The sequence below is a fragment of the Haemaphysalis longicornis genome, unplaced genomic scaffold (genome assembly GCF_048455015.1).
Source record: "Haemaphysalis longicornis isolate Haplotype H1 unplaced genomic scaffold, Haemaphysalis longicornis Haplotype H1 scaffold_2, whole genome shotgun sequence".
NCBI classification, from domain to species: Eukaryota; Metazoa; Arthropoda; class Arachnida; order Ixodida; family Ixodidae; genus Haemaphysalis; species Haemaphysalis longicornis.
In genome coordinates, this window is record NW_027526295.1 from 214,079,685 (window position 1) to 214,222,310 (window position 142,626).

The 142,626-nt window shown below is 51.9% G+C and overlaps 2 protein-coding genes and 1 non-coding gene across 3 annotated transcripts; all 3 read left to right on the forward strand.

The window, feature by feature from the left end:
* Positions 1-11,622: 11,622 nt before the first annotated feature.
* LOC144167623 (uncharacterized) lies at positions 11,623-13,096 on the forward strand. The gene has a single exon (XM_077696819.1). It carries the CDS (start codon positions 11,680-11,682, stop codon positions 12,694-12,696), a length of 1,017 nt encoding a protein of 338 aa, XP_077552945.1. The 5' UTR covers positions 11,623-11,679; the 3' UTR covers positions 12,697-13,096.
* Positions 13,097-46,830: 33,734 nt separating this feature from the next.
* On the forward strand, positions 46,831-117,384 carry LOC144169874 (uncharacterized). Its single transcript, XM_077699282.1, has 11 exons — positions 46,831-47,195; positions 76,977-77,331; positions 78,061-79,704; positions 91,858-91,891; positions 95,743-96,113; positions 96,720-96,827; positions 106,015-106,184; positions 111,571-111,716; positions 112,433-112,516; positions 112,929-113,070; positions 113,691-117,384. Exons 2-11 carry the CDS (start codon positions 77,008-77,010, stop codon positions 113,977-113,979), a joined length of 3,312 nt encoding a protein of 1,103 aa, XP_077555408.1. The 5' UTR covers positions 46,831-47,195; positions 76,977-77,007; the 3' UTR covers positions 113,980-117,384.
* Positions 117,385-141,778: 24,394 nt separating this feature from the next.
* On the forward strand, positions 141,779-141,852 carry Trnai-aau (transfer RNA isoleucine (anticodon AAU)). Its single transcript has one exon. It is a non-coding gene; the product is annotated as a tRNA-Ile (tRNA).
* The last annotated feature ends 774 nt before the right edge of the window (positions 141,853-142,626 follow it).

A 142,626-nucleotide genomic window follows, 5' to 3' on the forward strand; every position in this document is an offset into this window, starting at 1 on the left:
CCACGTTTTTAACTTTGTTTGAACTATGTACCAACTAGCTCAGCAACAAGTTTTGTTATGCCTGAGAAGGACTGCATGCCTTCGACTGAACGATGGATACGGTGGTGGAAAAAAGGCATGACCCTGGCGAAATGGTCGAGGATATCGCCAAAAGTATTGAGGCGGTCATTATAACCAAAAGGTTTCGGGCTATTGTCAGGAGTCATATGAGGCTCTCGGCGAACCATATCTCGAGCAGTCTCATTGGCTCTCATTTCCCGTTAGGCCAGACTGGAGACTGTGCCGGTGACGGGATCATGCGGAAGGTCCGGGTTGCCAAGTTTTTAAAAGTTGATACTCGGCCATTTAAAAAATTTAGAACGGCCGATTTGGAATCGGGTATGATGTTCAGATGTGGAGACCGGCTGTGGGATATATGGGTAGACCGAGTGCCTTTTCCTCTGCCTTTGTGCAGGACGTGCAGCTTACAGATGTTGTAGCGATGAGGCTCCCCCTGGAGACGGCCACCGCTAGTACCGATGAGTCTGTGTCTTGATATGGAGAAAAAGTGAAGACCCTGTGGATCCAACCCGTGTCTTAGCGTAGGAAGCGGAGATCTCCACGCCACTGGGCCATATACAGTGCACGTTGGTGTAAGCAGAGAGTCACTGAGTAGGGTTGTCTCGGCGTTGCTTGCTAATTGCGACGTCAAGGCGTCTGAATGACGTCAAAGCCATGGCGGTTACTGCGCGTCGTTGCCGCTGATATTCATTACAGCCGCAGTTTACAACGTTCAGTGATAGCATACGGTAAGTGCCCCGAAAGAGCGTGACATTACACTTATGGTGGTTGGCGAATGTTTGAGATGAGCCGAGGTGCTGATGTTAGGGCACCCGCACGGTGGGAGGCTTCCTTAGTACGGGATACCTTGGACTATGCCATCCGTGCCCTCTCCACCAATCGTCGCTGGTGTGAGAGGTCGGAGCTAGTCAGCAGCTCCACCCACTGCTCATAGGTAGGGTTGGGGTTAGGGGTGAAGGCAGGAGATTGCTGGCACTTCCATACCATGTGGTACAGGGTGCCTGGTTGGGGGCAGGATTTGCATGTGGCAGGGTATAGGGTGGGATACATGGCATGTAGCAGAGTGTTATGTGGGTAGGAGCTAGTCTGTAGTCTCCGGGAGGTAGTAGCTTCATCACGAGAGAGGTTCGGGTGGGGGAATGGTATTTGCGACACTCGTTCCTGTAGTGGGCGAGTATTTCGGCGTATGTTCGCAGTGGGGTGGGCTTACTAACTGTTGCTTCCGATGGGGGTTCGTGGCCTTCGTGGGAAACGGCCCGGTGTGAATGAGCGCGGGCAGCAGCGTGTGCCACCTCGTTACCCCCGTGGGATTCGTGACCTGCAGTCCAAATTATTTGCAGTTCTGGGAGTGGTTTCGCTTGTTGCAGAATCTTCACGGCGGGTTGCGATATGCGTCCTTTGAGGTAGTTCCTGCAAGCGGCTTGGCAGTCAGTAATAATGGTTATACATTCTTCGCCTGTTGTGGCGGCACGGGCGATGGCAACCTGTTCAGCTGTTTCGATGGAGTTGGTGAAAACAGTCGCTGCAGTGAGCTCAGTTCCTTTGGCATTGACCACACTGGCGGCTTGTGCAGATTTGTGGGGTTATGGCGATGCGTCCGTATATCGGGTGCATGGGAGGTGGTGGTATTGGTTATTAATGTTGCGGGATCTTGCTGCTCGGCGTGCTTTGTTGTACGTGAGGTGCATGCTACGTGGGATCCGAGCAACGCGAATGCTTTGTCGTATAGCCAGGGGGATGCGAATTTTCTGGTCGTGGTTGGACGGTATAGAGTATTGTAGTTTCAAGAGCGTTGCCCTACCCGTTGGAGTTAGTTTAACTTTAAGCCGTTGTATTTGAGAGGTGTGGTGTGCCTCTTCGATTTCTTCCCATGTGTTGTGGACGCTAAGCTGCAGGAGTTTCGTAGTTGCGGTCCTGGGAGGGAGACCCAGGGCTGTCTTGTATGCTTGGCGGATCGCTGGGTTACGTTTAAGGATCTCGGCTGGTTTGAGGGCTAGGTATGGAGCACCATACGCTATCCGGCTGATGAGGATGGCTTGTATGAGGCGAAGCGTGTCGGTTTCTTTGAGGCCGAAGCGACGATGGGAGACGCGATGTATGAGGTGCATGAGCTGTGCGAGGGTCTGCTGTAGGGGGAGGATCGTTTAAGAACCCGAGCCATCCTTTGGAATGGTTAGTCCCAATATGCGGAGGTAGGGGACGTTGGGGACTGGCTGGTTATTGATCTTGAGTTCCGGGTCGGGTATATCTTGCGCGTTTTTCTTGGTTGTTCTTTTGCTGAGTGTTAAAAGGGCGGATTTTTCAGGAGCACATTCAAGAGCGCGTGCTTGGGGGTATTGTTGTGTCCCATGTATTGCAGTTTTGAGGGCCTCTTCTTGGACACCGATGGATCCTGTAGGGGTCTATAGTGTCAGATCATCTGCATATATTCCATGTCGGAGGTTAGGAATCACTTCCAGAAGTGGTGGGAGGTCCTTCATTACGATATTGAAAGTAGTGGTGAAATAACGGAGCCTTGCGGGGTCCCCTGCGGTATTGGGAAGGTGTCCGAGCGGAGGTGCCCAATGCCCACTGTGGCGGTACGGTTGGTGAAGAATGCGGTGACATAGTTTTAAAAACGTTGTCCACAATTGATTGGGCTGAGTCATCACAGGGTGGCCTGATGTGTTACGTTGTCGAAAGCACCCTTGATGTCTAATGCAAGAATGGAATATTTGTACTGATTTTACAACTTGCTAAGTATATCTTCTTTCAGCTGGAGTAAAATATCTTGAGCGGAGAGGTGCAGGCGAAAACCGAACATTGTGTGAGGAAAGTAATTGTTGTCATCGATACGAGGTGATATGCAACTGTGGACCATGTGTTCGAAGAGTTATCCACGCAAGATGTGGGGGAAATGGGTCGGAGGTTCTTCGGGTTAAGTGTCTTTCGGGGTTTGGGGATCAGTGTTATGTCTGCGTGCTTGCATTGTAAAGGCGAGGTGCCTGCGATCCAGTGTTCTATGATGTAGTATAGTAGATTGTTGAGGGTTACGGGATCCGCATTACGGAGGAGTTTATTGAGAATTTTGTCCTTGTCGGGGGTAGTGTTCCTGGTGAAGATGTGCACTGCAGTTTTCATTTCAGTTATGGTGAAGGGTGCATTGAGTTCTGCATTGGAGTGGCCGGTATATGGTGGAAGTATCATGGGAGGCTATGACGGCGGCACTTCACGTGGCCGTTTTAGTTCTTTCAGCAGGTCTTGTTCAGTACCTGGGTGGTTGTGAATGAGCCATCGTAGTTGATGTGCTATACATGCTTTTTATTCTTTCGTACCCATAAGAGAACGAAGTAAATGCCAGGTGCGGCGGGTTCCGAGTGTTCCTTAGGGGTCTGTCGCAAAACTGAGTCCTGTTTTGCCGGCTCAGTTGGTGAGCTAGCGTATGCTTCTGCATCTAGCGTGATCTGGACTATGCGGATTCGGAGTTTTCGATTCGTTTTCCGTTTTTTTTTTTGTTTTTTTTTTTCAGCGTTTGAGCAGTCCCCTACGGGCATCCCACAAGTGGCGAACGTGGTTGTCTACGGCAGGATTTTCCAGTGTGAGTGAAAATTCTTTGGTGTGCTTGCCAAGTAGTGTGGCGGCCCAATTTTCCAGATTACGGATTGGATCCGTGGGGGAGTGTTCTCTGAATTGCTTCCAATCTCGATCAGGCGGGCTATTTCAATGCGTTAATGAGTATTTTTATTGTAACGAATTTGTAGCTCTATTATGTAGGGGTCACTTCCCAGCGTTTCTTCCAAACACGTCCAAATGGCGTTCTTGATGTTGTAGGTCAGTGTTTGGTTGGGCGAGGTGTCACAAGATACGCTATTTCCGATGCGGGTCGGGGTGTGTGGAACGTTGCAGAGATGGAGATGATTTTGTTGGATGGCTTAGTATAGTTTACTGCCTTTGCGATTGTTGCGAAAATATCCCCATGCAGTATGCTATGCGTTAACGTCGCCTAAGATTACTAACTTGTGTCCTCTGATGCACTGTCTTGCTTGCTTGAATAATCGGTCAATTTCAGCGAGTGGGGCGGTGGGGGGCCTGTATATGTTGAGGATATATAGATTAGGTAGTCTTTTTTTCGAGGGAGTATTTCGAGAAAGGTGTAGTCAATGTTTGTATGGAGGGAAGGGAGCTGTTCTTACGTTGGTTATTGGTTCGTACGAGGACGGCTGTTCGTGCTGTGGAGTTTGTGGTGTATGTTGGGTAATCTCGGAGAGTTACTTTGTGTCGGTTTCTTGTAAGGCGATGACATTAGGAAAATGTTGCTGGGTGAGTGTAAGAAGTGATGACTTTTTGGCACAGAAGGAGAGACAATTTCATTGCTAAAGTAGGATGCGGATGTTGTAGGTGCATTAGGTGGAGGGGAAGGGGGAGTCGCCATCATTTAGAAGGGGGCGAGCTTTACCGTCGAGCTTGAAGGTAATGAGCGATGTTTGGGTTTCTTGTGCTCCTTCTTTTTGGTTGCTTCAATTGCACAGAGGCGTTTGTCGAGAACCTGGATTTCGGATCGGAGTTAAAAGACCGTATCAAATATGAACCGCTTGATTTCGTCTATAGTTGAAGCGGGGACGTCGCCAGCGCGAAGTGAAGTAGGCGGTGCGGAGGATGTTGTTTCAGTGAGGGAACTAGATTGTTGCATTTCTGCTGAATGGGCGGAGTTGTTAGGGGGGGGGGTGTACGACGTAGATAAGGCTGTGCTTTCTGAACAGGAGGAGGACTGCCGTTGTATTTGGGTGTGAAGCTGTTCCAATTCTTGTTTGGGGTGGCGAGGTGCTTTGTATTGTCAGCGAGTTGAGCGCGCAATCGCGTGTTTTCTTGTTCAAGCGCGGTGTATCGGGGATCATTTATGGGTGTGGGGGATATTTCAGCGCAAGTGGGTAGAGGTGAGGACTGTTCTAGGGTAGCAGTGGGTGGGGTAGCGGCCACAGCTGACCAGCTCACCTGGGTTTGGGCAGGGCGCTGTCGTGGTGCTTGCCGAGGCGGTGACCGTTGCTGATGGCACCAGGAGTATCGATGCGCTTGCTCGGTGAGGGCCCGCTACCGCATTCGAAGAGGTGGAGGGGGTGGGCGCAATTTCTTTCGGCACTCCCTGTTAGCTCCAAATTGATTAAGCCCGCAAAGTTGGCACACTGGTGTGCAGGCGTGATCTGGTGCGGGGTCTTTGACGTGGCACTGAGCACAGCTAGGTGTGTCCGGGTTTGGGCACACGTCTTGCCGGTGGCCCAGTTCAGCACACAGCGAGCAACACTGAACTGTCTGTCGGTATGGTCTGCAGCGCGTAGGGAGGCCGTAAGCTTTCATGTAAAACGGCACGTGCGGGCCTTCAAAGGTACATCAATGCAGAAGTAGAGGCTCCCAGCATGCGAGCGTCGACGATTCTCGGTCCTGTGGTGGCTATTGTGTTGCTCAGTTGTTCTTACATGGTGCCTTGGTCTGTGCCATGGATAACTCCTCGAACAGTGCCCGGTAGGGGTTTTAGGTATGCCATTACTTCATATGTTGCAGTGCCAAGCTGTAGAGCGTTGATTTGTCGCAGTGCTTCAACGCAAGCTTCGTCAGGCGTGCTAACAACGATGAGGTTCTGCTGCGCTTGCGGTTGCGTTGTAACTCGGGCGTGAAAAATACGTTCGAGGATTCGGCTAGCTTGTAGTATGCTTTGCATAATCTGGCGATCCCGCCAGGCTGCAACACGCAGACCCGAACACGGTCGGAATATGATTTCGTAGTCGGTATCGGGGAGTCGGGGAGAGGGCGGAGTGCGAACGGTAGTTGGCTGCTTACTTACTTTTACGGAGTGGGCAGGTATCATTGCTCGTTGCTCGAAGAAGTGCCGTTCTCGGAGTATCTGCCGCCATGGATCGCTGCGACGGATTACTCGGCCGCTGAGTGGATCTAAGTCCATTGTTTCTTCCATCGCTATGCTCGGAGCTGCATTTGTTGTGCCTGAAAGGATATGAGCGGAGAGTCAGCGCATGCCGGCGGTTCCGGTGCAGTAATGATGGCCATGCTAGGCGGTGTTAGGCCTAACTATGGCCATCTGACAGTAGGGTCTTGCAGAGACGATTTTGGTCAGTTGTTCTTGGGGTCGTCTTGAAGCGTGACGACACGTCGAGGCTGACATTAAAAGTACAAAACAGTTGTTTCTGAGCTGACACTGCTGTTTGTCAGCCAGAAAGAAGCCGAAAGGCGGGAGCCCAGGCGAGATGCATGTAATCAGCTTGGCCCTCTGGCGGAGAGTCTCAATGTCTGGAAAAAAAAAACTGCGCGAGCAAAGTACGATTTCTCTGGGGTGGTCGCCACTGAGTATACAAGGTGCACCGTTTTCACACCAAGCAAAGGTTTCTCACACGTGACCATGCACATTTCGCACATGAACTCATGAACTTATTTCGCTCCTCAGATTAAGAAAAATGGCTTCACCCACAACGCCATTTTTTTCGGAGCTTTTCTGCGCTCCTCTTAATTCCGAACTCAAAAACTCGTAACAATATACTGTCGTGCCATGTCCTTCTTAGCCACTAAAATATTTCAACAATAGATGAGCCACCTTGTGATGGGCTTGTGTAGAGTGAATCATCATGCGCCATCCATGCGCATTGCCCGCAACACGAAGTGAATCAGAAGAGAGGAAGGAATAATAATAATAATAATAATAATAATAATAATAATAATAATAATAATAATCAATCAATCAATCAATCAATCAATCAATCAATGTTTATTAGAGTGCCCAGGAACAGCCGAGGCCTTGGTTCTGGCGCACTGAGGAAGACAAAATGCGGCACTAATATACAGCAGAAGCTCACAATATAAACAGTCAACAAGAAAGACGAGCGAAGAAAAAAAAGCAATAAAAAATAAACCCAAAGGATGATAAAAAGGTATTCCAACCAAAATTAGACGATTAAGAAACTCTAATAGTGGATCAATGGCAAAAGTATGTGGAACAATGGTCACAGCAGTTGGGTGAAGCAAGCAGACAAAAATATATTCGCAGATATACGCGAAAACACGAAGCTTCAATTAAACATGAATAATAATAATAATAATAATAATAATAATAATAATAATAATAGCGGTAATCCTACCAAATGCCCTGCAACATGAGGCATAGAGGGAAGAAGACACCGAAGAAAAACTCTGCTCGTGAATTCTTCTGCCATTCTTCCAGATGACGTTTCACTGATTGAAAAATTTGACGCTGCATTACCTCTTCTCCAAACGATGAAGCGGTCCCAGCGCGACAATGTGCCGTCCAAGAAGAAAAAGCGCCTGGTGCGACCGCGCCTTAAGTCACCGGCGCGCAGTGAAGCCGAAGAAGAAGGTTGGCGATCAGCGAGCGACGATTCCATCTGTACTGCCGATAGCGCCACTGACGCCGAGCTCACGGCTAGCGAGATCGCGGCCATGAGAGGCGAGATCACGCGGATCCTTTCGGAGGCCGACTTGCGCCAGGGAAATGCCCCCTTCGTGTGGCCAGCTGACCAGACACAGCCCAGGATCATGTCGGCACCCAGGAGAGACCGCAATGACATGAAATCTGAGAACACCAGTATTCAAGTCTCGAAAGAGCTCCCGATTTTGTCGTCCAGCAATCTTGGGCAAACAGCCGATCCACTTTCAACGTCCATCAGAGAGCTCATGGATCGCTTCGAGCCCATGAACTCAACGCTACTAAAAGACAACCTCGATGAGCGCTTGGCTTCTTGGAACATCATCACAAGCAACAAGCTCAAACAGTCTCCCAACTCTTCATATCCCGCGTATAGTAAATATAAAAGCGGTGCAGCACGTCGACCCTCAGAAGCTGCCGCTGTGGACGGCCGCTGCCGCCCTTGGGGCTCCGGTTACATCTTGCCCGCGGTCGCCGGCTTTCAAGGAACACCTGTATGCGACGAGTGCAGGTTTACCTGCACCAGCTGTGGACGGCGATCGCCCGACGTCAACTTCACAACGTACTGCGACGACTGCAGCAGGCCGTTTCGCCCACCGAGAGAGACCTGCAGGATTTGCCAAGATGAGTATGCCCACCGCTTTCATGAGCAGGAGGACCCGTATTGCAACTGCCAGAGGAAGGGTCGTTCGGTAAACAAACAGTCTGGAGGAAACTCGGCCTCGAGCACCGACAATGTGCCCTTTAGTTACTCCACCAAGGCCAAATCAGCTACCGGGAAACCACAAACGTCTGAAAAACAGATGGGTCGCCCGATTGCCAGGCAAGCCTGGACTACGCGTAACACCACGGTGGCTGGTTACCCCGACGGTAACACATCCGAGACGACCGATGAATTCCCCGAAAAGAAGCCAAAAGGGCCGCCCGGGCCTCTCGCGGGCAATTCCTCTACTCCACCCTTGCCCGTGTCGATCGATGCACAAGCTACTCTAAACTGGGTCCAATCTACACAACACCCACGCTGCTGTTGTGAGCCGCAGTATTACCCTGCCTATGGACAACCCGGACATACCGTCTACACGACGACGTGTCACTGCAGCCCTCCCGAACCAAACACCTGCTACTGTGCTGGAATACCCGGGGGCGTAGATCGAACGGCTTCTCAAAATGCCGCAGTCTGCAGTGCAGCTGGAGCTTACGGGTCGCAGTGGCCCGCGTTTTACACAGGCCACCTTCCCGCACCGTATTCATCGCCTCCTCCGCCTCCATTTCCAGGCACGAGCTTTCGGCGGGAGGATACGTGGACTGAAGGCAGCACTGTAAGGAAGGTAGTTATGGAAGAAACAAAACAATTTGACACTCTGCAACAAGACGCTAGACCGGCCCCATTGCCAACCCCTATGTATGTTCGCAAACCACTTTCCTCATCCACGCCATCGGACCGTTCAAGTGCTCCGAGGTCTTTTACAAGTGAGAGCAGTTTGTGGGGAAGAACACTTGACTATTGTCCTGTGCCGATATCTCGTCGGTGCTCGTACGTTACCTGCGTCCCACAAAGATCTCTAAAAGACATTGCCTGGTCGACTAGCAGACTGGGAGGTCCTTTTTCCTTCTCAAGTGGCAATCTTCTGGACGTGTCTAGACCGGAATCTGCACCAAGCTTACGGAGATGTAGCCTCGGAGTTTCTGAACGCCGTGCTTCGACATCATCGGTTGGAAGCGCAAGAAAGGCTAGTTTTCAGTTATCAGATCCACCGCTTGATACTGCGGGTTCCGTGCCAAGCTCAAGAAAATCAAGCCTTGGGAGAAGTGAAGCTCGTTCTCCGTTCATTTTTTCAGTCGGTGCGAGGAAACCCAGCGTTCGAAGGAGCAGTAAAACGCAGCCATCAAAATCGCCGTCCAGCTCAAGGAAATCAAGTCTTGGTAGAAGTGAAGACGACCGTTCTCAGTTCATTTTTTCGGTGGGAGCAAGGAAACCTAGCATTCGAAGGAGCAGTAAAACGGAGCCATCAATATCGGCGCGCAGCTCAAGAAAATCTAGCATCAAAGAGATTGAGAAAGTGGATTTACCACCATCATCGGCGCCAAGCTCAAGAAAACCTAGCGTCAAAGATGTTGAGCAAGTAGCCTTAATACCAAAGGCTACGAGCAGCAGGAAATCGTCACAGCAACCTGTTTATGACAGTGCAGTACCAGCTACGGGTTTTGATATAAGCCGCCGTGCCTCGGAAAACCAGAAGCCACAAATAAAACCCAATCAAGCGCTAATTCTCGCGCGTCAACCCGGTAGGAATATGGTGTCGACGGCAACCGGACCCGACCTTCGACGAGCTTCTGTTGGCGTGGAAACTGAACGGTGGTCATACTCCGAAGCGTCCGTCAGAACTCGAAAGGAGTCCCTGCGAAAAACCTCGTTGGCTTCGTTGCACCGTTCCGGAAAAACAGGTGTCACAACGGAATTGCTAGAGAGCAGCATTGCGACTCCGCCGCTTGTAGATGAAATACGCAGGGAATCAACAGCGGATAATATTAAGGGTGTCGCGTCAGCTCGCAAAGCATCTACGTTTTTGACAGAGTCCGTCAGTAAGTCAGGCGAAGTAAGCAAAGTTCTAAACGACGAACAACAACGCCAGACACGCACTCTGCACGACGACACAAGCTCCGTGTCATCTCGCAAAGCTTCTAAACCTTGGACAGAGCCCAATGATGAGTCAGAAGAAATAAGGGATATTCCCGAATTCGTAGCCCCTGTCGCTGAAGAAGCTCACGAGTCCGAAGGAGCCGAGCGTTCAGTGAAAGAGTCCATGCAGGAGGGAGAGCAGCCAGCAGAAGAAGAATCACTTTCAGGGCAGAAAGAAAGCCCGCCTTCTGGGGCTAAGTATGCAGAAGAAGACGCTAAAGCTGCAGAAGCAACTTTTGAAAGCTTATTCAGTACCTCTAGGACATTGTACCCGGAGAGTCATCTCGTAATCGCGTTGGGACTATTATGCATCTTTTGGCTGATAGCAATCATATTGTTCTCAGCTGTTAACCATTTTCCTGTCCCACCGCCGCCTTCCGACACCTCGTCCAGTATTTTTACAGTCATTACAGTAATTCCCCACAGTGAAACCACGACGAAAACGATGTCGACTCTTACAACCAGCTCTGCTTCGGGAACATCGGCAATAAGCACATACACATGTTCAACGCCTTACTGCAAAAGGGAAGGTGATTATCTCAAATCTCTTCTCAGTAACCGAAAGGAGCCCTGCGACAACTTCTATGCGCACGTTTGCGACAACTGGAAGAGACACGCCCTGTCAAACACACAGACGGGAGTTGGCGGTGCCGTATCCAGAGATACCTTGCTGGAAGAGCAGATGGAGCGGGAAGTCATAGGTTACTTCAACAACGTCAACCTGGACGTGCAGCCTGCCCTGCAACTCCACCAGGCTTGCATGCGCAGTACCCAGCTCCAGGGAACGGAAGCTGCGCAAGACCTTAAGGATATATTTAAAGAGTACATTAACACCACGTGGCCGATACCTCGATCGGACTCGGTTATAAAGCACAACCACGTTTGGTCACTAGCGGGAAGGCTCTACCGAGAATTTGGTATCGATGCGTTTCTCGCGGTGGCCGTAGGAAGGCCGCGTAATAAGCTCCCGCTGCCTGTACTAGAGGGGCCTCAAATGCTATTCTTCAAAGAGTATCGCCATTACAGTGACGCTAACGCTCTCTTCCGGAAAGCGATAAGCGAAGCTGTTATCGGTCTGCACGCGGCGACCATAAGCCTCAATGACGTCGTTGATGACGTGTACACTGTGTTCAACGATCTTAGTAAGCGAGTGTCGACCGAGGCCAAATTCGACTTCACGTTGTCCAAAGTGAAACAACTGCCATTCGGGCTGCGCAGATTTATTCTGGTTGTCTTCGAAAGCGTCATTGGCGCTAACACTACTGTCATCGTACGCAGCCCAAAGTATATACTGAATGAATTGAAGAATTACGTTAGGGTCTCCGAAGTTCCGAGCCTGATTAACTACTTGGGATTCCGGCTCATTGTGCGCATGGCCCCATTTTTTCCTTCCAGCGGCTTCGAGAACCTCAAACGACTCTTCAGCCTAGAACACACCGGCCGCGTTCGCCCTGCGCCACTCGACCACGGCGCACTATGCCTGCGGGCAGTGGAAGCAGCACTTCCAATCTGCGTCATGAAAGCGATAGCAAAACTTTGCAACGCGTCCGGAAATGACCTCACCAACCGCATGTGGCTATCCCAGCTCGAGAGCAGCTTCTTCCGAAACACGGCGCTGCTGTCGTGGGTGGACGAGTTCACTTACCTCGTCATCCGCTTCAGGCTGGCCCACACGAACCTCGCCCGTTTCTTCCCAGCGTGGTGCCTGGGCGTGGGCCAGTGCAACGGAAACATTAGCCGGTACGGCGCCACCGCGGTGGCTGTGTACAGAAACCTGTGGAAGCAACGGATGAACGCCACGCTGGGGCAGGTGGTAACCAGCAAGTTTGTTCCCCGAGAGCCGGGCTTTCCTTTCGAAATGAGAAGCCGCTACGTGTGGTCAGAGCAGACCACGTACGTGCCGCTGGGTCTCATCAACGGTTCCGTGCCAAACAACACGACGCTCTTCGCATTCCATCTGTCCAGAGTGGCCGTTCGCCTCTACCACAGCTTAGCCCCGCTGCTACGCGAGGAGCCGACGTCACTCGGTGCGCCGTACGGCGCGCAGTACAGCAATCGCTCTCTCGAGCTATTGCGCAAGCTCCTCGACTGCCTCTCCAACGACCTCCAGAATGTCCTGCGCTCGACTCGCACCGAGTTTGTCGTGGACCCTGACGACGCCCGCTACGCGCTGCTTGCGCAGACCGCCGCGCTGGGCCTCGCCTTCAAGGCGTTCCGGGACCTGCTGCACGTGGAGCGCATCTGGAAGATGAGCTTCCGGCTCAGCTCGCTGCCCGAGCTGTCTTCGGACCAGCTCTTCTTCGTCTACTACGCGCTCGACAACTGCGAAAGCAGCGACGCCACTTACCAGCTTCGCCAGTACGACATGTGGCACAGGCTTCCTCCGGAGCTGGCCGTGAACTTCCCGCTACGCTACATGCCACACTTCGGAGAGGCCTTCAAGTGCTCGCCCGGCAGTCCCATGCGACCGGCCGGATTTGCGGCCGTCTGTGACGTCTTCAACGGCACGTGGAATTACCGTTCGAAGCTATAACGTTTACTGGAACTTACTGGCCACAGTGGTGTGGTAGCACCTACACTAGTTCACTAACCTGTCCCTATGCAACGGACATCTTGGTATTCGTACGGGTCTTGTTTCCCCTAAGCGTTGCCCTAAGATGTACATAGCTAACTGCACCAACCAGATTGCGCCTCTTCGGGACAGTATCTAGTTTATTTCATGATTGCTCATTTTCTGTACTTGATTAAAAACGCTCGATAATAGCTATCAAATATGTGACGATTACTGGCGCTTTTGTCCGGAGTGTTTTAAACATAGAGCGCCTGAGTGACCTCTGCCACTCGCTGTCCTAATTTTCTAAGCACGCGTTATATCAATATTATTACAAGCTTAGTATTGTTTCCTCCTTTGTTCAGAGTAAAAATTGAGTCCCACTTTCTTTGGTTTCTGTTTTGCATTTCGCTCGCACAAGACACAAATAGCGATTCTCATTGGATAATGCGGCCACTCATACCCCGTTTACCTTGAACGCATTAATGTTTTAATCGGCTGCAGAGTGCTTGCGCGTGTTCTGCGTCCTGGCTTTAGCCGTGCAGTGACCACAGCTGTATTTTCCGTGCAATGTTCGCTAAATGCCCCATTCACAGTTTTTTTTTTTTTTTTTTGCATTCAGTGGTGCGCCTGCAAATTTGATTAACGGTGCGGTGAGAGATGCCTGTACTTTAGGAGCATTTTTCGAAAGAACTGACTCTCCAGTTTGTTAATGTAAGCGACAAATCTCCAATGACCTGAACTTTGCGCGAGTTCGTGATTCGCAACGGCTCAGTATTACGAAGGTAATCGTTTCCTTAATAGGCAGTGGGGGGACGGCGGATGTAGTAGAGTCAGGGCCCCTAGCACAACCCGTAAGGCAAAGGAGTGGCAGTTGAAGCCTGACGTCTGTGCCGCTATGGTGCCACTTCTACACAGATATAGACAATGAACGGTAAAGGTGCGAGCGCGCACCCTTGACTCTGCATAGGTGTTTCCTACTACATTGAGTAGCAAACCGGACGAAAATTCGCATAGTTTAGGAAGCAATGAACATTTAAGCATGCACAGGGAGCATTTCGCGATTTTTTAAGGACACAGGGAAAGGCGAAATTTTTAAAAAAAGGTGACTTTTTTTATTCGTAATTATGGAAGTTCACCTCCGTGTGCACACTTTCCACAATCACACTTATTTTAGAAGGTTGTATTTATGGCTACAAAACAGTTTTTTTCGTAAGCGTGTAGTAAGTGACCACGTTCAATTTTAGAATGTGCTCCCTGTTTACTGTTTTTTTTTTTTTTTTTTCATCAAGAAAGTCCCAGTTCTAGATCAAAACGCTAGTCTGGAACCAGCTGTATTGAGAAATTGCTTGACAATCGTTGCATAGCTTATTTTTAAGCAAAGACAATCCAAAGACGCTGTGCACGTTTTTTCCACATTTGTGCTTCGGAGCCGCACGCCAAAAAATGTCTTTGTTGGGCTTCACACTCTCAAGATTGCAACAATAGATGCTGTTCTTTCATTTAATGATGGTAGCATCGCATGATCCAGCATTTCATAATAGCAGTGTCTAGAGTGCCGTCCGACGGCTCTCCTATAGCTGATCCTTGCAGGCATGGCTAGAGTGCCGTCTGACGACATTCGAATATTTAACACTAGGCTAGCACCGACGAAAGAGTCTGACGTTGTAGTGTAGAGGATCCGTCTAAGCTTCCTGATCCCAAAGCCGGTGGTTCGAGACCGGCTCTTGCCTCGGTGGGATTTCTTTTTTCCTTTTTTTTAATTCAAGTAGAATTTTATTTATTTATTTATTTATTCATTTACCCTAAAGGCCCTTACGGGCGTTACATAGGGTCGCAATGAAAAAAAGAACACATTGCAACATTAAAAACAGCAACACCCAAAAAAATGCGAATCAAATACATTCATGACGAAATGCATAGTTTCAAAAAAAGGGTACACAAAAGGCGCACAACAGTTATCCAATCCCTAAAATGCGAGGGTTAAAAAATGACCCAGGTTCAAAATAACACAAACATCGAACATTGAACCAATCTAAGAGGTTCAAAAATGACACAAACACTGGAAAATGATTTATACATTGAGGAATAACTGCAACTCTTTGATAAATGAGTCGTGATTACTGAGTGTGACGATGTTACCTGGGAGCTGATTCCAGTGACGAATAGCAAGTAAGAGTGGCGAAAAGAAAAATAGGTTGGTACGCGCGAATATTGGTCGAACTTTGAATGCATGATCTAAACGGGAAAAAACGCGACCAGCGGGTCTTATGTGCGAGGCAGCGAAAGAAGACTGGCTGTGGTATAGCCTATGGAAAACCGATAAAAGACTATAAAGCCGGCGTTGTTGTAGAGGTGGTAAGTTCAGGGATTGTTAGTTATGTTTTATGTTATGTTAGTTTTGGTGGTTTAAGTGATTTCTTTGTGTGCGTTAGGTTATCTTATGTTATGTTTAGGTTAGGTTGCCTAGCTTCGCGTTATCTAGAGCGATGTACTGCCAGACGCGGCGGCAATTTTGTTATAAAATGCTGGTGGACGTCGATATAGTGGAGTGCTTATAATACCGTCGGACAGCACTTTAGACACGGCCTTCATAATAATACGGATTGAACCCTTGGCGCAAAACCATCATCAAGTTGCTAAAAGAGGTTGACCACATGCAAAGATACTTTGCGAACAGAGCTGCACAACAGCTTACAAAATCGACAAGGCTGGACAGACGACTCACTGAAAAGCGAAAAAATGACTTCGACGGTGATTATGAAGCTGGTGATTACTAAATAAAGGACTCCAGTGGTGTTTTTGGCAACAAAGTATTGCTTTTCATCCCTTTTCTTACTTTAAACCTAATTATCTCAAAACAGTGTATTTTTTTAATTCCATAGGTACCACTATTTCCTATAACGTCCAGGATAACCCGCTGATTTTTTTTTTCTTTTTTGCTGTCAGCTACATAAGTTGTCACATCTATTGTACCAGAATTGGAAATATGCACATCGCAGTTTCTTTGTTACAGAATGTTCAATATGTAAATGAAAACAAAATTTACGTACTAACGGAAAAAAATTATTAAAAATTTTAATTTTAGTCTGTTTACTGACTAGTTTGTTTAGTCAGAGTACTGACACCAATTTCGGACGTTAATATTATCGCGCAGTTCGCGTCCTTTACTCAACAGAATACCCTGGCTGAAATATGAGCGGCCTGCGACGCGAAGATACTTTGATTGGGTCTCATTTATCGCGCCGACGGAGCAGCGCGCGGTGCGGCGCTCAGCAAATGGACATCAGCGTGACATCATCCCGCGATAGCCAAAAGAAGTGACGCGAAACTTGTGACGTCACTTCACGCGAGCGGTGAGCGGGCGCCAGCGCATTCACAAACGGATGCACGTAGCCAGAGCTACAGGCATAACCGTTGCCCATAAAGGCACTGTTGGCAAAAATAGTTCCACACACGGGAAAAGAAGCGATAATATACCCCGGAATCGCAATAGAAGTCGCCATCAGGACTTTTATTGAAAGTAGTCATCGAATTTCCGCCGCAATGGTAGGCCTAGCACCTTCATGCAGCTCAGCCGTTCAGCTCCGGCGGTGGCGCGGTCGAAACAACTCCCCCACCGGCCTCCCGGGTATTTTGACGTCCGCAGAAGCGGTGAGGTTATGCCGGGATTCTGTCATATGCGCTGTTGCGACCGGGTGGGGGCTCCCGATCCGAGCTCCGTGGCCTCCGACATACGAGTGGTAGCGTGTATGATGCGAGCGGCCAGCCGCTGTTGCAGCCGTGAAGAAGTCCAGAAGCCGTAGGCTAACGTAACTCTTTACTTCATAGCGAGAGGTGAGCCGAAGCCAAAGAACAATGCCCCGACGGGCGAGGTTACAATACAGGACTCGAGCAGAGCGACAACATCGATTCGCTGCTCTAACAGGAATGAGTTACAACGCTTGGGCAGCTCTATTTATACCCAAAAGCGATAACGGTCAAACGAAACAAGCGGCAACACGCCACGAACGTCAGACACACACACCACTCTTTCCAGAGTTCGTAAGCCGTTCATAGCCTCGGGCACGCTGAGTCCGAGAGAGGGGAGAGAGGAGGACTCCGTTGCGATCGACGGGGCTTCTGTGTCCTTGAAGAGCGTGGAGACGAGCCTCGCAGGCAGCCGCCGAAGTTTTGAAATGCGCCGAGAGCAAAGCGTCTGACGCGGCTTGTCGCAACTTGTTGCCGACATGGTGGCGCGTGTTTTCAAAGGCGCACGAGTGGCTTCGCTGCACAGCCGAGGAGTGATGCGGGGAAGTACTGCGGCGCTGGCCGATTGGTAACAGCGCCTTTCGGGATGAAAGCGCGGGAATTTGAAACAAACGATTTTCAGGCCGTTCACTGTAATGACTATCGCGCGCTGAAGTATTTAAAGTGCTGTTTCGGGTTCGCCAGACCATTAAGCATCGATAAAAGCAATAAAAGTGGAACATGAAATTTTCGTGTCAGTACTCCTTTAATATTTTATGTACAGTTAAAAGAACCTAAGATTTGAAAGAAAATGATGTATCCATCATGTAGATACCTTTAGTAGATGCCGAGAAAAACGTACCTCAAAATGGCCAAAAATGCATGAGAAGTATAGGGCTTACCCTGTGCCCTTAATCAGTTTTATTGGCCGCAAACTAGAACTGCCTGCAGGTGATAAGCCTTTCCCGCAGTCGGCCACTATCTCGTCGGGCACCTGCTTCGTTGGGCCCCTTCCATAAGCACCAATAAGCTTCCAAAAGCTGTCAACACGTTGTACGTAGCATACAGCGGCTACTGAATGGCGTTCCTTGGCCGCCTGCAACAACGCCGCAAAATCACTGGGCAGACTGAATGCAGCGAAAGCACTCTGGAAGAGCTCTAGGACAGTGGCTTTCGCGGATAATTGTAGCATTAAGTTAAAATAACAAACCCGATCTGCATCTGAATGCATGTTTATTACACCGCCTTTATAGGGCTGTGCCATAGGATATAAATATGTTAGAGCACTATTAACGGTGACTGTCCTCGCAATGTACAATCAATGTGCTTTTCGCAACAGGAGCTACATGCGCTTTCATTTTCGCGGAATATGTCCTTTGAAGAATATTTTGAAAGTCCCGCGCCCAGGTTTGAAATCTATGAACCGACAAAACTGCATGTGAGCGTGCACACAAAGCCAAAGACTCACTCCCATGGCAGGATTGATGTGAAGGTGACCGCGGGAGTATCAGTCGGCGGACCTTTCAAGCTGCACAGCAGCCGTTTTCAGAAATTTGGAGCCAAAGATAGCGCTGCCTTCTTCCACTCGTAGTCTCTTGCATGATAACAACCATGATACAACCAGTAAAATGGCGCTGCGGTTTGTTTCTTCACCACTCCAGTGATCACCTGCAAATTGATCGCCACTGTACATCACGCCGGTATGTAATCACACGTGCTAAACGGAAATTTAAGTGCCGGTTAAACAGGCACCCTGAGGTAGAGGAGACGAAGTGCGCTCTCACAATAGGTCTCATTGAGACAAACACACTAGTTATCTTTCCCAGTTGTTAGTTTCGCAAAAAAAACTGCACATGTTAGGCGCGTTGATGGAGCCCAAATTCCTTTGTTGCTCCTTGCTTTCTGACACAAAATACATCGTAAAATTTTAAAACCGTTTTATCCGAGTATCTGCCTATAATTGTTGCGTGTGCTAATTGTGGATCCCCTTGCCAGAGCGCCATGCGGGGAATGTTTTACGCACTCCCCAAACGCATGCCTTCATTAACTTTTACTATGGCGAACACCATTCACATTGCGCGTGATTTTTTTTTTGTTCGTTTGTGTTCCAAAATGACCACAATTGATAGCAGAGGAGCGCCGCAGACTGGTTGGAACCGCGAAGTGTCCTACTAACTGCTATTTCAGTAAAAGCTACTTGAAGATTCAAAAGTCGTACGCAGGAGCGGTAGGAGAACGGGCGAGCGAAAAACGGTACAACAGGGCGAAAGGAATACTGACTAGCGGCCGCTGCGTCAACCGACTCTGATTCATGAGCAAACGGCGGCGACTTCCCCCAGGGAGCGACATCCGACGCGACTGCCGCCGCTGCGAGCAGGAGCCGCCGCCGGTCGTTGTTCCTGCGCGTCTCCTTTCGCGACGAGCTGTTCGCCAAGCTGGCAAGTAAAGGCGGCGCAGACACAGCAGGTCGCGGAAGACGCGCCCGGAAGCTGCATGCACCGCCGAGCGTCGTCCTAGCGGAGACGTGACTGCTGAAGCCTACATTGGCCGCCCCCTTGTTCCTTTCTTCTACTCATTCTTTCGCTCATCTACGTCCCGTGCGAATAACAGTTGTTTTCCGTTTCACGTTTCCGTTCTGCTTTTGCTCTTTTGTTTCGTCGTTTCGTGTTTTCACTGGTGTACGCCAGCGGGATACCGTCCGTATGCGTGAGGATGACCTTCGTCATTGAATAAAGGGCGTTTTTGAACGGCTCTGTTCCAATTACAACTCGGGCACTAAAAGACCGATTATATTGTAACGTAGTATTTTGGCTACATACTGCCGCTACTATAGCATGAAGATCGGAAGGAAAAAGTCGAGACGTCGAAGAAGTTTTAAGGTTAACTTGTTTACTTTACGGATGACATTGAGGACATTTAGCACTTACAAACTTGAAACAATTACACTTATTACATAGATGAAATAGAGAGTCAAAGATTCAGAGTACTTAACGGGACATAGTTGGCGGGCGAATGGCTCCCGGCGGGAGGGCACGACGACGAGCGGCAGAGTGCGGCTCTCCTGGTGTTGCCCTCCCTCTCGCGCCAGAGGGGCCGCGTTATATTTGCTTTGGGGGGACGCATTGGGGGAAAAAGCGCATCCTAGCGTGTGCGGACGATAGGGAACAAGGCTAAGGCACACCCGCAGCCAATCAGGAAGACGCTTCTCAGCTCCAATCAGACATGTCCCCGCCAAAGTGAAAAGACCAAAAACACAGACACAAGGTTTCGACTCGAAGGCGCGCACTCGGAGAATTACGGGCGTAGAGCAAGTAGTTAGACAAAACACACTCAAGTAAACAGGGGAAAAGGGAAGGTCGTCTGAAGAACACGGAGCCCGAAGGCGAGCAGCGCACACGCCACAGGGGGAATGGAACGCCGCGGCCGCGGTAATACAAGCCGAGGCGAGGGTTCGCTTCCCCCAACAGCCGTCGTCTCCCGGTCGGCCGACGGGCAGACACACTCGGCAACACGTTTCTCAGAAAAGCGGGGCCTCGGTGGCCGAGCCGCGTCCGAAGCGCCTTCACACGAGGAAGAGCCCCGGCGGCCGCACAGAACTAAAAAACAACCACAAAACATCAAGGGATCTCCTCTTCGCGACACCTTCCCCGACGGAAAAAAGAGTGCCCTCACTCTTGCACAAAGTTTAAAACATAAGAAAACATTTTCACCAACTCACAGAGATACTGAAATGACATGGCATGCGGACTCGAGAAGACAACAGGCTCGCACACATGTTGGTCGATGAAGTATGTAGGCTGGATCAGTCACCACACACGCGTGCACCTAACAGAGTTCCGTTTTCAGTTCACACACGCACAGTCTCTTGTCCAGCACAGGCGAAAACATTTCATTTACACATAACAAGAAAATAACAAGAACACCATGAATAACATAGGAATAGCAGGCGCGGTCTAAAACTCATACACTAAAAAGATCGAAAAACCAGCTCCGTTAGCCGGTCCGCATACTCAGTTCTGGGGAGCTCGACGCGAAACAAAATGTGTCCTTGGACAACAGGTCGCATAAACATGACGCAAAGTAACTGACTGGACAACTAAAGGTAATCACCAAATAAAGAAAACAGAAGCGCAGTCTCAGCGGTCGCCACTCAACGAAATACTCAGTGCCTTACGGAGTAGCATTACGAACGTTTCATAAGAAGGCACTATAAAACAGAAAAAAGTATACACAAGGGCTCACTGTATTGAACTCACGCACAAGTGGAAATCTACGTACATAAGCCATTGTTAGGGCGCTTCACTCGACACATTTCCACTTATATTCAACCCTACTTGTTCTGCCGCCATCCTTCTCGTCTATTATGGCAAGAATAACCAAAGTAGACCGCAACGCTTCTTAAAACATCGGCAAACAACTCAAAGGAACGGCTAAGAAAATGAGCTACTTGAAAAACTGCAAAACATCGAAACATAAAAGCTACAAAATGTATAACTTGGCGGTCGCACACATGATACAAGAATGTTGGCGCCTGGAGAGGCTTGTAAGCACAATTCAGACGCTCTTCGTCAGTCAATACTCAGAAATAAACAATAAAACCGAACAAATCTCTACACATACTTATCATGAGCGCGAGCGCTAGAAATGATAAAGGTAAGACATGATAAAATAACAACAAAAGACGTTAAAGCTACATAACAGTTACCGTTCATGCTTACGGAAGAAGAAAAGATTCAGATCTCAGCAGTGGTGAGAAACTTCCGCCAACCCGACGCATTTGCAAAACTGCACGCCCGCGAGCTCTCCCCGTCCGCGGCATCCCGGGCACCCCTGCTGGTGTCTTTGTTTGTACTTCGAGTAGCGTCGTGCAGCGGAAACATCTTAACTCCTCGTTTCCCTCAGACCCCCAACCCCGAAGTGGCTGCCGTATTTGCTTCAAGACATAACCTAACTTCGGTGGGAAGGAGCCGAGGAAACGGATAACAGCAGTCTCTAATATAGCGAGATCTGCGAAAAAATCGGCCTTTTCATAGGCGCGTGGGGGCTTATTCTTCGGGGCTCCCTCGCCGGGAGAGCCGAACGCTTGTGCCGTTAAGATTCTGACTACAAAGCTGTCCAACTCCCGCGCGAAGAGCCCACATACCCCACGAAAAAGCGGCTGCACGCTCATAAAGTTTTGCCTCAGCATCAACAGCGGCTAGTTACATAAGCAGGCTGGTGCTGGCAAAGAAAATGAACCAAAGACAACCAATCAGTGGGCGCCCCGGACACGCGGAGAAGAAAAGCCTACAGGCCCACAGTCATGCGGTGCGCCGAGAGGCAAAAATCTCTCACCTTACTGCGTGCGCGGGAGACTCGCCGCCGCGATGGAGTTCGACGGTCGCGGCGATGTTCGGCCCGCGTCGGGGCCGGGGGCTCTTCCTCGCAGGAGCCGGTGGCGAGCGTGAGGGGCCCGGCTTGCCTCGGGCTGGTGGCGCGGTGACGGCCGTGAAGTTGTAAAGTCTTTTGTGCTGTCGCACATGTTGCTTGCTCTTGCAGGCCACGGTGTCAGGACGAATGGCGCGAATTTAGATGAAGCCTGCTCGGCAGACTGAATGGAGAGGCCGACGACGAGCAGCAGGAAGATGAACGAGGAGAGGGGGGAGCCCATGATGGCAGAGGGGGTGTTCGCTACCCCGCACCTATCACCACTTTTGTAACGTAGTATTTTGGCTACATACTGCCGCTACTATAGCATGAAGATCGGAAGGAAAAAGTCGAGACGTCGAAGAAGTTTTAAGGTTAACTTGTTTACTTTACGGATGACATTGAGGACATTTAGCACTTACAAACTTGAAACAATTACACTTATTACATAGATGAAATAGAGAGTCAAAGATTCCGAGTACTTAACGGGACATAGTTGGCGGGCGAATGGCTCCCGGCGGGAGGGCACGACGACGAGCGGCAGAGTGCGGCTCTCCTGGTGTTGCCCTCCCTCTCGCGCCAGAGGGGCCGCGTTATATTTGCTTTGGGGGGACGCATTGGGGGAAAAAGCGCATCCTAGCGTGTGCGGACGATAGGGAACAAGGCTAAGGCACACCCGCAGCCAATCAGGAAGACGCTTCTCAGCTCCAATCAGACATGTCCCCGCCAAAGTGAAAAGACCAAAAACACAGACACAAGGTTTCGACTCGAAGGCGCGCACTCGGAGAATTACGGGCGTAGAGCAAGTAGTTAGACAAAACACACTCAAGTAAACAGGGGAAAAGGGAAGGTCGTCTGAAGAACACGGAGCCCGAAGGCGAGCAGCGCACACGCCACAGGGGGAATGGAACGCCGCGGCCGCGGTAATACAAGCCGAGGCGAGGGTTCGCTTCCCCCAACAGCCGTCGTCTCCCGGTCGGCCGACGGGCAGACACACTCGGCAACACGTTTCTCAGAAAAGCGGGGCCTCGGTGGCCGAGCCGCGTCCGAAGCGCCTTCACACGAGGAAGAGCCCCGGCGGCCGCACAGAACTAAAAAACAACCAGAAAACATCAAGGGATCTCCTCTTCGCGACAATATTGACGGAGTGTCAGTTATGTTTCCGGTGAGTTTGACATTATACAGTTTTAGCATAGCTGCTAGCGCACGCTACGCTAGCGGTGGATGGTACCTGGACCCGACATGGCACGTGCGCATTCGTTCCGGCAGAGTGGCCCGTCTCGCCGTCACTAGCGTAGCGTACGCTAGCTTCTGTGCTAAACTCTATGTTGCTGCACTGACGGAGGGTAGGGTAAACGCGGGGAAAATGCGTGAAAAACCGCACACCTTGGTGATTTTTACATGTGAATAAGCGCACTACTTGGTACAGGTTCTATGATGATGATAATTGTAACGCTATTGTTTATTGAAGCGGTTTTCAGCTATACAAATCTTCGGACGAGGGCTTTGACCGTACTTCTGGGAGAGGTAAAATGAGCGCGGAAAGGGGGACGGATGTATTCTTTACAGCGTTATGTGGGCAGCAACATGAACGCGTTGCATGCAGTTCCTTGATTAGGATTTAGAGAAATTGGAGCACAAATGACGACAGCGCTGCTTCTTAAGTTACCGAAAAACCGAACGCTCAATACCAACTTATCCACTTCTTAACTGCAGTGCTATCACATATGGCCAGCTGTACAACTGTCAAGGACAGGAGCAGTTCCATACTGCCCCCAACTAATCACGACCTCCTAGTCCTTCTACCCTTATTGTCTATGCCCCCTTCCCCCGAAAAACAGAGCGCACACCTGTAGGTCATTCAAGCTAGGGTTGCACGTCTCATGGATTCACAAACTCGAGAACCCAGCACTGTGATCACCCCTGCCAAAAGCGGCAAAGAACGCCGTTGTGTCAGCGGCTCGCTGCGCCTCGGCGGGGCCGTGAATAAGGCGGTGAGCCACCAGAGGGCAGCAGAGGCGAGCCGGTATTATAAAGAACTCGAGACAAAGAGAACCCGCACCATCAAGTTCAAAGGCAGGCGCCGCTGCCCCGTGAGGCATCCCCTAATGGGCTCGGTGCCAGCGGCCGCGCCGGGCCGCCGCGGACCAGCCACAGCCGCCGGTGTCTTCGTTCACAACCACCCAGACACCCAGCCTGTACACGATGATGCATAATGGACTCGGAACGAGCCCGTGCGCGCTTCAGGCGGTGGCGACGCCTGGAAGCTGCACTTCTCGCGTGCGAGGGGAGGGGAGGAAGAGCAGGCGTGCGGGCCACGCGAGCGGCGACCCGCGCATCGGGCGCGCCGAAACGTCACCGAACGGCGGCAACACATGCACAGCACAGGAAGCCTCCTGGCCCCCACGCTTTCCATCCGGTGATCGAGCCTTTCTCGCGTATTGTCCACCGAAGTTCGCTGCTGTGAAGTGTACAGGAGTGGGACTTTTTCTGTAAACTGTCTGTACGGGGATGCAGCGCAGAAGCTTGAATACCAGAACGGTGTCGAAAGCGGCCGCATACTCCCGCTGTAGGCATTGTTGCTGTTGGTGGTGAAAGGGGGCGAGTACAAGAGACGTTCCGTCCGCGGCCGGTGCAACCGCTACGCTCGAAGCAGGCTTTCGAGGGGTTGCTCCAAATCGTCTCTCTCTCTCTCTCTCTCTCTCTCTCTCTCTCTCTCTCTCTCTCTCTCTCTCTCTCTCGATCACCGCGGCCCTTCCGACGCAGGCGATGCGGACGCCGGAAGTCGCAGATGGTCACGTTGGGCCGTCGGCGGCCGGCGCCGCGGCCGGAACGAAGTGGGCGAAGAAGGACGCTTCCTGGCGTCAATCGCGGCCCCGCGCACGCGCGCGGGATTCTTTTCCGTCCTTGCTTTTCTTTTGGGTGCGAAGCACCTTAGGATCTCGCTCTGTTCGGGGCTTGGCGTCCGTGTACACAGTTTTGCGCATGCGCGAGGAGCATTGGATTGGATAGGATTGAAATGGATTGTATTGAATTTGGATTGGATTGAATTGAAATGGATTGTATTGGATTAAATTGAATTGGGTTTGATTGGATTGCGTTGGAATTGTACATACTGTACACAGCCGTTGTCACTCATTTACATGCGCGAGTGGGCAATGCCACGGGTGATTTACGGTAAGAACGATCCTGCAGTGCTTCGCCCACTCGTCGTGATTCACTTCGTGGAGATGCGTGAATTTTTTCTTCCCCTCTCCCGCTGTAGAGGCTGGACTGGACTGTCACGGCGTCATGGTTTAGATTCGAGGCTGTAATTTAGGTTTTTCAAATGAATGCAATAGAAAGCAATTGATGTGAGGAACTCTCACAGGCAATGTGCAATTCGCGCTCAAATTTTATCACCATTATGCACCGACTTGCCCAAAAACGTGTTTTGCTGATGCCCCGTCGTATCTCTCTTGTCGTTGTCCCAGCCGCACTCTAATTTTGTCTCCTCGTAGCCAAGTCGTACAGTCATGGCAACTGAAATGCGAACACGGAAATACGAGCCGGCACAGGCGGATGAATGGAGGAATTTATCGTCTGGAAAGCTGAAAAGAAGGCCCACTAGCCGGCGTAATTTGTCACACGTAGGAGAGGACACCGGAACGCCTGCTGTTGTGGGGAGGGAGGGGGGAAGGGGATTCCAGACAGATAGATAGGATAGACAAAGGAGAGAACATGCTGTTTGTGGAGGTCAAATAATGGATCGCTATTGGTATATTTGGAAAGCCAGGTTTCCCAAGCTTGTTACTGCTATTAAGCCTTACGTCAATTTTTCTTGCATGGAAAGAAATTGCGCTATTTGTGCGCTCTGGTTCATATTTCTGTGATCACGGCGCGGTCCGCTTAATAGAACATGCTGCAACAAGTAACGGAAAGATAAGAGGAGAACACAGGATGCATGGCGCAAACATGAGTACCTTTCCATCGTAATTCGGTTTCTTCTGTACAGTACAGTACAATATGTACAGTGCTGTAAATAAACGATTTATTTATTTATTTATTTATTTATTTATTTATTTATTTATTTATTTATTTATTTATTTGGAGATTATGGCGGTAGAGAACGACCCCCAAGGGAAGGATACGATGGCGCCCCTTCCGAGATCACGTCATGCTTTTTTCACCGTTTCAAATAAAGCAGGTGCAAGATCAAAAATTACGATCTCTTTCAAATGTGCGATTTAGCATACTATACTACTAAGCATTCACTATAAAACGCTGTAGAGGTGTTAGTTTATATCAGCGCAAGCTGTATTTCGTGCTATGAAATTCGCACAGAACGAATTCTCTTCACAGCCATTTTCTCGTATTATTTGCTGTTTCTGTTCTTTTTTTTTATGTTAACTGTATTTTAGGAATACATATTGTGTACGCGTTTATAGCCCCGCTTGTATATAGCTGCCTTTCTCTACCCCCCTCCCTTCACCACCTCCACCACTTTTATAAATCTTGCTTGTGTTGTTTTGATTGGTTTCTGTTTTCATTTTATTATGTTCATTGTCATGTCACCTGTAAATAGCTAGTCGTATACGATTATCCGCATTTATTTGTGTTGTGTTTTTGTGTTTTTGTTTTTTAACAGCGGAGCTGTTGGAAAAGCCGTAAGGTCGGTGTTGCAGGAAAAAATTCCAAGAAAATGTGGAGCGCTTGTGATCGCGTGCCTCCGGCAACCGCCGAGCGTTCCCGGCCCGCGCAGTGGCTTTAGCAAGAACAAGAGAAAAAAAAAACAGGCAAAAACCACGAGGAGCGATAAAATGCCGAGCGATCATGAGTGCGTGCCTCGCGGCGACCGCCGAATCCCTGCTCGCGCAGCGGCTTTAGCAAAAAAAAAAAAAAAAAAAAAAAAAAAAAAACTCCAGCGCTGTTGTCAAGCGCCACCGCGCGTGTAATGCTCGGCATGGGGAACACGACGGTATCGATGCAGAAGACAATGACTTCTGCTAGCACAGTGCAAAGCAACGACGGAACATGTAAATAAGCAATTTCAAACTTGCACAAATGCGTGTTCGAAATCCTGTTAGAAATGCGTGTTGGAAATTTCCTCACGTATAAGGAAATCCTGCAGCTTCGCTGTGTTCCAAGCCTTGCGCGACTTACGGCAAGCTTCGCCATGGCTGAGCTGGCAGAAGTCCACAATGCTGAGGATGACTTTGCATCCGCCACTCGCCGCGAAGAAGTCGACGACATCTCCGATGCATCTGACGACGATTACACCGCAACTATTCAAATAAACAATGATACTGACACTTAACTATGTGCCCGGCAATGCTCACCTACAACAGCTTCGCCATTCATGTCTTGCGCGTGAGTGCAAGCTTTCCTCCTTTTTTCGTTTGTATTTGACGGTGTATGCTCCTCTGTCGCTCCTCTCTATCAATCTCTCATCCCCATCCGCCACCCCAGCCGGCGCTCCGGTGTCCACCCCCAGAAGATACCAAATACGGCTGCTGGTGGGCTTCCCTTTAAATTCTCCAGAAAACAAATGACTTGACTGCCCGCACACCCGTGCAGACGTGTGCATTGGCTGTGCAATTGACGTCATCGGGTAACTTGTTTCAGAACTATCATTGTTGCTGGTTCATGGTAATGGATGCGATGGAATTCAGTGCGGTTATGGGATCGCGTAATAGTCCCAGGCGTGGTGCAATTTGTTTCAGGATTTGCGTACACAATAGAACGGGAGTTGGAGCCCGTTTTGTTTGGCTGTATTCCTGCCAAAAGACAGCGCGAGGGAATAAGAACGCTGCGCGAGAACTTTATTATTTCACTGTAAGTTAACTCGTAACCTGAAATTCAGCTAAACCATCGACGTTATAGAATTGTCCTGGCGGGAAAATAAAGCGGAATTCTTAAAACATAAGCGCAGCAGAGGGCAAGTTGAAAAGACTTTCTCAAAATCGCTTGAACAAAAAGCTTTCCACAAGCTCGGCTTCGAAACCGGCTCCGCAAATCACGGCTTACAAAAGCCAATTCTCGGAATTTCTGTAATTTCGGTCTTGTTGTGTACAAGTTAACCCCCTTTCTCTTTCTCTCTCTTTTATTAGGGGGCACTTCTTGCTCCATAATATACAGCCCTCCACCCTCCTTTCCTTGCAAGCTGCCCGCGCGTTAATCAGCTAAACTACGTCCGCAGCGTCCTTCTTATCGTGCTGCAGCGATAACGGAGTGGCCGACCGCGCTTGGCATCTCCGCGCGCTGTCGACTCCAGGATCAACGGTCAACAGCAAACTAGCGAGAGCTAGCCGATGACTGAACAATCTACCACCTGCAGATGCACAAGAAATGTAGGCAGCCGTGGTCTACACGCATGCGGCGGTGCAAGCTGAACCTTTACAATTTCGTGCCCGATTTTCTTTTTCTCTACACCATCGCGCGTTTTGTGTTGTCCACTCCCAATTCCTTCGTTTGCGGAAGAATGTATTCGTTATCTCGAGGCCATTTATACTCGGAAATGTACTCACAAAGTCAACAAACCGGGAAACAAATTATCAATTTCAAGTCGGCGTGAGGGCGTAAAGTGCTGACTACATACGCTTAGCACACACATCTGCGTGTCACCGGTATACGTTGCTTGTTTTCTTCTTTTTTCACTTTCTTGGCCCGCCACCTACGTGGCGTCGAGGAAGCGGGAGTAATTGCCGGCGCCGCGTGCGCGGCGAACGCACGCGCTCACGCCACGGGCCCCAATAAACATTTCACGCAAATCAGTGCGGGATTCTCGGCCCCTCACGCGTCTCCCTTCATGCATGCGGCGGAGAAAACGCTGGGCGCGCGAGCAGCCGCCATCCCGCACGCTCGCGCGAGCCTTGCAGGGAGCCTCGCGCCCGAGGCAGGTTGATTTGTGCGACGCCTATTTATTCGCTCGCCGCCGCGCGCGCTCGCCCCTGTGTGTATACGCACCTTGCACTGCCTGCGAGTAGGGGTGACGAGGCCCGCGAGACAGCTTTTTGTCCCCCGCGCCGAGGTTTTACGACTCGCGTCGCGCGCAAGCGAGCGTGCTGCGTTGGGGCCTCCAGACGCGCACCACGCACTAAGAATGGCCGCTCGGCGGTTTTCGCCGGCCAGTGCGACGCCCGCACGTGGGGTGAATTTCACCCTGCAGTGAACGGGAACCACGAAATTTTGCTCTGCTTGTTGCGTCGAGCGCGGAGACGGAATAGTCTAAAAAGTGTGTTACAGTAAGATCCGAGTTAACGAACTCTGATATAGCGAATTATGCTTTATAACGAACACTCAAGAGAACAGAAGGAGAAAGCGACCTCATTTGAATTCTTCTGCCATAATGCATGCAAAATGTACTTTATATAACGAACTAAACTTTGGATATATCGAACTCTGAGTCGGCGCGATCGGTCACCAAACGCCCGCCAACGCGCTTTTGCGCCGGTTGCCCCATAATCTCCGGGCCGCCGCGCTGCCCGCTCTTCCAGGAACGCAGAAGCGGGAGCAACCCGCTGGTAAATGACGAATTGAAGACTAATTTGCTGATCGCCATCGAAATGATCAGCCGTGCCTTGCAAGACGGGAGTCGAGACACAATTCACAACTGCTTCCTCCATGCTGGACTGTGTGTCAAGAGAGCACGGAAGTTGCGAGTGCAGTGGAAGGCGAGAGCGATATCGCCGCGCTTTGCAAGGACGAACTCGCCCATACTCTGGACGCTCTGCCAAAAAAAGTTGCCTTCAAGGAATTTCGACAGTTGAAGCCAACGATGTTACTCTGACAGCGAGCCCGCTGGACCTTGAACCAACTAGCCCAACAGCAAGTTTTATTGCAAGTGCAGGTGGGTGTCACTTCGCACGACCGTCCTAGTGCTTCTGTATTAAGATTTAATCCGCGCGTTCGAACGACCCTCAAAGCAGACCAGCGCGTCGTATTGTCGCTATTCACGGCCGAGAACGCGGAGGGTTCGAGAACAACGACTGTGACGGATCGCGCACGCAGGCGGGGAAGGACAACGACACTGTTTAAATATTTCAATAAACATAAACGTGCTTGCTCCGAAGTGCGAAGCCATTATGTCAGGTGCAGGAGGCGCAGGATATTGACGGGAGTCCGGCATAGCATCCGCACAGAGCGTCAGCGCACACAAGTTCCAAGCACTACGCCCGCGACTGATTTTCTAACATTATAATTACGGCCGGCTGAAGTAACACCATCAGCCAGTCATGCATATTTTCTCGTCATTATATACGCGAAGACGTCGAGCTTGTCATACGCCTATGATCAAAGTTCACGGTGCCCAGGTAGACACCCTCACAGCTCTGTGTAGCTCACATGAAGTGGGACTTCAACTATGTGTGTTGTGGGTGCTTGTCCTTGTCGAAGGCTGAGGCCGCAAGGCTTACCAATGCACCTTGATATAACTTGTGGAGAACAGGACTGGATGACGTCGTCTAATTAAGAAGCGTAAGTTCGAAATTCTGTCTGTCTGTCTGCGTGTTTGTGCGCGTGTGTGTGCATGTGTGCGTGTGCGCATGTGGGTGTGGCTGCGTGTGTGTGTGAATTTGTCGTGTGTGAGTGTGTGTGCGTGTGTGTCAATCGACATCTTGCCCTTTCTTCTTATTTCTGTCATCTGGAGCAAATTGAGCGCAATGGCTTGGCTAACATCGCCTTCTTTCTCTCGGTAAACGATGGCCGCTTCAAATAACCTCAACCGGTGCTATCTTAGGCGAGCCTTGTTCTTGTCGTAGCGCAGGAATTTTCCTTTATCTTATCGGTAATTATATGCTGTCCCATGTATTTTCATCGCGTTTGGCGGTATCGCTTGGATCCCAGTTCAGAATCGTCACGGCGTGTACTGCGCACCCGAAATAGTGTATCTAAAGTACAGAGATATAAGTGAAATATGACTATATATGCGACCCATTGGAGAACCGACTAAAGGGGGTGAGGGGGGGCTATATTGTTGCCTGAACTGTAGAAATTGCACTGGACTTCGCAGGCACACTGTTACCCTATGCGTTACCATATACGAGAGAATTTCTGAAATACGGCGACTCTTCTTTCTCTAACCAAACTTAATTAACATCAGCAGAAAGGCTTAAGATGCTACGGAAGATAAATAAATGCCACACTATCCAGCGAATACCTTAGTGAAGGCAGAACCAACTAAATCGTCTACGCCACCCTAAAGATAAAATTTGTTTTCTCGGGACGCGGGTGCCTCTGAGGCGCGCCGTGTAGATTACACATAGCTGAGACCTGCAGGTTCATTTAGCGTTTTGAATACAAGATTCACAGCTTAGCCACTTAGACGCCGCGGCGGCCATCCATGCCGTCTCGCTCATTAGTAATTCCCACCGCTATGTATGCCCAGCACCGAATGAACAGAGGATAAATACACCCGGAGGTTCCTCGTAGTAGACCGCCTCACAGAAAACAATCTAGACAAGAGACCACCTCCCCTGTGTCGCAACAAAAGCCCCACATGGCCGTCGGGGCTGCTTCGTGACACGTGCTCAAGCACGGGAACACCTTATTGTTGCGCCAGGGAACTTCAAGCCACAATCGGCGGGCCGCCGCCGCCGCCGGCAAAGTCTGTCGTGGCCTTTTCGCGCCTTCACCTTTGTGAAGCCACTCCGCGCTCTTTTTTATTATTATTATTTATCACGGCGCCCATTCTTTTCCCTTGTTCAAGCGAAACTGTCGGTGGGAAACCAAAGAGGACTGAGCGTGCTTTGTTCGCCGTTGGCGGTCGTCTCTTTTACTTTTTCACCCTTCCTCTCCTTGTTTTTTTAAAGCCAAAGTCTCTGTCTGCGGCATTTTTCCTGAAGCCACGAGGAACTTGCAGGCGTCGCCTGTTGGTGCTAGCGTCTGTTTTTGTCTCCGTAAACTCGAGCCAGTGAAGTCTTCGTGACTTCCTAAATAGCACGTCTGCTGTCGCGCGAGCGAATAAGCGGTCGGGAGCACGTCGTCTGGAACAACGACACAATTGTCATAGCCTCATCAGTTTTTTCACCGCCGCTGTCATCGCGAAGACCTGTTTGCTGCATGGATATTTGCGAGAAATAAAAGCCGCCCGCAATCTGCTCTACCCCGAAGGACTCTCTGTGGCCTGCGTGATAGTCAGTTTTCTAACAATAAAAAAAAATCGGGCCGACATTTTCGCGGAAAAAGTGCGATACGGTAAATGTGACAGCGAACTGTCGTGCCTTCACATGCAGATAGCAAGTGTAAGCGGTAGTGTGTCGTCACCGATTAAGGCCTCGTACTTTGCGGACCGAACCCATAGCCTTCGGTGTGAATATATACTGTTAACGCGTCCTCCACTTCTTCCCCATCCTCTCCTGCCCGAAATTGTGCCGCTAACTTCTCATGGCCTCTATGTGCCTCCGAGACTTGTGACTTTCCCGTTTTGCAAGCAGTGAGATGTGGTTTCGGATCGCAATGTCCACTTTTCACAAATTAGGTGTTAGCCTCCACTTCGTCATTTTCGTGTCTTCGTCATGCGAAAAGTTTTACAGTGTTACATATCCAGAGAGCAGCACTTACCCGCAGTCGCGTATTGACCAACGCTCTCACGTTAGGCCTAACGTCGCTCTTTGAGATCCAACGCCGTTGACACGTATCCTCGGGTTGCAGGTATTCACTGAGTTTGAAGTCGCTTCGCGCGACTTTACGGCTCCACATGTGGTTAGCAAAGTTTAGCTAACGAAGGGCTTGCACGTACCTGAAGGGGTCTATTGACCGACCCTTACCAATTTTTTGTTTTGTTGCGATTACCAAAGTTCCGCATGCAATGTGACCAGCATAGCATTAATCGTATACGTACACTTGCTGGCTGATGCTGGAGCCAGAAACGCGTACCACTAATCGTTCTAATATAATAATATATGCTAATATTTCCAGACCACGTCAACCCGTGAAAATGCAAAACTGCCATCGACACCTTCATGCATAAAATCTTGACACGGCTGACACAAGAACGAGGAACACCGGTGGTTATCGAATGCGAAATACGACTAGAATGGCTGGTTCCTGTAGCTTTTGTCTCAGACAACTTTGTACTCGCACGCTACAAGGCTGAAATCAACCAACCACATGGCGCAGGGTCATGTTTGGATTTGGCCTTGGAAGCGGAGCGATTGCCACTATACCATTACTCAAAAGCAAAAAAAAAAAAAAAAGCACTGCATATACTTAAAGCTGCTCCGCTGGTCGGGCAATTTCACATGAACTTTTTTTTATCATGTTCGAAGAAAAAACTCCGGGAAACCTTGTGTTAATGATTTTCTTTTCACAAATCATTACTCTGATCGGTGCGAGCGATTATATTTCGTGAATGAGTTCCTATAAGGCAATTTATGCTTAGTAGCGATATTGTTTAGGAACATGTATCATTGTTTCGAAGGCGCTTTTCGGTCCCTCGCGGTAACGCGAACTGACAACACGAGACCAGCTCCGCGGACGAACGGTGAAGCCGCGTAAGACGTGAGGTTGGAGGTTGAATGTATTGTAGCGGGAGCTACACTGGCCGAGGTTGAGCAGTTTCGCGTGGCTCCAGGAGAGACGTGCTGCGCATGCGCGAGGAGCAGTGACGTCTCACGGCGCACAGCTGGCGCGCCGGAGTCGCCGCCGCCGCGACTGGATTGGATTGGATTGGAAGTCATTTTAGCAGATGTAAGCATGATAATCGGCTAATCCTAGACAACCAGGAAACCTACGAATAACCAGCCCAACCTTAGCTCACACTACGTATATCCTGGCATAGCCGAGCTAAGCCACTGCTAATTTCTATTGGGCGACGTGGGAGAGCAGAAATTGGAAATAAAGAGCAGGCGCCGACAGAAGGCAGCAGCAAGGTAAAATTGCGCATCAGGAGTTTCGAAAAGGTAAACAGGAAACATCTATTTTATTGTTGTATGCACGCAAAATAATGCGCGTGGAATACCAATGCCAGGGTCAGTTGACAACATGTCACAGCGAGTAGTTCAGTTGTGCTCGACAGCGTACAGTCGATGAAACGCTTGCCTTTAACACGACCTTTTGTACTACCGGCCTTCTTGCGCGTTGGCTTGAAGTAATTCAGAGAAAATTAGTGCACCTTTCTGAAGTCTACGCCGACCATTTCAGTCCCCAGCTCTTGTTTTAAGGGTATCCATCAGCAGCTTCCACTAGTGGTGGGCTTTGGCTAAAAATGTTAACCCGATCGATCTGGAGGCTTTAATCGGGTTATTGATCGATTAATCGGCTGCGTTGGTTTTGTTGCGGATCTGGTAGCGTGGCCGCTGATGGCGTTCGTTGATCCGGAGTTGGGGCAAACATTGGGGCCGCGTAGGGCGAAGAAAGAAACTTTAGCCCCGTTTACATTGACCCGACGAGGGCGCATTGAGTTGAAATAAACAGGTTTTTTGGAACGCCGTGGGGCGAGTCCGTTCGACTCGCAGGCAGGGGTGGGTTGACGCGCTCGTCGGGCTGAGTCGGCGGGCCGTGGGGAGCTGAAAACCGTATTTTCACGATTATAGCGCGCCACCGATTGTGCCACGCGGGTAGGTTTGCGCAGGAAAATCCGAAAAAATTATTTGACGCCGGAATTTGACGTCGGCTTTACCGCGCAGATGTAAAATACATGACACGACTTACCTAGAAGAAGGAGATTTTATTAAATGCAGAGCATTTTAGTAACTCACGATGTCACCCGCGTTGGCGTCCGTAGTCCGCACGCTCACTGCGCATGCGCGTCGAGGCGATAGCGAACCCTCTCTCGCGAGGGGCATTGGATTGGATTCGAGCACTCTCTCGCGAGGGGCATTGGATTGGATTGGATTGGCTTGGCTTGGATTGGATTGGATTGGATTGGAGTTGGATTGGATTGGATTAAAGTGGATTGTGTTGGATTGTGTTGCGTCATGGCCGCGGCACGTTGCGTCATAGCCGCGGCAGACGCGCTGGGGCCGGCGCATGTGCAGTGCTCTCTCTTCCGCGGTTTCCTCTCCTTCGGGCGCGCTGCGCATATAACCGGTGTGCCGTTCTCCGGCGAAGCAACATCCGCGCTTGGCTCAAACACCAAGAGTCCACGCCGCTTTACACGTACGCCAACGTCGTCGACTGGGACCGGCTTACGCAGTCCCCTCAACGTATATAAACGGCGGAGAGCGCGTTCGGAATTCAGTCACGGGCGTCTTTGCTTGGCTTTCGCTTGACGTGACGCTTTGCTTGACTCGAGTAGATGCGACGCATTTACTCGAGTTCCCCCCGTAGGAAGATGCAGTTCTCTTTTTTACGCGTGCAACTGCGTCAGCCAAAAATAAATTGTGCTCCGTAAACTTGCTTATCCAGATCCTGCAGGGAATAAAACTATAGTGGGAAACATCGAAGCTGTTCGCGATTTCAAGTGTGTTGACCTTCATAATTCTACGTGTGACGGGGTAACTGCAATAGTAGAAAAATGTGTAACAGCTGACCAAGGTATGTCATTCAGGAATGAGTGCGCCGAAATTCGCTCACGTGATATTGACGGATTTTTTTATTGGATTGCGTTGGAGTTTGGGAGGACCTCGTGCCTATGGCAATGTTCCTGGCCGATTTAGAACCTGTTTCGGTTTTGAGCCCGAGTGTAACGCGCACGCAAATTTAAAGGCTAGCTTTTAGCAAAAGAAGGTGCCCGCTAGAATCGTAAAAATACGGCAGCCCCTGCTCCGACAATCCCCGACCCCCTCGCCTCGACTCTTGGGCCCAAATTTTAAAACCTTCCTTACCTTACCCCATTTCCTCACCTTACTGAAGGAGCCCTTCATGCTCCCTTACAGTGAGGCGACCTTGCAGCTCCGATTCTCATTTTTAAAGCCTCCCTCAACCTTCCTTACCAAAGGGCGCCCTTACTCCCGTCAAGGAAGACATTCGTGCACATGGGTGCGAGGGTAAGCGCAATTTGTTCTTAAAATGTGCCTTCATTAGCCGTGATAGGCATGTAATTTGTCGTGTTTTACATTTATACGGGCATATATATTTAATGTTTGCTTATTGCGCAGTTCTTGAAACAAGTTGTACCGGTCGGTTACTGCAGTTGCTTGTAAGTCAAATCTAGTCTGGCAACAGTCTCACGTTGATTTTTGTCAACATCGCATTTAGCGTTGAAACGTGCGAGCCAACGTTTTGTGCGAGCGTAGCGCCAGTGTAACCATGCCCGGGAAAGTGTATTACACAGAAAAAAAAAAGAACTTCTCCAAGAACTGGTACGAAAATACAAAAACTTTGTAGAGTGCAACAAGAGCAACGCCATGTCGCTGCACGCGAAACCTAAAGTGTGGAAGCGACTTTGCGACGAATACAACAGCATGCCCAACGTGTGCCCGCGTGATGTAAAACAACTCCGCGTCATAAGCGTTTCCTCTTCGTTGCGTTTGGTAGCCGACGTACTTTGGGAACAGGCGCAAGCACACCGCCTGCGTAACTACCCAGAGCCCATTGCTGACTGTGGGCTGCGAAACGTTGACGAGGTTGCCTCTCAAAATCACGCGATTCCCAAATTGGATGCGCAAACCATACCCTTTAAACAACTGCTCACACACACACACGCGCAAAAAAAAAAAAAAACTACCCCGCCGGGAATTGAACCCCCGACTTCAGCGCACGGGCGCGACGCGCGAGAGCACTGCGCCACTGGCCAAATGGTGCTTCGTTGCGAAATAGCCTGGGTAATAGATGGAGGCCCATCCTTCCGTGTCATACGTCGGTGTTTACTAGCTGGTTTACACAATTCCTGGCTGGTAAACTGAAATTTCTTAAATAGCGCTTGCACAGCAACGTTCCCCCAAGCCCCCACAATAGCTTATCGCCATCAACTCCGCTGCTTCGCGAAAGCGCTCGCAATAATGTGTGTGCACGGCTGCCGGCTGCGACTGCGATATCCCACTGCGGGGATAGTGCTTGCTGTACTTTGGTTTTACGTTTCACATGAAAAACCTTGGCCGATGTTGATGCCTTATTACCCAAATTACCCTACGTAACTTTTCTTCTGCACGAAACTGACCTTACATTTTCTACAGGCGAGCCGATCGCACACGCATTTGCAGGTTGCAGCTCCGGGGTAGCGGCGTCGCTGAAGAGCACGGCCGAAGCCTCGAACGCCAAAATACGGATTGCATTAGCGCTAGTGTTGAGTTGTATGGGCTTCGTGGACGTTACTGAGTTTATTACACTCCAGAAACTATCAAAATAGAGCCGCATTCATTGCGGCACGAATGTTGTCGGGGAGCAGTTTTCGCTTCTCGGTCGATTCCCGACGATGACGCGTCGGTCAACTCGGTCAACCCGGCGCGGTCGGTCAACTCGGCAGTTGGCCGATGGTTTGGCGACTCGTCGGCGTCGCCGTCGCGTCGTCGTCGCCGTCGTGTCGGCCTAGTGGGAACGCGCCTTAACGAGGCGTGTGCCAAGTGCTGCGGAGAAGTGTGCGTCCAGTTGAAAGAGCGGGGTAAGGTCGCATCGAGGTAGCCCCCGAGCGACCTTGCAGTAAGGAGACATCAAGGGAGCGTTTCGTAAGGAAGCCTCAGTAGGGAACGTTCCAAAATTGAACTAAGGCCTCCTTGCGAGTTCTAAGGCGACCTTAGTAAGGTAAGGAAGGTTTTAAAATTTGGGCCTTGAACCCGCCAGTCGACTCGACCCTCCCTCGTCGGGTCCATGTATCCGGGGCTTTTATGTACAGATATTTACATGGGGTTTGATTCAGTGAACAGCAGCGTCTCGGACCCACAACAAAGCGACCCCACGATGCTCGGCTCGCAGCTGAAGATTGCCGCCGGAGGAGCAACGCAGCACGCCTTTGTTCATCCCTCCCTGCCCCATTCTCGCTCATTGTGACTTGCCTTGCCGGCGGGCGCTTGGGTTACCGTGAAGCCGCGGAAAGCGGCTTGTGTCCAGTAGCAGAATTAGTCGCCCCCGCGTCCTTGCGCACAAACTCGTCGCTCCCCGTCGAAGAAGGGGGGGAGGGGAAGGAACCGGCGAAAACCAGACGACGGCGCACGTTAAAGGTGTTGTGCCACCAAATTTGTTGCTTGTGCATTCTTTGTACAAACGTTTTATATTTCTTTAGAAAGCATGATACATGCTCTCACATGCACATATTCTGAGTGAAAAAAATTATTATTGCACGATTCATGTTAACAGGATTCGGTTTCGGTTTCTGGGCGCCAATTCAAGCAGTGACGTCACAGTGTTGCGACGACGCTCTGCCACGTGTGTCTGCCATGCGGCGCTGCGGTACGCTGCGACTTTACTGCGGCGTCTGCTCCCGCACACACGTGCTTCACCACGGAAGTAAACACGCCGGCTCGTCATATCAAGCCGCGACAGCTCCGACACAGACTCTTTGTCTGCATCCGAGGATGCAGACAAATGAAAACTATGGATATGCAAACCATGGAAATGCGATTGGAAGTGCAAACCATGGCCCTTAAAAAACCGCTAAAAAAATAAAAAAGCCGCCCCCGTCGCAAATTGAACCCTCAACGTTGACGAAGTGGGCGCGACGCGCGACACCCCTGCGCCACCGAACAAATGGTGCCCCACCGCGAAATAGCCGGTGTACTAGATGGAGGCCCATCCTTCGAGTCGTACGTTGGTGTTTACTAGCTAGTTTACAGAATTCCTGGCTGGTAAACTGAAATTTCTTTATTGCGCTTGCGCAGCAAGGTTCCGCGAAGCCCCCGCAAAGCTTATCGCCATCAACTCTGCTCCTTCGCGAAAGCGCTCGCAAAAATAAGTGTGCCCGGCTGCGACTGCGATTTTGCACTGTAGGGATAGTGCTTGCCGTACTTTTTCGTCATTCACATTATTTCTGGAATGAGGAACAGCCTCGCCCTAATTGCATTGGGCACCGATCAATCGTGGTTTGCATACGTCAGTTAGTCTATCCACCATAAAATGGTGTGAGCGCCCGTTCGCCGATTTTTGTACCGTGCATACGTCTTTGTATGTCTATTAAAATGGCCATTTTCCCGTCCGTGTTGGCTATCAGCTTGTGGTTTTTGTCACTATCATCTCTGAGCATGCTTGCGTCGTTTCCTGTTGTGACGTAAGGCCGGTTACGTGAACACAAGTATGATTCCGGCCTGCTTGGGTGGAATTTCAACATCGCACTCGAGGTTACTTTTGCTCACATGACTTAAACCGATTAACACGTTAAAAAATTAATGGTGACCTAAGTAATTGATTAATCGTAAGCATAATCAATCAATCACCCCTCTCTATTTTCCAGACACAGTCCGCTGAAGTATAAATCACTGTTTAGACGAGCGTTTTACCGTCTGAACATATCCACACCCTGAACACGCGTTTATAAGTAAAAAAAAGGCACTAAGATAAGGATTGGCATAAAATGTGAAAGCGGCTTTGGCTATACTCGTTTCGCGGCATTTTTTCCTCGCGTGGTAATTAGCAAGGTGCGCTGCTTTTGCGACGTAGCACAGTTTTGAAAGCCGTGCGCGAATGCCTATGCGGAAAATGCAGCACATGCTGTAAAATAGGATTATCGACTTCTCTGGTGGGCAAATTTATGAGCTCGACATGTTCACTCACATGTCATATTTTTGAAGCGAACGCAAGTAGAGTATGTGTGTAAACAAGCAAAAGTTTAAAAGAACCCGCAACACTTTCTTCAACTTTTTTTGAGATCTTATATGCTTGCAGAACGTAGTCACCCAACACACCCAGTACTTAGACAGGGGGTCGCAAAGTACCTCAGTCAAAAATTACTGCTCTATGCCATCAGACAACTTGTAAACTCGCTCAAAATATTGTTCTCTCTTTCCCGGTCTTGACGTTCTTAAACGGCTCGAATTACGTCGCTGAGGGAACGTAGCGGCTGTTGGCCGGTTTTCTTTCAGTTGCAGAAATGAGCGCTTTTCGATAGCAACTTTAAAAATAAAGCCACAAAAACAAAGCAGACACGGAAGGCGTATCTGGTGCGACGAGCAAATGACGCAGTGGCGCTTCGTGCTGGCGATAACTATAGCTTTCGCACTGGTTCCAGACGCGAAGGAAAGAGTGAAACCGCTTATCCAAAGTGTTGCAGGGTCCCTTTAAAAAGCCCACGTCCGAAATGTAATGAACATAGGCGTGGTCACAACAAAAAATTCGCGTTTTGCAACGTCAAAGCAGTCTAGAACAAGCCGGGCATTGAAAGGTAACATTGTTCCTACATTGCTGACTAGCACGTGCGAACAAGAAAATGAAATGTAGCGTTAGCAGCAAACAAACGGAGGTGATTGTTAACCGTATCAAAGCACACATAAAGGAGCTTCAGAGGCGCTCTCAGCTGGACCCAAGAAGCCACTCTCTACTTCCTATACCAGCATTTCTATGCTTGTGAGTAATACAATGCGCTCGCCGCTGCGACGTGTTTGTTCAGACACTGCATGTGCTGACGTCACGCATCGTTCTTCTTGCAAATGCACGTCGATATAACTATGGCACACAGTTTGGGGTACGCTTCGTGTGGTGATAAATAACCTGCGTGCCATTCTCAAAAGCAGTTCCATCTTCCTATGGCTGCGTCGGCTGAGGGTTGTGACGTACTCAAAGACACAGGAGTTTCTCAGCGGACACCGAGCCGCTGTTTCCTTGTCCGGCATATAATATCATGTCAGCAGACTCCACTTTTGTGCCATGCGTGCGCTGAAAATACATGAGGAGCACCAGCGTAGAATACGAATCAAATCATGTAGTCACACAAGCGCAGGGAATTTGGTGTGCTTGCAAACGATGTCCCCGTATTCTGCCCGTGACGCCACACGTAGATAGCGCCACGGTATGTACTGAGGCGAATACGCGTCAGGCGGTGCACGGAAAGGGGTACAGGTACGGCTTGTACGGCGACTTACTACAGGCGCACAACACCACCACCAGGAACCAAGGAGGTGCAGAGAGAGAGAGAGAAAGAGGGGCAGAACTGAAACCGCGGGACCTATGTCGATTCTGTTATTCGGTTATTCGTAGCATAGTCTCCGGGCATTTCAGCTGTCCTATTTTGTATCTTGAAGTCTTTTCGGGCGGACTATATAGTTTTCAAGAGGCCGACATTTTGAGCGCAGTTGGCCTTTAAGTTATGAACGACCGTGGTCAGCGTGAACGTATGACATATTGCTTGAAGATGTATGACAGTGGGGACCACTGGGGAGTCTTACGATTATGCATGCGTCCCTCGCCGTTTTTTTTAACGAGTAAGCTTAAGTTTTTAGTATGCGCAATCGACGAGATTAAGAGATTAAGCCGCCGAGCTGAAACAGAGGCGAGCGCCGTTGGAAGAGTGCGCTTGGAGGTGGAGAGGAGGAGAAACGCGGGGGGGAGGAAGTGCTAGACGCGCCGCTTGTGGTCAAAGCGGACGTGAATGATAACAAAACAGAAAAAAAAAAAAGCACAGCTAGGCTTCGCCCCCTACCCTCCTAGCAGGTTCAACGCTACGCTGTAGACACGTCACAGCAAGACGGTCAATCACCACCGGTACACCACTGGTAGTGAGAAAGGCGGCGTGAGGCGCGGGGTAGGCAAACCCAGTAGGCTTGTGCGTAACCCACCTTCATGAAGCTCAATGCCAGTGTAATTTTTTCCTGTGCAACGAGATGTTGACGTAGGATGCACTACAGTTCTATTGTTATTACCTTCTACTGTTTCAGCAAATCCGATTCACCGGCAGGTCGCGAGAAAAGACTATACAACCCTCAGCCCCGACCGGAGCTTTCTTCGGCAGCGACAAGCGGGAAATTTCGAATAAGAAAGAAAAAAGTCTCGGAGTGGATCAACACTTTCTTCCTCTGTTCGGCGTGTTTGACGTCACGGGCGGCCTCGCTCGGGTTTAGAGCGCCGATCCACCGTTACCGGATAGGCGAAAAGAAAGCACTGCACGTGGCAAGCCATTGTGTCTGGCGTGGCCCGGCTGTCAGAGATTTATGGGCCGCTTTATTATTGGTCGGCGTCGACGACTCAGTACTTTGACCATTGTCGCTTTCCGTACGTACGTCAGCGTAGCTGGGGCCACAGCCGCAGTTCTGTAATCGAGCGCCACAGAATTGGGCACTTTGGGTTGCAAGCCAAGTTATATATTCGACACAGGTAGTCGGTGGCTTTTCTCGGCCAGTGAAAAGCCCGCTCAGTCGCAACACCCATTATCAATGCATAAAAATTATATATCTCGCAGCTATCCAAATATAGGTGGGTTATATGTCGTAAGCTCGTACGCTGCGTAGGTTCAGTATGGGTGGTAGGTATAGTGCGAACAATTTCTACTTAGCGCAACTGTGAGAATTGTTTGAAAGTAACCCACACGAGGCTGTCAGTTTATAATTAAACATATTTCGAGAAAGGGCACCTGCATGTCAGAATAGTTGGAGAATGAAAATTTTCTTGCTGTGGCAAAAATGAAGATACAGAGGTTCTCACGCTACCCGAAAAGAATATCGTTCATAAAATTAGCAAAACGTGACGATTTCCTCTGCTAACTTGTCAAGAGGAGTCGGATCTACTTATTTCGGATGACTGGAACTGTGCGGCACGGAACGGAGGACAACAACCATTGCAAGCGCATATTTATTTGTATCGCGCCGCTGCGGTGAAAAAGACGGCGCGTGTCCAAGATAAAGCGCCAGTGCGCGCGAACTTTGAAACGAGGCTCGGCTTGACATGCGGAATCGTCTGCTCTGTTACCGTGTCAGGTTTTAATTGTTGCCCCCGTTTATAGACGTAATAAAAACCACAAAAAGGAATAATTTCCTCTGTAAAAGCGTACTTATTGTAACCTGAATTCACAATGATCGTCAATGACTGCATAATTAAAACGGGTTGGTTAGAATTGAATGAGCTTACGTCGCTTTGCATGCCGTGCACCATACGAATTGCGAGAATCTGCAGTAGAACAGGTAGTAAAGAAAATAATCGAGTTTAAACAACAACAGGTAGACACGGCGATGGTAAGCAGCAGCCTGAAACGTTCGGTGTTTGTTAGCTCAGATGCTCGGCTAACCACCAAGGATCTCGACAAATTCGGGTGAATGTAGTAAGGCCACTCATTTTCCGTACGCGATAACGCAAAACAAAAACAAACAAAAAAAAAAACTTGTCACGAGCGCTATGTCATAATCCGCATGCCGTCACCTTACTTGCAGCTGCACCTTCCCGCAATGTCAACGCACAGGTTTAGATTCGGCGAGTTGGAAGCCCTATGGACCAAGCAACTGCAACAGGTAGATTTTAGGGCCCTCCACTGAGACAATCGGCGGATGTGTTCTTGCGTGGCAGTTTAGAGGAAGCAAACAAATCTGTTAACGCAAGGAAACCAACAACGGCTAAAAAGCGCTCGTCTGTGGAAATCATCTTCGTTTGTTCTCAGTCCTCTTCGAAAGTAACTTTGACAGCAAAACTTGGACGGAACGTACATCTCTACTTTTTATCCGCTTACTATACTTTCTTTTGCACAGCAGCGTCGTTGCTTAAAATGTAAAGTGACTTTAAATAAGACAGTAATGTAGCAAGTTTCTACCCAGTTCAATTTTTATTAAACAATTGGCGCACCATTCAAACATGTTTTTGCTCTGCTTTTCCAGATACAAGTTGTGTTTGATGTTGCTGGGATGATCTCCGGTGTTTGGGGGCTTGCAGCTCTGTCGAGCTGTCGATTTCTAACTTTTCATGCTCGCCCCCAGCGTCGTGTACTTTGAGCAAGATGAAAATAAAGATAAACAAACAAACAAATCAACATGCCGCCGAAATTCTTCTGGCAACCTTGACGGGTAGGGTCATTCATAGAGTTTCTCACTAGGCAGTATTGAGAAACTCTAAGGCATCATTTGCCTGAGTTCACACTTCTTTCATTGGCTGCTAAACGCATTTCCCAAGCCACTGCACTTCCGGTGGTGACCTCATTCAGCACGCGCGGGGGGCGGCACCGGCTCAGCGCGCGCACCGCCAAGCGATAGTGTAGATAGGTGATGCACCAGATACGATATGGCAAGAGAATTCCTCCACCCGTTGCCGAAATGCTAAAACGGATCTGCAAAACAATATGCATACATTTCTCTTATATCCTGGTCACGGATACTTTCCTGGCTATGCAACCCACTCTGATATACCGATAAATGCTGCAACATAGTCATTACGTCAGCGACTCGAAGGACGGTTTCATGCTTATATTAATTAGCTTGTTCAGTAGAGCTGTTGATAGGGCTAATCTGTTTGTTATCGTTTTACTCGTTCGTCCGGTGCTGCGAAGTTTGTTTCGGTTATCTTCATGACTGTTCCACAGCGGCATGGATGAAAGATTGCCACCTCCGCATTTTCTTGAAATCGGTTCAAAAGCAGCGGAAGGGGTTGAATAAGTAAACCGGATACAAAAACTCAAACGCGCTGCAGTCAAGTCAGGTCGGTCATTCGGAATATTGTCGCGAAGAGGAAATCCCTTGATGTTTTCTGGTTGTTTTTAAGTTCTGCCCACAGCCCGGGCTCTTCCTCCCAAGTGTTAGTGTGAAAGCGCTTCGGACGCGGCTGGGCCCTGGCGCCCTTATTTCTGAGAATCGGCTCCGGCGCGTGTGTCTGCCCGTCGGCCGACCGGGAGACGACGGCTGTTGGGGGAAGCGGGCCCTCGCCTCGTCTTGTATTACCGCGCGCACTGGCGTCTCCGACCCCCGTTGCGCGCCTACGCGGGCCGCTGTGTACTTCCGACGACCTTCCCTTTTCCCCTGTCTACTTTAGTGCGTTTTGTCTAACTACTTGCTCTACGCCCGTAATTCTCCAAGCGCGCGCCTTCGAGTCGAAACCTTGTGTCTGTGTTTTTGGTCCTTTTCACTTTGGCGGGGACATGTCTGATTGGAGCTTAGAAGCGTCTTCCTGATTGGCTGCGGCTGTGCCTAAGACTTGCTCCCGATAGTCCGCACACGCTAGGATGCGCTTTTTCCCCCAATGCGTCCCCCCAAAGCAAATATAACGCGGCCCCTCTGGCGATTGAGAGGGAGCAACACCAGGAGAGCCGCACTCTGCCGCTCGTCGTCGTGCCCTCCCGCCGGGAGCCATTCGCCCGCCAACTATGTCCCGCTAAGTACTCTGAATCTTTGACTGTCTTTCTAATCTATGTAACAAGTGTATTCATTCTAATTCATATGTGCTAAAGGTCACCAATGTCATCTGTAAAGTAAACAAGTTAACCTTAAAACTTCTTCGACGTCTCGACTTTTTCCTTCTGATCTTCATGCTACAGTAGCGGCAGTATGTGAACAAAAATACTACGTTACAATATCATAAAATTGGGGAAAAAAGTTTTGGCACTACTAGGCTAGATGTTGCTTCCGCTTGAATGCTACGGGACCAGAAAAGAAAAATGAGGACATCTAGTAAGACCAACGTACCGCAGTCCATCCGCCAAGGCAACGACCTCCAGCTGACAAAAAAAAAATGCCTCACAAGCATAGCAACTATGGAGTCCTGCGTGGCTTTATTCACTATTCAGGCAAGGGGACTAGTACGTGAAGCTCCCCCTTTAATCGATGTCAACGTTGAAAAATTCTTTCTGCCACGAAGGCATTTTTTTTCGTTTCATTTCTCAACGAGACAAACGGCCGACGGGAGTCAATACAAAAGTATGCCGAAGATCGCCAGTCTGAGGAGAAAAATAATTACGAAAAAAATAAAAAACTGAAGCCAAAAGCAATTGCCCGCCGATCACAGTGACGCGTTGCACACGCGAACGAAACGACGGTAGCGAAAACACGGCACGCGCGCGCCTGTGGCGGCACGGCTGCAGCGGCCGCAGCCACCGCTCGTCTGCTATCTGCCCGCGGAGAGAGAAAGAAAACAAAAACCGACCTCTCGTAAAAAGAAAGAGCCGAAACCAACATCGACGCGTTTCATTTCGCGCAAGAAAAAGAGACGCGCCCACTCCCGCGCGATGCGAGCGAGCGAGCGCGTACGCCGCGCGCGCGGAGAACGGGAGAGTGGGGGAGCGGGGCAAACAGCCAGCGCAGGCAACGGCGGCAGCAGCCAGCGTAGCTGTGCGTGCGTGGAGCCATCCGCCCGAAGCCCGCCGCCGCGCTCATTACCATCGCGGCGCCGCCGAAACGGGCGAGCCCCGGCGAGCGAGCGCCGTCGAAAGCACGCGCGGTCCGCCGAGGGGGGAAAGAAGCAATCTAAAAGCGCAAGAGGGGAAAGAAAAAGAGGGAAAAAGCGACGAGTGAGCCGACGAGCCCCGACGCACGCTGCACCCGGCGGCGCGGTTCCCGAGGAGAGCCAGCCCGCCACCGGAGAAAAAAATAAAGGAGCAAAGCGGGCGAAGAGGCGCTGAGCGGAGCGACGGCACGGCAGCGGCCGCCGCTTCGGGTGCCCGCGAAGCCCGACAACCCCGAGGAGCGCGTCCGACGGCGCGCGTGCGAGCCAAGCAGCCTCGCCCGCATCTCCCACCCTCGCCTCCCCGACTGCCCCCACTGTGTCCCGACCGAGTCGCGGCGGAGGCAGCGAGCGCGGCTCCGAGGCGACCGAAGATAAAAACGCTGCCCCCCACTACCTTCCTCCCCTCCACTCGCTGCCTGCTCAATCCTCGAACGGCGAGGCGAAAACAGAAAAAAGCGGAGAAGCGGCGAGCGCAAAAACAAGTACTACGCGGCGGCGCGACGCGCGAGTAGAGAAGCGCGGAGGCCTTGCAAGCGGAGGGTGGAGGGGCGCAAAAGAGCGGCGTGCGCTGCGCACGGGTAGCCCGGCAAAAATAAAGAAAAACGGGAGGGCCCGAACGAGCAAGCGGGCGCGCACGGCGGCGGCTGAAAGAGCGCCGGGGCGCGCGCGGACACTCCTCGCAGCAGCGGCAGCAGGGCTGGTAGCGGCGGCAGTTCTCTCCCCGCGTCCCCTCTTCGGGCGTCGCGCTCTCTCTCCGGGCGCGTATCACTTTTACCGCCGCCCGTTCCCGGCTCGCCCCGCGCTCCCGCCGCCGCGGCGCACACAAACCACCAGCGCTGCTCCTCCGGTCATTCGACAGGGGAGACCCCAGCGCGTGCGGACGTCGCGTCGAGTGCGCCTCTCTCCGCTGCGCCGCCGCCTCTGCCGAGCGCGCGCGCCCGCGTCTCGGCGCTTCTTCCGCGGCTTGTTGCGTTCCGCGCAGTGTTTTTGTTTTCCTGTGCGTCTCCGTTCTTCGGCGACTGGCTGTGGTTTCGTTAGTTGAGGGCTCTGCCCTGTCATCAGTGTGTGCTTGGTTTATTTTTTGTTTGTTTTTCGGAACAACGCCACAACTTGGATTAATGAGAACAAGACCGGACGAAACGCACCCACCGACCTGGACGTCGTCTGCTGCTGTCAAGTCGTCTACGACTGACGCCTAGGACATCTCTGACACTGTAAGTGCCGGGAAACTTTTTTGCAGATATATTTTAGTTTTACTTTGTTTTGTTCACACTTGCTGCTTTAAATTATGAGGACGCGACTCATCAACAGTCACTTAAAATCCAGTTCATGGGAAGTCTCTTTGCAAGTCTTTATGCAGTTGTAAACTTAGGAACTGAGTATCGTTTAAAACGTGACGGTATGATCTTGAAAACTTGGCCTCTCTCCAAATCAGACACGAACTTCTATCAGCGCGTGCCGCGAAATTTCTCTTTGTAGAGTTAAACGTTTTGCCTTAAAGCAAACTTAATTAGGGGAACATAAGTTGAAGAAAATGTGCCGATGGCTAACAATTAACTTAGCTATTTTGTCAATGTTCCTTCGTCAATGTCTCGAGACAGCGGCGGACGTGCAAGGCTGTCTTCGTGACAGATTACGGACTATATAGGTGATGTAGGTACTCATCAGTGCGACGAATGAACTCATCGGGTTAATCTTGTAGGCCCCTACAAGGTTTTCACTCATCTTCGGCCTTTTTCTTCGGTATACAGGCTTTGCAAACCGTGGGAAAATTTCATAGAGCCCTCGTTTTTACGCGCCAACCGCTTGGAAACCGTGGGAAAATCTCTCATATTCTCAGTTTTTACGATCCCAGATGTTTGCAAATAGCAGGTTTAGCACTGCCTTTCTTACAACGCTTATCACTGCAATGTTTTTGTGCGCTGTATGCGTTTCTCATTTGCCTGCGATCCAGAAGTGCCCCAGCGACTCGAAGTTGCGCTTGAGAACCTCTGGCCGCGATTGGTCACGGATTAGGCGGATCTTCAAAATACTTGCTTGGCAATTTCAGCAAAGCCACATTTCCATCCAGCTTTCGACTTTCCGATTGCATACTTCAAAACGGCAGGCGGGTTCTCGTATGATAGCGCGTGGTCCTGTGCTTGACGGTACGCCTCCGTCCATCTCATTGCGACCTTATGTTGGTGACGTGTGGGGTTGTAACTTTCCGTTGGCGGATGCCGACTGAAGAGTTAAATTCGCCGTAAAAGCTGGCTTAGGCCGTTCCTCACCCATCAACTGCTGGAGCCACGCCCTGAAACCGACCTAACCGAAGCTCCCCGCTTGTCTTGGTGTGCTGCGTTCCGGCGATGACCGGTCCCCGTATATGGTCGTCGCTGCGCTCTCATCGGCTGTTGTAGGTCTCCAAAAAAACCTAGAACATTCCGCATGTTCCCATAAAGCTGTGCGAGAAGTTTTGTTTCTTAACTGTCGCGCGTTTTTGAAATATTTTCGTTATTACGAAACAGGCTGAGTGGTTTCTCGCAAGCGCCGCGCGCGTTCCGTCGCAAGAGGCTGCTCCGTTGCTCTCCATCGCGGGTTTCGGGGCTTTTAAGCTTCGATTCCAGGGAAGCGCAGTCTTTGAAGTAGACCTTCACATACCTCAAGAGCGACTCTGCTTCGCGTTCAAGGGAGTTTTAGTTGACTTTGACCGCTGTACAGGGATGGGGACGGAGTTCTCGCGGCCGCTCGATTTGTGTCGGAAGTTCCCGGGAAAGTCGTTGAAGCTCAGCTTTGAAAACTTTTGAAAATTTACTTTGTACGGTGGTCAAACTTTCCGAGAACCCTGTAATGATTCATTAAAGTTTTCGAACAAAAGCTGTTTATGCTTGGTCGTTTAAATGGTTGCGCTCCTACGTCCGGCATTACTTCGTTTGTAGAATCTAACGCCGCTGCTCGCCTGTCTGGCAATTATTACCAGTAATCACGTTTTTGATTACGTCCAAAAATATGAACTAACTTTACGATTGTAGGGAATGGACCGCGTCTGCACCCCACAGGAGTTCTCCGTGTCGCCTCTTGCGCGCGGATTGTGCAGAGTGGTTTGGGTGCGTGATGTCGAGACATTACGCGTTCAACGGTGATCCCAAGGTTCTTAAATTTACTGAAGCGCGTAATATCGTTACTTCGAAAGGTGGTGAATATTTTTGTTTAGGTAATGGCGGTTTCTGCACTGACTTCGGCTTTGCTCACGACGGCGGAAAGATTTCTTGTGCTGTGATGGATGCGTTATCCCGAGATCTCTAAGTAAGGATTTGAAGAGCGAGGTTTTCATTTCCCGAGTAATTTTTCCATTACTTGCGTTGTAACACCGCGCTACGGTAAAGACCTGCGCTTCATGTAACGTAGAGAACATTAGTTTCACCGGATTAACCTATTGGTTGAAGTTGGCGAGATTAGCATTAACCCACATTTAGTGAATGCGGCATCCGTTGAATGGGGAACGTAGCGTTATTAGTGAAGGATAGTGCAGGATTTACTGACTGTCTTTTTGAGGGTTCGAAACTTGGTGGGCTAAATTAGTGTCATTTCTCTATATTTTTTCCTGGTCCCGAAATAACTGAATCGACCAAACCTAAACTATGACGGCCCTCACTCAAGTCGCGTTCGTACAGTGGCGAAAACATTTTCCCCACCTAGTTAGCCCAGAGGAGAAGCTAAGCGCATCGTGTTGTGTTCCCTGCCTATATAGATAACAGCGGCGCAGCTTTAAAGCGACCGTTTGTGCACAACGCGTGGGCCATTTGAATTAATTGCCCTAAGCGTCTCGGTGCTCTCTACCATGTTACGCCTTGTTATTTCGGCGCTTTTCACTTTATATTTTATGCCACCTTTCAATGACAGCGCGAAAGCGGAAGCATTATTCGAATGACTTGCTGGGAGACGGAAACAGCCTGGGTGACATCGTCGCGCTTGAAGTCTGTCTCCTACGAACGCACCCGCCATGCGCCAAACCCCGAAATGTAGATCCGCTGTGGTGAAACAGTTTGTGATCGCAAACATCAGAATCACTAATAGAGCCAGTGTGCGCGAAACACCGTTCTGGCTTCCGTTTCTCTCTTCCTGTTTCACGGGTTTCTGTTATAGTAGGACGTCTAAAGCACTTAAAATTGAAGTCACCGTCGGCGCGAAGATATCGTTCTCCCTACTGGTGTCAGTAAAAACTTGTGATCATTGTAGTTCACCTCTTTTTATATCGAAGCTTTAGTGTTCCCACTGATGGCGTCTGTAGCGGGAAAACGCCAGGTGAAGCAACAGAAAAAAACGCTTCACGTGGCTGGAATCGAACTTCGGTCCCTTGAGTTATGAAGCTGGCGTCTAACCGATTGCTGCATTTCGGCATGGTCGAAACTCAGTCCAAACTCAGACGATAACCAAAGAATCCGTCACGAGAAGGCTTCGCATTCAACCATCGTCGTCGTTAGACGGAAGGGTGCATTCTTTTTAACCAGTTGTGAATAGCCATTGCCACCGTTGCTGCGAGATGGTGGAAATGGCTGATTATTAAAATACGATGGCCAGAATCAATCAAGCTACAACTCAAGAGAAGACAGATATACCGTTACCGCCTTTAATGAGTTAAGCCGCGCTGAAATGTGCGAGACTGTCTTATGATATTGTAACGACGAAATTTGTCCAATAACTGCCACTACGGTAGCATAACGATCAGCGGTGAAGAAGTCGAGATGTCAAAAGAAGTTTTGAGGTTAACTGGTTTACTTTACTTATGACGTTATCTGATCTTCAACACATACAAACTTGAACACATACACTTGTTTCATAAAATGAGAAAGAAAAACAACCAATAGAGCAAGAGTACTTGACTGGTTCGCGGTCTCCGGGCGAAAGGGCTTGATGACGGGCGGCAGCGTCTCTCGAATCAGTCCCTGGTGCAGGCCGTCCGCTCCGTGAACCCGCCCGAGGGGGTTAATATTCGCTTCATGCGGACACGTGGAAAAAAGCGCATCCTGGCTGCGCTTTCTGCAGCCAATCGGGGAGACGCTTGCTAACACCAATCAGCCATGTTCCCGCCGAAGTGAAAAGGACCAATCACACATAGACACAAGGTTTGAACCCGAAACGCGCGCTTGGAGAATTAGTGCAGTAGAGAGAGTAGTTCAGATAAAACACACTAAAGTAAACAGTGGAAAAGACAGAAAGGTCATTTGAACTATTACTATACACCGAGAACCCGGAGCCCGAAAGCGGCCAGTGCGGGCGCAACGGGGGTTGTGGAACGCCGCTGCTTCGCTGCAACCCAGGCTGGGCCGATGGCTCCCCGTAACAGCCGCGTCTTCGGTCGGGCAGCACGCAAAGAAGCACTTCGCGTGCGTTTCCTAGAAAAAAAACAGGGCAGGCGACCGAAGGAGGATGCTACAAAATAGAAAACGCAAACTGAACGGGGGCTTCGTGACAATATACTACAATGGCTCAAAATGTGAGCACTGATCGGATGCGCTAAAGGCAGCGCTGATGTCAGGCGCGCTGTTCTAGAAGGCCCCGAAGCAATTCAAACCAGCTGTGCTTGTTTATTTTACGCGCTGTTAATGTCGTTTCCACGCACGTTGTAGAGATTTCATCACCAAAAGTGCAGCTGCTGCGGGGAAACAAGGAACGCCGCGCGTAACTATAGAGAAGGGACGTAGCCGCAGGGCGAATGGTTAAAAAACGTCGGCGGGACAGATTCAGAAGGCGCTTTTATTAATTACATCTGAAGGTGGACTGTTTGATAGCACAGAGGAGAAAGTGCGATATAGCGCGTGATGAGTTCATTGACTCTGCGTGTCTATACTGTTGTGAAACGCGTCTTCTCCGCTCGGGTAGACCACCAAAACCTGCTGTCTATAAACGACGACCCGGCGTGTCCACAATGGCGAACTATGCTGCTGCTGCTGGGCAGTACCCCTTTCAGCGACCTTGGGGCCCCTCGAGCACCAACCGGTCAGCGGAGGTGCTGACAAAAGCATTGCTGGGCGCCTCGCACGGTAATCTTCGGCGGTGTGCATGGCATCCTTGTCATGCCCTTTGTGGCGTGTCTGACGACGCTGGAGATGTCTTCAATGAGCCACCCGACGAAGGTTACGAGAGGGGAACGCAGACGACTTCGCGGCACTTCGACATCGAAAGGACAAAGGGGGCTTCGACACCAGGAGGGATTGCCTCAGCGGAGGCAATCCTAAAGCTGACCTGTGCAAGAAACGTGTTTCTCGGCGGTGTGTGTGTGTGTGGGAGGGGGGTCACGCGTCACTTTCAGCGCTATGGATTCTGAGATTTGTGCGTCCCTGACAACAGCAGAGAGAAAGGGAAAAGGGGACGGACCCTATAGCAGTTTATGTAATCTCGCTTGCGCGGGAGCATACTGCCTGTTCTCCGATATGGAGATATAGTTTTTCTTTCTCCTTCAACTTCGTCCTCATGACTGCCCTGGCACGACACCGAGGCCCGCTACGACCACGCTACCCCGGTTCGCAACACTACGGGCGAATACGAGCTGCGTTGTACCGTGGGTGGTTTATACCGCTCGGTGACATCGCAGTCAGCCAAAGCAATATTATATTGGAGGGCGTCGGTAGACCTTTTCCCTTTGTCAACTGGGTGGCTGCAGCGTGGTGTACGTAAAAACCACCGCAACAGGTTATTTTCCAAGGTTACACAACCCAGCGGCCCGCCAAGGTAAAGCCTCGCGCATCAGTCCTTGGCTTCAAATTGGGCCTAAACGCGCGTAAGATTCACCCGAACTGTGAGGCAGTAGTCGGGGCACCGGATTCCCACGATGATGAAATGTGAAAGAAACCGAACTCAGACGCGGAGAGATTAGCCTTTTCAAAGTTCTTGTTCCCCGAACTCGCAAACGACACACATGCATCCGGCTCACAACTATGCGGTTGTGTCCTGCCGGTCTGGAAACAGACTGAGCACCTTCGCGAAACGAAAAAAAAAAAAAAAAAAAAAAAACGGGCTGGCGGAGCAAACCAGCGTAGCGTAGTTGACGCGGCCCAAAACTCAACCGGGCTGCGCTTCCGCGAAACTGTCAAGATTGCCGTTTATAATGCATGCGTGCGGCGTTTGTCCGCCGCAGCGTACTTGTTATCGTTGCGCCGGCGGAAGCTGACGTCGAGTCCAGCGCTCAAAAGGAGGGAGGAGGCAGGGGCGAAGCCACGGAGTGCAGAGCGTTGGCGGCACCGCTACCGTCATCTCTGTACGGCGATACGCACCGCCGACAGTCGGCGGTCCGCTCCTCCGGCGATAAGAACCAGTGAGCGGCAGCCGTTTTGTTTTGTTTCTTTTAGGGCACAGTCGCCGCTTCGGTTTTTTTGGCGCATCTCCTGCTCTTCGGCCGCCGACGACGCGGGGACGGCGGTTTGTTCCTTATCGCGGCGTCCGAGGAGAAGGACCTCCGCTTCGGCAGTTCCCGTCTTTTTCGCTGCTTAATCCACAAATTCCTTTCCACTATTGTCGGATCCCGTTTTTCTTTTTTGTTTTTGTTCCAGCCAGTAAAAAATACGGCTAATACCAAATGCGCGGTTCGAATGAGCGCCAGTTCTTCGTGTCTTAAAAATAAACGAATTATTTGGCGTTTCGTTCAGTGAAGGTCAGACAAACAATGGCGCCTCCCAGGTGGTAATAATGGTCACACTTCCTACAAATACAACCGAATCACCGAGCGCGCTGAGCTATAAACCGTAAAAATTGGTGCATTTGAGATTCATCGCAGCTCATCTTCGTCACGTTTAACCGCGCGGAAAAAAATGCTCGGGTGTACCGCGAAGGCCGTCTCGCAAGGCCTCAGAATTTGAGGAGGAATGTTCGATTGCTTCCGTTTCTGTTTGAAGCGAGGATACGTTGCAAACATCGGGCTTTACGTCGTAACACGTATGCATGCAGGCGAAACGCGCTGCTTAAAGACGGAAGCAAGTGCCTGGCTTCCGTACTGCAACGACCGGGTTCGTTTTGGAAGCACATATTGACTGCGGCTTGATAACGGGAAACCTTTGCGGATAAGCTAGATGGCTTCGTTTTTCCAAGGGTTGCTTCCGCTTCGGTTCCCATAGATTCGTTACGGTCTATACCGGATCGGAAGCCGAATACAGTACATGTCGACATTGAACGCCGCGAAAAAGACTCGCCTGCAAGAGCTTGTAGCGCGGATAAGATTGGGAAAAAAAGCTTGCTTTAAGGAATCATGGCGAAGGCAAGTTGAAAGAACAAAAACAGCAGGTTTTTATTGCGTGCTGGTATTGTAGAAAGTCGTGGCAGCACACAAGTGATCCGGGTCGCAACATGTGGTTCCTCCTTCGACTGTGTAAAGGAGGCTTCATTACAATCGCTGAGTAATCACGCGAAAGTGCCCCGAGCGGGGCCCCAATAAGCGTTCGTTTTCATCCTCATCCTCAAGTAAGTCATCCTCATCGCACCTCAAGACAAACGTCTGTTTCGTTTTAGTGTGCGAATTATGAACGAGTACAACCGAGTTGTTCGTCTTCCGAGCACCTACTCGCTATACTCCAGCAGTTTAGCTGCGTTCCTTCTTAACTACTGCAACGTCGTGACCTAACGTGGCGCCTATTCTTACTTTTGCGTCTGTTTCGCGAGCGAGCCTTCGCGCGCATTTACGATCGGATGAACAGCCCGCCGTGAGGAGAAGGAAAAAAAAAAAAAAAAACAGAAACCGTTATTTCTTCTCCGAGTCTTCTGCAAGGCCGTCGATGGAGCGGGCGCCTTGCGCAATGCCGGCGCGCGTATCGGCGAGTCGTATACACACCCTCGCAGTTTTGCGCTTCTGTTTCGCCACGCCCTTGCGGCGCGTGCGAGGCGTTGCGAGCCTGCTTCATTCTCTTTGCTTCCTTTGCTTCCACCTGTTCCGCCGCGGCCTTCTTACCCCAGAAGTCGTAAAAATGCTTTCCGCTTCTGTTGAAAAGAAATCCGTTTCGCGCTGTTGGCGGGGGTCAACGGTTTTCGAGAGCTTAGAGCGCGAAAAGATATTTTGGTGTTACGCGCAGAAGCTGGAGTTGTGAAGGCGTGATATTCATTCAGACCACGCGAGAACCTTTAACTTACGCCGAAATGTCGACACACGGGCGTTTTCGTTCATCGCCCCCACCAACACAAAAAAAGAAAAACAACGCGCCGCGGCCGGTATCTCCAGTCCGCGTCCTCGGGCTCAGCAGCACGACGGCTCAGGCCCCTATATTAAGCAGTTCGTGTGTCTACTTCTAATTGAATCACCAGAATGACGGCATACGTAAAGCTTGACCGAAACATCAGAAAGTGTTGATGCGCCCCTTAATTATGCGCGCCTTTTAAAACGGCAGTGCCTAAAACAATTGCCGCAAATACGGCGGCTCCTTCGACATGGACAGTTTGCATCGGGTGAGGCGCTGCTCGGGCATTCAGACTGTATAACGTGCAAGAGACGCCGCGATTTCTCGCACCTGCGCTGACCGAGCGGATATGATTTAGTTAGAGCGTTTACATTCCACGGGACGGCTGTGTGCGGATGTGCACAAGCAGTGAACCTCTTCTCCGCTCCACCTGCTTTCAGGGCACCCGCGCTTTCTGCTTTAAGGCGTGGAGGGGGGGGGGGGGGGGGGGGGGAGCTGGACGCGCAAAATTCTGTGTCTACAGAAAGAGAATGCAGCGCTATATTTCGCACGAGAAGGAAGCCATTCGCATTGTGCGTGCGTCTCTTTCCAGTGCTGCATGTTGTCAGGCTGGTTCTGTGGAAGGTGATGATACCGCTACTCTTTACTTTGCGTCACTCCAGGAGGCAGTGGGATAGAGGGAAAAAAATAAGAAAAAAGAAATAAGAAAAAGGCGGGCTATCTTTTCTAACCAAGCGGCCAGATCCGCAGACAACACTGTTCTTTCGTGGCAACCTTGCCCACGTCGTCTGCTCCCACGGAGAAGCGTATTGTGACTATTTTCGTCAGCGCATTTCGTCAATCGCCTCCTCACAGCTCTCGGCTTCTACAGTACTTAGCGAAACAGGACGCGCGCACAGCCCAGTTGGTTTTATCCTGCCGAGGGAAGAGGTTGATGGGGGTTGTAAAGAGATCAAGGCAGAATGAGGCTCAAACGGCCGCTTTTCTGATGGGGGCGAAAAGCAAAAACGCCCGTGTGTGCGAGATTTCGGCCCAGGTGGTCAAAATTTATGCGGAGCCCTCCACTACGGCGCGCCTCATCGCCTGCGTTGCGTCGGCGCGTTAAACCCTACAATCAATCAATCAGAATGAGGATCAGAGAGGTGAAGGTACGCGGGCAGTCGTAACCTTTCTAGCAGGCGTGCAGGCGGGAAATCTGTATCAACGCAAATAAGGCCCGGAAAAGCACCGCAACGCTATTCGCTCACTCACATGGCGCATGCTTTGTGATCTCGATTGCCTCTTTTTTTCCATATCTCCAGTCGTTCCGGCCGAACGGAACTAGAATTATTAGCCGCACTCGTTCTAGTAATTCTGTATCTACGCAAATAAAGAATCGGAATAGCTCCGCAACGCTATTCACATTTCAGTGGGAATCTGGTGATCTTGATCGCCATATCTCGTCCACGCGGCACAGAATTATCAACCCTGCTTGTTCTAGTTGCGCGTCTGTTTAAAAGCTAGCCGGCTAAGAGCTATCTGAACGTGATCTTTTTGGGAGTGAAAATAGATTGTTTTCAAAGGGTTGCCCGTCACGACTTAAGACGCGGAAACATTCCCGGAACGTTACCAGCTGCTTGGTTGGCGTGGAGAGCTTTGTGGTGAGTATTAAGAGAGAGGCGGAGTTCGCGTCGCACCTTACGCCCTTCTTTAATGCAAACAAGTGCGGCCACACGTCGTTGATTGAGCAATCCTGTTGATACAAACGAGGCTACAGTACCGTTTGGCACGAGTGGTGGGTCATAGCTCGTCCGATATACCTGCAGACGTAATAATAACAAAGAACCCCCCAAAAAATGAAACGAACGTAGGAACCACCTGCGTGTAACAAGATCTGAACCCACATCTAGAGAATCTCGCGGCGTCCAAATTAATCTCCATCGCCCCGCTACCGCACGCCCCGTAGTGGCCCTGCAGCTGTTGCGCCCAGCCCCCAAATTTAATTAATTGCCGTCGTGTAGCGGGCGTCCTTCTTCGCTTCGCGGTTGCCCCTTTTCCCCATTCCCGCCGCTTTCCCAACCCCGATGACCGCACGAGGCCTGTCTCTTCGTTCCCGGCTGCGGTCCGGAGGGGATAGGGCCGGGGCGCGTTTCGATAAGAGCCCGTGTCGCGACCCCTCTCCCTGGCGCCGCGGAGATAAGGGGCGGCGATAGCGGCGCGAGCTCGCGGTTCCGGCCGTCCCGTTTCATCTCGCTCTTATCGGGGAGGGCGCTGTGCTGCTGCGGGCGTCTGTTTACCGAGCTTCCGCCCTCGACGCCGGGTGGCTCGACGCGTGTATGGAGGCCAGACCGCTGTTGTCTCTAGCCGCCCCGAGCGGCCGACCAAAGGTCGCTGCTGGCGCCGGGCGACGCGGAAATTGCACTACCCCCCTCCCTTCCTTCCCCCAGCGGCCGGCAGTTTTTCCTCTGAGCAGCGTTTTAGGCCTTCCGTTCTTGCCGTTGCTTTCATTTTTATCTTTCCGCCGACGCTCGACAGCGGGGAGGAGGCAGCGGTTAGATTGTCCCCTGACGCGGCGGCGTCATTCATGACGGCGTTCTGCGCGAGTCGGAGCAGGAGGGCGCGGGGGTAGTAATTACGTCCCCGCCGTTTTTGTCGCCTCCCCGCTGATTGTGCTGGCGGTCGCGTGATCTACATGCACGCCGCGAGGGGGGCTTCCCGCGAACACCATTTAGATCGCGTTGTATCAAAAGAGAACATCTCCCTGGCGCCGATGTCTTTCCCGAAGGCACGCGGATATCCTACGAGTGCCTCCTGGAACGGTACCGAGTCAGCCGCGTTCTTTGGCGTGCAGCGACGAAAGTTTTGCGTGATTGCTAAAGAAGGTTTGGTGGCCAAAATGTTTTAGGGTGCGCGCACCCGAGAGAGGGTTACGGCTGTGGTCAGCAACCGCTCGCTTCCGAAGCCTGCGAGTGAACTGCGAAGGTTGCGTGCGTAAACGTTTGCCGCAGAAGAGTATGTCCGCAAAGCGGCGCATAGGGTCGCGTTCAAATTACCCTAAAGGTGTTTCTAGTTTTGGCGGCGTAGTGAAATCTCGCATTTTAACCCAGCTGCGACGGCTAAACGTGGTGTAATATAAAGCGTGTGGGGGTAGAGTTACGGTTCCTTTCCGCTATAATAGCGGGGCGCATTTCGGTAAGCGGTGGGAAACTGAAGACTAAAGTCTCTTTAAAAAGGTTACACGAGTCTTCAAAAATACTCGCGCTTTGTGCATTAGTGCACTGCGCCTTCCTGGCTACATGACATATATGTTCACCGCTTACTGCCGCTGTACGATTACAAGGAATCGCAGCGTCCCATGGCCATTAGTAGGAAAATACGCAGGATATTCAATTCAATTTCAATTTATTTTGCGTAATAATAATTACACACGGTAATCAGGAGAAAAGCCGTTAATAGCTTGACGGGCCCTGACTACCACCTTCGGGCAGTTTCCGCAGGCAAGGATGTGAAGATGTGGACAGTAAACACGAGAAACAAGAAAATAAAAACATATCAAAGATACACCAAAAATGTTTGCATTTACATTTCAACAAAACTTTCTTAGGAGTTTTTGAGAGAAGTAGTGGTTACGTCGAGATTAGAATCGTACAAGTCACTTAGAATAGTGAGTGGGGCGGCAGTATTCAAGCATCTGTTTTCCATAGTTTGTCCGACGTCTGGAGACCTTCCGTGCTTCAGGGTGACGTGTATTGTAAAAGGGGGACGTTTCTCTCCGCCCACTTCGTCTGCCACGTTTATGCCATTCGCGTAAGTCGGCTTGCGCGTGGGCGAGCCGTCAAGCAGTGTTGCAACGCGTGCAGGGCGTCTTTCAACAAAACAAAAATTCAGAGAGAACAAAAACGAAAATAGACTGGGAAAGCGTCGACCCTTACGCAGCGCACTGAAACTGTCAGGATGCTCGCACACCCCGTCGCAGGGGGGTGAGGAGTTCGAGTGGCAGGTTCGTTTGCGGTGGGTTTCGAAATCCACGGGCGGGCGGGCGGGCGTGTAGGGGCAGTCAGTCTTACGTAAGTGCCGCCGCCCTCACCACGTCGGCTGGTGACCGGTCTTCTTCGTGACCCGAGGACCCAGACTGGCCTTGACATTAGCCCAAGTTGTTAAGAGTTGGCAGGGGTGACGACGTGCTTCGCTGTAGTTCCTCAGTTGTGGGCGGTCATCCTTTCAAAACTCCGGCGTCGCCAGAATGAATAAATGGCTAAAATCTTTAATCAACCAATTTGTGCGCAAAGGGTGGTTGCTGTGTGATCTGCACAGTCCGTCAAACAGGCAGTAAGGCATGGATTCGGTTCTAAGGTTTTTTTTTTCGGGTTAGAATTTGAACTTGAGAAAAAAAAATTCGTAGTTCTGTGTGCGAAGGGTGGTGCTGTAATCTGCGCAGGCAGTCAGAAAATACGAAAACGCATCGCGCTTGGATTGTAGTCTCATTTTCTCGCGTTAGAATATAAACTTTGAAAAACTGTAAAGTTTAAATTACGAGAAACTTGTTAAGACTTAGAAAATATTCGGTATCAGCGGTTGCACAGGCTCCGGGAAGTTTAGCTTTGGATCGGTGTCCCTTTCGCCACAACGTGCTTCATACTGTGCGGTGATAGCCTCAACGTGTTGAATAACCACTTTCATTACAAATAACAAATGAGAGGCGAAACCAGTACTACTTGTCAAGCTGTAGAGTGGTCACTGCGCATAGCACTTACGGAGGTAGATCGTGCTGATGTGTCGGTCACAATTAAGCGCCCGCAGATGTCTCGAAGCGCGAAAAAAATTCGCACGGGATCTACGTTTAAAACAACGCTCCGTTCCACGTAAGCCTTATCGGTAGAGACCGTTAGGTCCTTGTTGTAGGCACCTGATCATTAATGAACGATGTAATGCGTAACCGGTGGCTTGCTGGCATTTTTTTTTTCGGAAGTTGGAGCTATCAGTTCACCGCTAATTTTAGTGACGTCTTGCGCCATGCACTCCCGAATGCGTAATAAAAAAGAAAAAAAGGCGGATTCAACCAAATTCCTTGTGGTCGGTGTGCCGAATGCTGGTAATAGTAATTGTGAAGGGTAATTCACGGCAAAATTGGTCTGCCATGTTGTCCCAGGAACGTGCTTCGATTGAAAGCAGCAGTTATGTCGCGGCGTTGTCGGACCCAACTCGGCCATCCCGACACTTCGCCCGAGTAGCGGTCTTATATGGAACTAAACCACTGCGGTACACGCTTGTGACATACAGTGGATCGGCGGTATATGTGTCAACACAAATCCGGAGTATTTCAGACTGTGGATTGGCGGTATATGTGTGAACACGAATCCGGAGTATGTCGGAAAGTTCGGTGCTGAGTACATGATACAGAGAACGGAGTAAGACGACACGAAAAATCGTTGAAAGACGAACCCAGGGTATTAATTACGCTTTCCAGCATTTAAAACGCTAGTGTAAGGAGTGATTTCTCGAATGAAGCAAGTGCTATGCGCTCTTTCAAGTGTGGACGTGTCATTGACGGCTTGCCCAAACCTCGGCTTTGATGACCCGCCTAAAGTCGGTGGCAGCAAAAACTAGTCCACCAACTCCCGTTCCGGACGAGCCAGAATGCGCGAGGGAAATAAGACCTCGGCGCTGCGCTCTGCCGCCGAAGCTTATCGGCGGCGCCCGCGATGAACTCTAGTTGCCCCCCGGGCGTCTGCGGCGGCTGCAGTACAAGTACGGCTGCTGCTACCCAAGGCCGCCAGCGCGCGGCTGTCGGGAGAAAGCGGCGCGTCACGGAGCGGCAGCAGCAGCGAGCGCGCGCGAAGTCCCGCACGGGAAACCCTCCCGGGGGGGCCCCGCGGGCGTTTCTCTCCGCCGCCGTTCGTTCGCGGAGCGTGCGCTACTACCTTCCTTTGCCTTTTTCTTTTTTGCGTCGGCGGGGTGCGCGCCCGCTCACCGCGGGCGCGTCGCGGCACAACCCGCATGTGGGAATCGCTGGAGCGGTGCCAGTGACCTTTTCCGCGTCGCCGCGGCGTACCCTGGGCTCGCTCGCGGCCGTGCATACGAAGTCGGCGGGAGCAGCTCGCGCGCACATTCTTGTTTTTTAAAAAGGCCGCACGGTCCCTCGTCCCGTGTTGTCAAGCTACGCGGGGGCCTCGTAGAACGGAGCTGCTTCTGCTGCGTCTTGCGCCTCTTGTCGGCGGCCCGCCGCAGCCCCGGCTGCGCGGTGAATAGGCTTTGTTTTCGGCCGGACGAGTTCGCCGGTACCTGCCCTCGTCGCTCGCGGCGGCGTCGCCGGGGCCCATTGTTTTATTGTTCGGCTCGAACGAGACGACCGCGACCCCGGGGACGCTCCGCTGCTGCGCTGTGCACCGACGCACGACGCTGTTCTGGCATCGCCACGCTAGAAGCCCAGCCGCCGGCTTCCCTCCCCGACGCAGCCTTCTTCCTTCCCTGTGCGCGACTCGCCGCCGCTGTTGCGATCTCGCATTTGGCGGCGTCACGATCGCAACACCACCTCCCGTCTCTCTCTCTTTCCCCCCCTCCCTCCGGGCACGGCCTCGGCCGCCGTCTTCGGCCCTCGCACTGTATTAACGGCAGCGGGGGCGTCTGGGTGACCCGCCCGCCAGCTCGCCAGTCGCGTCTTCTGGAGAGAAAAGCGACGACGCGAAGAGCGATTAGCCCTCGCGCGAGATCCTATTCCTTCGCCTTTTGTCTCGCTTCTTCTTCTCGAAAGGTCGTGAGCGCTGCGGAGATCGTATCGCGCCGCTCTGTCTTCCACTTTTCGAGCGGTCTTTGGAGCCGGATATGGCGTTCGTTCTACGTCGCGAGGCGGGAACGGGAAGCGATCTGGTGCTTTGCCGGTTTGCACACGGGTGCTCTGCAGTGAAGACAATAGGGAGCCTGGTCTCTCGGGCATTGAAAGGTTGCAAAAAATCCGGGTACTTTTGAACTTTGATGTACGTAGTGATATGCCCTTTTCTGTTCTTTTTTTATGTGTGTGTGTCGCGTACCCAGCAACGTTCCGCTGCTGCCGCACGAAGCTTGTGTTGAACCGACGTTCCTCTGAGAACGTGTCGCAGCAGAGGCTGCGACATCGTTTCCGTTCGGTCCTCTTTTCGCTTGCGTGCCGACGCGCGGTAAGAAAACACGGCGCGTTGTAAGGGGGACACTGCAGCATCTTTTTTTGTTGTTGTTAAAGCCCTCCGCTTAACGTCAAACACGACGCGCAGCCCCGTTTCGTCGTACCGTTGCTCGGGACACCGGGCCGGTGCGGGCATCCATGGCAGTCCGACCGGTTGTCGGGCCCGCGCCTGCCCTAAGCGCTTGCTTGCTTCCGGCCATTTTTCTTCGTTGCGGCGGTGGCGACGGCGGCGGGGGGAAAGACATTTTTCTTCGCGGTGTCGTCTCTCCTCCCCCTTTACTGCGTCTCGCCGGCCGCGCTATACCGTCGGCGTAGACGTTGCACCAGAGGCCTTCTCTGGCCGGCGCGCTCGAGGAAAAGTTGGCTTCGCTTCGGCGAAGAAAGCCGCCGCCGGCGATGGCATCGGCGACGCTGGCGGAGCGTTGCGCGGCGGCGCAGCGATTACTACTTCCGCCTGAGCGGCGGACGCCGTCGCCAGCGTCGCAACCGCCGCCTCGGCGGGTCCGCGCGCCCTGTCACAAAGATGGGAAGCAGAAAACGCCACGTTCGTTTTCTTTTATTCCCTTATTTCGCCTTTTGTTGTCACGAGGGAGCGAGTGAGGAAACAGCGCGCGTAGAGTACTAGCCCCGTGGCGCCGCGCGTACGCAACGGAGCCTCCAGACAAGGCGCTCGCAGTTAGCGCCGCGGACGCCCGTAGACGAGCGCGGCCTTGAATTGCGGTGAAGCAAAAATGAGAGAGAAACAGATGCGCACGAGAAGTCCAGCCGGCTTCTTCGTCTCTGGCGGTGTGTACGTGAAGCGAAAGATGAACAGTCATTGAGTTTCCGCCGCCCGTGCCTCCGAAGGAGGGAGGGCTCTGTGTGTGCTGTACTTTCAAAGTACAGCCGGAACCCGTGCCTCCTGGAACGCTTTTTTTACAAAGACAGCGCGCTCAGCTTACTAGAGTCAAGTTACCCAACCACGGCAGATTGTTTCTTGCAGCACTTTTTTTGAAGCCGACTAAAGGTCAAGTTAGGGACCCATTCAAACGGTGAAGAGAAAAAGCCGTGGGAGGTATTCGGAAATTTGCGCCTGCTGGTGGACTTTCCTTTTCTTTGACAATTAATTCATTCATTCGGAAATCTGCGTTACGAAGCTCGACTTTCAAGCTCCGCGCGACCTGGAGGCAAGATTTGTGTTTTCGGCGTTTCGTCAGAAGGCCTGTCGTGCCCGGTCGAAATCGCACCGTGAAGCTAGTTTTCCGTCTTCTGCGGGCGATGCAGTTACCCAGCTCATGTCTTTTTTCCCAGACAGGTCATTCACGCAGCGTGTGTCAAAGGCAGGCGGCGCAATCAGCGATTCGCTTTGCGGCAACGATACTCCCAGCTGGAGATAAGCGTCTCCTGTGCACTTGTTCCCATCAGAGGTTGAAGTTTTACAGCTTATATCAAATCACACCCGCTATCGCAACTCCGCCCTTTACACCGACGCTCACCCGTCTCTTAAACCACTTAAGCCTGAACGAGTATAAGATTTGCACTACTCGTACTTATTTTGATAATGGTTGGCGCTCTTTGCCTTCCGTTGGCATTACGCCAGTAAACAATAATAATCGTGATCATGGTCTTTGCTACGGGTAGTTGCATCGCGCAGCAGCGCATAGGATTTTCAGAAAAAGCTGCCTTCCTAAGCGTGCTGTCTTTGGAGCATTTCGTTTAATCGCATTCTTCCGGTTTACTACGGTCACGGCGAAGCTTTTAACGTGGGTGTCACCTGGTCCCCCGCCGCCACAACGCACGCGCACGTTTTACGTGATACCTTTTCGCTCTATAGTTCATTCCATAAGCTAGGTGCAGCACTGTGGAGGCTGCATTGTTGTCCCCGTCAGGGCGCCTAACTCACCGCGAAGGAAGCGACAAAAGGCGTCGGGGCCTTGCGGTTCCACTTGCCGAGAGGGGAGAAGGGAATGTCCTTTCGGGACCCCTTTCACGGCGAGTTAGGCGCCCTCAGTGGGCGCACTGTTGACAACAATGCAGCCTCCACAGTGCTGCACCTAGCTTGTGGTATGAACTATAGTCCTCCAACCATTCATTTTCGGTGGTGGTGGTTAAATCGTCACCTGTTAACCCTTAGCCAAGCCACCTGTGCGGCCCCGCAGCCATGCAATGTGCACATCAACTGCGAGAAAAAGGACGAGGAGACCACAGATGGGCGTTGCGAGAAAAAGGACGAGGAGACCACAGATGGGCGTAATATCTCAAATCCGTTTCGCTCGTTAGCCAGTCAAGCCACATACAGTAAATGCTCGTTTAGCGAAAATGCTTTATACGCACCGTTTTACTGTACCCCGTGCAGTGTGTAGATAGCACGTCGTAGCCGCTTTTAATGAAGTGTCGCTTATAACGAAACCAGTTTCGCCTAGGGCCAGCGAAGCCACATAACGAAATCGCTTTATTACGAAATCGCTTTATACAAAATTGCTTATTACGTTTGTTACGAAATTGCTCATACTAAATTGCTTATTACGAGCAAATCATACCCGTGTTTAACAAAATATCGCTTATAACGAAGTGCAGAGGTCTTCGTTTAGTGAGGTGGTGTACCATCACGCCGTATACCCAGGCCGATGGTACTTCGCATCCCTCTTGGAGTACCCAAGTTTGCAGGGGAAAGAACGTTGCTCCGTCTGTAACCCCGTTCTCTTTTCTGCGCCCATTCGCTTTTCCCATGCCACCGCCGTTCCGTTTCGCCAGCGTCCGTACCGGGCGTCCGCCGAGCGCGAAGCTGGCCGTCGAACCTGTATAGACTACAGTGAGCGTTTCGCAACCTCCGGGCCCTGATACACATCACTGCGTTCAAGCGATGCTCGGGTAACGCGCACGCCGTCAGCATTTCTGCCTCCGCTGTAATGAGTTCGTCGAGGCGGCGCTTCTGTTTGAAGAAATGAGGTGTCACCCGCGATCGAAGCCTCTTCTTCGACCACCGACGCGCCTAAGCGCTGCGTCGTTAACGCGCGTGTCGTGGGTGCGTTTCATAACGTCACATACGCGAAAAGCAAAGAGTTAAGTTTACTTTCGGGGAAAAATATTTGGCGATCTGGCTCCGATTAATGTTGATATTTATTTCAATGTGAGCAGATTATTTGCTGTATTCTGTGCTGTGTGAACAACACCATCCCAGGGTTTTTTCGTCAAACCTGTTAACCATCGCAAGAAGGTGCACGCTTTTTTTACATTCTGGGTGTAACCGATGGATATTTTCATTGGCAGATTCCCCCCCCCCCCTTTTTTTTTTTTTCCTATCTGCGAATGATGTCGACTGAATCACAAAGCTGGCTTGCAGTGTGCGCTGCAGGTCAAACTTTCGGAGAAATGACCCGTCGTCGCATTCGAGCAGCGTCATACGTAGTGACCGCACGCGGTCGCATATAGAACAAAGACAAGTGACAAATGTCGGGCTCTGGTTTGCAACTAAAATTTATCCGGCCGCCGCCCTTTCGCGCGACTCCAGAGGCTTCGCTCTGCAAAGGCGTCCGAAAGGCGGGGAACAAAATAGATTAGCCTCGAACTACAGTTCTCGACTTGTCGCGCGATATGTTCAACGAACCTGACGCGCCAGCGTGTCGCGTCGGCAACCTTGACTTTGCGTAGGAGAGAGTTTGGGATGAAAAAAATAGGGACTTGAACACAAGGTCTTGTTCGTACTGAAGAAGCGCTGGGTTAGTGAGTTGTGTCGTGCTCTCACTGGGTCTGTAAGCGTGGTGGAGCTCAGCCTAGAGAGAGAAGGCGGGTAAGGATAAAGATGAGAAGCATTACACCCGCCACATTGGCGCTTCTGGCGCCGGACGGATGGGGTGAGAGAATACAAAGGAAAGCGAAGAGGAGGCGCGTCATGGAAGAGCGCTGCTCTGTGCCCGCTCGTCAAGCGGAAAGCCGGCGAGCCGTGCCTCGATGTTTTCGCCGCACGCGCACTTAGCGCTCCGCCGCTTTTGTCCACCGATGTGCTCGCTTCTTTCTTTTCTTGCGTATATATAATGGCTTTTGCGGAAGTTCATCCCCGTCGCCCAAGTTGGCTGCCTTGGCTTTGAGAGAGCACGGTGCGGTAGGATGTCAAGGGATGTCACCGACTGATTTCGAGCGGAGGGTCCTTCGTTTTGCGGCCGTATGCAGTCGCTCCCGCTGTCATCGTCCTGTAGTGCTTGAAGTTGCGACTTTATGCGCCGAAGCTACGCTAGTCGGTCGCCGCCGTAAAAACGCTCAATAAAATATTTCGTGGCTAAATATTATAGCCAAGCGTTCATTGATATGATTATGGGATTCAACGCGTTGAAGCTACCCCTGGCCTTTGCGGGGCGCCGTAGTGGAGGGCTCCGCATTAATTTCGACCACGTGGAGATCTTCAACGTGCACCGAAATCTCGACACACGGGCGTTTCGCTTTTCCCCTAAATCCCTCAATCAGAAAAGCAGCGTGCAGGCATCGAACCCGCGTTCTTGGGCTCAGCAGCACAACGGCGTGGCCACTAAGCCACCGCGGCGGATAGTCTAAACGTTCAGTCGTGAGGTTAAGCTAAACCGGATAGACATCGTCTGCCTTTTAAGGTAGATTGCTCTGACACCTGGCGCAGTAATACGAAAACTTGGGTCAGTCTCGCTCGGAAGGTGGAAAGTAGCTACAGCCAGAAAGAGGGCCTAAGGAGCCATCTTAAACGTGTCGACCTCGAGGTGGTAAAGGCTAATGGTGCTTCGAGCGATGACACTATAAGTCATATAGGTAGGTCCGTGCAGACGATATCAACGCCCTTAACGAAATGCAGAGCCGCAACGTAGAAAGACGAGAAAGGTTGCGCAGAATGCGAAAAAGGATGCCTCACAGAGTTAGTAGAGCCTTTGGCTACTTTGTGTGAGGGTTTCTGTCATCGCGCGGAGACGATGCCTCAACACAAAACCACCCCGGAGTGTTCCGGACATGCCCGCTCTAGCTAGATCCACGAGTAACGCATTTTATAGAATCGCAGCGGCCTCGTCCGATGACGCACCTCGTGTTCGTTTCTCTTGCGCGGTTTACATGAAATCCCGTCCGAGCGATACTTTACCGTTTGGAAGATGTCACGTCGAACCTCCAAGTCAGCATTCTCAACTCTGTTTTAACCGGATAAGTCGTACTACCCTTTCGCAAGCAATATCTGTTCCTGCATGCCAGCTAGGGCTTATCGGAGAGTCAGATCGTTGCCGTAGATCTTTCGTCTATCTCGGCTCGCGAGTGAGGTGAAACTGCGTTGGGGGAGTTTGGTCTGCTCCGACGTCTGTAACAAGCCGCTGGGTAGCGAGCGAATAAAGCTGCGACAGCTTTGACTTGGTTTTCGATGTGACTAAACTGCGGCGCACAGCGAGAGCGGCTAGCCTCGCTATGAAGCGCAGGCGTCTTTTTGCGCACATACTTCTGCAGTGCTAGCGGAATCGCAGTTTCTGCTTTGCCCGGATGTTCAATTGCGTAACCGCTTGATTGTAAGGATAAGGAGGAAAATATAAGCCAACGGGATCGCCTGGAACCTGATTCAGTCCTTCCTTCCTTCTAGCGCTCTCACTGAAAGCGTTGCGGCTAACTGCAATCGTCGGCGCAAGCCCTCCCCTTGTCCGCTCCCGAAACGTCGTCGTGTCTTTCGGCGCCACCCCGTCGGCCGGAAAACGTCGCCGCCACGCCACCCATTTCGTTGCGCAAAACTGCCCCAAAGAAACTGCCTCAGCCTCGGCGAAAAAAAAAATAAATAAACGAGAAGGAAGCAGAGGAGGAAAAATAAGCGGCTGTGTCCGACGCCCGCGCGCGCGCTCGTCGCAGCCTCGGGCCGAACGGTTCCATCTCTCCAAAGCGCGCGCGCCGGCGCGCGCGAGCGAGCTAGCGAGCGCCAACGAGCCGCTACCGCCGCCGTCACCGCGTTTCTCTCCTCCTCCCGCGACCTTTCCTCTCCACTCCCCTTTCTCTCCGTCCTCCGTTCACTCTAGGCGCCCGGGGCGTGCCTCGGCATCTGGTCTGCCCTGTTTCCGGCGTCGGTGCCTCTGAATCGCCACCCCGCTGCGATCCCGCAGCTATCCGCGCACATCGTTAGTTCCCCGGGCGGGCTTCTCTAGCGTGACCCCTCTCATTCTACTGGCTCCCACTGCGTCCGCTTAGCGCCGCTGTTTCTTTGTGTCTTCGTTTTTTTTTTTATCTTTTTCGTTTCTGGCATTCTTTCTCCCAACGCGCGGTAGCGCGCGTTGCCGCGAAGGTGAACGCGGTGGCACGTAGTTCGAGCATGCCCGCACTACCCTACTTCGAGGAGATTGCGGTGCTCGGACACTCGTCTGGTGTCCTGTGTGGTATGGCTGACCGTTGAGTCATGGCTGACACCGCGCGCGCGCGCGGTGCAAACGCCCCCTGCCTTCATCGCTGCAGTTTACCTATCGGGTGCAACGACTGCTTCGAAAATATTTGTCCGTTGTCTTGAGCCATGTTAAGCGCTGATGCACGCAGCTCGGGCTTCTATGTATACAACTTCGGTGTTTAATGTAAGAAGGGCTACATTTGGGAAACATTACCTGCTGTCCCCGTAGCACCCACGTGGTAAAAGAGTTGGAATGTAAGTGTGATTGTGGAGTGGAGAGACTGAGAGGTTGGTCAGGATACCGAAAAAAGGCAAAGATTCGTACAACTTGAACCGTTTTGGGCAAAATGTTGCCAAGGTTTTAACATGAACCAGTAGGTTTCTATGCCCGAATACTTCCTGAAAAAAAAAAAAAAAAGTGCTTGTACATACTAGTTTCGTGAAGACTTTCGGACAGTGCACGGAAAGTAGAAACTACGGAAAGCGCGTGGAAGTGACGCGAGACTGTCACTATTATGATGACGTAACAGGGACGATCCCTGCGCGCGCGCGCGCGCGTGTGTGTGTGTGTGTGTGTGTGTGTGTGCGTGCGTGCGTGTGTGTGTGTGTGTGTGTGCGTGCGTGCGTGCGTGCGTGCGTGCGTGCGTGTGTGTGTGTGTGTGTGTATGTGCGTGTGTGTGTGTGTGTGTGCGCGCGTGTGTGTGTGTGTGTGTGTGTGTGTGTGTGTGTGTGTGTGTGTGTGTGTGTGTGTGTGTGTGTGTGTGTGTGTGTGTGTGTGTGTGTGTGTGTGTATGCAGAAATATGCAAACCGCACACCACCGCGCGGAGCTGCTTCGCATACGGAAGAGCGGCGCCGATGTCCACACGCATCCAGCGCTGTGCGTACAATCGTAGCAGAGCTTTTTTCCCCGATCCGATGCCAGTCGTGAGCGGAACGTAACGTCAGCGGGAATAAGTGCACACGCGCGCGCCCAACGTCGTTTGCATAACAGGCCGCTCCAGCGCTCTTGAGCTCAATGAAGAGGTGTACAGCGCTCGAATGCGGCTGTTGGCTCCTCGCCGAAACACGCCAGAAGCGCCGCTAACAGTCGCTCCTCGGAGGCGAGCAGCATCTGTTTTGGTAAACAGCAGCGTGGAGGAAGAAAACAACGGGGCCTCGTGACGTGTTAGCGGCGTTGTCGCCGTATACACGCGCGCGTGCGTATGCGCGGCTCGTCCGTGCGAGCACGCCCCGCGTGCGCCTATTGATCCGAAGATTACTATGTCGGTGGCGGCGTCGCGCGCCCCGCATGACGATTGTGTGTCGCCGGGAGAGAGCCTGCGCGCCGGCTCCCCCACGCCGCCACCGTTGGAAGGGAAGCCCGGAGAGAGAGGCGCCTAGCGCAAGGCGCGCGCTAACACTTCGTTAGCGCACTTTAGCGCGTTGTCACAAATTTCCAAATTTTGGTGGGTTAACGCGCCCAGCTACATCCGGGCTTTGAGACGCGCCGTAGTGGAGGGCTCCGGATTACTTTTGGCCGCCTGGGGATCTCTAAGGTGACACACGGGGTTTTTCGCTTTTCGCCTTCATCTGTTAGCGCGTTGTCACGTGAGCGTTTTAATTTTTTTGAGCGTTTTAATTTTTTTGGCGACTGATTTGAGGCCACAGGCATGGGAGTTTGGGATCCGGTGAGAGACCACCCGCGGTGGCTCAACGGCTGAGGTGTCGCTGCCCAAGGCGAAGTAGCCTGTTCGACCGGCAGTTCGTCTGGTGGAGGCGAGCCCGAAGTACGAATACTTCGGCGCAGGCCTGTTGAAAACACCGTGCTGCATAAATAAATCCCTAGCTATTTTTATTTACGGCGCGTTAGAGCACAGGTGTGAAGCACGGTTTAATTTTCGTCAACTTTTGGGAACTGTTACTCTCAAGAGGGAAGGAAGCCTTCAAGAGAGGGCGCAATAACTGACCAATAATTGAGCCGCTTGCACTCAATCTAACAACATTTTCCATTATTCCGTTAACTATGCTTGGGTTCCAAAACGGGTGCCGCGCCGACAGAAGGAACGCCCAAGAAAGTACAATTGTACTCCATTTTCCGGTTTTATGTACACATACCTTCTGTACACACACTTATATAAATCTACGCGATGAGTTTGTCACATTTAACCGTTGTACTGCAGTAGGGCTTTTTTTTTTTTTTTTTTTTTGCTGTTTTCATTTCCCCGTGGGAATTTTTTCCTGGTCTCGAAGTAAATGAAGGTGTCTAGCAGGCTAGTAGCATCGCGAGCGCTTCTACACCAAGTCTGCTCGATCTAGCGCGTTGACTCCAAACCACAATGAACTGCCGCGATTTTAACCGGTTCTTCGGAACGGAAGCGAGTTGCGCGCGCGCGGAGGAGTCCGCTGCGTCGGCGACCGCCAAAACAGCCTTCACCCACTCCGCCTCTCTGTCCGCGGAGGAGGGGAGGCTACGGCCGACTTTATTAACTGTCAGCGGCCCCTGATAGCCCTCGCGCGCGCTTACGCTCCAGCCTGCGCGTTAATTGCGTCCGCGCCCGCCGAAGCTGCTGCTGTTGTCGGATGTCTTCTTTGTGGCTTTCTTCTCCGGACAGCCAGAGCGTCCGGGGATGAGAAGTGCGCTCGGCGGGCGAGCCTGTCGGGGCGGCTCTAAAACCAATCAGCGCTGATGCGGCGCGCGCTTTTTTGCGCGCGCAGCTCGGCGCGTGGTTGCGGTGGCCCCGTTTGCGCCGCCAGCCGCCGCAATTACCGACTCTAAACGGCGACGCCAACCTCCGCTCGATGGCGGCGTGCCTCTGGCGCGCGAGTTGTTGCGCGCAAGATTGCGCGCGGAAGCGCCGGCGAACGTGGCCGGTCTAATTTGCATGGGGGACGACGCGGCCGACCGCACGGTCGACTGGATGCGTTGTCCGGCGTGGCTTTCCCTACCGCTTTATTATCGCTCTCTCGCCTCGTCAAGCGCGCGAGGCACTGTAGCTGTAACAGTTGCGGCTTGAGCAAGTTGTGGGGCACTGCAGTTTGCATTGCTTTATTGTTGCAAGCTGCGTAGCTTTCGTTGCCGGGTGTTCGTCAAGCGCCGACGCAGTTACTGCTATACCGAAAATAACTGGTCAATTGCACGTAATTTGCTGGAACTGAACCTAGAAATTAGGAAACACAGCGACTAGCTAGCTTGCTTGCTCTACGGGGCGTCTCAAAGAGCACTGTGTGATACCGTTTGTCTTTGTCGTCGTCGGCGTCGGCATGTTAACGCACAGAAACCTCAATTTCCGCGCTTATGACTTCGCGATGCTGCGCGAGCTACATTCGAGACTCAGACGGCTGAGGTGGACCCTCGTTTACGCGTAGTTCCGTTGTTCCTTGGGCCTCACGCATATTGAGCGATGTGGATGTCAGCATGGGGTGATTTCATCGGTCACGGTGGATGTGCTCGCATTCACGTCGCGTTGGAAACAAGTGAAATACGTTCGCACACCTGATCCGCAACGGTGGCTTGTGGGTAAAGGTGGTGCGCCGCTGAGGCCTAGGACGCGGGTTTGATCCCGGCCGCTGCGGCCGTTTTTCCGATCGAGGGGCGAGAGGCAAAATGCCCATGCGTTCAGATTTCGGTGCGCGTTGAAGATCCCAGTTTGGTTTAAACGAATCCGTAGACCTCCGCTACAGCGTATAAACTTCGAAACCTATAAACTTCGAAAACCTCATAGCCCTTCCACTGTGAAGAAATATGACGAGCGAAGCTGTGGTGGATAACGTACTGATCGCCAGGGGCCTGGAGGCCTTAACAGCATATGGAACCCGTAAAGAGGCCCCCACTCCATCTTGCGCCTAACGTCGCCAGCATTTTTGATATTCAAGTCTATTTTCTCTCTCTCTCTCTCTCTCTCTCTCTCTCTCTCTCTCTCTCTCTCTCTCTCTCTCTCCGTTTTTCTGTAACAGTACTTCCTTCGCCGCGTCTTTTTTTTGTTGTTGTTTTTTTGAAACACGTGGCGTCTTTTTTTTTGTCTTTGTTTCGAATCTCGCGTGGCAATTAACGGCTGCGCGCAGTTCGCATTGTGGCACTGTGTGGGCAATCGATCATCTATCTTTCTTCGAGACGTTAGACTATTTTGCGCCTGACGCCACTTCCAAGCGCACCCTCACTCACGCAATTGAAGGTGCATTGAACTTGCTCGAGAAGAGACCGCCTATAGCTTTCGCTGTTTAACTGTAAAAAACGCAGCATACGGGAGGCAGCGAGAATTTTGATCGTGGCCCCCATCCCCAGGCGTCGCGATAACGCTTTTCAGAAGACGGCCAAGTTTTACTGTTTCCTGGGTTAGTGTGTTAACTGGAGCATTGTGCATGAAAAGTAGATAAAACATCCAAAGTAACGTTTGGAGAAGTGGAAACTGACTATGCGGAAACACAACCGGAACTAAGCAAGGATGAGGAGAAATACCGAGAACGTTTAAAGGTAAACTTGTTCCTTGAGATGTTCAGAACTGATTAGAAGCTCCTTTGCTTTCGTGTGCGCTATGAAATGCGAAAAGAAATAACATCTCACGGCAAGTGCCGAACGCTACGTTCGTCCTTGTCAGGCGCTTAGTTACCGTTTCGACAGTCCGCCCGTTACAGTTTCGACAGTCCGGGAGGACTAATTTGTAGACATCGCTGTACGCGTTGTCGAAGTAAAGAAATAAATGTCGTGCAGACATTTTCAGCGCATTGTTGCTTTCATTATGGTGTTGCTTATTACTGGCCTTCACAATTTTTTCTACAACTGAGTAATTCGGCAAAGCAATTTTGCGCACTAATGCAAACGCGAAATATAGGTGAGACGTCGCTGCTGCCGGCGCATGCGCAGCACGGCTCTCCAAAAGCCACGCGAAACTGCTCAACATCGGCCGGTGTAGCTCACGCTACAAAATGAAAGCCCCTTTCTTTAGAGAAAGATGGTTCAAACGCGAAGCTTCACTTCCTCCCATGCAACCTTAGTCGAAAATCCAAAGTCTTTCGGCCGTGTCGGAAGGGACGCAGGTTCGATTGCGACCACGGGAAACTCTACTTCTTAAGGCGCTCCGCGTTTCATCATCAACACCATCATCGTCATCGTGTGCCGTTTAGCTTTCTTGCAGTGTATTTCGGTGTTACGATCTACGGCGCAACTGAGACGTAGAAAGCTTCGCTTTAATAATGTGGTGTTTCGTTCCGACGCCGCATTGAAATATTGCATCTACGGCATTAAACTATAAAGGTTTCGAAACTTTCCGAAACCTTATTCGAACGCGGAGATACCGAAACGCTATTTGCTCTCGGAGATACCACGGACGCACTCCTACGCGACAGCTCACAGTCTAATTCGTATGACGAGATCGGCTGACAATGCCGCGAAGCTACAAAGCATATTAAGCATATACGATATGCAAACGCGCCTTTCTGTAAAGGTGATGCTTGAGGCTTTCGGTCTCTTTCTTTATCGTGTCGGGAGCACTTCGTACATGGCGCGGCTGTCAACCGCGATTATCGAACGACGTCGGCCTGCCGCGCTCTTTGCTCTTTCCTGGTTCCTTTGTCGTCGCGCATTCGTCTCTTTCGCTACTGATGTCTGCGTGTGTGCTTGATGTCAAACCAGCGGTCACGCTGCAGGCGGTCTGGCCACGAGCGTTCCCATAAAGTGCGCGACGGCACTATTCTCGCAGACACCGCGATTGTTCGTCGCCTCCTCTCGTCTCGGCTTGTATAGGTTGTGACGGTTCCACTCTCGCGGCATGTCTTCTCTCTTCGTGGCACTGCACAACTGATCTCGGAAGACGAAGATTCGGTGAAGTTTTGTCCATATCTCTTGGCGGCTTTCTGTCCCCTCTGTCCTGATGGGGGGAGCAGGGTACGACTATATGCACTTGCGTGAAGCATTTGCCCGCATCGACTGCGCTGCCCCTTAAAATCAGCAGGTGTACCGCTGTGCTTTCTCGTAGGCTTTTTTTTAAGTCGCTAGGCGAAGTAATTCTTCGTAATTATAAAGATTATTCCCGATTCCTCGAAAAGAAGTTCCACCTTCGCTGCTTTCCACTGCGCCGTTTCTGCGAAAAAAAAAAAAAAGAACAAGAAAGGAACTTTATTCTAGGTTCTAGTTGAAAGAAAGCCCGCCAGCGTTTTATGCTCAAATCTGGTGCCCTTGATATCTTTACGCTGGGCATTCTCGTTAGCGCTGTTATCTCCGATGGTGGAGCGAGATAGGCTGAAAAAGCCTCGCCACGTTCGGAAACTTGTGCTAACAGCAATACGATACCGACATCAACGTTGATAAGCTGCACTTGACATCCAGAATGCGCGGAAGGAAGAGCAAAGGTCACGCCTATAATGAGACATTACATTCCAATGCAGTAACCGTTCTCAGCGTCGTACATTCGAGCACAAAATGGTAGACACATAAGTCTGATAACGTACAGTCGGGGACTTAATTTTGCAGACCACGCGAGCGCGTGGCAAAAGCCACCGATGCGCGCTCTGGAGGCCCAGCGCCTGTTGTCGAGACCGGCGCGGCGCGCATGCGCGTCCTGTTTTACTCGCAGGCACGCCGATTTTCTCGCTTCCTGCAGCGGTGCTGCAATGGTCACTCAAGCACCGCATAGCGACGCCTTTGTAGCATTCATTTCTTCGCGATGGCACATTTGGGGCCTAACGTGACGATTGCGACGCTTTCGCGCAAGTGCTCCTCGCGTCCTGATAAACACTTGCGCGGAATGTTTTATTTTGTTTGTTTTGTGCTTTATCGAGTATAGACGATGAGACTAGCGGCTTGCGAACGGCGTCCCCGAATGAAGCGCGTACGAAGCACATTCTCACGGTACCGCTCTACCGACGACTAAGTGCCAGCTGTATGAATAGCGAACCCTTATTCCCGTTGTTTATTTTGTAATTTGTCCACTGAACATATATTTCTGCTCGCTCTCCGCTGCCCATAAAGTACCGATTTGTAAGTTTAATAAAAGAAATTATTTCGGTGTTTTTGCTGCCTATTTCATTACTTAAAAATGATAGAAATGCGCACCAATATAAATTGTCTGTTCGCTCTACCCGTCGCACTCGTAAAAATGGCACCTCGGGTTCCCATTGAATGGCGTGAAATTATTCGCTACTTTTGAGAATCCGTTTTTCAAAGGGACATTTGCCGGCTTACTAATAGGCCAACACGGGCTGTTAGGGGAGCGATTCTTCAAGGTTGGCATGCATTGATTGATTATGAGGTTAAATTTGCTGATCTGGGGACGTATAACATGCACCGAAACCCCGAATACTCTTGAACCTTTTCGCTTTTTGCCGCCATCAGAAAAGGGCCACCTTGCAGATGCACAGCGGAGCGGAAGGACAAGGTCAACAACGAAAAAGGAGCTGATAGTTTTTCAGTGGTTGAACACCCGTTCATTAGTGACAAAAGCATTCGAAAGGCCCTAAGTGGTGATTAATATCACGGCGAAAAGTAGTGAATAATGTTATGGCGTTTCTCGATGGGAACCCGAGGTGTCGTTTTGAATAATGCCGACGCGCAGAGCGAAATGACAATTTATATGGGTACGCATTTCTATCATCTTTAAGTAATGAAGTAGGCAGCAAAAACACTGAAATAATTTGTTTTATCAAACTTGAATCACCTACTTCATGGGCAGCAGAGAGCGAGCTGAAATGTAGGTTCAGTGGACAAATTACAAAATAAACAAGGTGAATAAAGGTTGGCTATTCATATAGCTGGCATTTAGCGCGGTACCGTGAAACTGTGCTTCGTACGCGCTTCATTCGGGGACACCGTTCGCAAGCCGCTAGTCTCATCGTCTATACACGATATAGCGCAAATCAAACAAAGAAAACATTCCGCGGAAGTGTTTATCAGGACGCGAAGAGCCCTTGCGCGAAAGCGTCGCAATCGTCACGTTAGGCCCCAAATGTGCCATCGCGAAGAAATGAATGCTACAAAGGCGTCGCTATGCGGTGCTTGAGTGACCATTGCTGCACCGCTGCAGGAAGCGAGAAAATCGGCGTGCCTGCGAGTAAAACAGGACGCGCATGCGCGCCGCGCCGGTCTCGACAACAGGCGCTGGGCCTCCAGAGCGCGCATCGGTGGCTTTTGCCACGCGCTCGCGTGGTCTGCAAAATTAAGTCCCCAACTGTACGTCGTTGAAACGAAGAGCGCAACCACCGTGCTCTCCGCGCTTCTAATTATCCATCGTTGTGTTTAGTTTTTGTACCTGCTGGTTATACTGAAGCTTATGAGGGGAGTGCTGGACGGATGAGGTGAAGACATCACCCTGCTCCTATTTAGGAGAAAGGGCTCCTCATTGAAACAAGCGTCGCGTACTTGGGATGTTACACGTGCCTGACGAGGCCACTTCCTTTGCTCTGCAGAACGACGGCGAGCAACGTGGCGGCGTCCGCGATGTACTACGCGAGCTTCTTTCCCCCGGCGGTGCGGCCGTTCGACGGCCGCGGCCCGCTGGACGGCGTCACGGCCGCGGCGGCCGCGGCGGCGCTGGCCGGATCCGGCGGCGGCGTCCGCGGCGAGCGTGGTGAGATTCCGCTGGACCTGTCGCTCAAGCACGTGCGGCCGGACGGGCCCGAAGCCGCGGCAGCCGAGGAGCTTCTGCTGCTCGAGCACCGCAAGCTGGCTGCTGCCTACGGCCGTCACCTGCTCGACCCGGCAGCCTTCCTGCGGCTACAGCACTACCAGCAGCGAGTCGCCGCCGACGCCTTCCTGCAGCAGGTACTGTCTCCTTCATTTCCGCTTGCACTTCATTTACACACCAACGCGCCGGAACAGATTTGAATGGCTTCTTCGAGCCGGGACTTGTAGCGAGGTTTGGCACGCTGTTAGGGAGGTTCGCTATGAGCTGGACAAGTAAGAAAAGCAAAATAGGTGGGACAGGGTGCTCTGCGAATTCCAGAAGGCTCAATTCTGAAAGAAGGTTCTTTTCTGAGGACTAAACTAAAACTAAACAGTAGTGTCTGAGTCATTGCTGTGTCGTCGTCCCTCTCTATTGTGTCCCGTCTCCTTCGCGCGTTGTTTTTCGGTATGGTCTGTATAAAGCAACTGGCCCAACTTGCCGCCCTTCTGCAGTGGTGCCTGCGGAACGTACATTAAAACTGCACACTGCAGCTTGTATGCTGTGTTCAGATCGCAACTGCCCTATGTACAGCCGGTAAAAGGCTTGTCTATAACACAGCTTTCGTACTCTCAGCGCTATCCTACCCCGCCGAAGCGGGATTTGAATAAAACTACTGCGGAATACTGAGGTCTTAGCCCTTCGCTTTTGCCTCCGACATGTTTGGAACGAGTATGTTTCGGCAGTTTTAGGATGTAGCTGGTTGAAGTTGAAATCGCTGTTATAGACAAGCGCTTTACCGACTGTACACTATCGCGACGAAAAGGCATGCATGCCCGAAACGATTATCCGGAACAGCGTGGTCATAACGCTCACCTTCCGGCACGCAGGCGTTCGGGAGCGCCGCAGCGGCGCAGCACCACGCCATGGCCGCCGCCCGGCTGGGCTGCCTGGACCAACAGGTGGCCTTCCACTCAGCCGCAGCCGCCACGGCGCGGGCCGCGCCCTCGGCCGCAGCCTTCCTCGAGCCGGCCACGGCTCTGGCGCTAAGCATGCGCGGAGCCGGCGCGGCCGCGCTCGCCCCGGGCGACCTGGCCCGCTCCCTGTACCCGCCCACGGCGGCCACCGCGCTGCCCGCGGGCTACTCCTCCATGTTCGCCGACATGCTGCCCAAGCCCGACCCCTGCCGCCTGGCCGACGACGCCAAGGCTGGCTCGTACCCGCGCGCCAACGGCGTCTCCTCCGCGGACAAGGCGCCCTCCTCCTACATCGCCGACCCGGTGCGCTACGCGGCCGAGCACATGCAGAGGCTCCAGGAGAGCCAGACGACGGCCAAGTTCGCCTCCTCTTCGGCCTCCGCGCAGACCACCAACACCTCCACCTCGTCCTCTTCCTCCAGGGACCACAAAAAGTCCTCCTCGTCTTCGTCCAGCCGGCACTCTGACACGTCGTCGTCGAGCGCCGCGGCGGCCCTGAACCTTCTCGGCCCGAGGCCCTCGCTCGGCGGTGGCCTGAGCTCGGCGTTCGGTGAGACGGTCAAGCGAGACGAGTACCTGAGCTCAGCGCACCTGCCCTTCTACCCGGGCTGGGGCCTGCCCCCCATCATCCCTCCGCCCACCTCCGCGCCCCTCCTCACGCCGAGCTCCCAGAAGAAGAAGGACTCGTCGCGATCCTCCGATCGCTCCTCCGAGTCGTCGCGGAACAACAGCCGAAGCGGCAGCCACCACAGCAAGTCTTCTTCCTCGAGCAAGCGCTCCTCGTCCTCCTCCTCGAACAACGTCGACCACCACCACCACACGAGCGAGATCGTTGTCATCGACGAAGAGCAGCGTTCGCGACTCACGTCGTCCCTCAAGCTGGGCTCGTCGAGCGGCGGCCGACCCCCGCCGCCACCGGAGCCGCAGCGCGCCAAGATGCCCCGCCTGGAAGCTATGCAGCCTCCGGACGAGGCCAAGACCTCGCACGGTGCGAACGACTCCAAGCGGCCCGCGGCCAAGAGTCCCCTGAGCCCACCGCCGCTCATCGCATCCGTACCCCCGGCGACTAGTCCCAAGACGGCCGAGCCGTCAGCCGCGCCGGGCGCCTTGCTTTTGGGCAAGCCACTGCCGGCGTCCACGACCAGCGGGCATGGCAAGTCTGCGCACCACCACCACAGCAAGTTGACCACGCCTCACGACGAGAAGCCGACGCTGAACTTCTTCTTCAGGGACCACAAGCCGCTCACGACGACGGCGCCGTCTACCAGCGCGTCGGTGCCGCGCACGACCACCACCGACGTCATTGCGCACGCGCACCAGGCGCACCTGCAGTACCTGCAGCAGCTTCACAGCAACATCGGCGGTCACGTGCTTCCTCCGTCGTCGGCGCTTCCCGTGGCGGAAGCGTGCTCCTTCGGCATCTCCTCGCCCGTCAAGGAAGAAAGCCCGAGGCATTCGACCCACCTCCCGGCGTCGACGCCGAGCAAGGACATCCTGGCGCCCGCGAAGTCCTCGGCGCAGCCACAGGAGCGGGTCAAGGAGCCCAGAACAGTCGAGGTCAGTTGGCCACAGCCTTATTCTCCGCGCCGCCTGCGCGCGGTACTTTTCTGTTCGGAGTTGTTTTGGTTCGTTTTGCTTTCCCGCAACGAGCGTACGCGCCTTTATGGAGGCCGCCAGCGGACTCGATTGGACCGCAATTAATCGGATCCGGCGCCGTTTCGAAAGCGAACGTGCGCCTCGAACGTGGGTTCGCGTGCTTTCGACCATGGTAGTCGTTGCGAGGTCGAGTGCTAAACGGCTACATTAGCAGAGGGGCGCTGTTAGAAGCGCGGAGCCATTCTCCGAGGTCCTGTCTTTTCTGAGCCGGAGGCTGAGAACAAGTATCGCAGCTCCTGTGCTTCAATTGAATTATGCTCGCGACTAGTACACGCTAACTGAAAGGGCGCCCAGTAGAGATATTAACAGATATTAACGCAGATTTGCTCGTACGAGTGATTATAACTGTTAAAGCGCGCCTCTCATGCTTTCAATAATCGGCGTGTCCGTAGTCGGACAGCCCTCTCGAGTGCTTAATGTACTTTTTTTTTCAAACTGACCATCCTTGAAACGTACTTCCGCACGGGTTAAGGAGCGCGAGTGTTCGATGTATTTGAACGAGCATATAAATAAGACGCCCAGCTTTCACGCGCGACGTGGGGGGGGGGGGGGGGGGGGGGTCTCTAACGCTTGTACTGCGCGCTCTTTCTCTGAGCGTTCTCATTTTGATTCTTTCTTTTGACGTGATTTGTTATAGCCGCAATGAGCTTTTAGAAAACGGAATTTCGACAGGCATGCATGCCAACGGGCACAATAGTTCGCAGCGTTTTGAAGAAGAGGTCCTCCGCCCGTGCCGTGGCAGCGATAGGCGGGCTCGTTGGTCCACTGCCCAACGATCCTTCCATGCTCAGGGCGAGAAATAAGTGCGGGTTCGTACGTAGCCGGATAGGCCTGCGGGACCATCGACCCTTCCCAGGTGCCGCGGCGGCGGAACACCAGAGCATCTCCTCAGGCGAAGCGCAGATCCTTCTCCTCCGTCCTTCTTCTATGGGGATGGGGCGGCTCGTGTCGGCGCGGTTCTGGGAATCTGGCGCTCTAAACGGTGCACCCCCCTCCGTGGCTGCCACATCTGCGTGCATGCTGTCGAGGGCTCACTGCTGGGGGCACCCCGTTGCGTGGAGTCGACTAATGACCATGGCCCGAGCGGATCCTGGTTGCGCCAGCCGCCAGAGAGCGGCAGACCGCGACGAAGTGGGCTTCGTGGCGCGTATGGCGTGTTGATAACACAGCTTTAATTACTCCGTTACGTGCGTCCTGTACTGCTCAGGAGGAGTGCCGTTACCTATTGGGACCAGTTGGAGCGAAGCTGGTAGGTTTTGCTCGTTGGCCGCGTGACGATTTGACGCTAGAATGGTTCTCTTAACTGCGAAATGCTGTGGAGAGAAACTTGAGGCCCGTGGATAATTGCGTTTTGCGGCGGAGGTGCATATGGCTGGGATCTGCATGGTTTTTGGGGAAAAAAAAAAAAAACCATCACTGCAGCACGAGCGCTAAATTCAAGCACGACAGTACGGCAGAGGACAAAGCGCCCAGCTGGGGTCGCGTAGATTTCAGCACTCGTCGTGCGGTTCGAATCACACAGACGGAATATATACAAGAGGGTGCGTTTCAGTAAAGAATAAACACAAAACACGTCTCCTGCGCACATGATGGATTGTAGAGCACTCGTTAACAATGAGAAGAACGCAGCGGTCGCATACGTTGCTGCGGCGATGTCCGCTTGCAACATGGGACTGACGTCAATGCCGACATATATATAAAATATATCATCATCAGCAGTTGATTCAGGGACCGTATAAAGGGCATGTGGATGCACGAAGTATGCGACTTTTTGAGAACGCGGGTCTCTAAAAACTTAAATGCACGCCGAAGAGGGTGGCCACTGTGAACTTGTAAACATTCCGTCTAACAGTAATACGAGGGGAAGTGCAATACTTGCGTGTTTGCGCCCGTTATAGCGGGCCACAGCAGCGGACATAAAAACATATACGTAGATTACACGTCTTTAACACATCTACAAATTGCATTTTGTAATATCGCAATATCCGACACAGGGCGTGACTACACTTTCATTTATAGCATGTGAAAGTGGATCCGTCCGTAGCCTTTTTATCGATATATGCGATATGATATCGCATAGTGTGGACTCCCGGAGGGCAACGTCAGTGAAAGAAATGGCTTTAGGCTTTTGTAAACTGAATTTACTCTTAATATAGTTCATCGAGCAATCGTTGCAGGTAACACTTCTGCTTTACTGTCCAACCACCGTCACAGCGTGGATTCGTGCTTTTTTACTTTGTTTGAGCATTTCCCTTAGAGCAAGCGCTATTCAACGCCCGTGAAAGCTATTCGCGACGGCCCGAAAACATCCGCGTAGGCGCCAGACGTGCACGCCGTCAGTCGCTGCCACTTTGGCGAGCGAGAGTTAGTGCGCGCGCGCGCCTACGAAATAAACGCAAGCCCGCGGCGTATTTTTCCACGAACGGCGCGAATGAGACGCCCGTCGTCGTGCCTAGCCCTCCTCGGCTGCCTCATTTACTACTACTTTTATTTTTCCCGTCGCTCTTCTCCGCTTTCACGTCTCCTTTTCGCGACGTCGCGCCGAGAACGCGCGCGCTCAACGAGCGCTGCTACGCCTGTCGCTTCTCCTTCTAGCGAGGAGCGCGCCGTTCCGTTCTCGCAAAAAAAGAGTGAAGTCGTCGACGAGGCGCGCTCCGATTTACGGCTCGAGGCCCTGCTCGCTCGGGCCGCTTTTGTTTCGCCATCGTCGTCGCTCCGTACGTGTCTCCTTTGCTCCCCCTCCTCTCTGTACTCCACACGAGTTCTCCATCTCTCCGCTCTCTCTCTTCTTTTTTATTTCGCCTCTCTCCGCTCGGTGACAGCGCGGGAGAGCGCGGGAAAGGGAGGGAGTGGGTCGTGCGCTGTTGTCGGCGGCGGCGGCTGTGACGCGTCGCCGCGCGCGCTTTGCGCTGCCCCGTACAAGTGGTTGCCTGTGCGGCAACCGCCGCCGTTCTCTTTTTCTCTTTCTTTCCGTCGCTTTGGGAGAGTGGTCGGGACGCGCGCGCTGGGACGGAACGGGTCGCCGCGACGTGGAGCGCGGCTTCTGATTAGGTTCGGCTCGCTGGCTGGCTCGCTCGCCGCCGCCGCCGCCGCCGCCCGCGGGGCTGTTATAAAGGACAGGACGTAGTAGTGCGGGCACCCGGAAGCATATCCGCGCCGTGTTGGCGTCGCTTCGCGAGCCTGACCGCTCGCGGGGCGACCGGGATACTACGCGGGCCCCGCTTTGCGTGCTGGTGACGTGCGCGGGCTGGCCGCGCTGGCGTTTAGCTTCTTTCACGTGCGAGGCTTCCGCGTTCCCGGAATTCAGGTGCACTGACGCTGAGGGCGTCGGGCTGTCCCCTCCGGCTGCGCTTGAACAAAGCGCGTGAGCATTCGGAGTCCCGTGCACAGAGCGCGGCGGCACCCGCAGAATTCATAAACCCATTCCTGCTCACTTGAAAGAAGTAATGAAACTTCATTATCGCAGTTGTCAAGAATCTGGCAATTTGTCCGTGCAGTCTTTTTTTTTTTAATTTCAGGAATCGCGGAACAAATCGAACAAACACATTTTCACTAGGAAGTTAGCCCTGGCGCGCTTATTTATGTGAAGGCGACCAGAGCGGTATGTCATGCAGCTTTGGCGTGTGAAGACGTAGCTGCTATAATGGGTAAGGACGCGCTGGTGAGAAAGAGTAAACTTTATTCCGCAAAAAAAGAAACAGGAAACGGTCGTATTCTTTGTTTAAATCTAGAATCTCGTCGTAGCTTGCTCCTTGTCTGCACGTTTAGCCAGACAAAGCTCAGATGTTGTGGCCTTAGTTTCTCGGTGCTATTAAGCCTGTTTATGGTTCAAGCCATCCTTGCTTCTTTAGCCTAGTTCAGATTTTCTAGCGTGCATTCGCCATCGCTTCAAGCGTGCGAAGATGCCGACAGTTCGCGTATTTCGCTAGAGCTGTCAAAAGTGGTCTTGCTAAGCTTGTGACCAGTCGTCAGAGACGCCGCCGTTGTGATCGCTCGGCCGACCGTGTCCGATGTGCGTGCTTGCTGCCACGCGTGCGCAGCGCCCACGACTTCTCCCTTGCGCTGCTCTTTGATTTCCTTTTTACCGTTGTTTTCTTATTCTTTTTTTTTTTTTTGCCGGCGCCGTGCAGCAGGTGGTCGCGGCAGGCAGACCTTTGTGGAGAAGAGGGGAGAACGAGGAACTGCCAAGCCACGCGAGTGTTCTGTCGTAACAACTCCGCAAGGTGGAGCAAAGGCCGTCCGTGGGTGGGCGCGCTTTAAAGGAGGAAAAAGTAAAAGTCGGGGATATTGCCGAAACTGCTGGTGGGGGAGCTTCTCTTCTTTTTCTGCTCTCCGCTGCCACTCCTGAGCCGCTATCAAGGGCGAACGTATTTTCTTTCTTTTTAAGCAATCTTTGTTCCGTATCGCCGACCGCCTACTCTCACCTTTGTCGGCATGGTTCGGGGAACAGAGAAGCCGCGGCATCGCTGATTACGCTGTAAGATGAGCAAGTCTGCGGCCCCCATTGCACGGGCTACGGGTCCGGGGATAGATTAGATAGAGATGTTCCATCAGCTGTTCCGCGAGCAGTCATTTTTCCCGTTTCTGCCTGAGCATGCGTTCGCAACGGAAGAAGCTTGGAGCAGTGCAACGAGATCCGCACACCCACGCGATTAAGCAAGAAACAAAAATGTCCCATATCCACTTGTTGCTGTTTTTTTTTTCTACCCACGCCGGACACCCTTGTTTCAATCTGCCCCGGCAGAGACGACGGCGAGATAAATCTTAGTTGTCACCGATATCCGAGCTGACACACCAGGCCCCAGCATCGGCGCTTTTTTTGCGTCTCGCAATTGCGAATCACAGCTGGGCTGCCCGGCGCCGACTAACTGCCGCGTGAAGGAACCTCGCGGCGCACCGTACAACACGGTCGTGTGCCAACAAATAGCCCAACCCCATCACTCAAAGCTCGCGTCGGGATAGGAAAGAGTCGCGCGTTTGTTTCTTTCCAGATGTCCTCGTTCCCCAAGCGACGGGGAGGTCGACGGCTAGCGAACTCGCGGCGAAGCCACCTCGCTCGAGACACACGACGAACGCCTTCGTTCTTTGTTTCCCCACGGGAGCGCCGGGCGCAACGACTCGAGCCGACGTGGATCGGGGGCATAAATAAGCCGCGGCGGCAGGCAGCAGAGAGGAAAGGGAGAAGGAAGGGAGCGGCGCGATCCCGGATCGCGACGGCCGCTGTCGGGACCTTCGGGATTTCGCCCCCGGCTGCTCCTCGCCTCTCGTTCGGGAACGAAGGACGCGCGAGCGCATTGATCCCTCACAATCGATCACGCGGGCCGCGCTTCCGACGCCGTGCCGCTATCGAGTCGGCACCGCCGCGCGTTTCCTCTTGACCGCCGCCGGCAAAAAATATTGCGCCGCGCGGAGCTCAGCCCGGCGTTCCTACTGCGGCGGCTCCGAGAGGTCCCTTTCCGCGGCACCCGGGGTGCGCGCACTATTCCGGAGCGCCGACAGGATGTGTATCCTTGCGTGTCGGGCCACGCCCTGCGTTTCACTCGTGAATATTTTGGCGGCGAGTTGCGCTTTTGATTCATTCGCGCGCTGCCATGTGCAGCAGGTATGACTGTGTCGGTAGCCCAGGTAGATTTAGGCTACCGCAAGAGTCAGCCACCGAACCCTTACATCCGAAGAAAATCTCAGTATGTCATTGTTATCATATTAATTTTTATTTGAATAAACAGGTAACTCTGCAGTTTTACTAAGCCGTAGCTTACAAAAGCAGGTACAAATAATCCTTACTACCTAAAAGGGCGTGCGCGTTTCAGTCTTCCAGGCTTTGCATTTTCTCAGAAAAATAGGGTATGATCGCGCTACTTTTTGGTGTTATAATCTTGCGCGAACGCGTCGTCGCGCGCCTGCACTCATACTTCAGTAGCCTTGGTCTTCGCCGCCAGCCTCGTACCTCTGCGGCACCGGGCCGCGCGAGCTCGTCACGTCTGCGGTCACAGGGCCGGCGACTCACCCCAGCTGCGGGGCCGCGCTGCCTTTCACCCTCGGCGTGAAGCGGCCCTAAAGCGGAGCAGTGAAAAAAAAAAAAAAAGCGCTTGAAAAGGGGGGAGGGGGATGGGAACGCACCGGATCACAAGCGGCCGCAACGGCGGCGGCGGAAGTTGAGTAGGAGGAGGCGGGGAGCGCCTGTCGTGCTGGGCTAAAAAACAGCACCGAAAGGGCCAGCGGGAAGAGAGAAACAGTGCGGCGAAAGAGAGAGGAGCGACCGCAATTGAAACCTAGAGAAAAAGCAGTAAAGAAGGCGCGCTCCGGCCCTGTGCGCGGGCGCGGTTGGACCGAATCGGCGAGTAGCGGAGGAGGGAAAGGGGGAAGGCAGTATTCCGGCGGACGGGCATCGGCGTCGAAAACGGAGGGCGCGGTTGCGTGTCGGCTGCCGCTTTTTGATGCGGCTCGCGCCTTTGATGAGCGCCTGCCTGCTGCTCGGTCACTCCGGTAGCTGAGCGCGTTCTTGTGTTTTGTTGATCCCTTCGCTTCGTTCTCCCGATGAAAGCGCCAGAGGAGCAGTGGTACGACCACCCTTCTGCTCAAGATAGGGTAGAAAAAAAGGTTAAATTGGTTGCTGCTGGGCACGGAGATCTGTTAATAGAGAGTTTTAGCAGTACGTTCGTTACGTTCGTTACGTTCGTTCCGTTGCTACCGGGTTTACCGGGACCCGACTGCGCATGCGCGCGTACGTACCGGGTTCTTTCCGTAGAGTGAGACGGAAAACGTGTTTTAGCACTCCGTAGCGTCGTACCGTTCGTTCCGTGTGACGGCTGATTAGCCGAGTAGTTGCAAAAATCCGCACGCTAAAAATACGTAAATAAACAACGCAGTTTCCCCTAAAGCATTGCAAATCTAAAATAAATCGCGCTCGGCCGGACGCATTGTGAGGCAGGGGCTGCGGTGGCGGCGACGGCACCAGAGCGAGCGCAGGTGACGACATGGTCGCGCGCCGTTCACGTGGAGGAATGGCCTTGGCCTTGCCCGATTGAAGCGCTAGACACATGTACAATTGGTACACGCAATTCGTATGCGACTGATCGTTACGACTGTCACCACGACTAGTCGTACGCGTGAATTTGAGACACATGGCCCGATGCGGGTGTGCGATGCCTCGTCGGCGCCGCTCCGCCCACTGTTTTTGCACCATGGTCAACTACGACGATCGCTGAGCTGAATTTGTAGATTCCGCGGGTTTGTACGCAAGAAATGGATAAAGCAGGCAATCGTGAAGCGTTTTCTGCATCGGAAACAGTCCGCGCACACGCCGGTCGCGCCTGCCAGCTCGGCACACTCAGCGGCTCGAACCGGCGCAGACCACGGTAGCAACCGCTTGTCGCTGTTCTTCCAAATCAATCTGATCACTAAAACGAAGTTCCACCTGCGAGAAAGTAGGTGTTAGTGTGGTGAAAAATTGTGCTAGGGATTGTTCTCGGGGCTTATTTTAAAAGCGGCGATCAGATATATCTGCCGCGATGCAAGCATATGCTGACCGGCCATGGATGCCGCGGCGCGCGGTGCGGCGAGTGGCCGAGAGATGGCGATACCTGCCTTGGAAGCATCGAAACAGGCTACGCAGATGTCTCGGTCACCGGTCGCTCACGGCAGTTGTAGCTCAAATAAAGTTTCACATGCGAGAAAGGGGATGATAGTGAGGTGAAACGTTGTGTTACGGAGTGTCATTCGCAGTTTCACAGATAGCGGCGATCAAATATTCGCCAGGACGCTAAGCCTAAAGTTTCTAACACCCGAGCAAGCCGGTTGCGGGCTCCGGATACGGTAACACGGAAGCAGAGCGCCGGGAGAGACGCCGGTCGCGTACGGAACAAATGGCGCATGCGCAGTCGGGTCCCGGTAAACCCGGTAGCAACGTAACGAACGTAACGAACGGAGCATACGTACTGCTAAAACTCTCTAATAGGTATGTGCGCTCTGCACGCGTAAGACGGAATTGCACGCACCGTATGTGCGCACCTTATAGCAAAACGTTGTAACAACCGGAAAAACACGTTTTATGAACCTCAGTCAAAAAGCGTATTCAGTGTGATGACACTTGCTAATAAGAATAAGAGCCGGTCACTATTTATGGCAATAATTGATGCAGGTGGCCCGTAAGAGCCGGGAAGTATTACGACACTCGTATAACATGTTTATAACTCATCTCAGCGAGTGAGTCGGATCGGTTGACGGAGCGCGATTTGACTCGATGAAGTGACTGAAGACGTTTATTCCTATACTCCTGAAGCCGCTCTAGGAAGTTAAGGGAGGGAAACGTGATGCTTTATTATTTCCTTTGTTTCGAATTCGCGCGATGCATACGAGACACATCTCGCCACATATTGTAAAGACGGAACGCGTCTCCTCCCTTCATTCAGTGTCAATCGGCCGTAGAAAGGAAGGGATTGGAACCCCGGACACCTATAGAGGATAAAACAAAAAGTTCTTTGGATGGGGATGAACATCCCGATGAACATTCAACGCATCGTAACGTAACTGCGCGTGCCCTCGTTAACCAACAAGGGCAGCAAAGCGGCTCACAGGTCGTTGCACACGTCCAACTACGTTGGAAAGTGGCGACAGTTTGTCGAGCATGACTTTCTGGTATCGGCCACCTGCAGTGTCGAACCACTGAAAGTAGTGAGGAGGGCGTGATTTGTCGTCCTTAACCACGATTCGGTGACGTCGGCAAAATGCGGAGGGTGGCAGCCAAACGTACGCCACCGCTACCGGACCAGATTAGAAAAAAAAAGCGCCTCTGTTTCAGTCGCGCAGACGAGGAGACACCCCGTCGCTCTGCCCTGTCCGACGGCTCCTCATTAATTCTGCGAGCATATAGAGAGACAACGACGGAGGCCTTTGCAGCAGATCTCGACGTGCGTGCCGCGTTTCGTGGCGGACAGGGGCGATTTACTGGCAGTCACAGCGCAGAAAACACCGACGACGCCGGGCCTCCTTCGTCGCAGCCTCTTGCGATGGTATCGATAGCGCTCAGTCTTCTGCGCCGTTTAATGCGCCGCCGGCGCGGTGGCATGCCTCTTTTTTGCTGCCAGGTTTTTGCTAGCCACCGGCGTGGCTGAGCGGCCACGAAACGGGTCCCTCGCTGGCAGGCGTCCGCCGCGTCCAGCGGGCATTGGCGGCCGCTCGTTTCGCGGTCGTTCCGTTCTGGGGAAAACGCAGTGGCAATCCTGATTTATCGGCCTCCCGTGGCGGTGCAGGCGCGCCCTCACGTCGTGCAGGGTCGCGCGCGCCGCGATCCCGCCGAGGCCGTCCACAGCACGTCCACAGGCTTGTCTACTGCTGCGCGCTGCCGCCGCTTTCAGGGCGGCTGCTGCGCGGCAGCTCTTTGAGTGTGGTCAGCGATATGCGCGCAAAGTGGGGGTCGTGCAGTTTGACAGCTCGAGTATTGGCTTCGTCTCGTTTTGTGTGCATCGATTCGTCGTGGCACATCGGTCCACGCGCTGGGTGCTTCCTTGCTGTCCTCTTAACCGCGTGTTCGCAGGACTCTGACGCCGCCTGGTGTTTCCACCTTACTATAAGGCTTGGCTATTCATTTCTATAGTTGACCAAAGGGGCCCCTCGAAATCACAACTGTTCTTGCGGCACAATGTTTCAGCCATGCTAATTTGGCTCAGGGTGGAACTCACCTCTCGCAGAGTTACTTACTTGCTAATGTAATCTGCATATCGCTGTAATCAAGCCGAAATGGCGGTTAGGAGGCTTACTTGGGAAGTTAGGAACAGCGGCAGCTGAAGGCTGGGCTGTCTAGTAAGACTTTCGAAGGATCCCGCGTGATTTTCTTCGCTCCTGTGGTGTCTTCCACGTTCGTCGTGCTCTGGTAAATAACATTTCGCACGTTGAGTGATGTTCAGTCGTTTCAAAGAAGATGTTGACGAAGTTGAAAAGTGTAATGTTCGATCGGCCCTGTCAGAAACCCTCATTGGACTTTCTACATCACCGTTTCGTTGCTATAGTCCTCATGCAGAGTTGCGTGTTTGGCAGAGTGCGAAGGCCACAGCATGGTCCGTCGGAGCGCGGTGCCAAAGCGTACGGGTGATGACCGTGACCACCACTGGCGCACCCGACGTATTCTGACCACCGAACGAAAGGCGCGTGCGCCGTCCCGCTGATTTTCTGCAGCGGCGGAGGGCGAGCAGTTAGGAGGGCGACGGGACAAGATACGCGCGCCTGATGGATGGTCCGTTTCACGCCCGGCCGCCGGCGCCGCTGGCGAGGGGCCCGCGCAGCGCAACACGCAATTTGGCCGACCGCCTGCAGTTTTCGGACCGAAACCGCCGCCTCGACCGGCCGTATCCGCTCCCTTACTCGTTACCCCACCGCGCTCGGCTTCTTCAGACTGTTTCAGGGTGGTTTTCCGCGCGCCGCGTTACCCCTGCAGAGCTGCGTACTTTTAAATGCAGAGCATTTCAGTAACTCACGATGTCACCCGCGTTGGCGTCCGTAGTCCGCATCGTTCCCCGTCGGTGTGGCCATGGATTGGATTCGATTGGATTGGATTGGATTGGATTGGTTTGGATTTGGATTGGATTGAATTGGATTAAAGTGGATTGTGTTGGATTGTGTTGCGTCATAGCCGCGCCACGTTGCGTCATAGCCGCTCCACGTTGCGTCATAGCCGCGGCAGGGGGTTCACGGCACGCTTCACCATCGACTTCATCGACAATGTCTACGCGGGAAGAGAAGGCGGCGCGGCGGCGTGCTGCGGATGCTGAGCGCAAGCGAGCCGCCGACGCCGAACTTCGCCAGCGAGAAGCCGAAGCCATTCATGAACGTCGGGCGGCGATGCGGGAGGGAAAACAAGCACAAAAAGAACAGAACTCCTGCTGGCGCAGTTTCAGGCAGGGGGCGCGCGAGCACTGCGAAGGCGGGAAATTTGAAATGCGTTGGGTGGTAGCAGTGAGCGGATAACGGCGCTACAGCCCATTATGGCGAATCAGTGCTCTGCATTTCCAACAGTTTTCACGTAGAGTGGAACGGCTGTAACTTTTCGTATCCGCGCGGTTTTCGTAATCCCTCGCCTTCGCTTCATCATCCGAATAGAGATAAAACGAAAGTTTCGTGGTTTCCTTCCGTTGTTCCTCTGGCATTCCACTTGATCTGGCGAGCGGGAACTTTGTGCGATCGGATTGACTGATGCGCTGCGTGGAGTACCCCATGCTACCCTACGCAGCATGGCGTACGCTACTCAACGCCATGGCGAAGAGCAGTTCAACTCGCCTCGTCATGGTCAAAGCGCAGCATAACGTGGCGAGTTCAACTGCTTTTCGCGGCGCGGTGGAGTTGGAGGGGCGACATTCTTTGAGGATATCTAAAAAAAGAACTCATGACTTCAGCAATGTGCGCTGAACACAGTTGATTCTTCATTATTCCCTTTTGCAGTGAAAAGGCGCTTTTTTTTTTTTGTCCTGCTTGCTGAATGTAAAGTGAAACGCGAAATGCGTCTGCTTCCCCGAAAAGACGCTTTCTTTTCTCGTTCTCTTTTTAAGTGGAGTATAGCGAAGAACTCCTACGCGTTGGTTCGTTGAGAGCGGCGCAGTTTCGACGCCTGAATGGAGCTCGGGGTTTAATTAAGCGCGGCTTCCGTCGAGTTTACGAGCTCCGGGTGCTGTAGTGCGCGCAGCTGGGTGCGGTTGTGTGCTGTTGCAGCCTCCGCGTTGCGGGCATCCTTCCAGTTTTACGCAACCTCCTTTTCTCGAGGCTTTTGCTGTAGTGCCCAGTGTAAGAAGCTGTCGACGTTACTGTGGAATTGTGCTCCGCACTGACAATAAACCGAGAAGGGAGGGGCGTGCTGTGTACTGTTCGCTTGCTTTTGTTGTTCGTTCACGCTATTCCATCTTTCTGGATCACTTTTAAAGGTTGGGGGCAGTTTATTCTGTGAGGGAGCAAATTTACTGCCTTTATTCGTGGCACGAAGATGTGTCGATTGACTGTGTAGGTTTTCTAAGCCGTTTTTTTTTGTGCAAGCCTTAACCTATTGTGTTTTTGTTTTCTTCGCCACAGGCGACAACAGTGCGCATCCAGAAGGAGAACGGTGGTAAGTGTCACTCATGTCTTCTCTCTTTCCACGTCCCGGCAGGACGCTTCCCCAATCAGCTTAGCTGATGCTTTATTTTAAGTACCCTTCTGTTCTGTACGTGGTCGCGCAATGGTTGGACAAATTCGAGTGGAACTGAACAGATTAGCCTTCATTTTTATAATGGGTTTCCGCGGGGAACCGGTGCACTTATTGCGCGTTAGTCGTCCTCTGGCACTTTTTTTTGCTGCGCATATGTGCACCTCCTCTGCTGGCCCGCGTGAAGCGCGCCCTAGTGGTGGTCGCAAACCTTAGGGATCTAGTTTCTTTCACTTATGAGTGTGTCATATAAGTGCAATGATGTGGCGGTTGTTGTGCCCCGTTATGCAGTTAGGTGTGGGTCAAAAATCATGTTGATATGTTTGTGTAAAGTAATCAAATGTGCTATGCCTGCGTTGAGTTAAGCTTTGAGTTGAGATCGCTACCGAACGGGAAGGAGGGGTTCTTTTGCAAGGTTCTGCCTTACGACGCCGTCTTTCGGAGCTTCTGCCCGAGACTTTTCTGTCGTAACCGATTCAATAAGAACTAAAACGCGCACCATTCCTTCGTGTAAAAATTGTTTGCTGAACAATAGAACTTCAAGCCGTCGAGGGTCCGATCTGGCCCGCAGTCGCCCCGAAAACGCGCTGCTGGCTGTATTCTCTTTTTCGATGCCTGCGCTATCCGTCGCCTGTGGCAACGTTCGCCGCCTACTCACGACCCCTGCTTGATCCCGCGCTAGCGGCACGGAACAAGGGCGTGCTATCATTACTTTGTATCGAGGTGCAGGATAAAACAAAACAGGGTAGACGTACCGGGAAGGCGCAAGCCTAAAGAACGGCGCACTCTTCCTCGTAGCTGCTCCCGGCTAGCCGCCGCGCACATCCTGTCCTTCGGGCGCGGCGGCGGCAACGGAGCCGGACGGACGAACGGGGGGTCGGCACCTCCAATTAAGGCTGCCCGAGGCGTCGTCGCTGGCATTCCCATGCCCCGCCGAGGCACGCACGCCGCGCGCGCGCGCGCGCCTCTCATCTGCCGTTTCTGCGCGGGGCTCTCTCGCGGCCCGAGTCGCAGCGGCAGCAGCAGCAGCAGTGTGCGCGCTCTCTTCCGCCGCGGGTGATGAACGGCCCCGCGACGAAATATAATTAGGGGACGCGGCGGCCGAGATCGTCGGGACCCCCGCCTGCTCCTCCAGGAGGAGGAGGAGCGGGCCGTGGACGGGGCCTCATTAAATGCGGCGGCGGCAGCGCGGAGGGAAAAAAATGGGGGAGCAGAGGGGGCACGTAAGCGGCGGTCCCGCGGGCCTCGGCTCGGGGCGAGCGAGCATTCGGGGCATCTCGCGCGCAGTGCAGACCGGGGCGGCGGCGCGTTTTTACGGCCGCCGGGGCGCCTTTCTCGCTCAGGGTGGGCATTAGGGGAATTGAAGGAGCCGCCCGCTGTGTGCGCCCGGTGCAGCTGCAGCAGCAGCGTGATGTTACCGCATGCTGGCTGCTGCCTCTCCTGTGGGAAGGATCACGCGAGGAGGGGGTGGAAATCTTTTCGTGAACTCGGCAGCTGAACCACGAGACGGGCGCGCCGCGTAGAACGAAGACCCTCACGTAGGGGGATGGGAGTCCGTCGAGGCGAGGAGGCCGTTTCTTTGTCCGAGGGTGGCCTCACGACGCCGCTGCTTTACGACGCTCCAGAATCCTTCGCTGCTGGCAGTCGTCAACCGGTCCGGGCTGGGGTACGAGAGCGCATCAAGTTGTTTTCGTTGCTGCCGGAAACCTAGTGCGCCCCTTTTCATTTCAGCCACCGGCAGCCAGCTCTTCCCTGCTGTCCGGCGGCATTGGTGTGTTGCTGTCACCTGCATTCTGGGTGTTGAGTCATGGCGGCTAATTAACTTTCTGGGAGTCGTGTTATATCTCGGTAATAGCTGAACTTGGTCATCTTCTCTCTGTTGTGTGCTGCCGATATATTAGAGAAAAAAAAAATAGAAAGAAGTGGTGGTGGGACATTTTCCCCGACGGATCCTGCTGTCTCGTGGCTTTCGAGAAGCTATAGAGTAAACTTTTTTTTTTTTTTTCGTGTGTTGTGCCTTCCTGTAGCGAGGAAAAGAAGTTGCGAGACAGCTGAAGCTCGCGGGGCTCACCGCCACATGCTGCCGGCGTTCACCCGAAAGAACTCACAGCCGCTTCGTGCGAGGCTTTGTCAGGCGACCAACCAACCCCTGATGAGACGACGCCCCAAGCTGCCGTCTTTCGTACGAAGCGACAATCTCTTCGTTTTCCTTCCTAATGCATGCTCTGTCGTACGCCGCGCGTTCTGTAGGTTGAACGCTGCGCTCCGTTTCTCCGTCTTCCATGTCATCATCGTCTGCGACACGGTGGGGAACGGAAGGAGCAAATTTCCTCCTCTTTTTCAACCCTTCCCGTGGTCGCTTGCTTTGCTCGGCACCGACGGCACGGAGCCAAGAAACGATAGCGCGCGGCGCGGCTTCAGAAGAGGTGACGCTTCGTTGGGTGCGGCTTAGCTCGCAAGGCGAGGAAGTAAGCATCGCAGCGGCAAGCATGCAGACATCCACAAGCAGGACACTGCACAGGGCAAGGAAGGATATGGCGATGACGCCGGGGGGAGGGTGAGGGGGGGGGGTAGCTTTTTGTTAGGAGTGTATTTCGTGCGTTTCCGCGGCGCTCGTCCTCTTGGCTTCTCACGCACCGCCCGTCTTTTCGCAGCGCTGTGCGCTAGCAGGACCCTTGTTCCGAGTAAGCGCGCTGAGTGGAGCGCGGAAAAAAAAAGACAAAGAAAAGGACAATAGCGAGATAACGCGCGCACGCGATGATCGCGCGGAAGGAACGGCCACCACGTCGACGGAATAAACAAATAAAAGTTGGTGCCGTCGTTGTTATCTCGAGGACAACTAACGGCGGGTGTTTTTTGCTGCTGCTGCTAAGCGAGTTGGGAGCGGGGAACGTTCTGTTGGAGTCGCGCCCCATCGTCGTGGTACGCGGTCGTCGCTCTGCCGTCGTGATTGCGAAGGCAAGGGCGGTGGTGCCATCAGATTCCCGGCCCAAGCGGTAATGCAGCCGTTTCCGACATCCTCGGGCAACCACGCTAGATGCGAAAAACGTTTCACCACCACCATTACCTTTACTCCGGTGATGCGGGTATAGTTCCGAAGAGATATATCCAGTCAAGCAATGTGGAATGTGAGCTGCGGGGGAAATACAAAAATTAGCAGAGAATTTTGCACCGAACCATGTGTGTCGGTTTTGCTGCCACGTTTTGGTTGGTTTCAGAGTTTATATCAGAGCGCCCCGAATTGCGACAATTGTTTACCTAAATCAAGCAAAAACTTGGGGGTTCACGCTGGTATTCTGTGCTGAGCAAGCAGTGTTATGTTTTGGGGGTGGGAGGGGTGGCTGTCGCTATATTTTAGGCGTGGTTGTTTGGCGAGAGCAGAAAACACTCAGGATTGGCCGGGTGGCGCCGTCGTTATAGCTTCTGACCAGCCGCCGCAGATGATGAAGACGATGATGATGATGGTGGGGGTGACGACGACGACGACGGTTTAGGCGGTCTATCCCATCAATCCCCTCTACGGACGGGGAAATCAAAGCTGGAAGTTAAATCAGCGGCCCGAGAGTGGAGTTATTTTTAGGAGATCGGCATCTCATTTCGTTTGCCTCTTCTCTCTTCTCGAAAGTAAAATACATTTTCCCATCGGGTTCAGCTCTAACCGGAGCACACTCGCGAGTTCTAGCCGTGGTCAATCGCCTTTGTGTGTGCGTGCGAACGCATCGAATGCGTCGTCATAATCATCCCGCCCTTCCTTCTTTCCCATGTGTTCCCAGGTGTCCGCTACTCGATCCACCCGAAGAAGCGCAAGCTCGACTCCGAGGAGAACGGCTCGCCACCAGCGGGAGCGACGACGACAGCGACGACTCCGTCGCCCGCCGCCGCCTGTCCAGAGGAAGACGGCGAAGAGGCCCACCAGCGTCGCCCCTCGCGGAGCCCCGAGCGCAACAGCAAGCAAGGAAGCCGTCCCCAGAGCCGATCGGCCGACGGGCTCTCTTCGTTGCGGCCCGAGCTTCGCCAGCGCAGGATGCAGTACCACGCCGTGCGAAGGCGGAAGCTCCGCTCCGGCCTCGACATGATTAGGCGACGGAAGCGAACCTCGTCCACAGCCGCCGCCAAGCTGGCCGCCGGAAGGAGCGACCAGAAGGTGGGCCTCGTTCTCTTTCGAGCCACGTTGCCTTGGATCACAGGGTGGGGATAAATAGCTGTACGCGGTGCTTTATCGTGGATAAACTAGCTGATAAGGGTGATAAGCGTTGCCAAACGAAAGCTAGTCAATGCCTCGTGGGCCTCAGTTCGGAACTATTACGTGTGTGAAGCTCATCTTGCGTACACAATCACGGGGTTTCTGTGCTGTTTGTTATAAATGGTAATCTCCCGAATGTGTTTGTAAATTTGCGCCTGTCTCAGTAAACTAAGCGTATGTTGAGTGTTTGCGCTTCTACTCACTTGTCTCTCACATCGGCTTCGGCGCTATACGAAGTCATGGAGATTAGTTAGCGCACTTATTATTTTAATAACCCTTGTAATCGCTAAAGCTGTCAATCTAGCTTTTCGTAGTGAAAGAGGCGCATTCACGGCAAAAGGGATCGCAAACTGATCTCACAGGTTCCATTATCGTAGTTCTCTTCTCAGTGCGGAACGTGCGCTATAACTCTGCATGTCGGTTAAATTAGCGGGTTCTCGCTTCCGCCCCTGGTTACGTGGAGGGCGGCTGTTTTCATCGTGCACTTGTTTTGTTCTATCCGTGCAGCCATTCGGTGAACTGAACTACGGCGCCTCTACCGATCTCAGCAAGATTCCGTTGAATAAGGCCACGGGCGAGACGGTCCTTCACCGTGCCGCCAGGCTGGGACACGTGGTAAGTACCGCTAAAATCACCTTGCCGTATTTGTTTTCTCTTTGCGCGCTTCTACAGTTCGCAGCGAGCTGCGTTGTGCAGCGCCGCAACGTTGATGTGCTGTGCGGAAGAGCACTCTTTAAAGGCGAAGGCTCTCGCTCTGCAGCTGTACCGTCTCGTGGGGAAAACAACTAAAAGTTCAAAGTTCAAATAAAGCGCACCCAGAAATGACATTTGTTTGCTTCGATCACACATTCTTGTCCATGCAGTGGAAACCTTGTAGGCCGTTCTGGTCGTAAGAATGGCATTCGCGGCCAATCATAAGTTAACGAGCATTGCGGTGTGCGGTAGAAGAAGCTAAGAACGCAAAGTAATCGAAATAAGGTGCAATGCGATGGTCAAGATTCGCCCTTACTTTTCGGGCTTGCCGTGGCTGAGCGAAGCGCAGTATCCTTGCGCCATACATTGCAATGAGTGCACCGAGAGACGAAGCGCACAGCAGTGTGCGCTGTCGCTCCGACTCGTGCACTGGTAAAGGGAAAGAAGCGACTCCGCGCTTTCAGTGACGCGCATGGATTGGACTGCCGCCGCTTGCAGCGTCTTCGACGCCGCGAGCGCGGCAGCTCCAGGTCCCGCTTTGACGCACAGCCGCCGCCCCCGTCTGCCTCACGGGCTCAAAATAACCGCGCGCCCTGTGCGGCCAAAGATCGAAGCGTGCCGGCAGCACCGACTTCGGCCTCGTTTCCCGCCTCCTGCCAGGTCGGTCGTCCGCGAGGCGCGAACGCCCGCCGCGAGACTTCCGTGTCGTCTCGCCGCCGGCCTGACGTGAGCCTCGCCCGCTCCCGCCGCCGCGGCCGGGGCTTTTACTGCTGTTGCGCCTCAGGTCGCGTACCCGCACCGGGCGTGGCCTTGCGAGGAGGCGCGTGTGTGCGCGACCCCAGCAGACGGCGTCTTCTTTATCCTACTCGTTTCCCGCACGTGCCTTCTCCAAACGGGGGCGCATCGCCCCGAAAAAAAGAGACGCGACGTGCGTTGCTGACTCGCTAGGAAACGCCGAAATTCTCGTCGGTGGGCTTTATCTCGCACGTTCCACCGAATGTATTCCTGGACAGGGAGGGGAAATTGTCAGTAGAAACCGATTTTGGTATGCTGGAATGTGCTTGAATATATATGCAGAGTACGCAAGCCAAACTTGTCAAATCGCATTTGTAGACGACATTTCTCTCCGTGGTTCGCACATTGGCAAGCTCCGTAATGCGACTGCATCAGCGCTTTGTTCTTGTTCAATGATATCGCCGTGCTATTTTCTGCCTTGCCAAGTAAATACCACCCAAAGAACGCGGCGAGATGGTTTTGGTCTAGCTGAAATTCATATTACAAGGACCAAACACCGGACCCGCTGCCTCTGTAATGTACCGCGCTATCCAGCCGCACGTACTGCGGCTCCGAGTTGTGGATCTGAGTAGGGATCTTAGTTGTGAGCAGTTTGTCAGCCAGAAACCGGAGTTCCTGTTTATTAACACTTACGTAGTGAAAAGAGTGCATTTACCGCCGCGAACTCTATGTCTATAGCGCTTCGCAGAAAAGGCCGCGTTCACAACGGAGAGACGGCGACAAAAGTGCCGAAATACCTAACGTGTACAGCGCTCGAATGGGATTTTACGCGCTCCACGTGCGCATACGTGCGTGTGCGCAATGTATAAAAAAACTTCACGACCGATGGCCTCAACAGGAACCGCATTGCTTCACTGGATTTTGACAGCCGCGGCATTTTGGCTGTTTGCCTTTACTAGACGCAATTGTTGAAGAAGCGAGTGCGAGAACGCATTATGATCCATTTGTGTATGCAGCCCCTACTGCACAGTGATTGGCTCCTCGTCTTCATTAAGCGGAAAGGTCTTTGTCCGGTTTATTTGCCACGCCAGCAGCTTGAGCGTTGCAGTGGGTTTCCTTTGTGTTTATTGCGTTTTTCGCCCCAAATCTTGCTGCCCGGTTCTCCACAAATGCAGTTCAGAAAATAAACCGCCGTCCGCGAAGTAGAGGGGGCCACTGGAGGTGAAAGCGCAGCTGTCAACTCCTTTCCGCTCTCAAGAGCTGCTTGCTCCCTGGTGCGATAATGGTCGTCGCCTGGCGACCGCTCTTCAGCCCAACCAATTTGCATTCTTCACGGCTTCAAAAGGCTCGGCTTTGCAAAGAAAGGCACACACACAACGGATGCGCGCACAGCACGTCCGTCCGCGTCGGGAGTGCGACAGAATGGAGCCGAGTCTTTGGCGCAGAGATGGGTGGGGGAGTTAAGGGTCCCTGGGACGGGAGGCGCCTGGCCACACGTCGGGGCTGTTCTCCAAGGTAGCAGCGCGGAGTCGGTTAGCGGGGATAAAGCGATAAGAAGAAAGAAAGAGAGAGAGAGGCGCGGGGAGAGCTGCGCGCACGGAGATGTGCCTTCTTGGTGCGGGTACTTTGTCTGCGCGGCCCCCGCCTGTCTCCACGGAGGAGTAAACTGAAACCGGTCTGGGGGCCTCTTCCATCGCTAATTGGGCGAAATTGCCGACCCTGCTCTCTGCGGGCGCTCGTGTGCGCCCCTGCGGCCAGCTGTAGCGCGGGGAATGCCGCCTTTAGCTCTGGCCAGAGGGGGGGAGCCCTGGCTATTCCTAATCGCCGCGCCGCCGCTGATGTCCTGCTCCCCCCCCCCTGTCCACTGCTGATCCCCGAAGGGGCTTCGCACGTAGGCTCGGTCGGCACCGCTGTGACGTAATAGGAGCCTGGTTACACACCGGTTAGAGCAAATAGAAGGATTAGTCGCTTGCGGGGTGACATTTGGCCAGTTTGCGACGTAGGCCGTGGCATAGTTGCTGCTGTCATCCTCATCATCGGCAGTTTGTGCAAAGTGGGACAAGGGCTTCTGATAATAGACTTAAATTTCGTGGGGCGTGCTTCTTTCTCCGTTGTGGTGCTGTGTTTAAGACAAGTGCCGGCTACCGTTAGCCTTCGTATTGGCCCCCCGTATTGTATTTCGTGTTGGTCCCGCGATTGCCTGCGGTGAATTCCTTGCATTTATTTAGCTGTTACGGCGGGTCGTTTTGTCATCGCCTATAACATTCACTTACCCCTTCGAAACTGCGCAAAGAAAGCTCGTGTCCGTGAATACAGGGTTGCCGCAAAGCGTAGCGGCGCGATTGTACTGCGCGCTATCGGTCGTCACTCGCATGGTTTTCCCCTTCGTATTCATTATCATTAAGCGGTGCCGCCGACTCTGATAAAGACGACGCGGCCGCGATAATTCATGTAAAGCACTCTCTCTGGGACGCGGGGAAACGGTGCGTCAGAGCTATCGGGGGCGAGGCTGACTCAGTCCCCCTACGCGGTCACTAAACGGGGAGTCCGATTTCGCCCGCTCGGGACGAGCGACGACACAACGGGGGCCGGGATGACGAACCTTGCCCCGACCGGCGGCGACGTGCGGCTAACCGCTGCGTTGCGGAAGGATATCCAGTTGCGCCGGGTGACGCGGCACCGACGCACCAAACACCCTGGGCGCGGGGGTAATATCGCAGCGGGTATAAAAGCACCGCGCCAGAACCCCCAGTTAAAGGATGAAGAGGAGCCTGATCCGAGAGAAGGGCAGAATAAATTCATTTATTTAAAACGGCGGCCATCTGTCGATCTGGCGGCAGGTCAGTCTCCCAACAACCAGGCTCTCGTTAGACTCGAAACTGACACCGAAAAACGAAAGCGAGAAAGGCGATTCGCTGGTCCACGTTTTGTGGCCCTTTCGCGGTCGCTTCGCTTGCGTGCCCTGCCTTTTGTCTTGCCGTTTGTTTTGGAGTCCAAATTAAGCTTCTGCTATATAGACCGAAGTCGAGGCGCTTTAGTTGGAGCGGAAACAAGGCACGACTGCGCGTAACATCGAGCTTCAGGGAACCTGAGGGTGCTTCGTACCTGCATACTTGATCTTCGAAGGTGTGCCCTTCGGATGGGAACTCCGCGGTATAGAAGACGGACGCAACGAGAAATAGCCCCTGATTGAGGACGACATGTTGGAAGTAAAATCATCGTGCTGAGAGCGTGTCGCCGTTTCTTATTGACCTCTTCGCCCGCCGCGCTTTAAGCTTACGGCAGAACCCTCCCTAGCGCTCATGCCGCCTTCACCCGGGCCGCTCTTGTATTCCGCCTCTCCGCATAAAATCCGGCGTCCATCTCTTCGCTGCACCGCTGTCTGACATCGAGGTCGTCTTCTAGGTCCCCGACGAAGGCGTTCGCGGGGCTGTCGGAAGTGCCTTCAAGCCGCGCCGCCGTGACGAACGATCGCCGTGCAAGCCGCGAGAAGACCGCGTCGCTGGGAGCGCACCAGCTCGGTGAAGACGCGCGCGCTGGCGAGCTATGCAGACGGTAGAAAAGAAAAAAAAAAAAAAAAAAGACGTGTTGCGTGTAAAAAATGTACAAACGGAAAAACGGAGTTATCCGCCCTCGCGACTGCAGCGGCGCGCGAGGCACTCGCGTATATATTCAGGCGGCGGGCGCGCGTTCAATCGACAGGTGCGCGCGGCGTGATTTCTCGTGCATTTTCATTTCCTGTTTTCTTTTTCCTCCTCGCTCGTTGCACCTTCCGTTCGCTCGTCGTGGACGGCCGCTGTATTATTCAGCTGTCCGCCTTCGGCCCTGGCGGCAGCGCCGCTTGTTCGTTCGGCAGTCGCGCGCGTGGCGAAACAGCGCCGGCTCGCCGCGTGCCTATTTTCTGCACCCGCCGAGCCCTCGCATGCCGACTCCGCTGCTCGCTGATCTAGCCTTCGGAGTCGGCCGCTCCAGTAGCTGGAGGGAAGCACCGCTGCGTTCTGTTCGCGTGCGCACCCGTGCTCTTTGTATTGAACTGCCGCCGCCGCACGCGCGGCTGGAGACAGCCGTGATTGCTACAGGCCGATCGAACCGCGGCGTTCCTTTTGTTCGTCGTGTTTTTTTTTTTTTTGTTTTTTTTTTCGCGCGAGAGGACTTGATTTTTATTCCGCCCTAAATTCACCGCTGCTCAGAAACTGAAACGTTTCCTGGGGGCTGGGGCCTGCCGGCATTTCTCTGCGTGTATTTTCGGCACGTCGGAAGTTACGTGGAACATCATAAAGACGGGCTACGTACTCCCTAGAGCAGAAGTTTACGGACCACGAAAGCAGAAATTTTGAGTTATTCCTCTGCCGCACGGCAGCACGAAGTACAATGTCCGGTAGTTTTCATTAGTCCTGTGCTTATACAGTACAATGTGCGGTAGTTTTCATTAGTCCTGTGCTTATACAACATCTCGAGTGCATTCGACATTTTGTCGGGCTGCTATAGGAAGAGAAATAGCCTAAACTTGCCATTTTCATAGGTGAGCTACGAATAGGAAGCCCCTCCGTTTTGGTTAACTACCTGATGGCGCTTTTCCAGCCGCATCTTTGGCGTTTGGCAGTGAGTGCTAGCTCAGCCCAGGTTGAGTGTGCTCAACCCGATGCCCGCTCCCCGCTCCCCGCAATCCCGCGGCGTAGGCACGAGTGACCCTACGCAGCGAGGCTTGCGCAACGGGCGGGCACGCCAACGCAATCAAACGGCTCGGACGTGCGGGGGCGGCTTATAGCGGTACGACGGCCTCCTGCGAGGCCGGAGCTTGGCGCGGCTCGCGCGCACGGAGGCTTCGGGCGTAGACGACAGCTGGCGGCGGCGGCGGCCGTGGTTGCGCGGCACGCTTCTTCTGGGAAGCTCGTTCGCCGAGGCCAAGTGTGGGGCCGGCGCCGTCTCTCAGCGGTGGCCCCTACGCGCTGGCGGAAGACGCGCCCGAAATAAAGCCGACGCCAAGCGCTCGCGCAACGCCTTGCGAAAGCCGAGGAGGCCCCGGGAGGACGACGAAAGAGCGGCAGCTGCTGCTTCTGCGTCGTCCCAGCAAACGCGACGGACCGAGAAAAACAAAAGGAATGCGCGCTTTCGCTTCGCTTGCACGCACGCGTCGCTTAGCGCGCAAGCGCTGATCTCCTCCGGCCTCGTGGAGTCACCCACCGCGCAGGAGGCGCTCATCGGACACCGCGGGCCGAGTAGGCGGCGCGCGACAGCGCCGGACGACGCGGCAAGGCTATGTTATAGCTGCCGCCTCTGTTTACTGCGTCCGTCACGGAGGCCGCGAGCCTGCCGAGACTCGCAGGGAGAGCCTTGACACGGAAACGCGCGCTAAGTTGCCACCGGCTTGTGCGTCTTTTGGAGGCCTTTCCGCGAAAGGAAAAGCCCAACTGTCGGCTACTTCATGGGCGGCTCTGTTCTACCGCCTCAGTCAGGGATGCCGTTTTCTACGGTAGCCGATGCCCGTGCGTGCCTGGCAGCACGGTAGTCGTAGCCGCGATCGTTTTGCGGGGCATTTTTTTACGCATTCTTTTCCTACCCTGTGAGGCTTGTTGGGCGGCGACGAAGAATGGCATGAAGCACGCTCGTGCGCTCCTCGCCGTTCGGAGGAAGAGGGAGGGTGGCATTGGTACGACCTATCCCCCGGTTTCGCACGGCTTATGTCGCGAAACTTTGTTGCTCGCACGTGGCGCTAAAAGCTTCGAGCATTGATTTGTGCGTGTCTGTAGGGACGGACCCTCTGTGGTTCAAATCAAGGTCATTTTCTGTCTGTCGTTCAGTTTCGCGATGAAGAACGGGCGCAGAGGCGCTGTTGGAGGGGTGGGGGGAGGGGGGCAAACATCATCATTCCCATTCGTCCCTCTAGCGGACGTATTACGTACTACAGAAAAAACATCGCCTGAACAAACTGTTCAACGAACACGGAGTTCACCTAATCGATTAGTCTTTGTTGCGGTAACTTTCTGTCTTCACAAACCAGGTGAAAAGCGCTCCATTATCCGTATTCCTATATGAATCGCAGTGCCATCAAAGTGATCACTACCCGATAAATGGTGCAGCCAGTGCAGTAAATATGATCAAATTGTTGGGAGCAAAACCGATGCTAAAAATCTCAGCGGTCTAGCTTCTTGTGTTGGGCGCATGCGCCCAAGAACATATCGTAGCGTGTGCGAAGTACTTCTGTAATGCCTGTAATGCTCCCAGCGTTCGCTTCAAGTGCTTGAGGTTCATTTTATTTCTCCACCTGAAGTCCGCCCTAGAGTCACTAAATGTCCGCCCCACTGATTTCTCCCTGTAGCTTTGCTCAACACATGGAAAAGCGTCGTCCATCCGCCTCAAGATCTAGAGCGTCAACTGCGTGCGTTCCTTTCGTGCTCTTGTTGCGGGGACCCGAGCGATGAGAGGCTTGCAGCGGCACAAGCAGCTCCCCGCGGAGACGACAGCGGCGGCGCGGAAGGCACGCAGTAGCCGGGAACAGCAGCACTAAAGTAGCGGCGGCAGCACCATTGGCGGCAGGCCGCTGTTGCGGGGGAAATGAGGTCGTTTGGAGGAGCTCGCCCGCTCGGTCAGCTTCCGACGGGAGGGTGTGTCGCTTTTCGGGTCTTCCCCCGCTGCGTCGTCGCGGATAGCGGCGTCTCGCTTTTGGATGCCTCTCGCCTGCGCCGCTGATTGCGGGCCCGGCTGATTGCCTCCGGCTACGCTGGCGCCGAAATCGCGCGAGTGCCGCCCTTGCCGGTCGCTCGTTCGTCGGGCGGGGCCGAGGTTGCTGTTTCCCGCGCGACTACCTAACCGGCGCCGTCGTGGTCGCCGAGCGCTCTGTTGTTTGCCCCGCTACTGCGCTCGCTATTTTGCGCTTGTGGGAGAGGCAGGGCGCGTTGCGCGATCGCGATTTTCAAAGGCTGAGGGTCTCTGTGTTTTATTTTTTTCTTTTCCGGCGGGTTTTGACCTGCTTGCATTGCACAGCCTGCGCAGGGAGTTCCGAGTTGGGCATTGTGTTTTAGCGCGTGGCTTATTCCGCGTTCTGGTACAAGCGGAGTTTAACCATTCGGTTTGTTTCGAGGACCCACGCTTAAAAAGAAAAATAGCGTTCACAAAACATGCCTCGAAATTTCACCCGATTTACGTGGTTAATTTTGTACGATGTGCGCACCCGCCCTGGTTGCTCATTGGCTGAGACATGGTGCAGGTTAGATTTCTGGCGGCGGCGGCTTTCTGTAATCCACATTTCAGCGCGCGTCAAATCTCCAGTAGTATGAATTATTCCGCAGACCTGCACTATGGCGCTTCTCACACCATAGCTGTTGCTTCGAGGCATTAGACTCCATTTCGATTTTTGCATTGGAGGATTAACTTTTCCTGTCATGCGAGAAAGTCAGGTTTCTGTGGGATACACTTCATAGCTCGGCTAAAATACCATCAAAATGTCCCTGCCGGCGACATACCTTTCACCGCTGCGGGACCAAATGTCACTAGTCTGCCCCATCGACGTGAACACAGTCTTTTATCGCATTTCTCTCGAAGTGCATACTGCTCGAACTGTCTTGAAATACCGTTGCAGACGGATCAAAGTGAAGTTTTCTTTCAAGGTATGTTCGTCTGCGTGGTTACCGTCTCGTGCGTCTTTTAAGAATTCAAAGCAGCGTTGTCACAATAGAAGGTTAAATGGCTGTGGAATTCGCAGAAGAGTACGTTTACCGTCTCGCTATTAGGTAAAAAATAGTTTCAGGACGATTAACACTTGAAGTCAGAAATAACGATGCAGAAAGCAATTACGCTGATTTGCTGCGATTTTTTCGCTCTGTCCAGCTAGCCTTTCTTATCACGGAGCAACTTCTCTTTCTCGCTCGGCTAAATTAATATCAGACACCCGTTGTCAGCATGACGAAATATCTGCCACGCCGCGTGTCTGATCTCGCATGCCAGAAGCAAAATCTCTTTGAAGTACCCGACAATCCGACAACGTTGTTCATTCGGCTGTGATGATGTGCGCACTCGGTTGTCATTGTTTCCGGGTTTTCTGGGGGGCAGTAGACATGACATGGAAGGGAGGAAAGAAGAAAAAAAAAAAATCGGCTCTCCGAATCTCGGCTGCGAGTCTAATCGACCCCCAAGTTGCACAGCTCCGGAAGTAATTCTTACTTTTCTTCGCGAGCCCCATTCGTGTAGCACACAATCGTCGCAGCCCTAATGCCCGCGCAAAGCGGCGCGCTGGCTGATGGCCGTTTCTCACGAAAGTGCGCTTTCCCGTCACGCTTGATTGGTCGCAGTGATTTTCTCCGCACGCGCGCCGCGCCGACGGAGGCCTGACCGACATTTCTTTCTCCTTCTTTTCCCCGTTTTGCGATTGACGCAGGACTTGGCCTGGTGTTGCCTCGAGTCCCACGAGGGCGGCTCTGTCGAGTCGTGTGACCTTAGCGGCCAGACGCCGCTGCACGAAGCCGCCTTGCGCGGACACCTACGCGTCGGACGCGCTCTGCTCCAATGCGGCGCCGACCCGAACGCCTGCGCCCACAACGGAAGACGGTCAGTACCCAGCGATGTCACCACCTTTTTCTAGAGGACAGGGAGGGGACAGGGGAAGCGGCAGAGAGGGCAAGCGCAAGCAATTGTTCCTCAGGTGTTTGGTTAATTATAAGAACTAAAGTGCCTACAAGTGCGGCGTCGTCACCGTGGTGCATTTGCCGCTTAGTTTTTGTATCAGCCAATCCCCGTTCGCTCCGTAAAATTACTCCGAACTTCCGGCTATTTGAGCGCTTATACCGTTTCGTGGCTCGCAATATCCGATGTAAGTCGCACCCCGCGGTTTGTTCGCGCCTACGCCAATTAAAATTACTCCCCTAACACAGCGGCCTTTTCTCCGTACCGGACGCTTCAAATTCCGGTACCACCGTCGGCGGCTGCTACGTTCTTCCGGTGTCTCCGTCGTCATCGCCTCCGCTTCGAGTAGAAAATACGAACAGAGCAGCTCGCTCCGCCTCCGCATCGGCGGATGGTGAGGTGTTTTTCCTCCTTTTTTTTTTTTTTTTTTTTCGCTGCAGGGCGCCCTATCAAAAGCGTTTAAATCGGGAAGGTAGTGGACAGCATCATCACATGGGTGGCAGACGTTTACGCCTTTCTAACCGCAGAAATCTTTAAACCTTCTTGCGGTTTTTCAGATCCTTGGGCGCCTTGTGGGAGAGCAAAACTAGGGCCGTGCGGGGCTCCCTTTTATGTCAAGGGTGTTGCACTTTACTGCACCGCTTTTCTTTCTTTTTTTCTCTCCGCTCTATCTCGGTTCCCCTCGGAACCCGAGCCTCTTCAGCACGTGCGGGGGCAACGCTTGGGGCGGCGGACAGCCGCCGGTTGCGTGTCGGGGAAAGCGAGGCTACGACAGGAAGTTTGCCGCAGCCGGCGCGTAAACACCGGCCTTCGCTCGAGGCTGTCTCAGCTCTTGCAACGCTGCTGCTGCTGCTTCGCGCCGCCGCTCGACGTAATCCCACACCTGCGCGGAAAAGGCGCGGTGCAGCCCGCTGGCGGAGCGACGCGACGGGGCTTCGTCGGCGCAGGAGTAAAAAGAAAGCAAAGAAAAAGACGGCTTTGCAAGGCGGCGCGGAAAAATAAACGTACCGAACGAAACGCGCGTTGTGGTCCCGCTTTTTCGAAGCTTTCGGTTAGGAAAGTTTTTACAACTAGCAGCTGGTTGGTGATAGTGCGGGCGTGCGGGCTTTTTTGACGTGTGTGCTGTCTGTTTGAAGGTAGTGTTAAATTTGGTATTATTGTTATTGAGAGTCATCAGACTTCTCTAATATACCTGTCATTCTGTGGCCGCAACATAACAGTTACTGAATTGTGAATTTTTCCCGCTGTTTACTCGTTCCCGCCAGGGCGGCCGAGCTACAGAACAAAAAAACAAGGCCATCGTAAAGTTTTGCAGAAACGGCTCAATCCTCTGCTCGCGGGCTTAGGTCCCTCTCAACGAAACCGCCAGATTAACTCACCTAAAATTCAGGTAGGAATATTGGTAACTTACACTGTGAAAAGGAGAATTAAGTAGTTTTTAGAGTTATACACGGCCGAAGTTACATTTTTTACAACCTCAGTGGTAGGCGACACGCGACTTCGTGACGTCTGAGTCCGGGCCCGCAGAGCAGGTTGTGGCGGCAGCGGAATGACCCCGTCGGGCTTTAGCCGTCCGAGAGGCAGATGTCGCGTAGATAGGCGCTTAGTGCGACCCGGCCGGACGTGACTTCTATCGCGGCTCGCAGATAGCGCTCGGCGCCGCGCTGGCCCGACCTACGCGCAGGCAAAGCCTCTGAAATACGAGTTTGTCGAGACAGCTCGCCCTCTGCATAGCTGTGTGCGCTGGGTTAGCTGAGCTGTAAAAGGCCCGCCTGCAACGACGCCGTGCGCGTGTTTGCGAGCGGCACGGGTCATCCCGGCCTCAAAGAGCTTCAGCAAACGTTGGCTTCAGCCCTCCCTTCCTCATCCGAATTCGCTTTCTCTGTTATCCGCTACGACCCTGAAAAAAAAAAAAAAAAAAAAAAAAATTCTAGCATACGGGGCGCTGTGTTGCATGATTGGCTCAAAGCAACAGCAACGGTGCCACGTCTCCACCCTGCGCCACTCCCGAAGAGCGCGGCTGCGTAACAGCAGAGCTGCGCCACGTGCCCGTCCGGCGCTTAGCGGAGCTGGCTGACCCGCGAGAGAGCGAACGCAAGTGCACGGCTTTTCCGAATGAAATGGTAGAGGAGGGAGGTGGGGGAGCAGCTCTGGCAGCGGCGGCGGGCGCACGTCTCGCCGATAATTACGGCGCCCTTCGCACGGAGCAAACAACGCGGAAAGCTGCGCTGCCTCTGGGGCCCCAGCTTCGCTCCCGTGGAGCCGGAGAGCGCCGGGCGGGCAGGGCTGCCGGAGTAGCGCTATGGTTACGACGGGTCGCGCCATCTGTTATTGATTTTGCCAACCAATTCTCCTACCGCGCTTCCAAACGTGAAAGCCCCTGCTCGTTATTTTTCGTATTTTGCCCCTTCTTTCGTTTCTTATTGTGCTCTGTTTGGCGCAAGGCAGCTTTCGCTTGGGTTGGCCCCCCTCTTCCTTCTCGAAGGCATGCTCGGAGGCGCCCGTACCTCGGGGCATGCCTGTTCTCGGGTCTCGGGATTGCCAGCGAGGGAGTACGTGAGGGAGGAGGCGGCGCCCGCTTTATCGGCGCGACTCGCCCCAACGACTGCGCAGCGTCGGCCTCCGTTCGCTGGCGCAATGGATCTTTTTTCCCCCGTTTTATCTTGTTCTTTTTTTTTTAATATTCTCTCACTCTTTCTCCTCGCTCTGCCGACCTGTCTCCTCCCTCAAGCATGGAGCGCTTTTTTCTTCGTGGGAATTCCCCGCTTCGTTCGTTCCGCGGGGTGCCCGCAGCCGCCTCCGTTCCATCTTCGCCGGCCGCGCCGGGGCAGCGTTTAGTTTACACCTTTTTTTCCGCCTTCTCTTTTCTTTTTTTAGTTGGAGCCTCCTCCGGTCGTAAAAAATCGCGCTCGCCGGCTCGCCTGGCGCGGCGGGAGTTGCGGAATCGCTCGCTCTCTGCTATCCGCGCGCGAGATAGGCTTTGCGAATCGCCGCCGCTGCCGATGACGGCGGCGCGCGCTGGGGCGTTCTGCCGCCAGCCGCCGGGTGCCCATGATTCATCGGTGCGGACCTCGTTTGTCGCTCCCGCGTTCCTCGGTCGAGTCGCGGGCCTCGTCGGGGCAGTAGTCTGGTTTGCGGCGCGGTTCGAAGATTACGCACTGAAAAATATTCGGTTGGATGTTTAATTTTTAATGGGGATTTGCTAATTCGGTGCGGATGTGGGCGGCGCTTCTACACACTGGTTGCGGGCGGCTTTGCTTTCCCGCTGTCTTATAAACTCACCGATACGAAAGAACTACGGCAACTTACCGGCAATTTGGCCACGAATGTTCCCCCGCGGTACAGTGTAATTCACAAATGCAAGGAGGTGGGTTAATTTCTCTAATGTCGGGGGCGTTTTGAAAGCGGGGATGGACGAGGTACACAAAATGGGAGTGCTGTGCATAGTGAGATTTTCAAACAAAAGTGTTCGTTCGCCTTTCTTGTGTGATTAATATGTTGTTGTAGACGTGCATCTGGTTTTCTACGCTCGACGTTGCCGTGAGAACAATGCTGCCGCCGCTTCTGAACGTATTTCTTTTGGTGCAGACAAAAAAGAAAACACAGTGAGGCCCTAATGAACTTGTGATCGCCGGCTCTTGTCGGTCGCTGTTCGGTTAGCATAGAACAACGACTTATTCCTTCACTGCTTGTAATTCTTTTTGCGCGGGTTCTGGACATTCCTTGTCATTCCTTGTCATTCGGAGAAGGCCTGCGGTGTAAGCGTTCTTTCTGTAAAATTCACAGCTGATCTCTCGTGCACTAACGTGCTCCCATACCAGATGCGCTGCTAATGGCTAAACGGAAAAAAAAAAATTATCCCCAACTTTGTCCCGTTCGAGAACTGTCTGATCTATGCTTTCGAGCTCATTTATGCTTCGTTAATATTGTTCTTCCCAAAGAGCACTTGAGTGATTTTTACAAACACAAACGCACTTGGGGTGAAGTCACATCGAGCAATCGTACGCATCTCGCTTTAAAAAAAAAAAAAAAAAACTTCTGCGCCTCAATCGAGATTAGTTGGCACGCTAAGCTAAAACCCTCTACGACTACGGCGGCGGCAATCCTCTCGCGTTTAACTGTCGGTCCGCGCTGGCGTAGACGTATTTTCGTTCGCCCTAGCGTCACTAAATAAGCAAAGCCTTTATTTAGTGACGCTAGTTCGCCCTATGAATCTCTCCTTTACCCCGCCCTGCCCGGCGACCTGGGGGGCTCAACGGAGCCATCGACAGGCAGAGAACAAAGCGCCGTTTCTTATAGCGTCGCAACGTTTATGAATGTCCCACCTGCCGCCATTCTCCCGAGATCTTCCATTTCCTCTTGTCTTTTCAACCACTTGTTGTCTCTGTTGCTCCGACTCTCCATTTTCTGTCCGTTCTCTCTCCGTCCCCCGAGTCTTCCTTCGACGATACCAGCGTTACGGCTTGGTGTTAAGCGGAGCCCACACCCTCTCCCACTCGCTTACACGTCGCCGCTTGGCCCCGACACAAAAGCGAAATAGCGAAAGGCCGCGCGTCGACCGCCTATGCACAAAGACGTCCCGCGCAGCAACGCCAAAAAGTGCGCCGCGCGTTGCGCTGTTATCGAGAAAGATGTGCGTGGCTCGCCTTTTGTTTGTTGTGCCAGGGTGGCGTGACCGACTGACGCGCACGGCCAGCGTGTGCTATGCGCGTTGGCGTCGGCGCCGCCGCTCGATGATGAGTCTGGGGCACGGTCAGGAGGCTCGGTTTTTGTTTTTTCTCCTTCTCTTTCCGCTCTTGTTATTATGGGACTTGGGGTCGTTTCTTTTGCTCATCACTTTTTGTGAACCCGCCATCGCGCTGGCGATTTTTTTTTTACGTGAAAGTAACAGACGTTCATGAAAACGTCCGTCTGTTCGCTGCCGTATTAACTGCCCGCATGACAAAAAATGGTCTGCATAATCGAAATTGTCGTGCAACATAGGAAGCTAAATAATCGTTCGCTTTCAAAAAAAAAAATTACTGCACAATTTTCGTCTAGTAAAGGACGAAAGCGTGAGCCGCGCGTTAAAATGAAGCCCGTGTGCGCCTGCGTTATTATGTTGCACCCGGGGCTGACTTTCTTTTGCCTCACACGTTTGTGACAGAGATCCTTTCTGGTGCTCTGGTTCTTAGATCAAGCTTTGACCTTGTGATCTCTTCCCGTTCTCGAATGTGATAGCACAGTGCCCTGCGCTTGTGTTCTGTTTATTTGCATCTGCGTAAAACAACGTGCCCTAACGATCGCGCCCTTCCCTATGCTTCTTCTGCAGACCCCTGCACGACGCCGTGGAGAAGGGTCACGTGGAGATGGTGCGGCTGCTTCTGTCGTACGGCGCAGACGCCACGCTCACCACGGGCTCTGGGCTCGCCCCGCTCGAACTCGCCCGGTCGCCCATCATGGTGGAACTGCTGCGAGGTGGGCACCGTTTTAATGCTGCCCTTTACTTTTAGTGCGCAAACTCTAAGTGAGTGGAGCGCAAGAAATGTGTACGCCTACTCTGAGGCGTCCGCAAAAGCAAACGGATGCCTGAGAACTAATAATGATAGCGCGGTGGAAGTGAAAGGGGACGTGCGATTACAACGTGCGCCGCGAATGCGCAGTTTGGGTCTCCCCCGCGGGCTGGTTTGTGTGTATGTGTGCGGCCTCCGCGATCAGCAACGGCGCAAGAGAACGAGGCGTTGCAGCGATAGGAGAAAAATAGGCGAAAACAGTTTCATGCACACGCCTTAGAGGGAACAAGCAAGATTCACTTGAGCGTGCCTAGGGACACAACTCATTAAATGAGGCCTGCTTGCATTCCGAAGACAAATTTGCATTCGATCGTTCCTTAATTTTTGCTTGTTTGTTTCTTGTTCATGAACTAGTCGCCCTTCTCGGCGTCATTAACTAGTGCTCTTTGGCCAACAAATATGGCGCGCGAAATAGTACATTTAGTGCCTGTTTTCTTAAAAGGTTCTTCAGTATTGTGCTAAAATGAACACAGAAGGATGGCTGAATAGTTGGATAGGTACATAGGCTTTTTTTTTCGCTAGCTTCCAGGACATACTTTATTCTCATAAATTTACGAAACAGTATTTTTTGTATTTTCATTTTGGTGGCATTACACTCAACAATCCATATTATATTCATAGGTTTCCTCTCTGACATGGCCGGTGAAAGCATCGATGGGAGCCCAGTACTGCCCTGGCATTTTCCCGGCACAGCTTCATTCATGGGTAAGCCCTCTACACACAATCAGCTTGTTTTTCACAAAGCCTTACATGTGCTGGTATAGATCTTGCTAGCTGGATACGATGCTAAACGGTAGCTTTTGGCATTGCTTACATTTAGTTACAGCTATGGCTAATCGCAAGGTTTAGGGTTTTGCAGCTTAGATAAGCATATTGCTTCAGTGTAGCTTGGTCACCGGGTTAACGTTCTTGCTGATTGCCAGTAGCTTGCTGGGAATGTGTATTGCATATACAAGGTATATTGAATGCATAATGTGAATTGCGCACTCCCGGTAACTTCTTAAATTTAGATCGTGAAAAACTATGCGATGGAATATTTCCCTAAAAAAAATTTCAATAAGATGCGAATGCCGACCGGGAATCTCATGGTTGTGTGCTTTCTCGGTGTGGCTTGCAGATCCCAACGAAAACGGATTCGACATCCTCGCTGGTGCACCGGCTGAGGACTCCGGTGATGACATGCTTTTCCAAGTCAGTGAGTCGGCACAGATTGCTACGTACCGGCTCAGCCCTCACCTCATTGGGACTGCGGACCCAAGGTTAGTATTCGTGACTCTTGTGCTCCCTATTTAGCTTTTACATTTACTTTCGTTCAGATAAGTTTAAAGAGCTCACTTCAAACACGCCGAATAGAGCTGCTAATGCTGGCACCGCTGTTTCATACGTGTTAACTGGCCTACGTTTACAGCGCTCGTGTTTTCCTCTTGTCCTTCAAGTGCAGCACTATCCTGTATTTCTGCGTGTACATACCTGCTGCCTTTCAATGGCCATGACCTGTCTCTATACTTGAAGTCAACAAAGAGGAAGGTTGTACAGCTCCGCTACTGTGATAATTGCTGCTCGCCGCACTCTAACTTTATGGCTACTTGCCACACTGCTTCTAACGGTAACAGAGACCAGAGAACAGCAGAAAGCCATAGAGAGAGGGAAGTGCAACCCTCATGAGGGGAGCAGGCGACCTTTATAGCACAATAATGATAGTCTTCACGTTCGTCACCAGAACGGTGCTTGGAGCGTGTGCAGCACGGCGGTAGCTTACTTGATGTACTCGACGTGAGGACGTGTTTGTGCCTCTTCTCGTGCCTAGCACCACATATATGTACTTGTCCGCCTTGTTTCTCTTGTTCCAACTCTAACCAAATGTCTTTTTTTCTTCCAGCTGCTGCGAATGCGTGCGGCTCGATGACGTGCTCCAGCGCCTGCGCATCTCGGCTGATGAATTCCGACAGAGGTTCCCAGCTGTTGAGGTGCTCCTGCTGCCCGCGCACGAACTACGCACCAAGACCACCACTCCGTGGCTGGATGATGGGGCCTCATCTGTCACAGCCGCTGTGGAGCCCACGTCCATCTCGACCGAGGGGTCCTCACCTCAACCTGCTGTGCAGGCACTACGCTTCGATGCCACCGTGCGCAGCATCCTAGGCCTCCACAACACCGTCCTTCGGTGAACATTTACGCCGTTTCGCTGCTTTCTGCGTCCACTCCATCCCCCTGCCCACCCGTCCGATGTCAGCAAAATGCCAGACCAGACCTCATGTGTGCGTTATCTCGGGTAGAGGAAAACTTCGCACTGGCCATCATCCCTACAACCAACTGGCGCTGGCGCCAGGGACACTGTAGTTCCAACACCAATGACATGCAGCCACTGTGCGTGTGCTTCAATGGACCGTGTAAGCTTGACATTGCCTGCACTGCAAGTGTGGTTTCAACACCGTGGCGTAGTGCTGCTGACGCTGGACACAACATGCCTCGAGCCTACAACTGCACACGGTGTAACACCAAAGGTACTTCATTGTGCAGGACCATTCCAGGGGAGCTGGCGCACTGGATACCACAGGCTGCGCCGAGGGTTGGCCCACCGTGGCTCCACCGTGTGACGGTCATCTTGGTATCCGTCAGACGGGACAATTTGACTGCTCCCCTCATTGCGTCCGGTGTTGTTCCAGCCAACGGCCGACTGAAAAAACGTGTCATTAGGCCTGGCAACCGGCCAATAGCTCCTCAGCCGGCGGTGTCATGGTGTTGTCTTATCACATTGTCATCTCCCTTTTTCCTTTCATGTATTTCCACACCACCTCATCGGTTTTCAACTGTTTTCTCCTGTAAACGTCGCTCCGGCACTCCTTTGTTTTTGAGAACCAACCTGCGTTTTCGTTTCCCCATAACCGCAGAAAAGGGGCATTTTGGTGGGTTGCCCTCGCCTTTCCCTCAAGCGGGCAGTTACATTTGTTGGCGTGCCTCAGGCTCCTTGTTGTGCGCAGGCAGCACTGAACTCTCCTCAAATTTCCATCCGTGTGTCTGTCTGTACTTGCGCTGTCGATGTTCGTGCACATTGATTGTAAGTAACCTTGTGCCGCCGTAAACGTTGCATCATAAAGCCAGGCCATCCTAAACCGCCGCCATGTTGTACACCTACAAGTGCCACTCACCTTCCTTGCTTTAATGCCAGGACTGTGACTGTGTTGTCCGTCTGCTTCAATATAAATTTCTTTCCTCTTGTTTGTTTGCATGTTGCCTCAATCATTCGCACGTTTGAAGCCAGAACGCGAGTTGAGCTTGCGTTGTTTCATTTTGCGCAGACAAGACCCTTCCGTTCATTGCAATAGGTCAGCAACGTGTATGTTTCGTTTCGGTGAAATCATTTCCTTGCGTGCTTTGCTTATTTTTTTAAATGGCTTTTCAAGCATGTGTGAGTGAAATAGAGCCACACATGTTATTTGAAGCTGCCTGTGGGAAAAGAAAAAGCAATTTGTGTTTTAGTGAGGAGCTGATTAAGCAAAATATTTATCGCCATGGTGCGGTCCTTTAGTCGTCATATGGTCTCACCAGGCTGGCACGCTTTCTGAAAACTCTTTCTTGCACTTTGGAGCAAGTGAAATGTGTGCCATGGACAATGGAAAAAGAGGGCTAGAGATGTGGGGAGTATTTGCTAGAGCTTGTTACCGAGAAAAAGCAAGTCTCCCGGAATAAGTGTTTTTCTTTTTCTCCTTTTCTTTTTGCATGTGTGAACCCTATACATTAGGAATTCACCCCTGTTTCCTTTGGCTTCTGCACAGCTGCCTTCATTAACTTGTATTTGTCTGATATAGTATCAGCGCATTGTCTGCTAGAATGGAGCATTGATTCCTGTTCGGGTGTCCATAATGCAGTGGTATGCCCCCAATCGCCACCTGTTGCAACCAGCTGTATAATTCTGAGAATATTTGGAGCCTTGGGCTTTTTTTTATATATATATATGCCAAATGAAACTGCTTGGGAACTTCCGATGCTCATTTCTACTGTTTTAGACATTTTTCAAATGAGCAGTGCGTATCTAAATATTGTAAACTATTAGGGGTAGGTCAAAGCCTTCCTCTCAAAGGGAGATGGTTATCGATTTAGTTTGTCGCATAGATATTGATGCCTGTAACACACGAGAGGTATGTGGCAGGCGTAATGCCCACAGCTTGGTCATTTACAATACTCTGTTTCAATTACTTATTGGCGCTTGTCACTTGAAACTCTGGGAGCTGAAATACAAAAATGCAAGCAAGGCCCATTGGTCAGTCACAATGCCTCTTGCCGAGCAGTTTTGTGTAATTGTCCGGATAATAGAAATGGCTAGAAATCACTTTGTTCATTTTTTGCCCCCGTTCCTAATGCTGGTACCCAGTGCAGTTTACTTGTCTGTCGGTGCCGTGTATTCATGCCTGTCGTTAGTCTCGTAGTGGCATTGACAAAACAAAAAAGAGCTCGCACGTGAGCAAGATTAGTAACCCCCAGCGTGGCACTGCACAGCAGCAGCACACTGGCTGGTGAAAGTAATTTCATTGTAGCTCCGTGAAGCACCAACACTGTGTGCAAACGTCTGTTCATTGTCTAGGTGTGCTCCTACATCTCCTCGCTTGCCTGTTTTCATAAAGGGGCATGATTACCGCTGTAAACTTTCGCAGAGTGTCTTACAAAAAAAGTGTACTACTCCATCTAAACGCGATTGTCGTCGTTTCGGACCCTTAATCCATGTGCCTAGAAAGAAAGTTTCACTCTCAACATTTTGAAATCTTGTTCTATAAACGATGTTTCTCTGTGTGTGTGCTTCGGCGTGTTCTCCCTGAATAGCAGCAGCAGCAGTGTCGAGAATGACGTGGAACAGTTGCTGCGTATGAAACCACTTCTGTAGAAAACTTACCTGCCGTTGTTGACCAGAGTGACCTCTCGGTGTATAGTGTTCGCAGAGCCACGTGTGTGCTTGATTTCCCACAGTTCCATCTTTTGTATACTGCCCACGTCAGTGCGTGCTAAAAACGAAAAGGAAAAAAAAAATGTTTTACGACATGGCAAATGCACAATGCATGTTCAGACAGGAATGTAGTGGTGCACGCATAACTTTTCTGTATCCCTGGTTTCAAATGTGTGCTTTGTAACATTGCAAAAAGAAGCATCGCAATTGCATTGTACGTGTTGCTGAGGCATACGCAATTGGTAATTGTGCGCATGAACAACTTTAAAATGAACTAGTGACAGCCAATCATTTTTATTTACTGCCCTGCTAGCAGTCCTTATTTTGTGTGACAAAAAACAGAGCTTTTCTTGTGACACTTTTGAAATGCATTGGTTAAAGGGACATTATTTTTTTGACAGAACAGTATTCGTATGTCCTGGTGTTTTTTGGCAACACTACATGCTGAATAGCAAGGTGCACCATATAACGTGTCGCTTTGCTGTATTCTATGGCCCCGGGCCACGGTTTGAATTATCTCTGCAGTGCTAAACATTCAGAGCCACGTGCTGAACTATGAGCTGTTATATAGTCTGTGCCAAAATTGTATCCCCGCTTGCATTTGTTCTCTTTTTTTTTTTTTTTTTTTTTTTTTTTTGCAAACCAAAATATACCGAGGTTCTTGGGCACCCTTCTCAGAGGTTTGTGAATAGTCAGGCACGAACCGATACATTTCTTTTGTATTCTAGAAGAGATGCATAGAAAAATACCGACGAACCTAATTCTGCAATTTATTTCTTTTCCCCTCCTCCTGCTTTTTGCGCCAATTTCATGAGGGTTTTAGCGGTGCAGAGGTAGTTGCATTATGTAAGCAAGCGTGCTGAAATTGGATTGGATTGGCTAGTTGTTTTTTGCGATTGGTTTCTCCTGCAACTCTCCCCTTGTGTGCACAACGTGTGTGGTATTTACTGTATGTGTTCCTGCTGGCGTGCACCCTGGAGTCCTCTGTCGTGTGCGTTCTCCCCTTTTTTCGTTCTCTCTTCGATGTTGTTTTCAAGTTCGACTGACCCACTTTCTTTAGCAAATGTCTCGCGCCACTTTTCTTCTTTTCTTTGCTTGTTTCTCGATATGCTTCGTTCCCTGCTCGCTGTATTTTTGAATGTACCATACATAAATGTATTTTGTAAATACCGCCATGTAAATAAGAACATCAAAAGGATTATAATATACTGTATTCACCTGCAAAATCGAAGAAATGAAAAAAAAAAGTGTCCAATGAACCGTCTTGTGTCTGAGTGTCAATTTCCTCTGTCTTCCCCTGACCGGTCGAGTGGCGCCACGTAGCGGTCACTCCCGAGCTCGGAGGTGGGGATGGAGGCAAACGGGGCTGTTATCAGGGCAGCCCTTGTGCCACATAGTGGTCTGCTCGCCGCAAGCATTATCGTTGCTGTGAGTAGAGTACACGAAGAAACGAACCTACGCGGGCTCGTCCTGGAGGCCGATTCGACATGGCTGGTTGATAGGCCATTGCAGTGGCTGTAGCTACACGCTGGGCAACAACGTTTCACGAAGCCGGCTGCGTAATGGAGTACATAACGCTATCGGTGAGATCATAACGTGGCGCCCCTTGCGGTTCCCACGCACAACTCGATAGAGGGAAAACAAAGCAAACGACGCAGGCTTACTCACCATGGGCGAAAAGGTGCTCTGGATTCATGTGTGTCAATATTCAAGCATCAATTTTTAGGGTGCACTTTATGTTGATTTTAAATCGTTACTACTGACTCTCCACGTGTCTACAAAAATGACGGCAAAAAGGATTTAAACGATTCTTTAAACGAAACGGCGATACTTATTTCATGCGCGCTGTTATGTAATCTAGAACTGCGGTCATAGTCGTAGTCGCGGCAAAACCACCTTGCCGCGTTGCGTACGTAGCGTGAACCTTTCTACAAAAATGTCAAAGGGGCCAAGCAGGCAAAATACAACTTTGTTCAATTTGAAAGACGGAAACTTTGGCAGCTCGCCCAGCTCTTTCCGGCCATGAAAGCCGCTTTATAACAGAAAAAAAAAATATGAATTTCGCGCCATAGTGACGTAATATGGGCCGGAGTGACGTTTTATGGACTGGCACTAGAAACATTTAATGTGTTAACTGCGCGTTAGAATTCAAGTGAGACGACCGAACGGAGCTGGAGGTCCTACTACAAACTCCCAGTCAGGTTTTTCAATGTGGCTTGAGTCGGCGGCCACTAATCACACAAACAATCTGGGACGTCATACCAGAACGGCCGGAAAGTGGCTAGGGAGTCGCCACTGTTGAAAAAATCCCGGGCCATCTCCGCTGACGTGAAACCTGCAGGTTTCACGTCAGCGGAGTGTATAAGTGTATTCTTGGCGCCTTGGCGTTTTTGCCACCGGAGATTAAACCGTTGGGGGGTAGGGGTACACAGCTTTGCTGTAAAAGTCTGTTGTCTTTGAAGGTGAGCGCGACCACGGGCGGCGCTGCAAAGCGCGCCTCCTTGACGTCAACTTAGGGATTCTCGCATTTGTCGTCTGCTTCACTCGGGCTCGCCCTCCCTGCTGTTTCTTTGCGCTCAGTTGACGTCTGATGCTTGTCCGCACCAGATTTTGCATCTGCGTAACTTTTTATCATAATAATAGACATAACATCGCATAGCTCAAGGCGTGAGTTTTCGATACAGTTTTCGATACCGATACGGAAGAAACATTACCGACGTCGCCCCATTCCTTGCGAAGCCGGTCATGTGCGGAGCCAGAAGAGTCGGAGCTAGGGTTCAGCGTCTGTATTAAGCAATCTTTCGAACAAAGAGAACAGCCAGCTGCTAATAACCGACAACAGTGAAAGTGCAAGACCAAAACAAATACCAGGCCTTCGGGGCTGTCAGCTTTGGCAGAATGCATTACGATTCCCGGTATTCGTATGTAAGTTAAAACAGTCATTGCTACCTTGCCGAACGCTCGAAAGTATTGTCATATCGCTTTACGTTGTCATGGCATAACAGTATGGGGAGCGAAAAATGTAGGTTCCGTTCCAAATAACCTACTGTGTGTATAGGCGCGTGCTGGTTATATATACAAGGCTTCTAACCAGTATGGAGGTTTATTGAGCAAAACGAGTCACATCTACGTTAAAGATACAGTAACAGTATGTTTGTTCAGACCTGGAGGGATATTTCGGTACATTTCCCACAGCCATGTCCTCCCAATATTCAGATATGCGCTATAGCACAAGTGCATTCAAGAGGAGGAGGAGAAAACTTTATTTAACAGTAAAATAGAGCTGATTAGTGTCCTCAGTCCAGGACAAGAGAGTAAAACTAATTTCCTTCAATTCATAGAACACCATCCCGAGTAGACCAAGATTTGTTCTTTGCGCCTGGAAGGTTTGGAAAACAACAAAGAGCTGCTTGGAAATATACATCGGTTTCGATTCTTGTAATATATGCACGTATACTATTTATTGTGTTCGTTAGCGAGTATATCAAGCCTTCAACAACGTAATAATGTCATAATTGTCCGGGTTGAGAGTCAGTTCGTTATGATAACAATGGTTGCGATAGAAATTCGGAGCATAAAAGCCGCCTTCGAGTACTCTGGACAACGCATGGGGCGCGATCGCGGTGGCGTAGCACAAACCTTCTTATCGTATTTGCGTGTGAATAAACAACGCACGCTGTGGATATGCACTTTCTTGCAAGTAGCCATAACGGGAGCCAATTTGTGAAGAAGGGAAAGCATGCCATACATCCTGAAGAAAATACCCACACGAACATTGTGAGCCTCCCAAACATCCCCAAACCTACTAATAAGGCGTTTGTGACGGTGCACAAAGATAATGCATTGGGCAGAGGAAAAAAACATTCATCTGATACATGTCAACGACAACGAAAGAAATAGAAGACAGCCGCTTTATTTCCTGTTGTGCGATGCGTGCGCACTAGACTGTTGAGGAGAGCACCTCAAAAATACTGTGGGGAAGCCAACGCCTTTTGAATACTTATCAAGGAGCTTTGAGCGCTGAAGTTCACGAATCAGCTAGAAAGGACGGGTTGAACAAGATCTTCTGACTGACGCTCTGAAGAAAGTTGTTCTTTCCCTCCTCGTGTGTTGCAAACTTGTGGGGGATACAGCTTGAAATTATTCAGATGTGTCAGAAGCTGGCAAAAATAACTGAATTACTAAAAATACGCTTTTTAATGCACTACAGCATCAAAGCGGATGATTTCTAGCTCAGGCACTGCCGCCTTTCACAAGCGGAGTGTAGCAGACGACAGCAGCGCGAATCCCTAAGCGGACGTCAGAGCCAGGGGGCGCCACTCAAATATCTCACCGCCAATAGCGCGAGGCGTAAACGAGTGTCCCGGTGCTTTTTAATACGCGTTACGAAGCGCTTCAGCGCGAGGCGTAGACTAGCGCCCGGGTGTTTTAAATGCAGAGCATTTCAGTAACTCACGATGTCACCCGCGTTGGCGTCCGTAGTCCGCACGCTCACTGCGCATGCGCGTCGCGTCGAGGCGATAGCGAACACTCTCTCGCGAGGGGCATTGGATTGGATTCGAACACTCTCTCGCGAGGGGCATTGGATTGGATTGGATTGGATTGGATTGGATTGGCTGGGCTTGGATTGGATTGGATTTGGATTGGATTGGAATAAAGTGGATTGTGTTGCGTCATAGCCGCGGCAGACGCGCTGGGGCCGGCGCATGTGCAGTACTCTCTCATGGACTCTCTCATGTGCAGTACTCTCTCCTTCGGGCGCGCTGCGCACATAACCGGTGTGCCGTTCTCCGGCGAAGCAACACCCGCGCTTGGCTCAAACACCTAGAGTCCACGCCGCTTTACAAGTACGCCAACGTCGTCGACTGGGACCGGCTTACGCAGTCCCCTCAACGTATATAAGCGGCGGAGCGCGCGTTTGGAATTCAGTCAAGGGCGTCTTTGCTTGGCTTTCGCTTGACGTGACGCTTTGCTTGACTCGAGTAGATGCGACGCATTTACTCGAGTTACCCGCGTGGGAAGATGCGGGCGACTTTTTTTAATACGCGTTACGTTCTAGCGCGAGGCGTAAACAAGTTTCCCGGTGTTTTAGTAGCGTGACCACATGAGACGACGATTACGACGACGACAGGAGACACCAACAGCCCCAGCCCGTAAGGGCCCTCTAATATGTTTTCTTTAATATCTCGATTGTTTGTTTGACGTTGGCGATAAAATTGATATGTTCTCGGGACAAAACGGCCTTGTTATTTACCGGGCTTGTGTTTTGTCTTCATGGCCCCTTTAAACGAGTGCTTGGGCGTGACGGTGCGTGAGTAGAACAGACGCACCCAGCCACGCTGAACTCTGGATCTGATTCTGGGAAATGTGTTCCGTGCGTCACCAGCATGCCTGTAGAAGTATTTCGCGCTAAAAGACGAATAATAGGTTGCGAAGGAAGAGACGCAAACATGGTGTAGCAGTAAAGAAGCCTGTCGAAGTGATTCGCGCCTAAACTAATACGATGCAACCAAAACGAGGAAAGTGACGAAATTAGGATGTAGAAGCAAACAAGTTGACAAGCATCTACAGGCTTTCGCCTTCGAAGCACGTAACCAGACTTAAGTGCCCCGGTAAATCTTCTGTTTCTCTTCACAGCTCCGAAAACCAGGCAGACTGACAGCTTCCCCTCGCGCTCTAAGGAGCCACGAGTCGTGCGTGTGCGTGGAGCCACATGACGCTCGCGCTAGTTCTGTGTTGTTAAAGCCGACAGTCTTTCTCTTCAGCTACTTGATTAAATTCGAAAATTTGGGTCTGTACGTCTGTCTGCCTGTTACTCGATTCAGCCGCCCGAGCTAAAGTTAACAGAATGCTTGAGCGAGACGTTTATATGTACAAACTTTCCAAGCTAATAAATCTGGCAGCATACCTCGAACTTGTCAACATTGTTGAGCAAAAAGAAACCATTAGATACATTTGAACCAAACATCAATACATAACTGGTACTAACAATCTTGTTTTAATTAAAAATGTGTCCTCGATTATTGCGGTATCAAAATTAAAAAAATTACTCCCACCTCCCCTCGCGGGAACCCCTGTGTAGATGCGACGCATAGGGGGTTCCGTTGTTGTTTCCGTTGGGTTGATTCTCCCATCGCGTGAAACGTGCCGTGAACCCCCTGCCGCGGCTATGACGCAAAACAATCCAACACAATCCACTTTAATCCAATCCAAATCCAATCTAATCCAAATCCAATACAATCCAAGCCAAGCCAAGCCAAGCCAAGCCAAGCCAATCGAATCCAATGCCCCTTGCGAGAGAGTGTTCGCTATCGGAGAGGAGAGGGGGTGAGCGGCGGAGAGCGCAGCTCGCGCGGCGAGGAGATGGGGGAGGGGTGTGGACGGACAACGACAACGCCGTATGGAGGGACAAGGCGAGTGAATGAGATGCCGTCGCATCTAAAACAAAAATGATTGATTGATTGATTGATTGATTGATTGTGGGGTTTAACGCGCCGACGCAACGCAGGCGATGAGGCGCGCCGTAGTGGAGGGCTCCGGATTAATTTTGACCACCTGGGGATCTTTATCGTGCCCCGAAATATCGTACACACGGCCGTTTTTGCTTTTCGCCTCCATCAGAAAAGCGGCCGCCGCGGCCGGGAATCGAACCCGCGACCTCGTGCTCAGCAGCGCAACGCCTTAGTCTAAAACAAAAATACGCTTTGAAAGACGTTTATGAGGTGCGGGAATCAAACCCGCCTTGACTTATATGTAACGGTTCAGACACATGTGCGGAGTGCGACGCGTTTCCGCAAGCGTTTTTTCCCTCTCTAAAACCGGTCCTGTAGCCGTCGTGCGTGCTCCTGACCGCCGCCGGACCGGTTTCCAGAGTGCGAATACGCGTGCGGATACGCTTCGTTCTCCGCGCATGTGTGGGGCCCTTTACGGCGCCGCTGCGCCGAGATCCACCGTGTTTATCGTGAAAGGAGCGAGACGGGAGGGGAAGAGCGTTTGAGGTGGGCGTGGTATTGGATAGAGGCATTTACGCGTCAGCGGCGGCAGAAGACCACCGTCTTTCGACTCCTTCGACGACATTTGCGGCAAAGTGGGCAGATACGCGGTCAATTTTTGTGTTTTATTGTTCCGTTTGGCGCCCTTTCATTCGCAAGCCATGTTTCACACGCGCACCAGGAATCTCGGGGCCATCCGCTGCTCACAACGCCGGGTTTTTCGAATGATTGATTGTGGGCTTTAACGCGCCGAAGCTACAGAGGCCCGCCGTAGTGGAGGGCTCCTGATTAATTACAAGTGCGCGTCATATTAGAGGCCCGGCTTGTGGTCGTAGCTCGTCGGGGGTCACGTGACCGCAGTCGCACGGCGTCACGCAGCCACACAGAGGCTTCGAAAAAGCTACCTGCTTGTCCCTCGATTCAGCCTTCCCGCCAAAAGTTGAGAGGATACTTGAACAAGAGGTTTATATAAGCAGAACCGGTCGAAACTCCGGTAACCGCTGGCCCTTGTCGTACATGTCCCCACTAGTTAGCGCAAAGAAAACTGCAGGTACATTTGAGACAAAATATATATATACTCAACCGGCAGCCCCCGCGGTCATTTAATGAAGAATGCTCGTTTAGTTGGTTTCTACGATGGTAGGCAAAAAAAGTGGCCGCGGAAGAAAAAAAAAAAAAAAAAAAAAACGACGCGTTCAGGATGGCGCAGTTAGGCTTCAGCACGTGGAGATGACAACAAGCACAAAAAGAACGGAACATCCCTTTAGCGCTATTCCAGGCAGAGGGCGCGCGAGCACGGCGAAGGCAGGAAAACTGCATTGCATTGAACAAATCATCAAAAGAGGAGTGAGACAGGGAGGGTAATAGCGTGAGGGGTGGTATCATGAGAGTGGGGAACGGCGCCACAGCCTTTCTGGCGAATCACTGCTCTGCGCTTCCGACAGCTTTCACGTTGAGTGGAACGGTTTTAATTTTTTTTTTTTACCACTTGGCAATATTTAACATGCACCGAAATCTCGACACCAGGGGGTTTTCGCGTTTCGCCTCCATCAGAAAAGCAGCCACCGCGGCCGGGATCGAACCTGCCTCCTTGGGCGTTTTTTTCGAATAGTGAGGAACATGTGGGTTGAATCTCAAAACTTGTATATAAGTAGACCTCTATGTTCAGTAAGTCATTACTCAGTTTGCTTCGCAAAGAAAAAGATTTCCATGGCAATAACTATGTACTATACTACCCAGTCGTGCGGGCAGACAAATTAACCGCGAAATTTTAATAGAATTAAAATATCTTTTAAGCTGAGAACATTTTGTTTGGGACACCTTTGTCCGGGACAATATTGCCCGATACCATACTGTCCAGGGTGCATTTGAGAACAATATGGTCCCGGACAGCATGGTTCCGGGCAGTGCATTCTCAGACAATGTAGCATTGGACAATATTATCGCTAGGCGAAACTCGGGCAAAGCGGTCCTGAGGTAATTTTTTTGTCAACCCTAGAGCACTGCAACCCTAACCAATTTTCTTCACACCTCCATTAGGATTTGCAGTTTCCGCGCTTTCCCTTTTCTTGCCAGGGGAAGTTTCTACGATAGTTTACAGACTTTGCGGAGATGCGCCTTGTCGTTGCGTCAGCCACAAGCAGGCGTCCGCCGTTGTTGCCGCGTGGCCACTACACAGCTCCTCAGGCGCCTCCGAACAACGCTGGCGCTGTCCTTCGCGCAGCGACGACGCCTCTTCCGCTGTCTTTCGACACGGGGAGGGAGGGGGACTCGCAATGGCCGGAGGGGAGGGAGGCAGGCCACGGGGCCGCATTAGCGCAGGCATGCGCGCCGTTTGGTCGTCGTCGCGACAGGTGGCCGTTCCGCACCGACCGGTAATGATGATGGCATCGCGTGCTCCGCGGTCGCTCACGCTATGCGCTGCTACCGGCACGCTCCCGCCGGCGGCGCCACGGCGCTCGGAGGGCCCGAGTTGCGACGGAGGCAGCGGTGGCGTTTGCGCCGTGGACTCCGCAATCAGCAGCCGAAAACAACTTTCGTGACGCACAAAACGTACGGGGTGAGCTTTCCGCTCGTTGCCGGCCCACATGTGTTTGGCCTGACATGCACGACGATGTGGTGGCGGATCCCGGAAGAGAATACGAGAAAGTGTATCGAGGCCGATGACTCGGAGTTGTAAGCAGCGCATCTCACTGGGGGCAAATAGAGCCACTATTTTCGGGGGGGGGGGGGGGGGGGTAAGAACGGCAATAGCTCATGCACTGCTTCACTCGGCCGAAGCGACTTACAGGGATGTCAACGCGCGCCCGTTCTGAAATGAGATTACGGTGGCATCGCCCGCCCTTTCTCATGTAATTTTTTTTTTTTTTGCCGTCGCTCGTGTTATTTAGAAGTAGAGTAAGTCAGACGAATAACGGAAACGATTCGCGTCCCGTTCACAATACTCGTAGTAACGCACTCTTTGTGCCGCGCGGAGGAACAGCCGGCTGCGGTGATGAGGCGCACGGGCAACTTCCGTTGTCGCTACATGAGCATAGATAAGCTACGCCTTATCTAGTGACTCTAAGGACAACGCTCACAAGCTCGCATCGTTACGGAATCACGAACGGGAGCCGATGATGTTGAAGAATCGTAACATGTGCTGTACAGGCGGGGACACAATATTTCGGACAACGCAAGCGCTTGGCAGAAACCACCGTTGCGTATGAGGCACGCAGTACCTGCTGTCGAGAGCGACGCGGACGTGTACTCGAACACATGCAAATTTTCTCGCTACGTGTAGACCTGCTCTGATTGTCAGTAAAGCGCCGCAGGGCAACGCTTTCGTCATTCCTTTTTCTCCCGTAAAACATATGCGACATGACGTGTACGGCCGACTGCAGCGGCCTTTGTGTATATGTGCGCCTGGCAGCCTGATCAGTCGTCACTCAGAAAGGCTCTTCTGAGGTTTTGACGCTGTGGGTACCGCTATGATCCTCTTCGAGCAATTTAAGGTGATTCAAGTTCCGAGACTGTGCTTGGGTTTGAGCTGTTTTTTTACAGAGAAGCTTAGCATGTCTAATCCTCCAGGTTCCCGCGGCAGTATGGACGCCTTACCCGGCGCCTCAGTATCTCCGATAAGGCTCCCATAGTAACGCATACAGATGCGGAGGTCCTAGGGCCTTCATATTTTAGTATAAGACGACCTATAATGTCGCTTAAGGGGGAAGGCTCGTCTTGAGGACCGAAAATTTGCCGAAAAATCAATTTTCTGTATTAATTTTATTTGCAGTCTACAGGTCCCAAAGAATGTACCTGCAAAATATTACCGCTGTATCATAAGTATTCACAAAGCTGTCGCCGTTTGAAGTTGCCTAAATGACAATTTTTGCACATGTTTCCAAACTCCGTGTCCTGTTTTCTCAGAACCAGGTTTTTCCCCACGAGGTCAACTGTCGGGTACAATATCTTGGGATGCACTGTTTGGATTTGTATAATTTTTGCTGCATTTGAAAGCTTGTGAACTGAACAGCGCAATAAAGCCACAAAATATAGAATTTCCTTTTTCTAGCAGAATCTTTTATGCAGTTTATTTTGCAAAAAACAAAAATTGGTAATTGACGACATGACATTTAATAAGTTTACAGAGTTTTCAGAAACAATGTTAAAATTACTGCTGTGGTATAGTTGCACTCCCTGGTCCTTCTATAGCAGAAAGCGATAAAAAGTATATGTGTGTTTCATAGGTAGACAATGAAAAAAAATGCCCGAAACGGAATCGCATAACATGTTTCACAACTCTGAACTTACACCAAATAGACGAAAACATACTGCAGATTTGTGCTCAGGATGTTAAAATGCACTTAATGTGTAAATCTCAAGCACCTAGGTTAAAGAAAAAAAATTACGCCCACCTCCCCTCGCGGGACCCCTGGTGTGATGCGACGCTGAGGGGGGTTCAAGCGCAAGCGGAGAGCAACCGTCGACCGAAAGGCCACCGGAGAGCGGCACACCGGTTATATGCGCAGCGCGCCCGAAGGAGAGGATACCGCGGAGAGAGTGCCACGGCTATGACGCAATACAATCCAACACAATCCACTTTAATCCAATCCAATCCAAGTCAAGCCAAGCCAAGCCAAGCCAAGCCGATCCAATCCAATCGAATCCAATCCAATGCCCCTCGCGAGAGAGTGTTCGCTATCGGAGAGGAGAGGGGGAGAGTGGCTGCGGACAACAACGGACGCACGCAGGAAGGACAGGGCCGCCGACAAGAGATGCTCTGAGCGTCGCATCTAATAACAAAAATCTCCTCAAGACCAGTGCCCCCCCCATCAAACAAAATGCATTTCCAGCAATGCATTTATGTTTAGAGCAGAAGCTGACTTGATGGAATTGGTGTAAGCTTCAGCTTTGTAAGCTGGCTTTCCCACATTTCGTGTTGCTCAGTCAAGCATGGCCATCTACTCAGGGAGTATCGTTACAGCCCACCTTTATACTCCTCTGCCGCCTTTTTACCGAATCGTGTATAGCCTTCGTCACGCGCGGCATCTCTCCGCCTTCGCAATGCTGCGCGCAGCTCGGCAGCAACCTGTGCGGCGCACTAGAGCCTGCGTTGTGATTGGCGTAGTCGCGCTGTAATAAAGCATCGCTGTTTCGACCCACCAATCGTGTGTGTCCTCAGTCTCCGACGTAGAGATCGCGCCGCTGTCCTTGTAATTCAACCTAGAAAATCATAAATACAGTGTTACGCATCGGCGCGGAGTGCTTCGGTGCTGCTCTGTGCGCGCGAGATACTCATAGTCCTGTGCATTGCGGGGAAGTTCTGTGTGTGGCGGCGAAGCCAGCTCGATCCCAGCTTTCGTGTTTCGACAAGCCGGTGCCTGGCTGCCGTGCGGCCACTCGAGGCGTGTGATTCATGTTAGCGGCAGAACCGGCACAAACCGGCTGCAGTAAAGCGTGTTCAAACAAGCCTTCTCCAAACGGCAGCCATCAAACTTTGCCGTTCCTCCTCCTCCTCGCCGGAACAGCGTCCACAAGCCTCTGAAACCGTCACAGGACACGTGGAAGGCAATTGTGTATTTGATCTTTTTGGTGTCGTGCGCAAACCCGTTGAACGACTGATGACGGTTGGGAATTCACTATATATGTTCTCCTTCCACGAGCCCAGTGAGTGAGTGCGTCCTGGGCCACCGCGGAGAACGTTTCTGTGCCCGTTCGAGTTGTTGTAAGAACGCCATTGCGCTGCTACCTGTATCATCGTTGTTCTCTACTCACCATGTACTAAACAAGCTAAGTTTGGCTTCGGCTCTTCATCGTCGGAACGAAAGCAGCTCGCAAACCCCGTTACCTCGTCCTGATGGAGGTCGGTACTTGGACGCCTTCGCCCATGCAACAATGGCTAAAACCCAACTTAGCAAAGATAACCATAGCGCCAGCTTCACTGGGTTTGCCTCTTCACAAAGTGGAAACGCTCTGATTTTGCTTACGTTCCGGCACCCAGCGGATTTCGAATATTGTGCTACTGCATCTTACGATCGTGAGATCAGCTGTGGAGCGGCAAGAACATGTTACGCGAAGCGAGCTTATCTATTGTTTCCGCCGCGCTAACTCGTGCTTTGCGGTGCCAGAATCCGCTGCCACATCGCACTCAGAGGCAGTAAAGATTTTTTTCGTATCCACAGGACACGCTGTTCGTGTCCAATAATGTCTGCTTGACAGCAGTGTCAGGTATCATCCGCCGAATATGAGCGCGATGCAGAGATTGGGAGGTGGTCCATTGCCCTATCCCTGAAATCAGTGGGCTGTTGAGCGGAGCTAATGCGGGCGAACGGCCTGCGAGTGTGCTGTGTCAAAGACGACGTAGTGCATGTACTGTTATAATAAACTTTCCCAGTTTACCTGTAATGGGAGAGGCAAAGCAAGGAAAAAAGGAGCAGCTTGTTAAGCTTGCGGCACCTACATACGGAAAACAAAATGACACAAAGCGCGAACCCGTACAGTGCAGTGAGTGCGCAGGATAATAAGCCACACGCGTGCGGATTGAAAGCAGTGCCAACCTCTGACAATATGAAGACACTGACTCAGCAAATCAAAGGAAAATCAGAGGATCGCGGGGAGTTGGACGAAACCGCTTTGTAAGAGCTGGACACGCAACCATTAGAGTTCCTGTATATAGCGACCACAGGGGAGCAGAGTTGCGCAACCATCCGCCATCTTGAGCTCCAAAGTCGTGCGGGAAAGCGACCCATCCCGCATGCAGGAGCCGCCGGGCCAGTTGCAGCGGCAGGAGAAAATCGGCGCGTGCTTGCGCTGCCGGCTGCACCGGCCGCTGCTGGGGCAGCCACAGCTGCTGACCTGCGCGCAACTGGAAAATGAGTTCAGTGCGCAGCACTCCTAGCGGCTTTCTTGTGTCTGTGGGTCCGGCGGCACGGCGGCTCGTGGAAATCAGACTCGCAACTCTACAGGAACTCTAGCAACCATATTTCTGCAGCGCCCTCGTCCGAGAGCTTTTAGCAGGTTTCGAGCATGTGGCCTTATATATCTATTGCTCTTCGGACTGAAGAACTTTGAGAAATCGGCTGAAGCGGGACCACAACCAGACGGTCAGCTTGAATGTGCAAACCTTCCCTCACCACACCAAATTCCCGCCCTATTTTCTCTTCCGAAGTGGAAAAAAAAAAAAAAAGATTGGTCGCCACCCCGCCCTGAGAAAGTGGATGTCCAATAAAGCTGCTGTAAACCACCACACGTGCTGCTTGAGAGGGGGGGGGACATCAAATGTGTCTTGTCGTCTCGGTGGGCTTGCCGCTTGCGATCGGCTAGCGTCACTAGATCCTGCCTAGCCTTCAAGCATAATCTGGAAACAATCTTTACCAAGAACGCATGGTGGGACGGTGCCATTGTTCACAGGCACCTTATCATCCATGATGCGGCTTCAATGCTTGTGTCATGATTTTCTTAAACGAATTCTGAGCTCTATGCTGTACGCCTGGTTAGCCTGATGCACATGGGCCCGACGTCTTAGACCTTGGCGTTTTTGCCCATGGAGATGAAACCATCACAGGGTAAAGGTATGCACCTTTGATGTAAAAGTCTCGTGTCTTTGAAGCACGATGCGTTCTAGCTCGAGGCGTTGGAAAACGAGTGTTCCAGTGTGTTCTTTTAGTAAGCGTTTTTGCCCAAGGAGATGGTTTTTGCCCATGGAGATGAAACCGTTGACGGGTAGAGGTATACAGCTTTGCTGTAAAAAGGTTTATTTGGATGGCAGTTTTTCTAGTATTTTGGTATAGGATGACGAGGCAGGGGATAGCGGAAACCGTACTCTAAAAAAATTCTGGGTACACATCAGATTTGACATTCTCTGCCCTAGTGGAGAATCTGCAATCCATCACACTCGCCGAGTCGTGAGTTGAAATGTGTCAGAACCAATCGGCCACCACCGAACAACAGGAAATAAAGAAAGCGTCTGAACCTCTCGCTTCTGTCGGTAACGCCAGACGATTGTAGCACTCGTGGAGAAGCCGACGTTTCATTTTTTATCTTGTACGTCTTGGCCACCGAAACCATAGCTGACCCGGCCCTAGTGACGTCGCGTCTTCTCCCTCGGGGCTTCTCCATCTCGCAGCCGGGGGCATTGCGCAACACAAGCGGCGCTATCCGCGGCGAGCGAACGCGAGCAAAACCTCCTAGGTTAGAAGGGGAAAACTACGTTTTCAGAGTCACCGCTCGGGCACCATTCCGCTGTTGTAAGCAGCCATGCTCAAAAAAGAAGTCGCCGGGTAACGTCCTCAAGCAGAGGTCCGAACGGGGGCGTGTTCAGCCCATCGCTAGGCTGAGATAAAGCAGTGGACGTAAGAGGGTTATCTCGGCGGCGTTGACGCCAGGCTCTCCGAGCGCGTGTGGAGTGGACCAGCCTTTTTACCCGATGCGTGTCAACGCGCTTACAGTACACGCGAGCGCGCGCGCAGCTGCGCTCATCAAGCGACCGAATGCCGGCGCAACACCTGCGACCTCGGGAACAACAAAAAGTGAGGGTGAAAGCAGGCGCTAGAGCCGCCGTAGGCCGCCGCGAACACGAAATGCAGGAAGTGCTGAACGTGGCGGCGGCGGCGGCCGCGCTCGCGTGGCACGAAAAGTGCTGCGTCGTCCCCACGCTCTCCTCTTCCCTCTTGCGGCGGCGGCAGTTTAGCGTGCAGGGGGGTGGAAAAAGTGGTGCAAAGTGGTCCGCGCGCTCGGCGTCGTGCTTGCACGACGCACAGACTCGACGCGTGTGAGGTGGTCAGACGCCGCCGGTATAGTTTGTCGACAAGCCGGTCGACGCTGGATGCTTCCGGAATCGCCACGCGAGCAGCGGCAGGTCGCAGTCATTACGCTGTCTACTCCCGCCTGCCGAGCTGCAATTTTCGCGAAATACGCACCGAACGCCTTCGGCCGCTCAGAACCCGCTCAATGATTCGGCAGCTGTCGGCGTCACGTCAGGTTATAGAAGACCGCGCAGAGAGAGAGAGAGAGAGAGAGAGAGAGAGAGAGAGAGAGAGAGAGAGAGAGAGAGAGAGAGAGAGAGAGAGAGAGAGAGAGAGAAAATGGCGTACATGGTTTCGCTGCATGTCGCTTATGAATTCCGCTCCCCTTTCTCCGCGTTATCCGTTCATCCCTTCTTACTCAGACTCTCCACCTCCGCGCCTAATGGGGTCACATTAGGCGCAAAGTGGCGAGGAAAGGTGTGGAGGCTGCGAAAACGAGAAATACAGTTACGAGACACAGAAATGTACAAACGAGAGGCCATTGCGGCTAATAGAGTTGTCATCGTTCCCACCTAACGGTCGGAAAACGATGCGTGGCTCCGGCGATTTAGAGCGTTTTTCGTCTCGCTTTGCTCTTTTTCTTTTTTTCTTTGCTAATGTATGCCGCCTAAACTACTCCGCCTTCCCCTTATTTATTTATTTATTTATTTATTTCCTTTTGCGGTATCCACTATTCTAAAAGGTTTCATTTCAACGCCCTGCGGATAGCGGCGTCTGGTGTGATCAACGGTTTTGTTCAGCAGCGTGTGCGGTTGGGTAACGCGGTTACAACACCTCCACATTACCGGCTTCGGCTCACAAGCTTTTAGCTATAGTTTACTGTTTACAGAATTCTCCGCTCCTCAGAAGACAAACACTTCGAAATCACACTCCCAGACCTACAGCTCACAGCCTCTGTACCACGTTCTGAATTTCCCAGTCAATTTGGACGCATTCTTTTTTTGCGTTTTTGTTGCCAAAAGTGGATTCGAAATCGCCGATCCGCCGTCAGCGTCGTCCTCGGCACGATTTGTGACGACAGTGGTGGTGACGCAGTTGCAAGTTCGTGATGTAGCATTTAACAAGACGGAAACACGTATGCATATCGTATGTTAACTGTGCCAGGCAAAACAAAAACAACAACAAAAGAAAAAGAAGTCGTAATTGAATGCGGAATAGGTTCACAGTAAAACTACTAAGACTGGGTTAGCAATATTCGAGACACATCCCAGTTTCATCATTGGCGTAGTTCCCAGGCTTTCGGGAGGGGCGTCTGGCGTTCCTCTTCATTCGAGCCTTAGAAAAATGCTACTTCTGGAAGACTTTAACTGCGCAGCTGAATAAAAGGTTACGATTGTTGCACTGTACTTATAATGACGCCGCAAGCAAGAGTTAGATTAGTCCTCACCGTGTCCCTTTAGGACGGCCCTGTGCCGAATTCTCGTAAAATGTAAAATGTTTGTAAACGCGACGTTTGCCGTTGTCGCACGAGACAACACAGTGACAGCCCGCCTTAGTTCGTCGTAGTATGCTCTGCCGCATTATGCAGCTACTGCAAACGGGAAATCCCGGAAACGTGAAATAAAACGGAAATACCAGTACGAAAAGGCCGCAGCGTCACACTCGAGAAAATCACGCAAGAATCGCGTGAGAACAAAGGCAGTGTTTTCTCAACCTGCGCGTCCTGACCTTTTTCACGAACCGGGATCAGTTTCCTCCTCCAATTTAACAATACAGCGCAACAGAAACAAAGACTTAAGCTGAGTCACACAGGACGAGAGCTTAAGTCTTTGTTTCCGTTGCGCTATAATGTTAAGATGAATCACCAACTAGCCCAATACTACACTCTGCTTTCCTCCTCCAAGCAGCGCCGCTTTTGGCTGCTTTGGTAACCGCATTAACAATGGCTCATCTCATACTGCGCTCAAGCCTGCGTTACGGCCTTGTTGGGCGTTAAACCTGTTGTGACTCTGTGGGGTTGTTTTAAGTGCAGAGCACTTTATGAGCTCGCCTTGTCGTCGTAGCTCGTGAACAGACGATGTCAAGCGACTGCCGGAATCAGGCAGGCGGTGCAGCGAGATAACGGACCGAAGCAGAGCCTGTTGTACCGTCGTTAGGGGGTCACGCTGAGGCGTCAAAAACCCCGCGGTTTAAATAGACATAACCGTTCGCACCTCGTGAATCGCTGGCGCTTGTCACAGATTTCCCCGTTGTGTAGAGCAAAGAAAACTGCAGGTACGCTGTGAAACCTTTACGCTGTGAAACCTGTGAAACGTTTACGCTGTGAAACCTTTACGCTGTGAAACCGGTAACCTACCCGGCCACCTAACCTGCAATTTAACCCAAACGCCCTTGGGGTACGTCGGGGGTTAGCAGCAGTGGGGATCAATAACGTGTGCAGTCAATTGGAAAATAAAAAAAACCCTTCCCGTAATCGTAATCGAACCTGGGGCCCTCGCGTTATTAAAGGGGGGCTCTCCAATTGAACTTTTTGCCATTTCCTTATTTTTATTTTTTTTACTTTTGTATTTTTTATTATGTTCTCATACTTTATTTTTTTATCATCGCATTTCGGGCTCACAGCATTTCGTTTGGGTTCGTGGCGCGGGCGTCGGCATTGGACTTGGCCGCGGGTGGTAGCGCGTGCTCACGCTGTCCACTTTGGGAGAGATGTGAAAGCCCCCTCGGACGAAACGATCGGGGCCTGTTAGTCGTGGAGAAATTTCAGCGGCAAGTTCGGAAATAAATGTGAGTGGGGTCTCCAACGAAGGGAGAGCTCGGAGCGGCCAGCTCTGCTGTTTCTCCAGCTTTGCGCCACAGGGCAAGCTGCGAAGTTTTTTTTTGTTTGCTTCGCGATCCTCGTATGCCATTGCATTACAACGGTAATCAAAGAAGGAATCATTACAGGATTAACAAATTGCACAGACATATCCATGGGCCAGGACCAAGCATGCCAGTCACATTGCGTTGCATCTTGAAGTAAGGAGGGAGACCCGTTTTAAACTATATATGACAGCCATTTCTGCCAAATTTGTGGTTAATCGCTCATTGTGATGCTGGATCTTCGCTATCGTCTAAAATCTGGAGGGGGGATCCTCCTTCGATATTTCCTTGACAAAAGCACATTTCCAATGACGCTGATTGTGTCTTCACAATACGAGCTCTTTAAGCCGGCCTCTTCAAGAGCTGTGCGACCAAGAAGAACAATCAACGCACGCAACTTTAACCTGGGTCGTCACGATTTGGATCCCTTCTTCGATTACGAACTTTGCTTCTTAGTTTTGAACCAAATAAAGTGCAATTCCTACTCGTAATTTACAGGTACACCGCTTTCTGTTCCAGATTAATACACGTTGAAGTCCAACCTTGAAGGTGGTTGGCGTGAAGAAAAAAACTGTGGTTGATTCCTCTGTCATAGAAATCAGTAAAACACGAAAGTGAAATGTGAAGCGAAATATGTAGCTGAACGTGATTTGCGGGTCTTGTGGGTGTGCTTGGCAAACGGCGTCATGCTGGTGGGTCGCTTCGGCAAAGGTGCACTGGCGTCATTACCGGGACGGATATGGCGTCAGTGAAATATTGGTGTATCCCGACATAAAACACTTTCGTGTTAAAATATAAAACCGGAAAACAAACAACCCCAAGTATAACGTACTCTTTAGCACTAAAGGCTGCTTCCCTGCAAGAAGACCCAGTGTGCAAGGGTGCACCCTTTACAGGCGTCACTTCCGTGACGGATATGACGTGAGTGAAATCTTTGTGTATCCCGGAATAAAACACTTTCGTGTTAAAATATGACCAATACCTTGAAAAGTACTGCCAAATTACTAGCAGATGGTGTTTCAGCGATCCTTGGGTGTGACAAACGCCGTGGAAAGGCCAGCCGGTCTTAAGCCACCATGCGCTTTATCGAAGCTCTCCGCTTACGATCTTAGAAGTCCCGATGGATTGACGTTGTCCGGCGGGCGTTCCATTATACCGCTTCCTGCGTCGACCCTTTCGTCTTTCTTTGGTCTTCCCTTCCCTTTTTGGGGGTCTTCACTCATCCGTGGCGGCAGGGGCTCCAGACCTCGCTCCCTCCCCTGGGGGCAATCTCGGAGCTGAGCCAGATTTAATAATGCCACATTTCCATAATGGTAGCGTACCCGCGGAAAAGTTCGCCTTGCTCAACAAACTATAGGCCCGAGACTCAAAATGCGCGATTAAGCGAGAATCAAATAGTACGTAACGTGTATGTGTGTGTGCGTACACGTGTGTGCGCATGTTCGCGGTTGCGCGCGACTGTCAGTGCGTAATGCTAGGCAGAAATACCGCGGGGTCGATGCAGCTTTCGGCATGACGAAACTGTAGTGTGTAGAATTTCGCCATCAGGAGTGGTGCACGGGTGAAGGCGGGGTTGCGCCGATCCACTGAGTACAGTGGTGAGCTCGCTTAGGGTGAACCCGGGAGCGCGTGGCCGCCGTTACTATCAGATCAGCCTACCATGGGCTGTGCGAAGCATCACGCATGCGCTGTGCGTGTAGAGCCAGAATTTGCTTTCAGCGCGCGCATCGCGTCATCGGAGCGTCTGCTCGTTTTATGTTGCGCGTCGTCTGCTAATGGTGCCTCGCTGTAAAACTAGTATCCTCGATCTTTGTATGAACATGCTGTTGCGACCGGGAAGGCCGACCCGCCGAGCTCCGTCGCCTTCGGCATACGTGTGGTAGCGTGGTGTCAAGCGAGCGGCCAGCCTCTGTTGCAGCCGTGAAGAAGTCCAGAAGCCGTAGGCTAACGTAACTGTTTACTTCATAGCGAGAGATGAGCCCAAGCCAAAGAACAACGCCCTGACGGGCGAGGTAACAGTACAGGACTCGAGCAGAGTGACAGCATTGATTCACTGCTCAAACAGGAATGAGTTATAGCGCTTGAGGGGCTTGTATTTATGCCCAAAAGCGCCAACGGTCAAAACAGCGTTCCCTCTAGATTGTGCACACGCCACGAACGTCACAGACGCACACCGCACTCTTTCCAGAGTTCGTGAGCAATCGGTAGTAGCGGCGCACGCTGAGTCCGAGAGAAGGGAGAGAGGAGGACTCTGCTGTGGACGCGGGGCCTCTATGTCCTTGGGACGCGTTGAAGCGTGCCTCGCCGGCAACCGCCGCAGTTTGAACCGCGCCGAAAGATAGGCGCCAGAGACCCAGGCTGGTCGAGACGTGAAAGCATGAGTCACCGACACGGGGGGGCATGCTTGAAAGGCGCACGTAGTGGAGGCTTCGCCGCACGGCCGAGGAGGGTCGAAACAAAGCCCAACGGCGGGCCCAATCGTAACAATGCCTAATAAAAACCACAAAGGTGCTTTTCCACCATAAATTTATTCGAGGTTGTAGTGTCAGAGCTCACTTACAGCTCTCAAGTTATTTCTGATAAACATTGTTCGCATGTTTTCCTTAGGTTTCAGTGACAATCACTTGCAAAAAATAAAGTGCTGCTGAAAGGAGTGTCGTCTTTTTATGGTGTCTACGTGAAGCAAGCTGGCGAATTGCCAAATGACGACCCGATTGCATTGGATTCAAGCTAAGGAACGAATAACCGCTCATTGAGAATTATTTTTCTTGCGGATTGCAGTTTCCAGATATTTAAACAGCGGCCGATTGCTCCACAGCTACAAGTAAGATGAAGTTTGCAGACGACGCTAGGATGCTCCGATGACGCGATGCGCGCGCTGAAAGCATAGCCTCGCTCGACACGCACAGCGCATGCGTGTTGCTTCGCGCATCCCACGTTAGGCTGCTCTAAAAGTACTGGCGGCCACTCGCTACCGTGTTCACCCTAAGCGAGCTCGCCACTGTACTGTGCCGTTTTGCGTGAGCATTTTTCGCGCCTAATTATGTGTTTCGACTACAGGGCGATTTCGCACGCGGAGTCATGCGTCAGTGAAACGCCAAATAAAATTCTGTGCCGTTCCTCTGTGTCAAGGTGGATGAACAGCGGAGCTGTTTGTGGGTTAGTCCCGCAGTAACGGGACTGAGGTCTCCTGGAAACCACACGCGATCACACACCACACCCCGAATCTGTTGTCCACAAATTCCCGCTCAAACCGCGCCTTCGCGCCGGGGAAGTTTTCTGCGGCATTGTAGCCACGCCGACATCTTGCGTTTTCCACTTCGCGGTATTTGGAGTTTTGACGGGCTTCGCGCTTGCGCTGGGCGTTCGCTATTTTAAAACGAAACTTTTTACCTCTACCCCCCAAGGGTTCTGTAGCGACCGTTGGTGTCGACAGAAAACTCCCGCGAACAAATAAACGTTACCGCCACCACCACGAATCGAACCTGGAACGAATAGAGAAACGGGGCGAGAGCCGGTTGTCTTACCGAGTGAGCTACGAGCCCACGCGGAGATGGGGGAGACGGTGTACTCACCCAGCACATCTGCGGGTTTACCCCCAGCGTTCGCGCTGAATGTCACGGGATAGAGCCACGTGACCTCTCGCGCCGCTGTGCGCTCCGTTAACGGCATGTGTAGCGGCCGTCTGCGCACCTTGCGCATGAGCCAGGAGTTATAAAAATTAAAAGAAGCTCCCACCAACGCACAAGCAATCAACTTCTACGTTTCTGTCACCGATCTCGCCACCTCCGTCGGCGGCGGCCGAGACGGACGAGAAGTGAGATCGTCTAACACCGAGTGTGAGCTTCCTTTAATACTATAAAAAAAGGAGTTTCCGCTCATGTGCTTCACCGATACAACTCAACCAACCACTGTTCTTAAATCATGCATTGATTTAACCTTAGCAAACAATATCTATTTGAAGTAATAAAAGCTGTGGTTAAGAGCATTTCACTTGTCTCTGGTTTCACTGTTTGTAGCGCTACGTGTATGCATTCAAGTGAACGCCTTTTGGGTAATCGTTATGGGTGTCGTTTACAGCTTCGCTTTCCAACCATCTTCAGGATTGGCACGCATTTTCTTCTTTATTGGTAAGCCTTACGGCGCAATCTTCAATGTGGGAAAGCCGGCTTACAAAATCCAAGCTTGCCCCCCCTTTTTTTCCTTTTTAAAGTCGGCTTCATTTCTAAGCACCAAAGCATTGCTCAAAAGACTTCCAGGGGCAACGTACATCGTTTTATATCAATATGAAGCGCTGGAGGCGAACAGGTGTCCGAAGGGAGTGCGGTTAGTCACGGCACGTGCAGCGAACACCGGCCGGAGAGAGAACGGGCGGTTTTTCTCGTCCCAGGGACACAATAAACGGGATAGTTAGTCTATAACAGCTCCGCTGTAAAAGAAAATATCAACAAAAACACGTAAAATAAGGTATAATGGTTCTTGGGGTATCAGTAAGCTTCGAGTGTCTTAAGATGTTACCAGCAGTTCTGTCATTGTAACTCAGCTATAAAGCGTGAACCGCATGGAGCGTTTTTTCACGCGATTCGCGCGCGTCGGCGTTGCGCGTGCGTTTTTTCGACGCCCGCGTTGACGATTCCGCGCCCGCGGCAGCATCTGCCTTGGCTAGATTTTGACGCGCGTCGCGCGCGGCAGTGGGAGGAGCCTGGCGACTTGCGCCAATGGGGAGGCGCGCGCCTCATGCCGGCGGCTTCGAAGCGCCCGAGAGAGCCGGCTGGCTCCGCCGGGGATGTTTAGGCCTACCACCCCAGCAGATATTGAATGCGGGCTTTCTCTAGCGGCGCGGATGGTGTTTTATAGTACCGTTTTTACCCACATTATAAGCTCCTTTACCGCTCAAGCAACTTCGTGCGTGTCGTGAGCGGCATTTTAGAGAGCGCTCAGAAGCGGTCGCTCGAGCTCCCGACGCCACTTCGCGGCCGAAGCCGCCGCCATGTTTCCGCGGCCTGCCGCGCCGCGCGCAGCGTTCGGGTGGCTCCGCGGCAGCGACAGCGCGCCTGTGGCTTGCGCGGCGCGTTTTCGCGAGCAGAAAACGCTCCATGCGGTTCACGCTTAAGATAATTTCAGTTGCATGAAGGGTAGCTGCAGATCACTAAAGTGAAGACCCGCAAAATTTGGTGCCTCCGTTGTCACTACCAATAACGTAGACCACCTTTAGTGTGCCCTTTAACCCATTGTAAGCAGATACGTGACCAGTTTTTACCCTGAAATGTATATGCATAAGCATAGAGTTAATACTAACAACTTTTATTTTGAAACTATACTCCGTTAATCACCAGTGTGTAAGACACGAAACAAGTACTGAATAATGCTTTTAACTCAAAAGGAGAACAGTCTGAGCTTTGTATACAATGCGAAAATAACTCCCTGCAAACAGTTGACTCATTCATAATTCAGCTTGTTTCACTTAATTTCCAGTTTCGAGAATGATTCAGCTGCTTGAATATTTGATGGAGTGCCGCGCTATCGTCGCCTTGCGGTCTTAAAGGGGCCCTAAATAGCTGGTTAAAGTTGATGCTTGTGCGAATTGGTGTTCCATAATCTTGAATTCACAGCGCAAACAAGAAACGAGGACGATAGGGAGAGTACGACACACAGCGCCTGTGTGTCGTGCTCTCCCTATCGTTTGCGTTTCTTGTTTGGGCTGCGAATTCAAGCCCTAAATAGGCTTCTGAAGGTCGCCATTTCTGAAGGTGCGCTTCTCGAACCAACCCTGTTTCTCTAGGTGGTCTTGCGCCTGGTCGATGACGTCTCCGCTTCCACAGTGCCTTGGAGGCGCGGTGAAAGAGGAAATGCGTCAGGCCTTGCTGCGGGCCCTTTTTAATGAACGATAACTCGGCTAGTACTGAACGCTTTTAAACCCTTTTTGCGGCAGGACGTTCTTTGGATAGTACTCCAACGATTGCGCATGTAAAATCGCAACCTTTGGAACCCTGTTTAGGGCCCCTTTAATTCTCGGAAGAGAGTAAAGCGGCTGGTTTTCACAGGTGGACCAGGAGGACTCTGTTGTGAACTGGAAAGTGTTGCGGAGTGGCCGCCGTTTGCATGCGATAAAGCAGAAGATAAAGAGTGGTGGGCGTGTGATGTGCACAGCTCCCAGTGACATGAGCGCATGGGCGTGGCTTTGCGGCGCTCAGCTTCCGCACGGAGCTTGTTGCACTCATGTGAGAGCTGAGGTACTGAGTGCTGTAGTCTGTACGCAAGTGCAATTTCGCAAATTGAGGCATGGTTGTCGGTTCTCTTGAGGATCCTCTACAATTTCCTCATTAAAATCAGGCACCCAAATTGAATAATTAAAAAGGTAATTAACAAATTTTATCAATAATTTCGGTAAATAGCATTCTAAACCTGTTTTATTGTGTCCGCCACGGCCTCTGACCACTTCGAGCAAGAAAGACAATTTCACTTAAGAAAGCCTATTTTTAAAACTACTTAGTTTTTCCTGTGACACCCTGTATATGACAATGCAAGATAGCGCATGATTATGGTTAATTTATACCATATAGGGTTCTTTTATGCGAATTCGCCACGTTTACGCTAACATATCGCCTTCATTAGAAAGACATCTTCCATGGTCCTTGCTCGTGCCAGAGACATCGCGTGCAGCACCAAAACTCGTGACGACATTTCTTGTTTTGTTCTTGCTGTTGTTCATTGAGGATCTTGTATTTTGCATGCGAGCAAGGACTTGGGTGGTTGTAGCGGAGGCTTTCCACGCGAAACCACATTTGAAACAAGTACGGGCAGTGAAAACAAATTGCTTCCCAGTACCTGTGCGCAAATGTGTGCATGGGCGCACGTGAAAGCGAGTTTATATGCGCCCGCACACGGACAGTAGAGCGAACGAAAAACTCACTGTATTTAATTACGGCCTCTTCCGCCCTGGGGCACCGTTGGCCTGCTAGCTCAGTCGGTTAGAGCGTCGTGCTAATAACGCGAAGGTCGTAGGTTCGATCCCTGCGCAGGCCAGTGTCTTTTTTTTTTTTTTTTTTTTTGCGAACGGCACACGTCGTTAGGAGCATAAAAGAATAATCAACGCCACAAATGACTACACGTGGCAGTGGAGCTCACATTGCGCGTAACACTGGAGGCTGCTTACGGAAAACTGAGCTGTGTACAGTTAAAACCCCACCTAACAAAAATACCGGAAACCGAGAATTATTTCGTTACATAGAGAAATTCGTAAAATCGGGTCATTCTTAAATTCGTGAAATCGGGTCACTGTCGATTTAAAGCAGTAAATTCCATAAATTCGATGTCTAAAGGGAACCGCATCCAAAGCCACCATGACATCGTAATTGCGGTGGCCGCGGCACTCGCCGGCCGATAATTTAGCAATGCGCCAAAAGTCCGCGGAAAAAAAAATCAATGAAACGCTAGGGCTTCTGGGGGACACAAATTTATTTCCTTGCAAAAAAAAATAGAGCCGTGATTTTCGCCCGCGTGGGATTCATTAGCATTGGGCGGACATACTTTTCGTAGCACACAAGCGCGTTCAACGCGTCCTCGGTTCCTTCATGAGCCTCACAGCAAAGCGTCTGGGCAAGTCAACAGTGCCCATTACCTGGCCTGCAGCAAGCACAGGAGCATAAGCAGATTTAGCAGCATCACTGATTGAAATCCGAGACTCATGAATTTATTTCGTAGAGCTCCTTAAAAATGGAACTATATGCTTCAGTTTTCTTTTCTGACGTGGCGCAATAATCTTCGTGGCGTTCTGACGAAATTTTAAAATTTCTCTTT

Excerpts from the sequence above, each read along its gene's own strand:
- LOC144167623 (XM_077696819.1), top strand. The coding sequence starts at position 11,680 with ATGAAAGCGATAGCAAAACTTTGCAACGCGTCCGGAAATGACCTCACC.
- LOC144169874 (XM_077699282.1), top strand. The coding sequence starts at position 77,008 with ATGTACTACGCGAGCTTCTTTCCCCCGGCGGTGCGGCCGTTCGACGGC. Across the intron at positions 96,114-96,719 it reads CCGGAAGGAGCGACCAGAAG|CCATTCGGTGAACTGAACTA; the intron begins GTGGGCCTCGTT and ends CTATCCGTGCAG. Across the intron at positions 106,185-111,570 it reads TGCGCCCACAACGGAAGACG|ACCCCTGCACGACGCCGTGG; the intron begins GTCAGTACCCAG and ends CTTCTTCTGCAG.